Source organism: Musa acuminata, chromosome BXJ1-6 (assembly GCF_036884655.1).
Source record: "Musa acuminata AAA Group cultivar baxijiao chromosome BXJ1-6, Cavendish_Baxijiao_AAA, whole genome shotgun sequence".
NCBI classification, from domain to species: domain Eukaryota; kingdom Viridiplantae; phylum Streptophyta; class Magnoliopsida; order Zingiberales; family Musaceae; genus Musa; species Musa acuminata.
This window is the reverse complement of record NC_088332.1, coordinates 128,532-250,427: the sequence shown is the minus strand read 5'-3', so window position 1 is coordinate 250,427 and position 121,896 is coordinate 128,532. Positions and strand designations below refer to the sequence as shown.

General features: G+C 38.6%; 7 protein-coding genes, 1 long non-coding RNA gene and 1 pseudogene across 24 annotated transcripts; 5 read left to right on the top strand and 4 right to left on the bottom strand.

Moving 5' to 3' along the window:
• Positions 1-476: 476 nt before the first annotated feature.
• Positions 477-3,661, bottom strand: LOC135675475 (patatin-like protein 2). The gene is made up of 7 exons (XM_065185648.1): positions 3,463-3,661; positions 2,376-2,557; positions 2,113-2,299; positions 1,878-2,039; positions 1,505-1,804; positions 838-1,016; positions 477-760 (listed from the first exon to the last, which is right to left on the bottom strand). The coding sequence occupies exons 1-7, from the start codon at positions 3,598-3,600 to the stop codon at positions 679-681; spliced, it is 1,230 nt and encodes a 409-aa protein (XP_065041720.1). The 5' UTR covers positions 3,601-3,661; the 3' UTR covers positions 477-678.
• A 3,824-nt stretch (positions 3,662-7,485) lies between these two features.
• LOC135582640 (DNA excision repair protein ERCC-1-like) lies at positions 7,486-20,163 on the top strand. 3 transcript variants are annotated; one of them, XR_010513873.1, is made up of 9 exons: positions 7,486-7,925; positions 8,040-8,143; positions 10,786-10,885; positions 10,987-11,063; positions 16,837-16,936; positions 17,299-17,370; positions 17,584-17,652; positions 18,938-19,003; positions 19,612-19,748. XR_010513873.1 is itself a non-coding variant. In XM_065185646.1 (8 exons), exons 1-8 carry the CDS (start codon positions 7,545-7,547, stop codon positions 19,924-19,926), a joined length of 1,218 nt encoding a protein of 405 aa, XP_065041718.1. In that variant the 5' UTR covers positions 7,486-7,544; the 3' UTR covers positions 19,927-20,163. The 3 variants fall into 3 exon arrangements, 2 of the variants coding, with proteins under 2 accessions (XP_065041718.1, XP_065041719.1); XM_065185646.1 differs by lacking the exon at positions 18,938-19,003 and having other exon boundaries at positions 19,612-20,163; XM_065185647.1 differs by lacking the exon at positions 18,938-19,003 and having other exon boundaries at positions 17,584-17,669; positions 19,612-19,749.
• Positions 20,164-21,305: 1,142 nt separating this feature from the next.
• LOC135675474 (rab GTPase-activating protein 22-like) lies at positions 21,306-27,767 on the bottom strand. 2 transcript variants are annotated; one of them, XM_065185645.1, is made up of 5 exons: positions 27,096-27,767; positions 26,131-26,266; positions 25,970-26,019; positions 22,881-22,934; positions 21,306-22,682 (listed from the first exon to the last, which is right to left on the bottom strand). In XM_065185645.1, the coding sequence occupies exons 1-5, from the start codon at positions 27,224-27,226 to the stop codon at positions 21,440-21,442; spliced, it is 1,614 nt and encodes a 537-aa protein (XP_065041717.1). In that variant the 5' UTR covers positions 27,227-27,767; the 3' UTR covers positions 21,306-21,439. The 2 variants fall into 2 exon arrangements, with proteins under 2 accessions (XP_065041717.1, XP_065041716.1); XM_065185644.1 differs by having other exon boundaries at positions 27,395-27,767.
• A 2,739-nt stretch (positions 27,768-30,506) lies between these two features.
• LOC108951703 (uncharacterized) lies at positions 30,507-32,673 on the top strand. Of its 3 annotated transcripts, none has more exons than XR_001976238.2 (4): positions 30,507-30,869; positions 30,955-31,042; positions 31,975-32,215; positions 32,332-32,673. XR_001976238.2 is itself a non-coding variant. In XM_018820499.2 (3 exons), exons 1-3 carry the CDS (start codon positions 30,756-30,758, stop codon positions 32,103-32,105), a joined length of 333 nt encoding a protein of 110 aa, XP_018676044.1. In that variant the 5' UTR covers positions 30,507-30,755; the 3' UTR covers positions 32,106-32,673. The 3 variants fall into 3 exon arrangements, 1 of the variants encoding a protein (XP_018676044.1); XR_010514714.1 differs by having other exon boundaries at positions 32,327-32,673; XM_018820499.2 differs by having other exon boundaries at positions 31,975-32,673.
• Positions 32,674-35,085: 2,412 nt separating this feature from the next.
• LOC103971128 (uncharacterized) lies at positions 35,086-41,193 on the top strand. 2 transcript variants are annotated; one of them, XM_065185641.1, is made up of 5 exons: positions 35,086-35,254; positions 35,367-35,629; positions 40,008-40,219; positions 40,368-40,638; positions 40,760-41,193. In XM_065185641.1, exons 1-5 carry the CDS (start codon positions 35,209-35,211, stop codon positions 41,054-41,056), a joined length of 1,089 nt encoding a protein of 362 aa, XP_065041713.1. In that variant the 5' UTR covers positions 35,086-35,208; the 3' UTR covers positions 41,057-41,193. The 2 variants fall into 2 exon arrangements, with proteins under 2 accessions (XP_065041713.1, XP_065041715.1); XM_065185643.1 differs by having other exon boundaries at positions 35,097-35,254; positions 40,713-40,949.
• A 788-nt stretch (positions 41,194-41,981) lies between these two features.
• LOC135675473 (isocitrate dehydrogenase [NADP], chloroplastic/mitochondrial-like) lies at positions 41,982-50,411 on the top strand (annotated as a pseudogene).
• Positions 50,412-50,561: 150 nt separating this feature from the next.
• On the bottom strand, positions 50,562-100,376 carry LOC103974161 (uncharacterized). Of its 11 annotated transcripts, XR_010513870.1 has the most exons (11): positions 100,167-100,369; positions 70,291-70,576; positions 69,506-69,573; positions 61,639-61,714; positions 61,112-61,188; positions 60,992-61,041; positions 58,753-58,837; positions 56,778-56,876; positions 56,160-56,372; positions 50,790-50,846; positions 50,562-50,703 (listed from the first exon to the last, which is right to left on the bottom strand). XR_010513870.1 is itself a non-coding variant. In XM_065185635.1 (10 exons), the coding sequence occupies exons 2-9, from the start codon at positions 70,475-70,477 to the stop codon at positions 56,172-56,174; spliced, it is 843 nt and encodes a 280-aa protein (XP_065041707.1). In that variant the 5' UTR covers positions 70,478-70,576; positions 100,167-100,369; the 3' UTR covers positions 55,045-55,346; positions 56,160-56,171. The 11 variants fall into 11 exon arrangements, 8 of the variants coding, with proteins under 8 accessions (XP_065041707.1, XP_065041709.1, XP_065041705.1 ...); XM_065185635.1 differs by lacking the exons at positions 50,562-50,703; positions 50,790-50,846 and adding an exon at positions 55,045-55,346; XM_065185637.1 differs by lacking the exons at positions 50,562-50,703; positions 50,790-50,846; positions 70,291-70,576 and adding exons at positions 55,751-55,997; positions 98,738-98,849.
• A 1,291-nt stretch (positions 100,377-101,667) lies between these two features.
• Positions 101,668-107,925, bottom strand: LOC135675472 (uncharacterized). The gene is made up of 2 exons (XR_010513869.1): positions 107,496-107,925; positions 101,668-102,270 (listed from the first exon to the last, which is right to left on the bottom strand). It is a non-coding gene; the product is annotated as an uncharacterized LOC135675472 (long non-coding RNA).
• Positions 107,926-108,435: 510 nt separating this feature from the next.
• Positions 108,436-112,395, top strand: LOC103976628 (abscisic acid 8'-hydroxylase 4). Its single transcript, XM_009391901.3, is given in 10 exon segments — positions 108,436-108,861; positions 109,443-109,764; positions 109,862-110,011; positions 110,094-110,262; positions 110,349-110,428; positions 110,522-110,605; positions 110,903-110,981; positions 111,431-111,537; positions 111,813-111,931; positions 112,136-112,395. Coding segments are annotated over 10 exon segments (1,470 nt in total). The 5' UTR covers positions 108,436-108,610; the 3' UTR covers positions 112,245-112,395.
• Positions 112,396-121,896: the final 9,501 nt, after the last annotated feature.

The window sequence follows — 121,896 nt, the reverse complement described above, 5'->3', positions numbered from 1 at the left end:
ATAAAATGCATTGATGTGGAGTATCACTTTTTACGAGATTTGATAAAGGAATATATAATTAGTCTCATCTATTGCATGAGTGATGATTAGATCGTTGATATCCTTACAAAGCCTCTCGAATTTATAACGTTTTAGACGCTAAGGAATCTGCTTAGAGTTTTCACCCCAGATTCTTTTAAACTGAATATTTTTAGTTTAAGAGATGGAATGTTGGGATAAGTAGATGATTTGTAAAGAATGATAAGATGACATAATCTAGAATTATCTTAGGAGTTTGAGATGTCATTTAAAGTTTATTTGTCTTATCTTTCATATGTAGGTTGATTCTTTTAAATCTCCTTTTGCAAGTTCATGTAAAGAGATAAATGAAATAGATGTGTTTCCTCTCAGCTTCTTTTCTTCTTTGTTCTTCACAAAAGCCAAGTCTTCTTCTCTGATATGAAGTCCTGATAAAATGCCTCACGAGTTCAAACTCCTTGTCAAAAGCAAGCCAATATTAGGTTTAGTCATTAGCTTACAACTAATGTTGACTGTCATGAGAGTTACATAATCTCATGCTGAAACTTAAGCGTAACAAAAGGACATGTAATCAGATCCATTATCTAACTTTGAACTATATAGAATAGTTCATTTATTCCTGACAACAACCGATCGGTATCGTCTTGAAGCCATCTTCTTTCACTTCCCAGTTCGCGACGATTTAGAATGCGGCGATCGCATCTCACGGAGCCTTCTTTCATCAGACAGTAGCTTGGCAAGCCTGCGCATATATGTCGTTAAGAATGCAAACATGAATTTGATTCATATACTTGCAAGATGTGAGGTTTGTATGGTCACCTTATCAAAGCTTCCTCATTAGTTCCTTCTCCCTCACTAACAGGCTCAACATGACCAGTCTCCAAATTGACTCTTGAGACCGGTTTCTTCAGTAGCATTTCTCCAACCTTGACAAGGTTCTCCAGGTTCTCCTTGGTGGACGTATCTACTGATGCTAGTATTCCGCTCAAAGCATCATCCTGTTCATATCCATATAATGTTCTCAAATATAGGATTACACAAAGCAGTAACAATGTGTCTGTGTCAAGTTAGGCATCATCTTAATCCAAAAGCTTAAATTATAAACCGAACTCCATATATTTTTAACATTCTTTTAATCCTCTTTTTAATATTTTTAACACTATTTTAGTCATTTTCTTAATCACTTCTCACACATAATTATTTCTTAAAATCGATTATATCACAATCACAACTTAACTTTAATTACCAAGCTCATCTTGACTTTGATATTATTTTTTTAAAATCATTTAGGTCAATCATTAAGTCTGAATTAAATTGGTTAGGGTTAACATAAACACTATCTCAACCCAAAAGCTTAGTCTTAAATAAATTAGTCACTCGACTCTCTCAATATTTGCTAATGTTGAACTATTCTTCTAATCTTCTTTTTAATATAATCCTTACATATGAATATTAGAAGAAAAAAAAAAAAAAAAAGGCCTCGTACCTCAATTCGGAGGTAATTTTTCCCGGAATGCAATGCTTGGAAAGCTTCAGAGATGTGGATATCCACCATGTCTGCACTTGCTTGCATGAATGCATCTACCAATGGAGTGGAACCATTACTGAGCAGCCAACCCAATACTCCCCACCTCTTTGCATGGTTGGCACTGTACCTTTCTTCCTTGGATGAGCCGGTGCCAAGTGAGATAACCAAGAAGCGGTGGTAGTCCATTGGTTTTATAGGGAAGAAGTCTTGGTTTTCTTCAAAGATCTCTTTGGTTATTTCTCCCATTGCAACCAAAGCCTGGAATCAAAAGTGATTAGGTATACTTCTTTCCCAGCATTCTGCTTTAGCTTAAAAAGCAGGTCAATAATACCGGATTATTTGCTGCTAATCCTCCATCGATAAGATTAAACTCTCTTGTATTGCCTTGGGAGTCTTCAGTTTGGAAGTCGTATGCTGGAAGGTAAGTTGGAGCTGCAGAGGTGCCAATGCAGATATCGGAAAGCCGAGCATCAAGTAATGGGTTGTTCTTTACCTGCAGAGAACATTAACTACGCATACATATGTAGCTGAGAATGCATTGTTTCTCCAAACAATGGGTTTCGAACCTTGTATGATGAGAAGATGGTCGGCTGGAGCCTCTTGATATCGAAAGTTGGGATGACCACATTGGTCAATGTCTGATGCAGCCGTGTCTCCCCTAAGTTTCTCCTGATAAGCTCATGAAGATACTTCCCATCATACCTCGGTCCAATTATAGCTCGAATAACTTTCGCAGCTGTGTTAAATGGCCAGCTAAGGAAACAAACAAGGAAGTCAACTCGATCAGTTCCATCACATCAATTAACACCAAGAAGGAATCAGTAGTGACCTGGACTGTGGGAAGATCTTGGGGGAATGATTCAGGTAAAACTCTTTGATGTCCTTTGCAGCATAAAGAGGTCGGTTTTGCATGTTAGGTGCAGTCAGCATTGCAGTTACCAGACCACCGGTGCTCGTCCCCGCCATGGCATCAAAGTAATCTGCAAGTCGAGCATCTTCACCATCCAGTTTCTTCTCGTTCATATTCGAACAAGAAACAAAATGGTATGTTAGCTTAAGAAAAAGTATATGCTAATGCTGCCTAAGTTCAAACTGCATGGTTGTTAACTTATGCATCCAGTTATATCATATGTAATTCGAGAAATTTGATCTCTTGAGGTGCTCATTACAAGAAGATAATGGGATTGTAGCAATTTGGAGGGATGGAATTCAGTTCAGTGACTGTTAGGTGAGTTTGCTTGCCTGAAATCGAGTATATGAAAGAACGTATTAATTAGGTTATATACATACATACATACATATATATATATATATATATATATATATATATATATATATATATATATATATATATATATATGGAAGTCTGTCGTGAGTTATCAATTGTTAGGCCTTCCATTTGCCATCAAAATTTATAGACAAAGTTTCATCTTGGGCAGAGTAATAGCAAACACCATAATAAAAGCAGATTGTTCTAAATTATAGCAATTCTTACAGTCTCTCGGGTTCTATCTCTTTTTTATTTTATTTTCTAAAGGAAGATAAAATTGGAACGCAAGGCTCGTCAAGATTCTATCAGATTAAATTATCATGGTAAATGTGAGAGAAAGATATCACACGATAGGTGATTCATATTTCATTTTTTTACTGTAGCACCCGTGTTAATTAGGTTGTAAGAAGCTAAACAAATGGTCATTGTGTTGCATCAAGACTTCATGCATGCACTTTTAGGGTGCAAGTTTTGGCATGATAAGGAGGAACACATGAACACAGCAGCAAACACAAAAAGTACACAAGGAGAGAATCTATGGCTTTGCTTTTTTAGTTTCTACCTAAAATTAGGTTCTGCATGAGAAAGATCTAAAAGCAGAAATAAGTGAAATATAGATCACATTTCCCTGAGCACTGAGATGTACCTGAAGTTCTGATTCCAGAAAGGCTAAAATAGTTGCAGGGATAATTCCTTTGATCCCTCCACCATCAATGCTGAGAATGGTGATCAAGTTACCATAAGTTGGTGCTTGGATCTGTCCAATGGACTTTGATTTCTCCATGAGTAAGAAAATGAACTGCTACCTGGACAAACAAAAGGAACAACAACACCTCGAACAATTGTTCGCTGATCATTCTCGGAGAAGATAAAGAGGTATAAATAGAGATCACCATGAGAAGTTTGCTCCTACTGTTCTTCTTCTGACTTCCGATGAGGCGGCTCGTCAAAGTCATTAGCATGATTCAATTTTTAGGATTACATTAGCAGCACTAATGTGATGGAGAATTGTAGTTCGGAGCAAGCAACTTTCTTGAATGTTAGTTGGCTTGGGTGCGTTGAATCCTAAGTGAAAATATGCATGCGTGGTGATAAGTTCTTGTCTTCTTGCATGAGTAATGCCAAAATGAAACTCCAACATATGATGAGATCTTTAGTTTCTGGAAAGGAATAAAATCTACTTTACAGCTTACTTCAGAAATTTCCAAGTGTTGGCTTATAATTTCACTTAATATGTATATGACTGAGCTCTACAATTTTCATATGCTAAATGATGAGGTCTTTAGCAAATTAGTGCTGACAACCCTCCAAAGTTGTTTTAAACCAGACTTATCATCTTACATATGTTTTATTAGTCAGTAGGTTTTCATCCAATGTGATATGGAGCTGCATCCCACCATTTAATTGAAGATTTAATTTTCATGGAAAGTTTTTTATCAGATACTCTTGTGGAAGAAACTAGCTTTTGTCAGGAACCACATATCAACAAGTTCAATACTCTTCCTAGAAGAACCCTAATTGATAACTAGCAGTTCACAGCTTACAAGACACGGCAAGATAATATTTATAGGGCTATACTATTGTGCATCCATTAGAATGTGGATCAGAAGTAGTGCGGTCACGTGTGTCGTAGTAGATAGGAAAAGAAAAATGTAGCTATCAAGAAAGAACAAGAATAATAATACATAATATTTTTTATTTTACTAAAACAAACTTATTATAACTTCTTCTTTAGTATGAATATATTATATTTATATAGTCTCCATGAATATATTATATTTAGTATGAATATCTCTTCTCCATTTTTTTTTTTTAAGAATCAATAATCATTTTGGTTCATTATTCAATATTTAATTTAATTTATTCTTCTATAGAACCTTTAATTTGTTTTACCTCTTGATATAATAAATTTCGAATTAAGAAGTTTAATTTTAACTTTTTTTCTCAAATTTGTTTCATGTCAAGATTCATTCTTTTGACTTTATTGAAATATTTCCAACTTGAGGAGGAGTTTTATGAGTATATAAATCACTCCGCTTTTTTATTTTTTGATATAATCACTTCTAAAATAAAATATAATATCAATATAGTTAGACTTTTTTATTTGGTTAGATTTTCTTTTTGTATATGAAATGTCTGAAGTAGTCTTTTTAACTAAATTACATAACAAATACAAGAGGCTACTATTGTAATATATTCTCCTTCACAAATGAATAGAGTAATTATAGATTATTTTTTTTGAAGACAATGTAATTGATTCACTAAGTTGAAATAGAAATCTCGTTATTGTACTAACTTTCAACTCAATCACTATTACTGAATCTAACGAGATCGAAGTAGAATATGTCATAGTTAATTATTCCCTTAATATATCGATCGTAATATCCTCCTCTTACCAACATTCAAGTGAGATGCTTTTGGATTTTCCATAAATCTATTAAGAGATGAACTTTACATCTGCAACTTTTTCCTTTGCTGTGGGAATCACAGACTTCCTGCTCTAACTCGTCGATAGGTTAACGACAAAGAAAGTAAACAGACATAGTTATTGCAGAAGCAACAGAGCATGACTTCAGTTTTGGCTAAGTGGCAACGCAAAATTGTGATGTTTTAAGCATTAGACTTGGAAGGAAACCCATTGTAGGCAGCAAAAGAAAGGAGAAAAAATCAATGGCAAGTTGTCATCTACATTTACTTTTTTTTTATCTTCTAAATATCCTATCGTAGAAAACTACATTACGGGACTAAAAAGATATATCCTTCATTTTGACAGATCTAAACATCAGCCTCTACCGATTCCTGCACAATACTCATTTCATCGACTAGGATGTCACGTGTCAAATTTTGATTAAATATCAATAATGATCCTACTTCTATCTTCTCATGTTATGATTATGTTGTTGGAATTAATGTATCATGAAAAAAATAATTATATTAAGAGATGAAACACATTAAAAGTTTGAACAATAAATCAAATTGATTATAGAATAATAAGTAAAATTAATTATTATTTTTTTTTAAAGAAAAATTAATAATCTTTTGAAGAAGAGAGATATATGTTAAATATAGTAAATGTGATGTATCCATACAGATTATATAAACCACATAAGTTTCCATTTACTGAAATAAAGAATACTTTATCATATTCTTATTCATGTGTGATATTTTCTCAATATCTACTTCATTATTTGATATCATAGCTATGTTCATCTTCCAACTTAAAATATCTAGATTGATAAAAAAAAATTATTATATATGGTACATCCAAATAAAGATTCTTTTATGCTCCCAAAATATGTGTGAGTTTGTAGAAGATATATTTGTTGAATCAAGAAAAAAAAGTAATTAATAAAAAAATAACTTAAGTTGAAGTTAATAATAATATATATATTAAATCTTTATAAATCAATCTTAATCTTACCCACTTCCGACGTGAGACTAATCAAAGTATTACAATTTTTCATACATTATCCTTGTCAAGGTTCAACATAACTTGGATCAAATCCTAACATAATATATATATATATGAGGCATAGTCTAATAGTGACTCTGATGAATTCTCAGACTCTACATTCAAATAGCTTTTATCCGCTTGAACCTTTTCATCATACTCAAATACTATTGTTTTGATATTAAATATCACAACATGAACCCAATAGGTAAATTGATCTATCGTTTAGCTTAAATTATTGATCAAAATATCTAAGTTAAAATTAATAATAATATGTTCAGCCATCAATTTTATTCCAAGTGTAATAATAATCACAGACTGTGTTATTAGAGCAAGTGGGCAAGTGATTTAACTAACACATTGCTTTAGAAACGGATAGTCCGAGTACATTATCTTTCGTTCGTTCTTACCATCCAAGGCATTTAACCCAATTCCCCTCTCTAATCTGCACCATGGCTTCTCTTTCAACAGTAGAAGAGTACTTCCACCATCAATCAGCCTCCTTTCTTATGGTTTTTGTAGGGGTCATTAGAACCAGATACGAATTACCTGCCATTACTCCAAAACTTAGCAAAAAACAAATGGGTGGTGAGCACCCCACCGCAACGTAGTTCACAGTAAGTGTTCGTCCTTTTCATAATTAGTCAATTAAAAGCATCTATAATTCATGTATCATCGCATATCTAACAAAAGATGACAATCGTCCACAAAAAAAGTCTTCCAAAAATAACACTTTAGCTCTCATCTTGCCAAGGTTCTCCAAACTAGTTCTACACCCAGCCATTCCAACATGCTTCTTTTTTATCTTATGAAACACCATGCTCTTCTTACTAACATCATACTGCCTCTCGTGTAGTGTAGTTCTTCCTGTAATTAATTACATTCGAAATTGAATTAATTTAGATTCGATTAACAAATCAGCTCGAATCGATTTAACAAAGAAAAATCGAGGTGAAAGCTAAGGAACGGAGGACGAGGAGAACCGAAACTAATCGATTTAATAAAAATAATTTTCAAATCATGAGCTTTTCATAGGTTCCAATATAATTTAATGATGATATTTTCGTACAAATGAAACAAAAAAAAAGGGTTGCATCCGATAAAAATGAACGGGGGTATATTCCGTAAAAAAAACCAATTGTAGGGTGCTATTTGGTTAATTGACCTTTGAGGATGCGCTGAAACTCCTTTATTTTTCGTGTTATGATTTGATGAGATCCATCTCCGTCCTTCCAAATCCAAACCCTGTTTCTCGCTCGCATAGCTAGGAAAGATCGATGGAGACCACCAGCGGCGAAAGGCGCCGAGAAGAGGGCTCATCGAGATCCCTTCCTACCCAGAGGAACGACGACGACACCGAGAAGAGGGGACGGCTCATCAAGATCCCTTCCTACCAAGAGGTCTTGGGGACCGCAAACTCCTCCTCCCCTAAACCTCACAACCCTTACCCTTCCTTCTCCCAAGTCTTCTTTATCAAATCATCGGAGTTCTACACGCCGCCGCTCCCTTCTCTTCCACCTCCTACGTCCAGTGCCGTTGATCCCCCTCTTTCATCGACGCCGCCATTTTCGTCCTCTCCTGCCGCTGCTTCGTCTTCCTATTCATCGGGGAGCGCGTCGGGTCAGAACCGTAATGCTATCCTTGTAAGCCACCGGCAGGTGAGAGCTTTCCTCTTCTTTGGTTCCGAAAATTTCCTCCTAGTTTAGGGTTTCCCTTTTGTTGCATCACCGGAGTTGAGAAATTTGTCACTTCAATTGGCTTTCTACGCGCAGAAGGGGAATCCGTTGCTCAAGCATCTTAGGAACGCAAGATGGACGTTTGCGGACGTTGTGTGCGACTACTTGCTGGGCCAGAGTTCGTGTGCTCTTTATATAAGGTACACACGACGGCTGTTATTATTACTTTTTTTTTTTTTTTCTCGAGAGCTTTCTTTTGTTTTCTTTTTTGGTAGCATTCCGAAAGTGAGAATTGCGTCTATCATGCTGTAATCGATGGCATTTGTTATAGTCTACACAGTCAACTCTGGTTGGAGCATATGATACTGATTTGCACCAAAATCTATGTTAAACATCTTAGCTCTTCCATTAATTGCATACGTCTGAAGTTTGCATTCATTCTATGATAACATAAACTTCTTCTGTTTATATGTTTATAGTGATATTATTAGAATAACTCCCTCAAATATTAATAAAGAAATGTAATTTCAAAGAAGTGAGGAGTAGTAAAGAACGATACAAGAAAGAGACATAACTTTCTATGATAATTCTTTTAACTATGTGTAATATTCTGCTCAATTGTGCATATATATATATATATATATATATATATATATATATATATATGTTAACAGACCTTTACGAATGTAACTTTAACAACTGACCTTAATAAAATAATTACCTAAGCCATTTAACAAAGCTGCTTTTTCCTTTTTCTTCCTTTTTTTTCTTTATGGCTATTGATTCATACTGTTTCAAAAACACTAACTTGATTAAGTCAGTTTCAAACAAAATTTAAATTATCTTTCTATCATCCTTTCTTAATTTAATTCTTGTTTGAGACTGACCTAACCAAATTGGTGCTTTTGAGATGATGTGAGTCGGCAACCATAACATAAAACAAAAAAGAAAGAAAAAAAAAGAAAAGTTGCCTTTGTAAGGTGGTTTAAATAAATCTTTTATTAAGGCATGTTGGTAAAGTTACATCAGTAAAGAGTTGGTTAATGTCATTAGTAGGTTATATAATATAACATTACCAAGCTAGTAGAATATTTCATATAGTTGAGAAAAATTATAAAAGAGAGTCATTTTATGTCTCTTCCATTTTTTACAAGTAAAATATGCTCATAAGGATAATTTTTAAGTCAATGTACTTAAAGATATGTATATATGAAAGTAGTACTTAAAGATATTTGCTTTAAATCATATAAGATCTTTCATAATTTATGAACTTTCTTTCAATTTTTTTCACAAATTTAGGTGGTTCAAAATAAATTTCTTCTTTTAATTTACAATGTGAAAATACTAATTTATTATCTAATGATACATTGATCAATTATTTTGATCTACAAATAAAATACTAACCTCACTGATTTTTATATATAGCAACTGCTACAAGTACCACATCATAATCTATCGTTTATTGTATTTATAATCTTTTGCTACTACCATCCTATCTCAATTTTGTTCTGTAGATCCACACTACATGCTATCTATCTCCATTTTTCATATTATCTATCTTTAATCTTTAAAGATGCTTGGATCATCATCTACAAGATGTGCAAAGGGTACTAGAACATATTCTACTCCATCATTTGTAAGTTCATAAAAATTATTAAAATAGTCTTTCATCCAACTTAATTGTCTTCTTATTCTTTTGGGATTTCTAGCAACTGATACATATGGTAATATTGAAGGTTCATTTGAAGTTGGTCGACTTGGAGAACCTTTAGCTAGGGATGAATCTCCTTCGAAGTCTGAACGTACTTAGTTGCTTATTTTGTTCCATAGTTTGCTATTTATCTGTATTTTTCAAGTTATCTGTAATAAGTTTATTTTTATCCAAAGTCTACTCGAAAGCAAATTTTGCTCTATATGCTTGCAAGCGCACCTTTATTTCGCACCTTGGTATATTTTCTGAAGGATCGACGAACTATCACGGGATGTTTGGGCTGTAGTGATATAAAAATATTGGATTCTACTACTTAATAAATAAGTTTAATTGCTACTTTATTTTTCTTCCTATGATCTCCCAACTCAATCTTTTGTCTTGTTATGAGAGAATCTTCTTCTTTGCTTGACTTTTTAAAACTTTTATCAACAATATCCTGAATATCTGATATTTGAAACATACCTCCATCCGGAAACTTCAATTATCATAATCTTTGGCAGTGAAGCATGCAATCTGAATTTGAAATATATAGAAAGAAGCATGTCGATGATTTGGATTTGTTCTTCATTGATGTGATGATCAATTCTTCATGGTCATCATCTCATGACCTCTTACACTATCTTTCTCTGTTTTTTCTCTCCTTACTTGCAGGATCTTAGAGCTCTAATGCTAGATTAGGAAAACACCCTCAAATATTGGGAGAAGAATACAATTTTGAAAAAGTGAGCAGGAAATATAGATTAACAAAGAAAAGTCATAAAATGACTCTTTCTGATAATATTTTTCAACTATATGAAATTAATAACTGACTTAGTAATGTTTCAAACATATAACCTATATGTAAAGATATTAACCGACAATTACTGACCTAACTTTAACAACTGACTTAATAAAAAAAAAAATCTGAACTGACTCACAAAGGCGCCATATATATGACATGTTGTTTTGTGGCTTTGGCCTGCAACTACTCGAAGTTATACTATTAAGCTGTTTGTCAATCTTTTAATGCATGCGCCCACATGAATCTGTTTATATTACATGATTCTGCTGCATCTTGTCATGAAAGTTGCTGAGATTTTGACAATTGCTTGTCATCATTTTGCTCTTTTAATAAGCTTCTGATGTTTGCAGTCTCCGCTATCATTTGCTCCATCCAGACTACTTATACTATCGAATAAGAGAATTGCAAAGGAACTTTAAGCTGCGTGTTGTCTTGTGTCATGTTGATGTGGTGAGCTTAAGTAACTTGTGCTTGCAACTTCTTGTTTTATTTCAATTTTTTCTTTTAGTTTGTCTTACTATATTGACTTTTAACTCACCTGGTTTATTTAGGAAGATGTGGCCAAACCTTTGCTTGAAGTCACAAGGACAACAATGCTTCATGACTGCACACTACTCTGTGGATGGAGGTACTACCAATGCATTTTGCAGTAAATTTTTGTGATTATTTTATATGTAGTTATAAAAATCTGCTGGAGATCAATTGAATGTCAAATTTGATCCACCTTTGTGTTTGTTTGTAGTTGTTCATGTGAATGCATGTAAGCTGTTACTACATGACATTATTTATCAAACATATTGCAGATAGTCTTTCACCAAAAATGCTCAGCTTGAGTCCAAAGTGTAAACTTTGTGATATTGATGGATATATTAATAAAAATAGTCAAATGCTAAATTTCTTGAAGCAATACATGCTATAGCTCATTCCTTGGCAACCTGTAGAACTTCAAATTCACAATTACTTTGTTCTTTGTTCTAGAAAGGTTCTCTCGGTAGTTTAGCATTGTATGACAGTTTCTTTAACCATTTATATACTATAGACTTCCACTCAAACTAATTTTGGGATGAATTGGAGTTAAAAGAAAATAATATCATTTACAACAAATATGAAAATAAATGATGTGATAATGTATCATTAGCACATCTTGGCTTGTAATTTACCTTTGGCGAGGGACAAAAATATCCACACTATTGTATAAGTAGGATTATTTAAGTTCTACCATTCTAATAATGATATACATGTTGTGCTAGTAGAAGTATCTAGCATTATACAAAGAGAAAATCTAATTTTTGAAAAGGTACTTTTGTACTCCTTTAGTGTTAAATAAGATTCTAATTGTCTGGTTAGGATGTTGATTTAGAGCTAAATGTTGTCAAGCTTTGCATTTGTCTTAGTGTGAGATGGTGTTAGACCAAGAGGTTACGAGTTTGTCCAGTTCAAAATGTGTTGCACAGCTACGTTGGAGGCATGTGCAACAAAGCATCTCCAAAACTGAAGTTAGCTTTCGAGTCAATGGTGTTGGTTGAATGTCGAGTAGTAAGAGCCAAATGTACTAAAGAATGAGTCTCCTCGCAGAATGTACTCGAGGGACCTTTTTGTAGTGACGTTTAGGACTGTTGCACTTGAAGTTGTAACTTATCATGGTTTAATGTCGAAAATTATCATCCATCTCCTTGGGTGTTAGGTATAATCATGCTGCATCAAATTCAGAGAATATAGTGCAGTTGTGAGCTGGGTCGTAACGTTCAGAGAACTTGTGTTAGCCATGTGACAATGAGGTGTCAACCACGTGGTGTCAAGGTGTTGGCCACATGGTGTTTGGTGTTGACCATGTGGTACTGGATGTTGGCCACATGGTGTTGAGTTGTCGACAGTCCTTTTGTCGCCCCCTATTGTGCTTCGACGTGTAGAGCAAAGATGGGGCACGATGCAATTTTTGTTACTACTGACCATGAGGAAGACGATTTAGTCACACTGTCGTCAAAAGATCACTTTGGGTCAATTCAGTCGTATCGTTGAAAAAACGGTTTGAGCTAATTCGACAATGTTGTCATCGAAGTAGTGCCTTGGGCCAGTTCGATCATGCTGTCATTGAAAGAACACTTAGGGCCGATTCGATCATGTTGTCATTGAAATATCACCTTGGGTCGGTTCAGCCATGTTGTCGGACTTGGGAGTGTTGGTTGATTCAGTATGATTGTACCGCTTGAAACTTCTTTTGTCGTCAATAGAGTTAGGCCACATGGCAAATGAGTTGGCATATCTGCTTATACATGTGAGCTGTCATCTTCGCCTTGGCTTCCCGTAGGTGTGCAGTTCAGTGATTGCATCGGATCCAGTTGGATATGATTCCTAGCATTTCGTAATGATGGCCTAACATCCTCTATACTTGGCATATTAAGGAGCTCCATGTGATCGTCTATCAAATCGTCATGATTTGAAAGGTTCATAATTATGGCTTTGGATCATACTTGCCTAATTAGGTGTTGCCACCTTAATTATCCAAGCATACCATGGGGTAAACAAATTGTTGATGGTAACCCAAGGGTCATTTAGCCCCTATAAACATTGACCTTGGCCTATTCGTTCACCTCATGTTTCAGATGCTTTAGAGGATTTGGGACTTCCGATTCGGCATATTCAAAGAACTTCGAGGTTCGTCTTACAAGGTTTGAATGTGTTTCTATTTATCTTACTCCAGCGGTTCGGACTCAGACGGTTGGCAAGTTTTGTCGTTGCCTTTAGTGTTGGTAAGGTAAGCTTCCTCATCTAAAGGGGTTGAAGTTGCACTTTTGAGAGAGGCTATCCCTTCAGTGGTGAATCCCTCGAGTAGTAGGATTTTGTAGTCCTTGATTGAGTTTTTTAACTTAGACTCTTGAATTTATACTTCCAACCATGTTATAGAAGCCTTCCACATCCCAATTGAGTTCGAGTTAGTAATTGCTTGTGCTGGTGATTGGTCCTATTCGTCAAATCACTATTTATGCACGGGCATTGATGTACCAGATGGGGAATTCAGTTTCATCTACTCAATCTACTTTAGGGTTTCAACTTTCTCTCTATCTGATCTGGTCGTAAAGTTAAAAGAGCATTGAGCTCCAACATGCGCTAAAAGAGAAGGTACTTTTTTTGTTTCTTCAAGGAGAGGTGGCCTATTAGATTGTCTTAGGCCATTTGGAAGTTTTCCAATACTGTCCACCCTCGAGGTTGCATGGGCTACAGGATCAATTTCGTCGGATTATTTTAGCTTTGGCCGAGTCATCGCTTTCTTTCATGAGTGAGCAATGGCTCGTGGATGTAAGTATCAACCCTATGTCTCGCGGTTGGTATCTACACCTTTCACCTTTTATTCCTTCAACTTAAACTCGATGTTAATTTCTCCTTTGGTGTGCTACAAACAAATCTTAGAGGAATCATCCTCAAGGCCACATCGAGTAAAGGTCTACATGACACACCCTTCCCGATCATTGCATCTAGAAGAGTAGGCAACCCAAGAGCAAGGCAGAGACTAGGCCTCAATGAATGTTCGAGCTTCCTTTAGGCCTCGGATCTACCAACCTAGAATGCTTGAAGATGAGAGGAGGGCCTTGGCATAAAACTTGGCAAATAAACGTCAGGCAGGTCCTCCACCATCACCAACCAACGTCGAAGGATGAGTAAGCTTCCTCTTTGGCCTGCCTAAATGAGCGGGTTGCTCCCACCTTACCAAGGAGGAGTCCTCCAAACCTACCGAATCCTCCCACGCTAGGTCTCGGCATGGGGAGCAACACTAATAGTTGGAGGGCTGAGACCTCCATCTTCCTCGGCACGCACCGGCATCTATTGCCCATAAGTTTGCTCAATCAAGCGGACTTCATTATGTTGTGAATTGGCGCCGAGTTGATCCAAAAGGGGTGAACATCCCCTCTAATTAAATTGGGAGATTACCGTGTCTAGCCGACCCTAGGAGTTTCCACGGGAGGCTGCCCCAGTGGAACTGGGGAGTAATTTTGGGTCTAGCGAAGTGCTTGTACGTGAGGTCCAATGAGGACCTCGTGACTGATACGCACAAGAATGCCATTATTGTAAGAAACTATAGATCGAGACTTTTTCCCTTGAATTTTCTAGGTTGTATCAAACTTGTCTTTTTTTGCAGAACCACCATATCATGACGATGCTTGTTAATTGAGCCTGAGATGCCTCGATTACTATGTTCGCCTTGATGAGTGAGCGAGACGACTTAATGAATAAGGCAACCGAGTGGGACTTTTATCATGGAGGAGTTATAGCAGGATGGTGAAGTTGAAACACAACTAGTGTCAGAGCTCTAGAGTTGGCTGGAGGTGGTCAGATAGGTGATGGAGGAAGCTCGGGCTGACAAAAGTTGAATCTACGAGATGGCATTGAAGGCCCAGTTCGAGATCACCTCCCTCCAGTCCGAGGTTGCATCCCTTCAGTGCATCATGGAGGGCCTTGCCAATCAACTCCAAGCCGAAGAGGCCTATCAGTCTAAGTACAAGGTTGAAGGGATGACCAAGTACAAAGTGTCCCGAGGGTTTGAGAAGGGGTTGACCTGATTGTCATACAACACTTTCGATTTTGGGTATCAACTAGCAATCTTCTGGACATGCTTTAACCACCTTGGGCAGGCACTTCCCAGAGACCCAAAGTTTAATGCCTTATCGACAATGATGTTCCCTTTGTCAGATCGGATGGAATCAATAGTCGCGTGAGTCTTTATCTCTTGTGGAAGGTGAAATCGAGCTTGGTGAGGAGGTGGAGGCAATGTTAGCTGGGGGACGACGTGGTTTTCCTGAGACATGCTTAGAGAGGCTCTCCTAGCGCCAATTTGTTAAGGCAAATTATGGTTGTTCAATTAAGATGTTGATTTGGAACGAATCGAGGTCCTACTAAGCATTTGTCTTAGATGGTGTTAGACTAATTATCTCCAAGCCCATCCAATTTGGAATGCATTGAACCTTGCAAAACTATATCGGGGCCATGCTCGACATAGCCCCTCTGAAGCTTAAGTTGGCTTTCAAGTTAGTGGTGTCGACTAAATCCCGTGTTTGTAAGAGTCGAATGCACTAGAGAATGAGTCTCCAAAAGAACGTATATGAGGGATCTTTTTATAGTAAGGTTTAGGACCATTGCATTCGAAGTTATGATTAAATGTTCGAAATGGTTTGCCTGATGTTGGGTGTAATCGTGATATGCCGAATTCAGATAAGCATGGTCGTGTGTGGAATTTGGAGAAGCATGGCTGTGAACGGGTTGTAACGTTCTGAGAGAGAAGTTGCATCATCTACGTGGCAATGAGGGGTCGGCCATATGGTGCTGAGGTGTTCGGCCACATGATGCTAGGTGTTGACCATGTGGTGTTGAGGCCACGTGATGTTGAGGTGTCAACCATGTGGTATTGAGGTGTCTACAGACCTTATAACGTTATGCCCATATCATTTAGAAAAAGGAGAGGCTTGATCAATATATCATCTTCTATGCACCTTTTTCAGCTCATCCCTTGATGAATGAGAAACTCTTTTTCCTGCAATTGAATCTAACCTTGTCAGTTCTTTTTAATTCAAAACCATGTAGATATTCAAGCATATCTTATTAAATTTATGTCAAATTTTAAACTAAGCCAAGAAAAAGGAAATATTATTGTGGGCATTATGGATTCTTGCTGTTGTTTTTGCAAGAAAAAAGTCAGTAGTCTTGTGGATCTTCTAGGAATCATACTTCACAACTAGCTTTCTTTCCAATTCTTTCAAGGACAACTATCACATTTTGTGGTTGTCGATGATTCTTAAAACATGACCATTAAGTTTTTATTTTATTATTTTGTTATGTTTATGTGGCAATTTATTCAGTTCAGAATCGATGTTTGTTTTTTTGAGAAATATTCTCAACTTATCTGGTCTTTATTGTATTTTTGTGTGGTATTTTCTCAAAAAGAGGTTATTTTTCTCTTACAGACACTATTTCTCTCTGGCATTTCTTCTCAACTGACATATCCACCTATAAATGCTTTTAGTTAATGCAACATGAAAGAGATCAAATATTAACTTATTGTCTTATTTTTCTGACAAGGAGTTGTCCATGTTGCATACATTGTGTAAAAGCTCATTCAGGTAGTGAGTATTTCACAACTTTTCTGCAGGTTTCTAGTTTCAAACTTTCTATTTATGGAGATTTGAAGAAATCTGTGAAGGTTGCTTATAGTTTAAAGTTAGAAATTCTTTTTATATATACAATTGCAGAATTTTCTTGAAATCCTCTTTCATTTGTGTCTAGCTACTCTTTTGGTATAATAGGTGCAGCTTAGGTGGAACACTTTGAAGAATGTGTTCGGTACTTGGAAACATTTTGTTTCTTCTTAGCTACTCTTTCATTTCTTTTCCTAACATTTTGTTTCTTCTTAGCTTTGAAGAATGTGGTCGGTACTTGGAAACGTTAAAAGTCTATGAAAACAAACCCTCTGATAGCATCCGAGAGCAAATGCACAGCGACTATCTTTCACGGGTATTTTTTTTTGCCCAGATTTTATATACTAGCAAGGTCACTTTTTCTTTATTGGACACATGCAGAAAAAAAATGAAAACCTTCATTGAAGTATACATATATATGAGTACCTCTAAGATTCCACTGATTTATCATAAATTTCGTGATGTTGACCGTAGGAAGTTTCTTTAACATGCAAGGGCACATAATTTCAGATCAATGCAATTTTCCAAAACTGCAGGCACCAACAGTTACTTTTATGTTACTTTTTCTAATCAATTGACATTTATACTTTCTACCTTAATATATAATTTTAACTTAAGTTATGATGAATTTCAGATTTTGTTTTGCATGTTTTGATTTAGTTAAATGCTGATCTGCAGTTAACTCATGCACTTACAAGCATTCGACATGTTAACAAGACTGACGTGGTAACACTTGGTTCAACTTTTGGGGTAAGCTTGAAAGTTGAATTTTGTCTGATGTATCCTTTATTTTTTACATCTATTCGTCTGAGTATGCCCTTATGAAAAAAATAATACATTAATTTGCAACTTTTGACATACTTTTTCATCTTATGGCTACTAGATGAATCAACGCATAGTACATCTGAATACTTAATGAGCAAGATAAGTGCTCATTGTTCCCTAAATCTTCATATATGACAGTCCCTTTCGCATATTATGGATGCTTCCATGGAAGACTTAGCTCGTTGCCCTGGCATTGGTGAACGCAAGGTACTTCATCTTTTTTGGTGAGACATGGTTATTCTACATATTATTTTTTTAAGAATATATATTTTTAATTTGTTTTTCAAGTTGAATATCTGAATGGCTAAACAGTTATACTAGCTTCCATTTCTGTTTGGATAATTAAACTAAGGACAACTATTTTCTGTATGCAAGAGTAATGGCAATATTTTATGTTTATCCTTCTTTGTCATTTTTCATCACTATGATAGGAGAAATGGTGGTTGATTGATCATTCTAACTGCAAAATAGATGATTCCAGTCAGTCAATGTTTCTAGAAGTTTGCTTTACTTAATACTGAAATTTGGCAGTGCATTTTCCAGATGACTGAATTCTGTTTAAAGCATTTGGTGGTGCATTTTCTAGAAGTTTGCTTTACTTAATCCTTCTTTTCTGCTGGATGTCTGGAAGACTTTTGTGCATAATTCTGTTTAAAGCATTGATATTATATTGCATTTTGACAAAGTAGGTAGTCACTGCTAGCAACTGGATTCTGCTGCACACTGCAGAGCATATCCTGCTTCTTATCATATCTAAGATTCATAGGTGGGTTTAGAATCTGACAAGGAGTAAAGATTTAAATCAGCTAGGATCCATTCAATTCGGCTGAGAGATTTGTCATAGGACTGAACATCCAGATCAACTTGAATCTAGCCAAATTCAGTTGATCCTAACATAGACCAATGAGAGGATGGTCGAATGATGGGCCCCACTATCTGTTGGTCGGGTTTGGTTGAAAACCCTCAAGCAATTGCGGTTTTGCAATTAGATGTCATTTCCAACCAAGACTGGGTTTGGGATCGGGTTTGGCTGATTTCACTAACCATGGTTGTAAACATCATACTCTTCTTAGGACTGGCCATTTTCAGGCAAATTATATTTTCACCATAAGTAGGATTTTTTTCTTCTTGCGTCATAAGGCTTTCTCCTTCTGTTTCTATCATAACATTATCTTTTAAGATTTATCTTTTTTACAGCAATTATTACAGGATTTCATCGGTAGGAAATAATTATGATATCTAGTCTTTACAGTTCGATCATGACAAGCTATCCATTAATTCTAATTATTGTGCAACTTGACTATATTTTCTCGACCCAGTGCAGATCTTTCCCATGGTTCTTTAGTTTGAGTTATAGCTCATTTTTTACCTTTATAATTCATTGTGATCGCATTTTTGATCATTTATCTACATTTTTATAACAATATAGAAAAACATGATTGAAAAATCTCAAACTTCCACATTAAGATGCTGATGGTTGTTGTAACCACAGAACCTGTAAGTCTTACACAAGGATCTGGTGATTCGGAGGTTTTTGTTGGCAGTAATTTGAAAATTAGTAAGTTTTCTCCACCTCTTGTCTCATTGGTGGTTTATTATTGATTAAGCCAGTGAGAAATCTTAAAAATGGTTCTCTCTGATTGATACAACCGAGTGCTTGGGAATGTTGTTCAATCTATTTCATCCTCTTTTACTATGGAACATAAGTTTATGATGCCTAGCAAAGATTAGCTCTTTTAAGCTGGTGATTTTGTTTTTCAGATAGCTGAAAAATTATTCAATGAAAAAGGATTAAGATAGAGGAAGCAGGAAATTGAAGAGGTGAGGAATAAGGGTCCATGAATCAAGGTCTAATTGGGCATGATGTTCTAATGCGCCATTACTGTTGGCTGTTATGTGGTAGATTTAATCTCAGCAGGTCGCTTTACTGGATGGAATGGTTAACTGGTCAAAGTGACACCAGTTGGACTTGTAGGACGAGTAGGTAGGTGGGAGAAATCTATATGGACATGTCTAGGATTCCTGTTGGTTTAGATGACCCTTCTAATCGGACAATAGATTTTAATGATTTGTTACTATGATTTGGAATTGCATGGTTGGTTTTACCCTTTTAGATTGTCATCCAATTCTTATGGTTGGGGTTGAACTTGAAGCTCTTAATTGCAGGTGAAGCGCTTGTATGATACTTTTCATGAACCTTTCAGACATGTCTCCGGTCAGCCTACTACTGTTGTTCCCGAAACCCCCATCAGGGATAAAAATGATGAACCTACTACTTCCACACACAATGTGGTTGAACCGGAGGGGCAAAGGCCAACTGCATCTAAACCTCAAAAAGATACTAATCTTAGCGTTAGATCAGCCCTGACTGCTGCCTTTGCCAAGTATCGCAAAAGGGTCCGGAAACAGGATGCCAAAACCACCTTGCTCGAACAAGGAAAATACAGCAGTACGGAGGCCTCAAAAGATGGAGAAAACTGAGGTTTGTTAAACGATAGTGGCAAGAAGATAAGCCAGGATGATGATGATGAAGAAGCCATGAGTTTGTTACTTTCTACATTCATCACACATGCACAGCCTGCCTTCCTGCATTTATGTTGTACAAACTGTTGATGACTTAATATTGGTTTCTGGCTACGGTGCACAACTATTGTAGCTTTAGTTCCAGCACAATGGTAGATTCTTTTTATCCTATATATGACGAAAAAGGTTGCTTGATGCTCGTCTTGCCTGCCTTTTTGCATTTGATGAGTTCCCATATATTTTTCGTAGTCAAGAACAGATGCAGTTGCTACTTCAAGGTAATAAACATAAGACAGGCCAAAGGTATAATTTTCGTGGTAGACATGGTAGTATATCAGCTAGCGAATTCCTGTGTCTCAAAGCCGTCTTCATTATCATGTACAGGTATTCATGTTTACAAATCCAATCAATTAGTAAGACAGTAATGGTGGTGTCTTCATTATATTACGTACAGTTATTCATGCTTACATATCCGATCAATTAGTCTGACAGTAATGGTGGCCTATCCGAGGTAAAAGTTAACCTTACTACCAAAGAAGTTGGTTTTCCTTAATTAAAAGAAAAAAAACTTCTCTTAAAGCACATCATACTCGCAAAGAGAAGTTGTCAGCGAAAGACCGAATAAGTGGTAGGTGTCAGCAAAGATGGGCAGATAGCCGTCATATTAATAATACGCCCGAAAAGAATGACGGCTAATAACAGCATAACAACGACGCAACACTGTTCAAGCTAACTCCTAATCGACAACTGTAGTACTTGGAAGACGACGAGGCTCTAACGAGAGAGTGACACATCAATTTGACACACACGTTATGAGATGTCTGGTCGTGCCAATCTCTGGTGCCACATACAAAAAGCCAGCGAGTCTCTATGTCATGATAATTCCGTGTTATGAATTTTGCCAAACACAGATGTCGATGGATCAAGAAAATCGCCCCCCACCCCCGCCCCCTAGTCAGAGTGACTTTTATCCAATTCAACGGGATACCAAATCCCAGTGAAATCAAGAAAACCCCCGTAGTCCGGAGTTAAAACAAGCAATAGCATATGCACAATTAAGCTATGATCCAGTGGATAAATTTCAAAATGTTAAAACCTTGAAATGTCCACTTCTTTTTATAAACAATGTTTTGCCCATAACCGATTCAGCATAGCCTCTCAAATTGCTAATAATATTGGTTCATGCTATTAATATTGGTTCATGTATTGGTTCATGTGCAGACAAGTTGCTAATAATATTGAAGGTTCATGCTATTATTTGTCCATGTGCAACCTGGTTTTAGATCAACCACCTTAGACAAGCTTCAACGAGATCATTGATCAAAGAACCACAATCCTAAAACAAATATGAAAACATGAAAATTGATGAATTAAAGTCTGCACTTGTAAAAACAGATGAAGCCTTAAGACAAACCCAGTGTATAAAGGACAAATAAAAACTACGAGTACCAAGGGGAAGCAAGAGATGAGATCATTCAATCTTGTCGTGAAGCGTCACCACCAGGTCATGGGCATCATCCAAAAGCTTCCAGACATCCAGCTGTCCAGCCATGCTATTGCACTCTCGTAGAATTTCATCCATGCTGCTGTACATCTCAATGATCAACTTCCTCCTCTGCAGCACCGAGGCTGCGATGGCATACAGCAGCAAGTCCTCTGTGGGAGGGGCACGCAACCTCATTCTCCCCCAAGCTGACTTCCCATATCCTACCCGAATTGCCGCCTGATCTGCCCACATTACCTCCCAGAGGCAGAGTGTCTGCTCGAAGATGAGCTCCCTTCGGAAAACAACCACCACCATTCTGTAGACAAAGAAGCAGTCTTCAGCTTGTAGCTTCTCCAGGTGCTGATACAGGTGTGAGTCCTTGAACTTGATAATCTTGGAGACTATGTTCAGTTGCCTCCGGATGCCTACCTCATCAAGCCTAAAATTGTGCCTAGCTTTCTTCATAAAACCGACAAAACACCAAAATGCCTCATGGTCCTCCTCCATGACAGCAAGGATAGGGGTCAAAAGATCACTCATACCTTGGCAATAGCCAATCTCAGGGTCATATAATGCATATGCCTCAAGAATGGCAACAAGACGTGCAGCATGGTAGATTCTGCATGGTTCCAAATCATCATAATCTGTCAAACCGACAGCACCAGCAGACTGGAGGGCTTTGACCTCAGGGATTGCAGCTTGAGCTGGAGAGTAGGCAATCCACTCTGCATTGGCTCGGATGGCATCTAGACGGATGATACGTTGCCATGTGGCAAAATCCTCAGCTGTTCGATTTGCCTTAGTGATGTTTCCCTTGACTGAAGATATCTTTGCAAATCTGCAATCCATGTTTGGTTTTGCAGGAGAGGACATCAGCATGCTTTCAGGTTCTTCGATGGAGGACTTACTGTCCGATGATTCCGTCTCATCTTCAGATACATCCAAATGAGTGAGACCACTGTTGACATCTTCATCCACGGTGGTTAAGTTGGAAGCAAATATTTCCTTGACTGGTTGCTCTAAAGTTCCATATTCTGTGCTTCCTTGTTCAATTGAGAGTGACTCCTGGGCACAATAAACTTCTTCGGAACACACAGAATCACATCCTTCCACAAAACAAGGACTGTCGGCATTACCCATTTCAACTATTTCTTTTAACTCCTTGTGATCATCCCTGCTAAGTTTCAAATGTTGCTGACACCGCCTCCTTAGTTTCTCATATTCTTTCCTGTACAAATAGTGCAATAATTGGTATGTTAGCCTCAAGGTACCAGCAGCCAAAAGTAAATTCATAAGAATTAGAGATCGCCCTATCCTGGTGAACAAAGAGGAGCATAACTGCTCAAAAAATCACAGACAAACATGTATGTGCATGTATAACTTATAAAAACTGGAAATAATTAGAGGAGGAGAATAGGCTGAGTACCTTTTTTGGACTTGAATGGCATTTCTTTCAGCCCTTGAACTGTTCATGTCATAGCTGAACAAAGAAGCAAGACAATCAAACCACTGAATAGCTTCTAGTAGTGCCACCCAAGTTTAAAACCTATCAAAATATAATGGAAGAGAATACAAGACAGAGAACTACATATTATGAATCTGGTGTCTAAGAAAGCCATGAGATCTAACGTTTTTGTTCAGGACAAGATATTTTAAACTTCATTAACATTTTGGCATGCAAGAGCTGTACAAAATTTGAAAACTTAAATGACATTGGACCTGACTTGTATCATGAGGTTGTGCACATCCAATCCACCTAGAACCATAGTAGCAAAAGTCTAGTGCACTCGGCTACCCTAATATTTACTAATTTAAAAGAACTTGATGAAAATATAAGATACTTGGATATGCCATTTAAATGTGAATATGAGCTTTTTCTCTCATTCTTATGTAATAATTCTTTTGATTTGTCCTGATTGTTGATGTAGTATGCAGTATTTTTTCATCAAGCAAATCCAAAATAACATTACAAGGTTGTTCACTTTGTGCGTATTATTCTTTTTTGACTTAAACATGACATCTCATTGGTTGTGATATGGTCCTTTAGACATTCCATGTTCATGTCTATTAGATGCATGCCTGGTGCAAGCCTTCGATAAGACAAATGAAACATGTTGTCAGTGGGGTATTAATTTCTTCTATTGGTATGTACTAAAGCTAAGCAGTGTTCTTGGTGGACCATTGATGAGGGCTTCTATGGGTAACCTGCCTTATTTCCAGCAACTCCAGTCAATGGTTACCTATTGGATGATGAAGTGGCAGTCATATCAATGCCTACTTGGCATCATTCTGACCCAGAGATGGTGTTGGCTGAAGAGAACTTATCACATAATTTACGAAGGCAACATTCCTAATATGCAGGACAACATGCAATCCTAACTCAGAAGGTTTTCGAGTTCTTAAAGCAACTAGTACTGCAGCGAACAGGATTGGGAATACAATAGATAGTTAAAGGAGGCTTCTGAACAAATCAGAAGATCCAAGCCTAATTTCAGTAGGACTGCAGCAGCCTACAAGTTGGAAACCAACTGCAACAAATCACAGAAGACTAAGCATGCTTCTACCAGTGATTTCATAAGGCACTCGGGTGCTCGCCTAAGCGCGTGGGCGAGGCAAGGCGAGGCGAGGCCCAAGCGCCTCGTTTAATGTCCAGGCAGCACGCTTCAAAGAGGTGCCACCTCGGCACTTTGCTCGAGCCTAGGAGTCGGGCGCTTTAGGCGAGCGCCTGGTTTAAACCAAGCGATCGAACCAACTTTTTGGGTCTGGTTCGGTCGCATTTGCGTTAGTTGATTCACAGCCGCCCCCTCGCAACTTCCCCCAACCCCAATCCTACTCACGATTCCGCCGCCAACTTTTCCTCTCTGTTGTCGCTGCCTCTCTTAATTGTCGTTGCTCTCCGCTACCGCCCGTTGTTGCTTCCACTGCTACTGTCGTTGCTCTCCGCTGTCATTACCCCTGCCACTACCGTTGCTCTCTATTGCCACTGTCGTTGCTCTCAAACAACAACCTCCTGTCCGCAACTCAGTTCTCACCGTGACTCAGCTTCTCACCTCGGTCTCCTCACACTCTACCGTTAACAGTAGAGAATATTTTTAAAATATTAAAATATTTTAAGATTTTAAGACTTTAATATTTTAAAATATATTTTTTATATTTTAATATTTTAGAGCGTCTCGGGCGTTTTAAAATCTTAACGCCTTTTGGCGCCTAACGCTTTTTAAATCACTAGCTTCTATTAGCCCATAGGCCATGATATCCCGTAACAAGAAGTCTAATGGCCTGACTATCCAAACTCTAACTATATAGACAGATTATATAGACAATCCATAAAGTTTGTACGAACGGGTTAGTGGAACCCATTTGAGGTTTGACTTAGGCTGTTTGACCCCTAAATAATGTAAGGGAGCAACAAAAATGTTCGGCTTCATTGATGGATTATTTTAGACTAGTTCAAGTTCGTAGTTAGATCAAGAGATTTGGGCAATAGCATCCTCGTAAAAAAATGTGCTTGTACTACATCTTCTCTTCTATATAACAAACTGTTTGGTTTAGTTAATTAGTCATCAGTTCAAATTCGGCTCATGCTTGGACTACATCTTCTCTTCTATATAACAAATTGTTTGGTTTAGTTAATTAGTCTTCAGTTCAAATTCGAGAGGCTTTTTTTTCCACCTTAAATCAGAGAAGTAAGACATACAGGCAGCACTCTTAACATCAGCCACTTCATGGGGGTTTCCATTCAGACTACTTAGGTGGAATATTGTGGCCCATAGTTTGAACCATCTTCTAGCTTCTTCCCAAATGTTGGTACAAAAAAAATACTTGGGATTATTTCTTGGATATATAAGGTTAAACAGAAACAAACAAAATAGATCCTCCTCTTCATAGCAAGTATCGATATTACAAAGAAAGTATCTCCTTTCCATAGCTAGTATTGATATTTCAAAGAAAGTATCACCCAAAAGAGTTTTATCTTAGATTGATAGGTAAAATATCCAGTGGAACCATCTTTAACTGGAATTATATCATGTAACCAACTCCAACTAGATGAAAAAAATGCTTGTATTATAGTGACAATAACAACTACATCCTTAGTCCCTTTAAGTAGATACACTTGTTCTCCACCAACTTTCCTCTCATTGGTGCTCCTATAATAAATTTATTTTTTCCCCAATATTTCATTCATTTGTCTAGGAAAGCATTAAGATCATATTTCGAAAAACTAAAAGATTATTGCAAGCTATGAGAATATGTAATTTTTTTATTGATTTTAACATATTATATTCAAAAGTTCTTGTATTATAGTCTATAGAGCATATTATTAAAAATATGCACTCTCAATGTTCTATCTGGGGATTATAGCACTAGAAACAAATGTGTAAGTTGACTGGTTAACAGACAACCAGAAGCAAGGAAATAATGGCCCCTATTTTTATCAATTCCCTGAAGGTAGAGGAAAAATTTTGATGGGATAAGCAGAGGGAAGAAGATAACAAGATGGTTCATAAGTCTTACACCCCGAGGAGGAAAGGCCAAACTTCATCTCTGATGCTTGGATCGATTCCCTGATCACAGGTAAAATGAATACATCAATGGAACTTCCTCGAACTAATCTCTAGACAGTTGAAACAGATCCTATAACATAAACAAATGAGATAAATGAAACCAGTACTCACTCCACTACGAACTTTCTTTAATAATTTCACTCCACCACCACGGAGCCTTCCATCTGGTGAGAAGAAATCGTTCCATTGCTGCCTAGTCAATAGATGTTTTCGTTTCCGTCGAGACCATGGTGATTTAAGACTACCTCTGAAAAAAAAAAAAGTCATTGATGTTAGCTAGCATGCTAAAGCAGAAAAGGTGAAGGACATTGGCAGAAAGAAAATCATGATGTTAATATTTACTAATATCAAGGACAATGACAATCATAAAGGGCATTAAAAAGTTAGAACCATTAGTGAATATGTAACTTCTGATCAAGAACACAATCTCCAACTTCATATTAAGATAAATGCTAGGATATAAATCGAGAATCAATTGCTGGAATCAGTTTTTAAGTCAGAATCCTATACGATCAGTTAATACCTATCACATGAAACTAGTAAGATGATTCTCAATGTCAATCACTCTGCAGAACATCAGAACATAGTGCTCAATGACATGACTAAGATCCACATACCCCAGCAAGACCGACAAGGATTAGCTAGTTATCACTTGAGATTAAGGTAGGAATTATTTCGGCAGACATCAAATTGATCTCTGGTTAGTTTTTCTTCATCTACGGAACAAACAATCACTTAGAATATACTGAAGTAGAGCAACTACAGACCTTCGCTAACAGCTAAAAATAGTGAATCAGCTACAGCATTCATGGACATACATAGCATGTAGACGCATGAACAGTAGGGAACAAGACACCAGGTTTGCTTCTACATATCAACAATCTTCTTATTTCGTGTGACAGTTTAAGCAACTGGTAACATACAAAACTCCAACCCTCTGTGTCTCTCACTTGTCCATATTGGAGAAGGGAAAACCGTTCTATTTAACAAGAAGTCGAGGAAATTTTAAAAGGTAAATCGAAGACGAGGAACGAGAAAGAATCAAGAAAAAAGAGAAAGAGGTGAAGAGGACTAACCGATCGGGAACAGGTGAGGGTGCGACAACGAGAAGAGATCTCAAATGGGTCCATGACGACTTAGGCGACGACGACGAAGATGGTGAGGACGAAGAAGCCGATGAAGTATGGGATCGTCGGAGAGCTTTCATCTATGAACACTTGTATTCGTTCGTCTAAAATGTTCGATCTTTCTTATTCCTTTTTATCCTATTTCTCAAACGGGGTTTGGGGAAGCAACGGAAAGGGGGTTCCCTTCTTTCCCTTTTTTTTTTTTTTGTCTTTCTTTCTTTCTTTCTTTCTTTCTTTCTTTTGTTTACCTACGGGAGGAGATGACGAGGGTGGCGGCCAAGGCGAGACCGGCCATGGCCGTCACGCCCAGCGCTACACCGGCATGCCAACGCCCGCTGCCGCCGCCGGTGCCCAAGATCCAAGCGCCGCCACCGCTGACGCCCGCCGCCGGCCTGAGGAAGCTTCCGATCCCGTGCTCCACCCAGCCCCAATCCCACATCGAGTCGCCCGCCACCCGGATCCGTTTCCAACCATCACAAGCGACCGCCTCCGACGGCCCTAATCACCAGCCCTAACTATTCCCTCCTATCCCTCTCTGTTTTAGATGTGTGTTCGGTAGAAACCGGGGAAAGTGACTGTTCGCACCCAGCAAGATAAAAGGGTAAAGGGTTTTGCCACACAACTAAGAGCATGGAGAAGAGGATTGAGACTCCGAGGACAGTACACGGTACCTTTAAAATGATATTTTTGACCCCCTGAAAACTTTATTAGTGCCTATTCCAATAAGATGCATGCGACGTATTCACTCATTGAAGGACGTTCTTTAAACTTTATTAACATGTAAAATAATAAATTATAATATATATTATTTGAACATATTTTGATTGTTCGATTTGAGAATTAAACGAGTGAAAATGTTATTGAGTCTTATATCCAAATCATGTAAAATTATATTGAGGCACTCCCTATGAATATCTTTCCAAAACTTTATATATATATATATATATATATATATATATATATATTAGGAATTAAATTTGAAAAAAAGGATTCAAATAATTGACAAAAATGATAAGGGTTTTTTTTAGCTATTTAGATTCTTTCAAATTTATCTACAATCATTATTGGTAGAGGTTAACCTTGATTTATCGGATGGATGCAAATAATTGAAATATTTAAAAATATATAAAATATCTAAATATTTAAAGGAATACATACATACACTATGTTAGAAGAATTTAAGGCTATTTCTTTAGTCTTTAGTCATAGGATACCAATTATACATCTTTTACTAGAAATGTAATGACTTTATCTGCACTTGAGTTAGATGGATCCTTAGCTCTTTTTAGTTAGCCTTCATAACAAACGGAATAAAAATAGGTAACTGGTTCCATGAGATTGAGCGATTTAATTTTTCGTTTACCATTTACGGATCAAGATAGAGAGAGCTTGCATTGAAAGGAGTAGTATCATGTAATTCAAATTATATAATCTTCTTTTTTTCCTTTTGTGATATAGGCTGCTTTGATTGCATTTGGTAGTTGTTGTTTTTGTATCTTTAAAGTTGATACATTGAAAATGATATTATGTAATTTTATCTTCTTCTTTTTTTTAATTGCTTTAGTTAATAATTTTTTTAGAGTTTGCCGATCATAATAGAGTTAATGCACTAAAATGGATATTATGTATTTTTATCTTTTTCTAAACCTATACTGTGTTTTGATGTGGCATGTTAATTTCTATATTATTTCATCCTCTAAAGATGTTGGTGGAGTTGATACATTGGAAGGGGTATTATGTCATTTTAATCTTTAAATTCTATTTTAGATTAGACCACTTAGATTGATTGCAAGTGGCATGTTTTTTTTACATTATTTTGTTCTTTAAGTATCATGGTAGAGTTGATACATTGAAAGGAGCACTGTGTATTTTTATTTTGAACTTCCTCACTACTTTGAATGCATGTGAGACAAGGTTAGCTAACTCGAGCTCATCCTCTTGTCCTCCGTCATCTTTTTCTTTGTCAACGCAACAAGGGGCTTGATTTGGATGGTACTGTATATCTTTGTTATGTCATGCAAATGATTGCCTTAATTAATACTGGATGTGCAGTTCAAAGGAGTTGAACAACACTGATAAATTCATATTTATTTTGCTTGATTGATTTGCTGAGGCTTGTGGATAATGAATCGGAAGGTGTGACTTTGGTTGACCAAACCATTATTGGATTGGATTTGACACAATCTGATCGGGCTCCATGTCATCATCATCTTAAAATTAAGCATGTTTAGTACTATTAGCTCTATCTTAACTTCTAATCATAGTGTATATATATATATATATATATATATAGAGAGAGAGAGAGAGAGAGAGAGAGAGAGGGGGATATATTTTGACCAGGGATCAACGAGCAATCAATTGGCTAATGTCTCACACCACACCACTTAATTGATGAGTTGATCATCTTATCCGATAGCCTGTTCCTAGCCACGAGTCAAAGAGATTCGAATGACTAGTCAAACAAGACGATCAATAATAAAATTGGATAACGGACAATTCAAAGGAAAGGAATTTACTAGCAGCAGTTTGGCTAATATTTTCCTCCGCACATCACTACCATGGTAGTGGGATCTATTTGCATCACTCATTGTAGTCGCTGCAACACGCAAAAACAGTTCAAAAACTAACTAAGAAAGATATTTTATTTTATGATTGTGACATAATATTTCAAAGAAATTACTTTATTTTTTAAAATATATTTAACTTGTTCCTTTAGAGTTTGATTCATTTGCTTTTGTCGCTGAACTTGTAATTGTTTTAGGGTCGTCCCCTATTCGAATTAAGATCCCAACCCTCAGACTTTTGCAGGACGAACAGAAATATATGTTTGTAATTAGACGGGGATGTCCTTTTTGTGTATATCTTTTGATCTAGAATATTAGCTGCGGGAAAAAAGTCTAATATAATTTGCGATAGTGGCTCTCTTGTACAAGCTACTAAACCTTTTTGCCAATGGCCTCAAGCGCTATCTATGCTTATAAATCATTGTACGGGATATATTTCATCCGGTTGACTTGAATAATTAAGCAGGAGTACGCATACAAATCCTGATATCCTAAAGTTCGTAGGCTATCTTGTGGTGCTGATGTCGTATTGAGAATGAAGACGTTGACGCACAATCTGAGATGTTGGAAGAAGGCTCTAATGATTCGGTCATTACAGAAGATTATACATATACAGACTGTTAGGCAAGATGATTGGATGATGATGATGATGACATGGTGCATAAGTTAATAGGTAGTGCGCTGGAATTAATGGAAATTACGTGATTTTAACCACACATTTGACTTGTGTTGATAAAGAAATTGGAAATTTTTTGTAATAAAGATTCAACCCAAAAGAGTAATTGCTGCTTTGCCTTCCTTTTTTTTTTTTTTTTTTTTATTGTTCTGATAATGATCAAGAAACCACCTTCTTTGGATGAGTCTGAGCTTGATTTGCCACCGGTAAATTGGGTCGGTTGAGATAGCACCAACAAACGAGCCGAGCCGAGACGAATCCTTCCACTGTGCTTGCTGGATTCTTTGAACGACGTGGTATTTATCCCCTCCAGGAACGGAAGAAGGCGAAGGCGGAGGCGGCGGCGGCAGCAGCAGCAGCAGCAGCGTGATGGAGTTCTGCCCGACGTGCGGGATGCTGCTGCAGATCGAGCGGGCAAGCCAAGGGCGGAGGTGCCGCCTCTTCTGCCCCACCTGCCCCTACGTCTGCACCATCTCCAACAAGGCTGATCACCTCACTACACTCCTTCCCTTCTCTTCTATTTCCTGTCTCCCTGTTCACCCTTGGCGTTGGTCTTTTGTCTCCTCAGATGGTCATCAAGCATAATTTGGTGAAGAAAGAATTGGAGCATATCTTTAGCGGCGCCGACAGCATGAAGTTTGCTCCAAGAACTGCAGGTGAGTAGTTGGCTACTTGGTGAATTGCCATACTCTCTTCTTCTTGCTTCCGGGGTTAAAAAACATTTGCGAACCTGAGTATTGGGAGATCAAAAAGCCTAACAAAAATTCCATGAGATGCAAGTCTCCTAAGCCATCACACCCTACTCCTTTACAAGGAGTGACAGGATCAAGACGCTGTCACCTAAAAGATTTGTGTTGGTCTCGGTTTTATTCATCAGTCTTGCATTCTCTTGCACACTCTTCCAGTAACCAACCGTTCCCTAAGTTTTCTTGAACCCACCCCTTGTTATCATGAGATGATGCGTAAGCTTTCGTTATCATCCACTCCGTTTCCAAGTAAACAAACGGCTCGACATAGTAAACCCGGTTCATCATGTTCCCGAGGTTAATTGGTGAATCGTTCGTTACTAGTGAAGCTACGCTTCTAAATTTGTTGTATCATTCATTACGTGCAAACCCAATTATGTGGCTACAGCCCATATATAGTACTTTGGTTTCTATATGATCTATTAGCTCAGCTTAATACCTACGCCTTGGTCTCGATTCGTAATGTAGTCCTGATTTGAAAATGACAAATTTGAGTAAAATACTCATCCTCACACCGACGCCTATAATTTTTGCAGAAATTTCGAGATAAAGAAAATTATAGCACATTATGAGAAATTAATTGATCAGTTGGATATTTGGGAGCTACCCAAAAAATTATTAATTAAATTATAATAGTTATCAGATCACAAGGCCTTTCCAAATGTAATCTAGAGAAAATTTAATGCCACTCGATACTAGATTCTTTTACTGCTTCGTATTTTTGTTGCAGCCTTCACCATTATTTGATGCGCGCATTAGATTATCATGATCAAGTAGGTAAAACTCCGTAATGCTTCTCTTATAAGGATATATTATATCTGTATGGATGTACCTACCTGCAGCAACCTGCCCAAGGTGTCACCACGGAGAGGCATTCTTCAGGCAAATGCAGATTCGTTCAGCTGACGAACCCATGACAACATTCTACCGATGCTGCAACGAGAGATGCAATTACGAATGGCGAGACGACTGATCTCATATCTGATGCGCATGGGAGTGGAACTGTTTTCGCTTTCTCAATCAAGCATCGGCGTACTCTTGTCCTATTTCTAATGCTTTCTGCATGCAGACCGGAAAGGAGAGGTAACCGATGGCAACATAAGATTTTGAACAGTCATAATGTATGTGCTTAACTATGCACATAATGTCGTTTCCTTTTTTTTTTTTGTTTTTTCGCTGTCAAATGTACGATAGCGAAGATTTAAGTGCGAAGTTTTCTATGCACACAACACGTTGCTGCTCGTTATGTCAAAGATTGCAGCAGCAGACAGTCGATGAGAAGGAGAAAACAACATATGAAGAGGAGGGAGGACGGCAAGTCCGACAAGTTCACGTGTCCATCCGGAGCAATTGTGCGTTAGAATTAAAGCATGAAGAGGAAGGAGGACAGGAGTCCTCCACACGAGTACGTCCTTTTTTCCTAGAGAGTAATGAAGTGATTGATGCAGCTGCAATCTAAAGTGATCCAGCAGCTCTAAACTACCCCCATATATTACTGATAATCTAATTAATAACTCCCTTTCCCTTGGATGAGGAATCTACATTTGTTTGTTTTTTTATGATAATGCATGTCATTGAAAGAAGAAACCCAAAACACTCACAAACAAACAAAAACACCTAGTCAAATTAGAATGGACTCCGTAGGAAGAATTAATGGAGTTTGTGATAAGAACAGACATGACATTGGACTGGGCGTGAGAATGTCCCATAACCAGGACAAGCTAGCATTGGAGGTGATATGGACAGGGCAGCACATCTCACTTGATGCCTGTCCTGTTGGCTTATTAATGCAGTACCACAGCTACCAAGAGCCTTGGGTAAGAAGGAAGATGATCCTAGAGCAGCATGTGGAAGGGTAAAAAATCTCCCTTTTACAAGCGAGAGATTATGTAAGCGGGTAAGTTAGTTAATAAGAAATGATATAAAAAATATGTAATTGATGTCTGATAATTTCATCGCTAATAAAATAAAAATTGATGATAATATATTTTAAATAAGAGTCTAACATTAAGTTAGAACATAGATCGGTGAAATCGATATTATCATAATATGTTATAAGAGTGGACTGATGGGTAATATATACAGTAGATTGGTGACCCAATTGAATTCAATAGTGGATCAACCGGTCAAGTTTGTTCTAAGAATACAATATAAGCTGATATAAATGTTTTATTATCAATATTGTCTACTCAATTAATATCGACGAAGGCATGAAAGCGAAGGAATGTGTATTCATAAAGAAAATGTTTATGATTGAGAGTCCCTTTAATATATTGTAATATATATTTTAGTATTGACTAATGTATAGTAAAGGATTGATATATAAACTCTAATAATTTATTGATTATAAATAATTGAAAATAAAACGGGGGTACTTCGAGTTATGCAAAAGAGTTCGATCAAGGAACGAAATAAGTGGTACACCATACTAAACCTATTCTATTCATAAGAGTAGGCGCATAAAATGATGGAAAAGATAACTCGAACATCATATTTATAGTTTTATCTATTACATTGTCCCCTACTTATTCATTTGATATCCTCATCCAGACTTTTTATGAATATTATATCTTTTTAATTTTGTTTAATCTTCAATTTTCAGTTCTAATTGTAGTGCACCTTATCATATTATTTTAACTTGTTAATAACTTTGATGTGGGAGGTTATGTTGATCTTGGTTTTTATGAATCCTGAAGATAAAAGAAAAAGACTGTGACTTTGGTGTTTAGTAGCAGCTTGGTCATCGAGAAGTGGCTAATTGCAAATAGGTTCAGAATGAGAGATGGGTAGTTTTGGAGAGAACAATAATTAGTTGGGAGTGCGAGAGAGAGAGAGAGAGTGGATACGCACCCAAATAGCTGGCTGCGAATGTCAAATCGATGACGTCCTCAGGGACGTGATCATGGGAGAACTTTCCATTCTCCCTACTCGGAGTTATACAAAAAAAAGTCAACAACAAACATTGATAGGGTAGAGTTCCTTTGATAATAATAATAAATTTATTATCACAGTAAAATTTAATTGGTTTATCTTATTTTTCTTAAAGATTTATAAAAATTCTTCAAAGCCAAATCTTAAAACTTTAAAAAAGATGTAACACCAACTGTTCGTCAACTTTAGGTTCGATACCAACCTTTATGAATCCTGTTACATTTTTTTATCTTTTAGATATATTCTTCATCGATAAAAAAATGATCAAAACATTACGAAAACTCAAAACCATTCAAATTCTTAAGTTTATTATCTAAAACTTTATAAAACCAAAAATATTCTATTTCGTAACTATCCTCAATGGTAAAAACTTCAAAAAAAAAAACAAAAAACAAAAAACCAAGATTCAACATTCTAGTTAAAAGTCTATCCCTAACTCCAATTAATTTTATGACTCTTGTAAGATTGGTTATTTTATATTTATGATGGAATCGTTCGTATAGTCTTTCGCCCTAAAAGGCTAAGAGGGTGGGATCGTTGGTACGATCCATATTTCCTTTTTCTATATTTTTTATTTTTAAACTTTAATCTTATTTTCAATATATTATTCCTTACCTTTCTACTGAGTTGCTCGGTGGAGCAACGCGTCGTTCCGCTCGCACATCGTTCAGATCGCGTTATCCGGCGAGCCGTTGCAACACTCTTTAAGTAGTTAGAAAAATCGCCCTTCCGTGTTGAGAAAGGAGGTTGGGCAACTAAGAAAAATAGCCCTTCCGTGCTTAGAACGGAGGTTGGGCAACTAACAGGTTGGTGATCCGATCCTACGTGTCGACGTCCGCAAATCATCAGTCTGAGGCGCCCGTGGTGGAACCCACCATGGCAGGCCGTCGTCGTGAAATGTTGTGAGATTGGAAATTATGGCAGTGCTTTTTCAGAAATAGCTAAAAGAGTACTCGCTAAAGAGAGAGAAAGAGCGCTAAACAGTGGTTGAACGGTCTTGCCATCTACCCCCAACCACCACACTTACACACACCGACAAGTAAATGCCTGCACCTATACTTATCCCTTGCTTCACACCCCCTCTTCGTTCTATGTTTTTCCCTTGACGCCTCTTGGAGGAGTTCATAGCGACCGCAAAAGCGACAATGGCGACAGCCAGCGAGCTCGATAACAAGCATCGCAGCTCCCTTGGTAACTAGGACTCTTCCTCCTCCTCCTCCTTACTCTCTCTCTCTCTCTCGCTTCCACCAGCATGATGCACCATCTGTTATGCTACCAACTCTGCTTCTGATGTGGATTGCAGGGGGAGCCGCAAAACTGGCGATGGCGGCGGCATTTTTGGTCGGGCTGGCGAGCTGGTACTACGCGGTGGAAATACGGCCGCCGCCGCCCACTCCGTGCGGGTCGGAGGACGGGCCACCGGTGACCGCGCCGAGGATTCGGCTGAGGGATGGACGGTTCCTGGCCTACTCCGAGACGGGGGTGCCCAGGGAAAGGGCTGCGTACAAGATCGTCCACTGCCATGGATTCGGCAGCTCCAGGCTCGACAGCCCCCGGTCCTCCCCGGTGAGCGAAAAACCCTAACCCTTCCTCGGTCTCCCCCTTTCATGTCGATAGGTTGAGTGTATTGGCAGCGATGGATGTGGATCGGAAGGGGAGGCGATCCAAGAGTCCCTCTCACTGAGCCACCAAAAACAGGGTCGGACGCCTTCCGATTGGTCCGGCTACCAAACCGGCCAAACCCCCTCCTCTCCCCGCCGCCCGCCCTCCGCCCTCCTTAATGGGAATGTGTCCTGTGTCCTCACCTGGTTGGTGGCTCGGGCCAAAATCATACTGTACCTCGTGCCAAGTTAAACACTGACACCCATTTCTCACCACCATGACTCCTCGGTCTGAGGTCTCTTTTGTGGGCCTACAGTTACCATTACCTGTTCCTTAGCACCTGTGTCGTAGCTGCTGTCTGCACCGTCATCAAAACAAAGTAATAGATGATATTTAAACCACTACTCGAACATTTCAAATGAATTTTATTGTTACAACCATCTTTGTAGTTTTGTGTTATTGATGAGTTAGTGACCTAAGAATTTTTTGTGTTGTCTTTTAGTTGACAATTAGGGAAACAAAATGATAATTATGCCTGTGAAGTCCAAAATTTGCTATATTTATGTGTAAGTTATCCCTGTTCAGCAATTAAAGGTGCTTCTATAACAAATATCAACTTTACAAGAGAACATTGAAGGGATCAATATTAAAAAAAAAATAAAGACATGGGAGAGAGGAACAATATACATTTCTTTAGTATAAATGTCAGTGAGCAAAAGAATGAAATCATCCTGTACAACTTCTGTGAGGTTCTAGTAATTTTCATGTTTAAAAGGTGTGGAAGTTGTGTTCTTGCTGAGTCATATATGGTTGCAACATTAGATTAGTAAGGTTGGCGAACTCACTATTTGATTTAGTTGAACACCGAGGGAGATGGTTCTTTCTTTGGTCCTCGAGTACCCATACATGACATTTAGACTGTTGAACTTGATTGTACATGGCTCAATAATCATAAAGTTCTTTAGTTTTTCTTATATTTCTTGGAATAAATTTTTTTATGTACACTAAAGTTAAAAAGTAATGTATATTAGCAGTAAGTCTTTAAATATTCTATGCAATCACAACATGTAATTGTTAATATTTGAACTTGCATTGTCAAGCTTGCACTTAGCAAATGTCAGAAAATTGATGGTTCACTGGACCTGACAAGTAGGATAAATTCCTTACAGTTCCTCATGATGAAATAAATAGTCGTTAGTAAAACCTTTATGTGACTATTAAGTTTCAGGTTTGAATACATCGTGTGGAAGTAGATTTTGCTCAGCCCTGCATAGTTGCAAACGTTGAAGTACTAAGGTTGCTATCCAAATTTTGATTGAATTGCTATAGAAGAGTTGAACACCACCTATACCTGAAGCTGACTTCTGAACTTGATTGCATTTAGATCATGAGTTAATAAGTTAGATTTTGGTTTCGAGTTCAAATGTATATTTGAATCCAACTGTGGCCCTTGTCAGATGGTCTCCTTCTAGATCACTTCTTGTAAGATCGAATTCCTATCAAACTAAGTCAGGGGATTTTTCGACTATAGCCCTTCTGACGGTCGTGTCACTTGGATCGATCACCAATTGCTTGTGGGCTTGATCTCCAATGGTGGCATGTTGGCATTTGATGTGGACATCCACGTTGGCTCCTAATGCTGTCACATGTCGGCACATGGTGGCCATTCGTTGTCACATCATTATCACTTATCAGTAACCCCCCACTTCTGAGTCAATGGGTCGTAGACCTATCGAGTTAGAGGCATGCTTTACAATATTGTTAATAATGATGGTAGCAATGGATGTGTTGTCGGTTAGTAGGTGTGGTCTATCTCGGTCTCATAAGAAGAATGTCGTCGAAAGACTTGTTCGATTCATATATCATACATTTTGGAATTAAAAAATTGAGACCATCATCAATGGCGGGAGGAGGCGTCATCATGGAAGTGACCACCAGCAACATCACCGATCCACTGCTACCTAGCAGGGTGTTGTACGCACGCAGCCTCTCTCACGCTGACGATAAACTCAAGAGCTTCCGGTCCTACCTCAAGTGGATGTGCATCAACCAGTTCGACGCTAAGTATGCAATAGTCTCGTGGTCGCTCTTCCTCCTCCTAGGCATCTTCGTCTTCGCTACCTCCCACTTCGTCCTCTCCTATGCCCCCACCTATATTACTTATGATGTGGTGCTATAGCTCTCCCTCACCTCCTCCTTCGACCTCTCCTACCTTTGCTTCTCTACTTTCGTCCTTACAGCCTTCGTCGTTTCCTCTTCCTCGACAAGATAGATTTTTTTTTAAAACTTAAATTACACATGTCATTATATTGATGATTTATTATGAGTCAACATGCCACATAAGTAGACTCTAATGTTTGTCAACTCAGACTTGGGAGGGGCTTATATGCTACGTTTTTTAAAATGTAAGAGTTATTTTAGATACGAACAAAATCATAAGGGCTCAAGTGATCCATGATCAAAACCATAGGGACTAAAATATATCTTTATTTTTAACTTAAATTACATATGTTATTATATTAATAGTTTATTATGAGTCAACATGTCACGTAAGCAGACTTTAACGTATGTTAACTCAGATTTGGCGGGATGAGTTTATATGCTATGTTTTAAAAAATGTATAAGTTATTTTAGACATGAGTAAACTATAAGGGCTTAAGTGGTCCATGACCAAAATCACAAGGGCTAAAATGAACCTTAACCCTATTATAGACTTCATATGCCCTCGAAGCATTTGGACTCTTGGATTTATAGACTTTAAAACTTTTAGCTTTTTCATTTAATAAGGTTCAAATGTCTTCCGCATCAAGCTCCTTATCAATGGTCGACCGTGAGTTGAGCGGTTCTCCAGTTTCATCGCCATTTTCGGCATCAGTTTTCGCAACTCTCCCTCTCCAATGAAAGGGTCGGAGTCGTTGCTACGAGGGGGAATACCTTTTCCGAGGTGAGCCCATCAAGTAGTTGAGCCTCGCAAACTGCGTTGAGGTTGTATGACTTTGACTCTTAGATATCTAAGGTTTACCCAATACACATCAAAGAGGCTTTTAACATTCCTACCAAGATTGAGCTAATGGATCCTCGTCTTGGTGATCGACCATACAGGGAGTGTCGAAGGCTTGATATCTCCCCTTAGGGTTAGAATATATATATATATATATATATATATATATTTGTTTCTTCACGGAGGGGGTGGCCTGTCAACTTAGCATGGTTCATAGGGAAGTTTTGGAACTTGATTCTGAGGTTGAGTGGGTTGGACCAAGAGTGACATCGCCAGTTATTTGTTGCCCTATTCGACGAGTTCACTACCATCTTCCAAATGAGCAAGGCTTGGCTCAAGTGATAGAAAGAAAGAAGAACTCATCTTCTTTTTTGATTACCTTCCTCGCATATGTAAAGGACTGAATGCATTCGATTTCTAATAAGGATTACTAATCCGTAATTTTTTGTGGAATCTTTTTTCATTAGTGGTTGTGAATGACTAACTTTATCAATCTTTTTGATCTTGGTTCTGTACAAATTAGATTTCTAAAAAAGATTACTAATTGTTATTTGAGCAAGTTAAATTTTGATTGTCTGAGTTGATTGTCTGAGTTAGGGGCATTTATTACTATAGCCCTTATCAAATTAGTATTTGAACTTAAAGCGATTAGACTAGTCAAACTAAGCAAGAGCTGAATGTCTCTCTCTCTCTAGGAACACGCTTGGAGTCATTTTATAGGCAACTCTGGTGACAGTTATCCCTATGACCATCGACGAAAAATGAGAAATAGTTAATGACCCCAGCGGAGTAGTGGTATTGTGTTCGGCATGTTCGATGCCCATAACGTCTGAACATGCTGACTGTCAGTTGCTCGGTTGGTTGCACACAGCATCTGATCTGACCCTCACTTACCTATGGGTCTAAACACACGAGTGTCACTCGGATCAATCACCACGTGCTTGTGGGCCTGAGCTCCTATGGTGGCATGCTGGCGTCTGACGTGGCCATCCGCACTGGCTGCTCATGCTGTCATATTGCAGCACTTGGTGCCCGTCATGTCATTCTCACATCATAACACTATTCGAGAAGAAACATTCTAATGTGTATTAGCATGTTAGCTATATTACCTACATGTCAAACAGGTCATTCAGTAGCTTTACAATTGCATCCGTTTGGTTATTAGGAAGCATAAATTATTTTATGGTTGCATAAAGATATGACAGGTTTGCTTTCTCTCTCTCTCTCTCTCTCTCTCTCTCTCTCACACACACACACACACATAAATTTAGGGTCTTACTATATGCTACTTGAGAAGGCTCGTAAGTTATCAACTCTTCAAATAATTCTTTGTGATGGCAGGAATTGATAGAGGAGTTAGGTATATATATAGTAGGTTACGACAGAGCTGGATATGGTGAAAGTGATCCCAATCCCAGTCGTTCACTGAGGAGCGAGGCGTCAGATATCGCGGAGCTGGCAGATGCTTTGGAGCTGGGCCCCAGGTTTTACCTGATTGGGTTCTCCTTGGGTGGCCATGCTGTCTGGGCGTCCATTAAGTACATTCCAGATAGGTAACCGTCGTTTGCTAGACTACAATGTCACGTACATAGTTCAGGGTGTGTTTGCCGCCGCCGCCGCAGCAGCCTTACAAATAGATGGGTTTTACCTCCTGCAACATCAGACTGAGCAAGCATCTGAGAATGTTGCAATTCATTTCAGGATTGCTGGAGCTGCTATGATGGCACCAGTAATAAACTACAGATGGCCTGGGTTCCCGCGGCATCTATCAGAGGAGGCTTACAGAAAGCAACAGCCTGGAGATCAGTGGGCATTGCGAGTTGCATATTATGCCCCCTGGTTGCTGCATTGGTGGATGAAACAGTCGTGGTTGCCTTCCTCCACCGTTATCAAAGGTACAACCCATCTGCCCAACCGCTTGGATGCACAACTTCGTGAGTACGTCATGAAGAACAGTGGAATGTTCGAAGAGGTTGGTGCTACCCCAGTGTCCTTTTTTTATATTTTTTATTTTGACCCATTTCAACTGTCCAAGGAGCTTTGTAGTATGACGCTGCAAGAACTGAAGAATGCAAGCGTCACTGTGCTTGCAGAGGCGGAAACTTGCCACTCAGCAAGGCATGCTTGAGTCGTTTTACCGAGACATGATGGTGATGTTCGGGAAGTGGGAATTTGATCCGATGGATCTCTCGCAACCGCCCTTTCCAGTTCATCTATGGCATGGGGATGAAGACGGGCTCGTGCCGGTTACTCTACAGCGATACATCTGCAGCCGCCTCAGCTGGATCAACTACCATGAGCTGAAGGAAACAGGGCACTACTTGGGAGGTGTGCAGAGCTTGGTTGATGTTGTCCTCAAGACCTTGCTAGTGGCGTCGGTTTCGGCATGACCACGTATTTATCAGTTTGGAAAAAGAAGCACCCACAGGAAGCGGAATGCGTAATTCATACATGGGAGGGATAATAATTAGATCGCACATGCCCTATTTTAACAATGCATCCATTACTTATGCGAGATCACCCACCATATACACATTGTTAGAGATATATATATATATATATATATATATATATATATATATATATATATATATATATATATATATATATATATATATATGCTTGCATTGCGCTTTGACTATTGAATAATTAACGCCTGAACTTTGGTTGCATCCACTTGTGGATAAATTTATGGTTCAAATTTCTTAGACGGAGAGCAGAGAGATCTGGAGAGAACTTAGCATAACGTTTTATTCAATCAGCTCGGATCGACGGCCGGCACGGGCAGCGGGCACCTAAAGGAGCCACAATGTGTACTGTTTTCACTACGGCATTAAGAGGAGTAGTAGTAGCATTTAAAGAAGACAAGTTGTAGCCGTAAGTTGAGCCATCATTAGTAATAGTAGTTAGAGAAAACGTGAAAAAAAAAGAGTAAAAATTGATCTTAATGTTTAAAAAAAAAAATGACAAGCACAAAGCAATAAAAAAATACTACTACTCTTAATTAAGATAAATATAATTAATAATATATATATAAGAGCACTTATGCTACAAGCCTGAAGCACAAAAACTCACGATATCTAAGAAATATGTTATATTTCACGAATAATTATCCTTGTCACAAGCCTCTATGGATATAATAGATGTTTTACCACATAACAATGTACTCTTAAATGAAGTATTCAGACGTTAGCACAAAAAGACATTAGCATAGCTTTAGAGCGAGAAAGAGCATTTACAAGACACCATTATCTCAGATGAGTATGCAATGTTTCCCTCCTCTGTGTAAATCGTCATTTCCCTTTTTATTTATTTATTTTAATGTTTTTGGGGTCGGGGTCAGGCCATCTTATGAACAATGGATCCGCCGCGCACTGCTTTCGCCAAATTGCTTGCTTTGTCATGCGGCGGCACCTCTCCACCGGGGCCATGTCTTCCTCTGCCCCTTATTCGTCGTTCCTACCAGGTAAAAACCCTAGCTCGATCCGCCTCACGCATCAGCGGCGACTCAATGGTGTTCGTTTCTCTTTTCCCACCCGTTTCGTCGTCGTCGGTTCTTCCGTACGCTGCCTTGCCTCCTTCTCACCGGCCGAGCGAATCAAAGTCCACAACCCTATCGTTGAGATGGATGGTGAGCCACATCCCCCTAGTGTGTGTGTGTGTGTTTGCTGCTTTTTTTTTTTTTTTTTTTCGCTCTCTTGGTTCTTTTCCCGCTTTCAAACGCTTATTCTTCTCTCCTCGTTACGTTCTATCGATATCTTCTTCTATTTTTTCAATTCAGAAAAAAAAAAGAGGTTAAAACCCTACCTATCTGATGTACATAAAAACTTTTTGATGTCTTCTCAGGCGATGAGATGACGAGGGTCATCTGGAGGATGATAAAAGAAAAGGTGTCAATCTTCTCATTCCTCTTATATATCCTGCAAGTCTGGAGTCACTTGGAAATGATTGATTGATTTATTTCCTGACTGCAGCTAATTTTTCCATTTCTCGAATTGGACATCAAGTACTTCGATCTGGGCGTCTTGAGTCGTGATGCCACCGACGATCGGGTAACCGTTGAAAGTGCCGAGGCAACTCTCAAGTAACCTACCACGACCTTCTTTATAGTAGCACTTCCCCTTCCTCCTTCCACTTAAATAATTTATTGTGTTTTCTTACAGTGATAAACTGAATACCAAGTTGTGTATAATTAATGTTCGTGCATATAGGAAACTTGCTTTACCATTTTGTACATGCTTGTATCGATTGGTGTATTCAATCTTCCATTTCTCCAGATCTATCGAATTATTTCTCAGAAAGATACGTGGGAACAGTGTTTGCTTAAACTAGCATCAGCATGAATTCTGCAGTCCAGCGTACTGTTTCAAAACTTGGGGACTCCTTTCAGAAATATACTAACTTGTCAATCTAGTTGGAAACTCCGAGCGTCTGTTTCACTCTTTTGTTGCTAACCCAGTTTTAATTATTCTATTTTTTGGATCTTTAGGCATACCAAGCTTATTGATGTTTTTACATTATGTCTGCATCTGTCCCATTTGGATGTTGTTTAACTTTTTCCTGTGATCTTTTTGTGCAACTTGCAGGCACAATGTTGCTGTGAAATGTGCAACAATTACACCTGGTAGATAATTTGATGCTCTTTTTTATTGCTTTATAAGAATGAGGTGATATCCAATGATGAGATGATATCCGGGATCATCTTATGTGAAATATTTACCTGTTCTGGTTTCATCTTCCTTGTTTCTAGCTTTTAGAAATACTTAGCGTTGGAGGTTATTTGCTAAAAAAAAGAAAAAGATCCGTTATGGCTTTTCATCCATTCATTTTTTCAAATGTATATAAGAACAAGTTTTTGATAAGTTATAGAGCTTGGGAGGTTCTATTGTGCTTCATCTGAAATCAATTAAAAGGGAAAAGCAAAATCAGAAGGTTGTATTGATATTTACCATGTGTAGAAGGGCTAGAGAAGGGACATTGGTCTAGGTTGCTTACATTTGTTTACAGCTTAGGTTGAGGAGTCTATGTAGTCATTACACATGATAGGCTTATGTGTGATTACTAGGAAATTTATAAGTATAGAACTGATGAGCATGGTTTAAAGATGATGATTGTAGTTATAGGTTTGCAAACAACGATATACTACTGTTCTGTGAAATGAAGTTTAAAATGTAGGGTTGTAGAGGACTTAAAACTGTTTTTCAATAATTAATATAATTTGAGGATAACAAAAGCACTGGGGTGAACACTCATTGCACCATGTAGTCCTTAGTTTGTGCAGCTCCTCTGAAATGTATAAATTGAGGATTATACTCTTTGGTTTTTAAAGGGAATTAAAAAAAAAAGAAATGTATAGATTGAGGGTAAGGATGCCTCCACAAAAACCCAACAGACATGCAGAATTATTTTACTCTTTCTTGTCTAGTGTGGATTTTTTAGCAAGCATTTTTGGCCAACAATGTTTTGGTGTCATTTGTTTTACATGGATTTAATATGACTCTCATTTGACCTGCAGATGAAGCTAGAGTTAAAGAGTTTAAGAAGCCCAAATGGAACAATAAGAAATATTTTAAATGGTTTGCTTTATAGTGCTTGGTTTTGCTATTTGATATTTTTTATATCATTAATTTCATATACAAATCCACACAATTATCTTTAAAGCAAGGTTCGCAATATCGTACCGCACCGGAGTTTCGACCTGGGCTTGGTACCGGTACGGTACAGTGTACCGAGCACTGTAGCAGTGCTACACTGCTACAGTACTGCTACGGTACTGCTACAGTGTCGGAACGGTAAGAGGCGGTCCGCGTACCGAAAGCCTGTCGGACCGGTACGTACCGCCCGTACCGGACGGTACAGCTCGGTACGGCAAACCCTGCTTTAAAGTCAATTTTACTCCACAATATGGTCATTCTGACTTTCAAAAAACAACTTTTATCTTTTATGTTGGATATAATGCTCATCTAGGTTGCTTCTTGGAACTTTTGTTATTGGTTAGCATGATTTGTTGCATATGGTTGTCCTCTGCGTCTGTTTTCTTGTATTTAAGATTTAGGGAATATATGAGGACTATTCCTTAAACATTGTTAATTTATTTGGTAGCATGAGATTACGGAGTTCTTCTCAACCATTCAACCTAAGAATCCATTCAAGTTTTAATTGGTACCACTACATTTCCTTTATCTTGAGTACACAAGGAGTGCCCTTAAACTTTAACTTAAATTTTTAGGTACTACTAGTTCAACTTGATCTATGATGGCTAATTTTGATTGATTGAATGATTTAGGATCATCTTGGTCAATGATCTTGGTTCATCTCCAGCTATTTCTTGCTTATTTTAATATAAATGTTTGATTCAATTACAACAATAACAACAACAATAGTAACAAAGCCAAAAGTTCTAATTATTTGGATTGACTACATAGGTCTTTTGCCGTCATTGAGATTTGTGAAAGGCCATATGTTTAGTTAAGTTTAAAGTACTTAAATCTTTAGTTATAATTTCTATTAGTTGTTTTAGGTTTTCCTCTATCTCTCCTCGTACCACTAACATTAATCATTTCATATTTTCTGACTTTCATATCTGGAGGTCTCGTACGCACATGCTTATACCATGTTAAATGATTTTCTCTTATCTTATCCTCTATCAAAGCGATACCTAGTCGTTCATGAAAAAAGTATTTCTTTTCTTATCTTTCTTAGTAACTCTATACATCTATCTTAACATTTTCATTTCGGCAATACGAACTTTTTGTATATGTTATTTTTTAATTGCTCAACACTCAGATCCATAAATTATTATTGGTCTCACAACTATCTTTTAATAATTTTCTTTTAATTTCAAAGGCATCTGATGATCACACAAAATTCTAAATTTGGTTTCAATGTCTTGAGCATGGTTGGTTACTTCAAGTTTGTCTGTAATAGGTTTTTCTACATTTGGTTTTTTAGGGACTTTGTTTTTCTTTTCTTGATTACATTGGTGATTTTTAGAATGATCAGTCCAAGGTCATCAAAAGCGTTAGGTGCTATGAGGTGCCAAGCTTCCTTATTGCTTGTGGCACCAAGCTCGTGCCTAGGTCCTTGTCCTAATATAACAAAGTAATTGCCTTATAACAATCAAAAAATATTATAAAAAAATGGATCGCTACATGAGTTTTTATCACTACATATGCAAGATGATTAATACGAAGACATCAAATTATACACATATGACCATTTATAGAACACTCAATTATGACAATGATAATGAAACTAGTCTGTGTCTAAATAACAAAACAAACAAATTTTAAACAAACTAGTTTAAGACATCCAATCATCAAATGAGGTAAATGATTAAATGATTTAATCTTTGGTTTTTTTTTCTCATTCATATAAGCCTGTAACTTCTGCATTGCTTTCAAAGGACACTTTCCTTTTTGCATGATGATTGATTTTACATTTTCCATTTCATGTTGTTTTGTCTGAAAATGTTCCCCCTTTAGTGGTTTTATCACAAAACATACAAGTGGCAGCATTAGGGTCTTTTGGATCATCATCTTTAATGGTTCTTGATGATGATTCCTCTAACGTAGCTTTAGTTACCATTGTATCTGAAATATAGTTTTGATTTCCATGTTAATTTGGATCATCATCTTTATTGTTTCTTGATGATGATTCCTCTAACGTACCTTTGGTTACCATTGTATCTGAATTGTAGTTTTGATTGCCATGTTAATTTGAATGAGAGGAGAGAGGGAGAGGGATCAAAGAGATGGAACAATGGAGATAGGAGAGAAGAGGGAGGTTGGAGGGGAGAAAGTGATAAGAGGGAAGGGAGGGGAATGAGAATGATAGTTGTGGGCTACAAAGTAAGCAGAGAAGAAAAGAGCATATAGGAGGAGAGAAAGGACAAAAGAGGGAAGATAGGATGGTAACAGCAGGTATGAGCCATAGAGAAAGGAGAAGAAGGAGAGGGAGGGGAAGGAGGAGGGGAGAGAAGAAAAAGAGAGTGGTGATGACGTAGGGTGCTGGTCACATGCAAAGGAGAAGGGGAGAGGAGAGAAGAGAGAGAAGATAGGATGGTAACAGCAGGTGCAAACCAGCATTCGCAGAGAGAAAGCAGGAAGAAGATCAAGAAAAGAGGGAGACATACTGGATAAAGAAAGGACGTGTGGCTGATGGCTGAAAATCAAATCTAGGGCATAACATGGGCGTCAAACGTGGAAAATTATGTTCGGATCAAGGGGAAGGGGGGAAGGGAATTGGGTTTGGATTGAGTCGAGGCATTTGGGTCATTGAGTCAACCTATGCAAATGCCTGATATGCCCAGCACCTCAACTGAGCCATTCGTCTAGGTGGCACCCAGTGGAAAGCATCTTGCCCAAAACCCGCTACGGCACTTGGGCCTCACATCGCCTTGCCCGAGCACCTAGGCGAACACTTGGAACACTTCTTGGCATCTTTGGTTAGCCAAATAGTTTGACACCAGTACAAAACTTTTATGGAGGAATGCAATAAGAATTCAATTTCGAAGAAGGTTGTGGCATAAGAATCAAAGGAACTTAAAGTGTCCTGGTCTTTGGACCTTTTTTTTTCTTTTATCTTTTATTTAAGTCTATTTCCTGTTTAGCTCGCTAAGGGAAGTCGAAGTAGGAAAGATATAGTTTAATTAGGGGCTAGAGTTGTTGCAATGCCATGCTATGGTGCTAGTTAACTTCTGACATGGGTCATTAGCTCATACTGCTTGCATTATTTAAATAAATCAGAATAATAATTCAAATTTGAGACACAAAACAGGATTGTATTGGTAGTTTGGCATATCGCACATGTTGCACTTACCTGGGGTCAGCCAGTCTACTACCTGGAGTAGGAATCGTTGCTGTTACAGCCTCATTGCATCCGGAAGTAACTCATTTTACTGTTTTAGTTTCACTCTGTTGGGTACAAAAGTTGATGGTTAGTAATTGCCAATTGTAATGCAGCTTTTAAAGTTTTCTCAGCCATGGCTGCATTACACTTGTGGTCATGTATGATATTCAGCTACTGTAAAAAGGAATGGTTGACTAGTAGCCTTCCCTGGCATGGCTTTGTTTGTATTCTCCATGTCATGTCAGTTTTCTGTACTTTTGAGTTTGCACCCCTTGTTTTTGGTACTTAGCATTTTGATCTACATGTCTGGTACATATTACCTTATGATTGTCTCTTATGCTTGCTGATCTCTATGTTACTTTTGTTAGCTTGAATCAGTCTTGTTCTAATTCACTTCAGGAACTGTTTTTCGTGAGCCTATTCTTTGCCGCAATGTGCCACGAATTGTTGCTGGTAAAAATGAAATTTTACTTGGTGATAAGTTAATTTTTGTGTGTATGTATGTGCGTGTTTGGAGGTCTTTGCTTATGCTGTATACTTTTAGGTTGGAAGAAACCTATATGTATTGGTAGACATGCATTTGGAGATAATCTGACATGATTGTTAAAGGTCCTGGAAAGCTTAAAATGGTTTTTGGTGAGCTCTAAAACTGACTATTGCTGATTTGATTAATTTATTGTTTTCTGTTTGACATATATAGTGTCTACCTGGTTGATTAGTTAGATTTTTTGTTAAATTAGTCCCTGCAGATAAACGTCCACCTGTGGAGCAAGATGTTTATGAATTTAAAGGCTCTGGTATTGCATTATCTATTTATAATGTAGATGAGGTTTGTCATATATAGTCTTATGTAGGAAATTTTACAGAGATATTCTTTGTTGATCATACAAAATTGGAAACTCAATGAATATTGCTTGCTTGCTTTTATCTTGTTGATCATACAATCTTGTTGATCATACAAGATTCTTGCTTGCTTTTATTCTCTATTTCTTCGATTTGTTAGTGTCCTTATTGCAAAGCTCAATGAATAATCGTACCATAATTTAAATTGTCCTCACAAATTGCGAAGCTCAACTATAGAAAATATGTCTGTCAACAATGTGGAATTTTCATGCTCAGGATGCAATATATATCCAAAAATCTGGTTTTGTCCTTTTAAATTTTGGAACTTTAGGCTTCTAAGATATACAGAATGAGACATTTGAAATATTGTAGGTTTAAGGACATTTTTCAGGAGGTTTATGAAGAAAAATGGAAGTCAAAGTTCGAAGAACAATCAATATGTGGTGGGAACATCTGTTCTAAGTATTTCACCTTTTTTGCTTAATAAGTCTTAAATTGATGTCTAATAAGTGTCTTCCTGTTATCAGGTATGAGCATAGGCTGATTGATGACATGGTAGCTTATGCATTGAAAAGCAGTGGTGGTTATGTGTGGGCCTGCAAAAATTATGATGGAGATGTCCAGAGCGATTTCCTCGCCCAAGGTCTTACTTTTGAATTTATGATCTTATTATAACAGTAGTTAATATATTGGTATCAAATTCCTGTATTCCAAATATGTTTTACTTTTCACTTTATTATTTTAACTAAAGTATAGGGGTATTAGCATAGGAAAGAATCAAATTGAAACTTGAAACATATCCTCAACCTTGTTAGGTAACATGAGTGAAAATGTTCATGTTAACTAGGAGTCATGATTCTACTTTTGTTGTGGTTGATTGATTTAACAAGATCACTCACTTTATGCCTTTATCCATGCAAAAAAAACTGCAGATGCTTCTCGTGTAGTCAAATTGTTCATGAACGAAATTAAATTCACAAGATATTTTTGGAAAATTTATTGAAAATTTTGAACATGATCTGTGTTGTTAAACCTTTTATTGTTTGGCAGTTGGACAGTTTTTTTCCAACTCCCTTTTGTTCAACTTAAATTATTCTCAATAATATGATGTTTTAAGATTTATTTGTTGTTGCAGGATTTGGTTCATTGGGCTTGATGACGTCTGTATTGGTAATTACCAAAGTTTAACAAATAAATCTTAAAACGTCAGGATTTATTTTCCCTGGTCTTGACATCTGAGGTCGATTTTTCTGCAGGGCAGAGCTTGATAAACATGAAAAACTACAAGACTTTGTCCAGAAGCTCGAGTCTGCATGCATTGAAACAGTGGAGTCTGGTAAAATGACCAAGGATCTTGCACTTCTTATCCATGGTCCTAGGTATGCTCAAGCAAAATTTTGTCCCCTTCCTTTTTTTTGCTTGAATATTATATAGTTTCTTTTAAATATTGAAAATCTGCTTCGTCGTGACATCAGTGTAGTGCAAAATTCAAATCCTTGTTTGGTACTTCCAGAAACACTTGGAAAGGTTGAAGAAACTGACTCTTAACTAGGAATTGCAGAAGCATTGTAATTCAATTGAAAAAGAAAAACTAGCATGACGGAACATGGTTTAGTATGTTTAGTGCAAAATTCAAATCCTTGTTTGGTACTTCCAGAAACACTTGGAAAGGTTGAAGAAACTGACTCTTAACTAGGAATTGCAGGAGCATTGTAATTCAATTGTAAGATCCACGAAATATGTTTAGTTCATTTAGTATATATGGAGTCTAAGATCTCATATAGGCACATGGTTTTATCTTTTGTGCACGAGTGATTGCTCTTTTCTCAATTGTGCTTTGTCTTCATTTATTTCTTTTGCAGAGTGTCCAGAGAATTCTACTTGAACACCGAGGAATTTGTTGATGCTGTTGCTCAGAACCTTGAAGAGAAGATCCAAGTAGCAGCAGTTATTTAAATGCTACAGCATCTGATGAGCATGAAGGCTATTAATAATGAGGTTTTGTCTATGCAGCAGACAGATACTTGAAAAAAAACAGTTGGTTGTTGCTTACATATCAGGAATAACACTGGTAAGCCTAGTGTTATTGTCTTTACCGCAGCTTAGTAGTGCTCGAGCCATATGATTTATATGCCTTCGCATCATACGAGTCATCTGAACGACGGCATCGAAGTAAAAACTGACAGCCAAATGTTCTGACTGGCTTAAGAAGCCCTTGAAATCATTTTGATCTTTATCGAAAGCCCCTAAGATCAGCGTCACAATGTTTCGTGACAAACCAACCATTTGTCACTCGAATTTTTCTATAAAGTGGATGACAATATAATCCGGAAAAGTAGGAAACCTGCACAAGCACAGATATTATGTCATGATATATTATTTCTCTAGTTAAATGCCAGATAACAAAGGACTAAAGGTGCAAATGCCAACCTCCTACTAGAGTTGCCAATGAAGGCTTGGGCATGATGCTCGGTTCGGATGAGCTTTCTGCGATGGGTCAAAAACATCGACCTTCAGTCACGAACAGCAATAAAACTCCCAAGTGTAAACATAATCTAAAAAAGTGATGTTGTATTGGGTGCGTATGTATGTTGTGTGTATGTGTGTTGTGAATGCTGTGTGTTTTGTGTTTGTGTATTATGTGTAGTGTATATATATGTGTGTTGTGTGTGTTTTGTGTTTTGTGTATATGTGTGTTGTGTGTATGTATTGTGTCGTGTTGTGTGTGAATGTATTGTGTCATGTGTTGTGTCCGTATGTATGTTATGAATGTGATATGTGTTGTTAATAATATGTTGTGTTGTGTGTATGTGTGCTGTGAATGGTATGTGTTGTGAATGGTATATGTTGTGTGTATGTATTATGTGTATGTGTGTTATGTTATGTATGTATTGTGTGTGTTGTGTGTTGTGAAATTTATGTGTATGCATGTTGTATGTGTTGTATTTGTGTGTGCATGTGTGGTATGTATGTGTTGAGTTGTGTATGTTACGTGTTGTGAATGCTGTGTTGTGTATATGTATGTTTGTTGTGTGTATGTGTTATATGTACGCTGCTGCTGTTATTGGGAGAAGGAGCAACGGAGCCGGGCTTGATCACCCTCAAAATTGGGGCGAGAGGAGGGGACTCGAGAGAGAGAGAGAGAGAGAGAGAGGGGAAGGGGGGGCAGGGGAGGTGTGGGTCTTGGTGGCGTGTCGCTTTCCTTTCCCCGAAGGGCCCATGGCCGTCCGTACGACCGCATAATACGTCGACTCGTTCCTTCGACGTGGCGCATCGAGCGAGGGCGAGAGACGCGACGCGGGATGAGATGAGCTGTGGATCATGTGGTCGCTTACTCGTGCAATTATGCGTGGGTTGAGTGAGCACAAGGTCTGTGCACTGCTGAAATTCTTGTTTTGTCCCCCTTTTTTTTTTATAATCAAATTCGCTGGAAAACTATTTGTGCCGTCCGTCACCGACTATTTCATCACAGCCTACTCTCTGTACACCGGAGCCTCTTCTTCATTCAACCAAATTGTATTGTGAACTTGTATAGTTCACACTCTTGGCTCTACCCATGTAATAACTCTTTTCACAATAAGAATGATCTATACAGTGATAACATTTAATTAGGAAAGTTGGCTAGGTAGCTGACCCTCTTCACTTTTAACAATAGCAGCACAATCTTTTTGCTTCTTATAATACTATTTCCTCGGATAACTATTTGCTAGCAATGGGGAATTACTTTTCATCTGAAATCTAGGTGCTTGGATGTGCACCAATGCAAACCATAAATTCCATACACAATATAGGTATATGATAAATCTTTTTCATTTACCCTATTCATCGGTACCGATCATTGACACCGAAAAAATTGGATATGATAAATCTTTTTCATTTACCCTATTCATTGGTAACGAGTCGCACAAACACCATGGTACATGTTCCTTGACGCTAAGGATATCCTCAAAGAGCGAAATATTTCATAGCATTTCTTATTGGCTGTATTGCGTTTCTAATAAGTTGTTTAATAGTTGGCATGTCGTTTCTAATTAGTATCGATATCCGGATTGTTATCAGTATATATCACCACCTATTTTGTTTTTCTTGAACTAATTTCATTATATCACCACCCATTTTATTTTTCTTGAACTAATTTCATAATCTTCCTTATGTTCTCTATTTTCTTAATGCAGTCGTTCTAATTCATCGGTCAATTTGTATGACCATCAAGGAACATTTTTACTGATTTCTTTTATTTCAATAGATTTTTTTTCAATTGTTGTTTGACCATTTGGATTGGTTGTAATTATATCAAATACAAATCTCAAGGATTTTGGTTTAAATTCTTCCTTCTTCTTCCAATAAAAATAAAGAAGATTCACCGATTGATATTAAGAAATTAACAATATAATTAAATGATGATTTCTCATCAAACGAATTCTTTTCATGTTCAAATTCTCGAGAATTTTTAGAAATAGAAAAGAGCCCGTGAATCTTATTTATCCAAAACATTTCTATGGAATCTACATCTTCTTCTTCTTTAGAAGTAATTAAATCATTCATGATTGTATGTAAAAAGAATTTTTTTATTGTTATCTACATCTTCTTCTTCTTTAGAAGTAATTAAATCATTCATGATTGTATGTAAAAAGAATTTTTTTATTGTTCCACAGTATGGTCCATTCAAAAAAGGATCGTACGCTTTTAGCAAGAGTAAGAGATATCCTCTTCTTTTTCTTCCTCTTCTTCTAGAGTTTTTATTCGACTTATCAATTCATTGCTCAAGTTGTATTTTTTTGCTTATTGGTATTTAATCATATAGGTCTTCATGGGAAAATTTTCCTATCATGTACAAAGGTATTTTGCGTTCTATCATTTTCGAAAAAATTGATAAACTAAGTGGATATGTAAAAGATATTATTTGTTTTCTAAACACAAAAAAATTGTGACATTTCATTTTGTACACTAATTTCAAATCAATTATTTTTTATATATCGTAATGGACCATTCCACCGCTTATAATTGAAAAGAAAAGTTACAATAGGTTTATCAAAGTCAAAGCGGAAAAAAATCTTTTCATTTTTCTCTTTTTTGTCTTCCCAATTCCCAATTATCTTGATAGGTATCAAGATAAGAATCTTCGTAAACAACTATCTTTATCGCATGTGTCTTTAAAGTGAAAGTGAAATTCATGCTTTGTTTTTTTCCTTTCGATTCACTTGGATATCTTCCATTTCATCTATTTTGTTCGAATCCTCCTTTTCTTTCGAATAAAGGGAATTATAAGCCACGTTGTTCCTCCTAAAGTAACATAGAGCGAAATTGTATTCTTTTCAAGTCGTCGTAACAGACCCGCCCTCTTCAAATCAACCTTATCCTCGAGGCTGACGATTCATGAATTTTGAGAATTTGATCTTCAAGTCGTCATAGTTCTCCCGAGTGACATCTTTTGTTGGTAGGTTCATCCACTGTATTAGCACTTTAGTAGTGGGTCGTTATCGTCGAGTCACGATCCGTCGATCAATAATGACACTTGGCTGGGTCTGGAGTTCTCCTTGGATAGTCATATTTGGTGGGTGGCTTTGGACTGTCTCCAAGCACCTATTTACAACTTCCGTCTGGTCGTTGATTTTTAGGTGATATGTCGTACTCCTTTTGAATTTAGTACCCTTATAGTATAATTCTTTTAAGTCCCAACTGTAATGAGCCACGGGGCTTGGTGCTTCCTCCAATTTTTTTATGATCTTACTGGTCTCTGAATATTCTTGCCATTCTATCTTAATATCCTCAAGGAAATAGCTGGTCGGAAGTGAAATGGCCAAAACTTCAACTTGCTCGGGTAGCTGCGAAAGCGCATTTGCAAGAATTTGTTAAGAGCGAAATTATATTCTTTTCAAATAAAACTTTTTATATTACACCTAACTTAGATTCCAAGTCTTAGATAGTTTTGATAATTTGTAGAGACATTATCATTTCTACCACTACTCCTTGGAGTAAAAAAAGTATTACACCATACACTACTTATTTCATTTCTTGATCGAGTACTTATGCATCTACTTAAAATCTCATACTTTTAACTATCTTGATAAGAAATTTTTTTTAAAATTTGCCTTTTGATCTTATCTCGATATTTGGTTTTAAAATTTTCATCTTGTTGATCACCTTTCACAATCATGCACTCATCCTTCATGAGAACAAAGGATCAATTATTCTACGAAAACCTCACCTCTACAATACCATTTTGTAGGATCATAACATGGGATGCTGTTGCTACAATTCTTATTTTACCCTTTTTTTTTCTCTTCTTTTTTATTTTTATTATTAAAATTTACTGCAAAATTATTTGTGTTGTCCGGCACCGATTATTTTATCACATCCAAAGAAAAGCCATGTCATTTCTTCTAAGAAAACAAAGAAAATTTGTCTTTTACTTACCTATTAAGAGGAAAAAACGTTTAATCATTCCAATTGTTACATATTTTGCTATAATTCTTCCCACAAAAATGATTTTATTCTTTTATAAACAGACTCATCTGTCACTTGACAACTCTCTGATTTTTCAATCTTCCCAAATGCTTGTATTTGGAAAAGACTACCCAAAGTTTTAATTGATAGCAAGTAGCTGCCGAACGTTTCAAGGATACTCATGATAGCAAGTAGCTTCCCAATTCCCATAAGTTGGTCACTTTCAAACAACTTTGAATCAATTAAAGACACCCCAAATGCTGTGATAGCTTAAGCCATTTGGTCATAGCCAAGTATCTAACATGCATCATTAAAAGTTTAAAAAAAAAAAAAAAGGCAACAAGAGTAAATGTGATTGGTACCTTGGCAAGCGATGAAACCTTTTTTAGCATAAATTCTAAACATATGAGCTCCACATTCATTCACATGCTCCTCCCAATCCCTGTCATCCCCATCCACTACTAGTTTACCCTTTCCATAAGTAATGAACAGATGTTTCATTCTCGTTGAAATAGTCTCGATATCAGACCGTAAAAACACCTGCCACACCACAAAGGGCCGACTCACGGAATGCATTATATTATCAACACAACGGAACCAGGAAAGCCTACAGGTGTTCATCAAAGCACTAGATCATAGTAAAGCAGTGAAGCAGTGGTTTCCATTTTCAAGTGACTGCTTTATTTCTGACTAGAGCACTAGATTATAGTGAAGTAGTGGTTTCCATTTTCAATTGACTGCTTTATTTCTGACAAGGCAAATGCATGGCAAGTTTGTCTTCCTAGTTTTATCAGGTTCATGTTGATCACTGTGAAGAGGCAGTTAAACTAGTGGTGATTAAAAAGGTTGACCTAGAAATATAAACACAATCTAAAAAGTTCAAACTTAACAAAATTCCCATCACGAATTAAAAGGATGGACATAGATTCGCCTAGTCAAAAAGATATGACAAATGCAGCTTATTCCATATAATTAAGATCATATTTTGTCCTAGTTTATGGTAACACAAACTTGAGTAAAAGAGTCAGACCATGATGTCATAATGTGGAAGCCATCTTGGTAGGCAAAATACAAAAATTGAAGGTAAAGATAGTCTCTGATTTTTTCAATCTTGGTAGACGTCCGTATTTAAAGACTACCCAAAGTTTTAATTGATAGCAAGTAGCTGCCATGATTTCAAGGATACTCCACCTGCAATGATTTGGATTCATCCAAAATTATCAAGTAGAAACTGGTTATAGAAATGCATCTAAGCAGTTATAGAACTGCTTAAGCCAATTGGTCATAGCCAAGTATCCAACATGCTCCAATAAAAGGGCAAGAAAAGGCAACAAGAGTAAATGTGATTGGTACCTTTGCAAGCGATCAAACCTTTTTGAGAATAATTCTATACATAGGAGCTCCACGTTCAATCACATGCTGCTCCCAGTCAGTCTGAACACCAAAAGGATTCTCCTCCATCCAATCCCTGTCATCCCCATCCACTACTAGTTTACCCTTTCCATAAGTAATGAACAGATGTTTCATTCTCGTTGTAACAGTCTTGATATCAGACTGTAAAAACACCTGCCGCACCACAAAGAGCCGACTCACGGAATGCATTAGATTATCAACACAACAGAACCACGAAAGTCTACATGTGTTCATCAAAGCACTAGATAATAGTAAAGCAGTGGTTTCCATTTTCAATTGACTGCTTTATTTCTGACTAGAGCACTAGATCATAGTGAAGTAGTGGTTTCCATTTTCAATTGATTGCTTTATTTCTGACTAGGCAAATGCATGGCAATTGTCTTCCTAGTTTTATCAGGTTCATGTTGATCACTGTGAAGAGGCAGTTAAACTAGTGGTGATTAAAAAGGTTGACCTATGAACATAAACACATTCTCAAAAGTTAAAACTTAACAACATGTAGGCAAAAATACAAAGATTGCAGGTAAAGATACTCCAAACATGAAATGTGGAGTGTACCTTTCCATTTGTAATAAGCAGATCCAAGATTGCTTCAACAAGTCCTCTCTGTACCATCCTCCATCTTTGGTCCTCTCTGTTAAAATCAGGATTCGGGCACTAGACAAAAGGATGCTGCTGAGCAAGTTGTATCTCATAAATGTTATCTGCATACTTTGTAAACATGCTATGCACATAATAAGGTAGAATATCCATAAATAAATGGGAATAGCTGAAGATAAGGAATATAAGCCTATGAAGAAATTGAGAATGATTTACGATGCCACTATCTATTGAAAAACGATGCATATTGGAGTTTTAGAATTAAGTCACATGATAAAGATCACTATCAATTATGGTCAATGAGTTTAATGCATGCAGCAAAGTACCATGTCCAAGGACAAATGGATTTTGTGATGATTATTGAAGAATTATATCACTGCAAATCAAACTAAAAAGCTAAATAAGCACAAATTGGTGTCAGAAACCAACTTAACTCGATTCCATATATTACATAAGATATAAATCAGATCTTGAGAAAACACATAAGCATAGTTAAGTACATTGATTTACATCACAAAAATTTCAAGGACAGAAGCCTATTCTTTGATAGATTGGCAATGAGTACAAAGCGTCAAACATTAATCCAATAAATATGCCATTCATTGAGGCTCCTTGCAATAACTTACCGCTGCTACAATATCCATACCATGGCAGCAGCATTTGGCGATCAGTAAACTCATTTTCTAATTTATTAGTTATTAAGTCTTGCATATAGGCCTACAATGTTGGTTCCCCAATTCTAAAAATTTTACTAACAACGTTTGAGGTAGTGGAACATCATAAAAATTAAATACTGTAGTATACGATGTAACATTTTCATCTTTGCCAATAATCTAATAAACGAATCTACCTCATTAACATGCATTATCAAAGTCTAAACCAATGTTCATCGTACTGCAACATATCACCTGTTATGGGTGGTACAAACTAGTCTGTCGGTACGTACCATACGAATGATCGGTCGGTACACTAGTACGAACTGATAAGATGAACCACGATTTGAACTATGAATAATGTAGAATATGTCAACTTCAGTCAGAGTTACATGGAAAATGTCATAACAATCACATGCCTTATAACAAGCAATGATCAAGATCCGTCCAATGAAGTGCTTTCTTGACATAGTATGCCAATTTGAGTTGTAGTGACAGAGAAAATAAATCATTAAGCATGTCCTGCATGTTAGTTACCACCAAGTAAAATTGAGTTGAGAACTATGACTGACTGCTAGCACTTCTAGTTGTACCAAGTAAAATTGAGTAGAGAATGATGATGACTGCCAACTGAAGTGTTATCCTGAACAATTATCTCGATCAAGGATATGACACCTCACATTTGCTGTTCCATGTGTGGCATCCAACATGGAGCAAGAAATGTGGAATCAAGGTGTCACAATTACAACAGACTGAACCTGCAAGGTCAGTTGACTAACTTTTTTAAGGTTTCTCAGGATTCGACCAGAAACCATGTCAGGTTATTGTAGGAGAAAATAAACACATATGGTCGGCTAAGAAAAGAATTATTGATGCCGGGTTGCAAATGACTCATTTTTCTTTCCTTCTGTGTTCTGTCTCTCCCCCTATTCTTTTTGTTTTACATTTTTGCCAGCACACCCATGTTGGTTTGACAGTGTACCTTGTGATAATGACAGTACGTATCATGACAGCCGGTGAACAACATGGGGTGTGTCATGCAACTGATTTTCTTTTCCGTAACATGAACATTAAATTCTTACTTTCATGCTTTTATTACTTTTATCCACTTGGTTCAATGTTCATTTTAGAATTGCACTTTCTCGGTCCATCAATCAAGTTCACTCCTGACTCGAGCTAAGAAACGCACTTAACGGGCATCTCATACTATAGATCAGTTCCAGACAGTAGAAGATGCAACAAAATAATTGCAGGAAAGATTTAGTGTATGAAACTTGTACCTGTATTGCGACAAGTACCAAATCTCCAGGATAACTAGAAACTATAGAACGGAATGTAGAGGTTGCATTTGTTGATATAAAATATCTAGTAAGAATGCAAACAAAATTAGAAAAATGAACCACAGAGAAAAAGAAGGCCTAAAATAATGTGTTCAAGAATGATGAAGTCAAAAACAAATCACAACTCTCTAAAGAACCATCAGGAGAGTAAGCCTACATTGTCAGCTACAGAGACTCACAATAAAGTTACTCGATATGGACCAAAATAGTTTTGCATCAATGGTAGAACTTAGAAGTACCGCCATATAGACTTCGCAAACTAGTTATCATGTCCTGCTCCCATCTCATATGTATATATATTTAATTTAGTGTGGGGCTTGGTCTATCCAAAACAAATGAAGTTATAATTTAACAAACACTAACTTATGTCAAAGCAAATACAGTGAGTGTGGGGCTTGGTCTGTCCAGAAAGTTCAACGAGCATATTCCAACAATGTTAAAAAGGTATATTGTCACTAATATTTGTGGAAAAGAATATTCAAAGCAGTTAAGGTCCCAGGTCTACATTCGTGTAAGTTTGAGAATATAAACAAGTTCTGAGCTGTGTAACATAAAAGATGCATCACTTATGTCAAACAAAATATGGTGAAAAATAATTAGCTCGACTTTAATCATGTCTGGCCAGAGAAACAGTTTAATGATGACGAGACTTCATATTTTGCTCGTTGAGAGGTCTGCAAAAAACTACAGTGAGACTGGTAGTAATGTGTTTACAATAACAGTGGCTAAAGTCATGTTTCTAGTATGTAGAAATAGCAAGAGAGAGCATAACGAAAATCAAATTCTCATTCATACTGAAAAGATAGGGGCAAAGGAAGCTCACCTTATTAGTTTTATGACCAAAAAGAAAGGGGCAAAGACAATTGATGTATTAAAGGCAAAGAGAGAGCTTACATAAGATTGAGCCATATCGGAGTTTCTTGTTGTTCCAGCCTTATTACCAACAAAATTTCATGGGTCACAATATAATGTTGATAATTGGCCCCAGTTCATCGAATTCAAGGCTCCATACAACTCAATATTAGTATAGTGATGACAATAATAGTTCTATTGCTTAACAGCGACATAGTCATGCTTGTGCAGTTGCGCTTACCCAATCCCAGAACAATTTCTCCCATAGTGACTAATATGCCAGCTGTTCTTAATCCATGTATCTTTGCAACACTTCCAAATTTATTTCACATGTTACACATAATATATTAGTTTTGGGTGCTGCAGGAAGAATATTATCAGTGGGTTCTGCGGACTTATAATTTCTATCTATAAGAGTCTAACAATTGCAACCTCAACATGTGACACACTTGATATGATAAGATTTTTGGTACTACCAAATAATAGAATGACACTTATAATTGAATTTTTGATATGTACTTCCTTACCTCAGAACCTTTACAAGCTATGTTTATATATATTTTCATGATATATGAACATTAAGATAGGACCTAAAAACTTATTTTGATGCATTCTTGGGCAGAAAAATATTTTAATTAGTTTAAAATTATTGAATTTTTGACATGTACTTCCTTATCTCAGAACCTTTACAAGCTTTGTTTACATATACTTCTTGATATATAAACATTAAGATAGGGCCTACAAGCTTATTTTGATGCATTATGGGGCAGACAAAAATTTTAATTAGTTTAAAATTAAAAGTAACTTTTGAAATTGGTCTGACCAATCAATCAATACAAACCTACACCAACACATGGTAATGGATACATAATGGAACCATACTAGTCTGTCCTAGCACATACTGAATTGAGATTTTAATCCTTGATAGAAGTAGGGTCTGCCGTACCGAACCGTACTGCCCGGTACGGGCGGTATGTACCGGTCCGACAGGTTGTCGGTACGCGGACCGCTTGTTACCGGTCCAAGTGCATTGTAGCACTATAGCAGTGCACTGTAGCAGTACTACAGTACTCGGCACACCTGGGTGTACCACTCGGTACTCCGTACCGTACCGGTACCGAGCCCAGGTCGAAATACCGGTACGGTACGGTATTGCGAACCTTGGATAGAACTACAAATTTTAAGAAACATTTGCATGCATAAAGATAAATTAATTATTTAAGATAAATGACCAATATACAAGACTTCAAACAAGTGTTTCTGAACTAGAACTATTAACACTAGGTAACTTTCACGTGTAACTGCAAGTTGCATTAAAGACACTCACCCATTTTTGAACTCAGATTGATGCAAATTATCTAAGCATCTCTGAACAAGCTGCAGACAATTGAGAAAACATTAGCAAAACTACAAACATCTCTATGCAATAAAAAAAAATGAGGATCACCTTCCTGTTAATCTCAAGCCCAAGAAAGTTTAAATCTGTGCATTTTCTAGCCACCTTCAAAATAAACAAGCCATTTCCTATCAAGGAAAGAAAATTAAGTATTTACATGTATACGTTATGGAAATAACTTCAGAATCATAAGCTAGAAGGACATAAGAAAATGAAGCGCAGCCAGGATTCTCATGGTGTCATTCATCTTTAATAGTAAATCACTTATAACTTTAATGTTATTCCTCCACTCATGTTACTAGTTAAAGATTCTTAATGCTCCAGCTATTTCACAATATTTCTAAAGTTAATATTTGAACAACTGCAATTATAATAACTTGATGCAGCCCAAATGCTCCTAAGCATTACTAGGAAAGGGACTGAACAGTGCTGATGATAACTACATTTTTTGGTATGTAACTGAAATAACATGTCCAAGTATTTCTTCTAATATGATATTTGATGAAACTTGATCTAAAACACCACAAGATGGTAAAACTTAAAAGCTGTTTCAAATAAGTAATGGAAGAGAAAGGTACCGCTGCCAATATCGACTGCTATAGGTTTAGTGGGATCTGCAAATATGGCATGCCAATTGAGATTGTATTGAAAGGCCTACAAGAAGAACATGTTGAAGTATAACAAATAAATATATGCTAAATATGAATGATAACTCACTTGCGATCATCTGAAATATATAATTCAAATTGAAGGTTTCTTATGCATATAAATGGAAAAGCAAATATGCGGCAGTATCCACGAAATTAAATCAAACACGCAGCCATATAGAGCTAAACAAATGAAGAGCATGTAGCATATGCCAAAGAATGAAATGACACAAATGCATCAGAAGAAATAATGAGGATCATGTTTTGCCTTTCCTAATTTGGCTTGCATGTGTTGTTGTTTTTGTTGGTGTTACTGTAGGTTGCAAATAAGCTAAACCCTTTCCCACGGATAATCATAACAATTCAAACCAGCCAGTATGACATGTACTATCCAACGAAACAGTGGTAGACAGTTAGCCTGACACAGTGGTACAGCCCATCCTGAATTAAACCATGGGTATGTCGACTGCTCCAAATCGGTATGGGTTGGTATGAATTCGATAAGAGTTGATAGAGACCAATACCTTACATGAGCTAGTCATAGATCAGGCCAATAACTCTATTGGGAGCTAGTCCACAGTTTGGTCTACCAACATGACATAACACATGATTGTTTTCTTGAGACCATTGATAATATTCTTTTAGACAAGTACCATAAATTCTATGTTACTATTCAAAACCAATTTTTTGCCTCACTCATTTAAGTAAACAAATATTATTATTTTTATTAGACATTATGCCCATGTTATATTTTCATAGATGGGTATGTCGACTGCTCCAAATCGGTATGGGTTGGTATGAATTCGATAAGAGTTGATAGAGACCAATACCTTACATGAGCTAGTCATAGATCTGGCCAACAACTCTATTGGGAGCTTGTCCACAGTTTGGTCTACCAACATGACATAACACATGATTGTTTTCTTGAGACCATTGATAATATTCTTTTAGACAAGTACCATAAATTCTATGTTACTATTCAAAACCAATTTTTTGCCTCACTCATTTAAGTAAACAAATATTATTATTTTTATTAGACATTATGCCCATGTTACATTTTCATAGATGATACATATTACCATGACACTTATCGTGTTTTTGACAATTAACAGAAATACATTGTTAATCAAGACCATCAAAGACCAAAACTTTGTTTACTGGACACACTTTGCAAAACCAAGTTGTACTGTTAAAAAAAAAAAGAAACTGATATGTCACAATATGATATCCAAGAAACAAGGACAAAAAATAGATGATGGCGAAAATGTAATTCCTAGAAACAAATAGAAAACAGAAATCCTTACCAAAGACCCCGAGCTAATTGTCAAATCATCATTTCCACCAAGTTTTTCCATGCTAATTCTCAGATTATAAAGTTCCACACAACATCCTTCCCTCTCCTTCAGCTACAATTGCTTTCTTTCTCTAGTTTATCATGTATTAAACCATTTGAGAAAACAAGAGAGCAAGGATCACAATATGATCAGCTACACCATCTAACGTTCATGATTACATGACAAATTTTATCATGCAGCAAACAGAGACTCTGTTCATGCTTCATACTAAAACAAGAAATTCTCTTCCATGCCTCATACTATGGCATCTAAGGAGGCAATCAATGCTAAATTCGAAGCCTTGGAGGCACGAATGGAGGATAAGATTCGGACGCTCTTTACCGAACTCAGATTGGGCCAACCACTAAGCCCGAAGAAATCATATCAAGGAGAGAGCTTTGCCCAATCGCACCAAGCCCGAAAATATGACTTCCAAGAGAGGGGAAACTCTATGGCCAACCCCAACTATCCATGCATGAGAGTGGACTTCCCTAGATGGGAAGAAGGAGACCCGATTGGTTGGATCTCGCGCGCGAAACGATATTTTTGGTACCACAAAACTGCGGATGCATCTATGGTGAAAATTGCAGCTATACATCTTGAAGGGAATGCTATACATTGGTTTGACTGGTTTGAACATACTTATGGAGTCCTTTCATGGCAACAATTCAAAGAAGGACTGCTGATCCGCTTCAGACCAACCGATTACAAGAATATTGACGGACAACTAGCAAAGATCCGACAAACCTCCACCATTCAGGAGTACCAAACCAGGTTTGAAAGGTTATCTAATCAAACTCGTGATTGGTCTCAAAAACAGCTATTGAGGACCTTCATTGAGGGCTTGAAGCCGGAGATCCAGGGTGAAGTTAAAGCGCGACAACCATACACGCTTATTGCAGCTATCTCTTTCGCACGACATCAAGAGGAGCAATTGAACCATGAAGCTCGGAGGCCTAGGGTCGCTCCTCAACCAGCAATATTGAAGCCCTCAGCCCCTCCTACTATTGACCGAGTCCCTGCACCAAAGATGTTGATAAGAGAAGAGCTTCGGGAGCAATATGCAAATGGGTTATGTTGGCATTGCGACGAGCCGTGGAGCCATGAGCATCGCTGTAGTAAAGGGAGACTTCTTATGATTGAACCAGTAAAAGAAGAGGTCAATGAACATCCAAAAGAGAGCCTTGAACATAAAGAAGAAGATGCAGAAGAAGAGCCGATCACTGTTTTTCGCAAACAATGAAAGTTAGAGGCCTTCGCAAACAACAACCGATCACTGTTCTTATCGACACGGGCAATACAAATAACTTTTTAAACAGTAAGTTTGCTGTCCAGATGGCCTTACCTATCAAGAATTGCAGCAGGCTTGACGTTAAGGTCGCCGGCGGATGGATTTTGAAGTATGATCGTAGGTGCTCGCGAGTGAAACTGTTGTTGCAGGACCACAAGATAATTTCAGATTTCTTCCTCCTCGCTCGTGACGATCATAAGACCATGCTCAAAATTGAATGGTTGATGACATTAGGTGACGTTTCTTGGAATTTTATGCAACTAATTATGAAATTTTGCAGTAAAGAGAAATAGGTGATACTGCACGGGAAACGTGGGGGCGACGTAACGATGATTTACACACAACAAATGGAGAAGGTTTTGCATAAAGTATGCAGCGGATTCTTGGTACAACTTGAGCAGCAAACAAAGGGAGAGCTAATAGAATTTAACGATTCAAATCTACTTCCTTTGCTTGCTGAATTTTCAGATATAATTGACGAACCACACAACCTACCTCTTACCCGCCGGCATGATTATTATATAACGATTCTTCCAGGCAAACCTCCAGCAAATGCTCAGCCATATCAGTATCCACAACTCCAGAAGGATGAAAAAGAATGGATTGTAAAAGATATGCTCGAAACAAGAGTTATTCGGCCATGCTGCAGCCCCTACTCTTCACCGGTGCTCCCCATACGAAAGGACGGAATATGGCGATTATGTGTTGACTACCGAGCTCTCAATGGCATAACCATCAAGGATAAATACCCTATTCCAGTAGTAGATGAATTGCTAGATGAAAGGGAGCACAAATCTTCACAAAGCTGGACCTTCGATCCGGGTATCATCAAATACGAGTATGCGAAGAAGACATACCGAAAACTACCTTTTGAACACACAACAACCACTATGAATTTTTGCTTTCTTCAAAAAGTGGAATATCTTGGGCATATCATATCAGAGGAAGGTGTGGCAGTAGACCCCTTCAAAATTGGAGCAATGCAAAACTGGCTGACCCCGAGGTACATAAAATTACTACATGGCTTTCTGGGTTTAACAGGCTACTACTGCAAGTTCATGAAAAACTATGGAGAGATCAGTGCACCACTTACTTCTTTACTGAAAAAAGATGTCTTCCAATGGTTGGACAGAGCCTCCGTTGCCTTCGACAAACTTAAGGCAGCCATGATGACGATGCCAGTGCTAGTACTATCAAATTTCAGTCGACCCTTCATTATTGAGGTTGATGCATCTGGAGTCAGAATTGGAGCTATTCTCATGCAAGATGGTCGACCACTCGCATACTCTATCAAGGCATTGTCTCCCTCCCATCAAAATATATCAACATATGATAAGGAGATGCTCGCCATTGTGCACGCAACAACGAGGTGGAAACCCTACTTGATCGGTCAAAACCGACGTTTTAATCCGCTGCACTAATTCACCCCCCTCTCTTAGTGCCGCTCCGATCCTAACAGAGGCCATGCTCATAATTAAATGGTTGACAACATTAGGTGATTTTTCTTGGAATTTTATGAAACTAATTATGAAATTTTATAGTAAGGAAAAACAGGTGATACTGCATGGGAAACGTGGGGGCGACGTAACGATGATTTGCACACAACAAATGGAGAAGGTTTTGCGTAAAGCATGCAGTGGCTTTTTGGTACAACTTGAGCAGCAAACTAAGAAAGAGCCAATAGAAATTGAACATCCAAATCTATTTCCTTTGCTTGCTGAATTTTCAAATATATTTGACGAACCGCGCAACCTACCTCTTACCCGTCGGCATGATCATTGTATAACGATCCTTCCAAGCAAATCTTCAGCAAATGGTCAGCCATATCAGTATCCACATCTCTAGAAGGATGAAATAGAAAGGATTGTAAAAGAGATGCTCGAAACAGAAGTTAATTGGCCAAGTTGCAACCTCTACTCTTCACCGGTGCTACTTGTACGCAAGAAGGACGGAACAAAGCGAATATGTGTTGATTACCGAGCTCTCAATGGCATAACCATCAAGGACAAATACCTTATTCCAATAGTAGATGAATTGCTAGATGAAAGGAAGCACAAATCTTTACAAAGCCGGACCTTTGATCCGGGTATCATCAAATACGAGCGTGTGAAGAAGACATACTGAAAACCACCTTTTGAACACACAATAACCACTACGAATTTTTGCTTTCTTCAACAGAAGGTGGAATATCTTAGGCATATCATATCAGAGGAAGGTGTGGCAAGTGGACCCCTTCAAAATTGGAGTAATGCAAAACTGGCCGACCCCGAGAAGCATAAAATTGCTACATGGCTTTCTGGGTTTAACAGGCTACTACCGTAAGTTCGTGAAAAACTATGGAAAGATCAATGCACCACTTACTTTCTTACTGGAAAAAGATATCTTCCAATGGTTGGACAGAGTCTCCACTACCTTCGACAAACTTAAGGTAGCCATGACGACACCGCTGGTGCTAACACTACCAGATTTAAACCAACCCTTCATTATTGAGGCCGACGCATCTGGAGTCGGAATTGGAGCCATTCTCATACAAGATGGTCGACCACTTGCATCAAAATAAGTCAACCTATGATAAGGAGATGCTCGCCATTGTGCGCGCAGCAACGAGGTGGAGACCCTACTTGATTGGTCGACGATTTCATATTAAAACCGACCATAGAAGCCTCAAGTACTTTTTGGAGCAAAAGATATCATTCCCTGAGCAGCAAAAATGGGTAACAAAACTTCTTGAATTTGATTATGAAATAACTTACAAAAGGAGGAAAGAGAATATTATTGCAGATGCGCTTTCACGGCTACCCGAGCAAACTGAATTTTCGGCCGTTTCACTTCTGACTAGTGACTTCCTTGAGGATAATAAGATGGAATAGCAGGAATATTCGGAGTCTAGTAATATCATAAAAAAATTAGAGGAAGCACCAAGCCCCATGGCTCATTACAATTGAGACTCAAAAGAATTACACTATAAGGGACGCATTGTGCTTATGATAAATTCTATGGGCATCTTCACGCGTAGATTTTGGACAAAGTTATTCCATATGCAGGGTACTAAATTGAAAAGGAGTATGGCATATCACCCACAAACCGACGGCCAGACGGAACTTGTAAATAGGTGCTTGGAGACAGCCCAAAGCCACCCAACAAATATGACTACCCAAGGAGAACTTCAGACTCAGCCAAGTGCCATTATTGATCGACGGATTGTGACTCGACGACGACGATCCACTACTGAATTGCTAATACAGTGGGCGAACCTACCAACAGAAGATGCCACTTGGGAGAACTATGGCGACTTGAAGATCAAATTCCCAAAATTCATGAATCGTCAGCCTCGAGGACAAGGCTGATTTGAAGAGGGCGGGTTTGTTAGGACTCTTGCTAGAAGAGTCCTAATAAAGAGAGACATTCATGTAAACTGTTAGGACTCTAGCTAGGAGAGTCCTAATTGAGAGGGACATTCATGTAAAAACTACCTAAGCCGACCTCTATTAAAAAGGTGAAGTGGCCGGCTAGGGTTAGGAGGTTATTTCTTAGAGAAGAATAAGGAGTTGTAAAGGAATAGAAGTCTAGAGTATGAGTCCTATTAGGAATTGGTTAGAAGTAGGAGTCTTGAGTAGGAGTCTTATTAAGAGTTGGTTAGAAGTAGGAGTCTTAAGTAAGAGTCCTATTAGGAGTTAGGGTTTAGAAGCCCTATAAATAGTCATGTATTCCACCTCTTTTCATAAGCAATAGATGAATCTTTTCTACAGCCTTTGAGCAGCAACTTGGAGGGAGGAACCCCTATAGAGTTCCAAGGAGGTCGATCCCCTAAAGAGATCAACCCCAAGTTTAGAATTTGCAAGGGTTCTAACAACATCCCATATTTTCAAATAAAAACATAATGTGCAGTGTATACGCCATGAAAGTTAGTTCATCTCCATTTGGTTTGCTTAAGCACCAAACTCAACATTTTCAATCAAAGAGTAAAAATCACAATAATCAGAAAGTTAAAACAAGACTACAGAAAATAGAACCACAACAACAAAAAAAAATACTAGAGTTAAAATTGTTTGATTGATTTCTAATAAATTGAATTAAAAGTTCAAGTTTGTGAAAGATAAAGAAAGATAAGCATACCAAATTGAGAAAGTATTTGCCCAACCAAACATCATTGTAGCAGGTAATGAAGCCAAAATTGATCGATTCAAATGCAAGGATTCAAATGCAAGAGAGCAGTCCCTGACACCTTTTGTTTTTATTTTTTTGCAATCTAAAACAGCCAACAGCTTTGAACAACTGTTATAAGCTGTTAAAATTTAAAAAATAAAAAATTAAAACAACTAGTTTCAAACCAGATCGAGCAAAATCACTCGGTCCACGTGCCAAAACCAATCAGATGAGTAAATACTAATCAGTACATATTGGTCTGATAAGTTATTTGGACCTCGAGACTAAAAATGATCATACAAAACTGCTAAGAGGAAAAATGCTAACTTGATCTACTATTTTAGCTTAAACTGAACTATGTCTTGATACATTTATATACTCCACCAAAACTCAGTCTGCTAAAGTAACTACACTTGCAGCATGATGATCACTAACAGACTTAATAAGAATGAAAACATGCCAAATTAAATTTCATTCTCAATAAAATTGTAGCACAACCTATCTCAGAGTTGATGCAGCTGTCCAAGGAGAAATCAAGCATATCGACTATGATAGTTCTTTTTTACTTCAGTGTTTTGCAACTAAGATGTTAAATCTGATCATTATGCTGGCATGGACCACTGATTGGATACATTAGTGCTGTAATCAGTGATTGAAACTAGGGAATATTAAAATGATATTTTTAAGTAGATATTCATGATCTTCTATTATATAAAGAACTTAGTGACCACTTTTATGATAAAAAACGGGGGACAACAAGCAATACCATCCAATAAACAATTTTTTTCTATTAGTTGATCTTCCATAGCTGCATGTACTTGACCATTTTTATCTATAGAAGAAACAGAAGAAAAATATAATTATCATAATGGCTTAATGGACATTCTGAGATGCATTTGTCACTTGGTTTTGAACCGGTTATGGCTTAGATGTTAATGAAAGACAAAGAGTACCTTATAAAACACAAACATTTAACCTCAATTAGATTTCAAACATGGCACAGAAAGTAAATTATGATGCCACAGACCTTGCATGTTGAGAGCATAGAAGAGGCTTCTTTCATTGAAACTGGCCCTAGATCCACAGGCACCCAACCTGAATATTAAAGATAATCAGTAAAATGTCTCACTGTTTAGGTTAGAAATGCCTACACTATGAAGATCCAGTTACATATGTTTCACAATCTTTTAATGCATTAGATCATCAAGGGATCATTTGGAAAGATGTAAGTGGAGCTATAACCAGTAATGATAGCCAGGTTAGGTTCAGCTACCAGTTATCCTAGACCCACAGACGTGGTATAGGCAACAAGTAGGAAATTGGACTTGGACCCTCTCCTTTCAACAATAAGGGGACCAGGACCAAGTTGAGTACAAAAGGCCAAGTCCAAAATGGATCTTGATATGTTCAAGTGATGAGAGAAAAGTGATAGAACACACATAATTTGTGACACGATTAATTAGGATTCTAATCAAAGCTTGTACCAAGTCCATGTTATAAAATTTAACAAATTCATAAAAAAGATTTAAGAAGTTTCACTAGAAAAAACTAAAATGAAAGAAAGAAACAAACAAAGAATATGTTGTGGCTTATGAAAAAAAAAAGAAAAAAAAATAAGAAATAATAATACATAAAATAAATAAATAGGCAAGCATTAGCATGCTTTCCAGGACTCAGATAAGCCAAAATGAAAGTGTGAACTACAAATGGAAAGTAAAGGGAAAGATTAAAAGGACAAAGGTTCAAAAGGGCCAATCCAAGCTTAAAAATTAATTTTCAAATGATTTTACATGTACAATTCATCATACTAACCTGCCAAGATTTCATTATAAGCGTATATCTCCACCAGCTCAGGCTTGCCAACTTTGACACACACAAAATCTTTCTGAAAATAAATTGGAATCTTTCTTTGTTGTGTAAGTTTGTTCAGTTCTAGTGCTTCTTTAACAGCATCATGTTCCACTAAGTGGGTAGGTACCGAAAGTCCGAAACCATTCATTATCTGAAATGCTAGCTTTCCAATGAAAATCAGTCCATCACATGTAGAAGCTAAAACATGCAATGTATTAGCTTTTTTCAGGAAATTACTCCCTCCAATCTGCAACATATTTAGCTCCCATCAGAAGGAAACAGCATGCAGAATGCCAAAAATTTAGAATTAAAAAAACAAGAAAATCTGGGCAATGAAACTGTTATTTTAAATCAATTATCTATAACATGGAATCAGACTATGATTCAAATGCAATAAAAGCAGAACGTATCTAGTTAGCAACAGTTTGGCAACATGTTGCTCCAACTCAAAAGGTTTGCGTAGAATGAAGAGATCGGTAACAGTCCATAATAGTGCTCCAACGGTCAAACTGACCGTTGGAATATTTTCTCATAGGTTTTTAAACCCATACTCCCCCATATTTCACTCCATTTCACTCTCATAAGCATCGTATTATGGAGAATCATACGGTCAACAACAGTACGACACAGTGATTTCAATAGGTGCTCGGGCGAGGTGAGGCCCGAGCGCCTCGCTTCATGTCCAGGCGCCTCGCTTCAAAGAGGAGCTGCTTGGGCGCTCGCCCAATACCAGGCGCTTCAGGTGTGCCCCGGGGCTCAACCAGGCGACCAAACTAAATTTTTAGGTCTAGTTGGTTTTCGATGCTTTAGTTGGTTCAATCGAACCAACTAAATCATCGATATTAGGCCCCCTCTTGCGATTTCCCCGACTTCCCCAACCCTAACACTCGCGATCGCAATTTCTTCGTTGTTGCTACTCTCTACTGTCGCTACTCGCCGCTGCTGTCATCGCTCGCCGCTCTCGTTGTCGCTCCTCGCTCCCACTCCCGCTATCACTCGCCACTCCCGCTGTCACCGACGCTTGCCGCTCCCGCTCCAGCTACGGCTGTCGCCTGCTACCATTGTCGTTGCCTCAACAACCTCGGTCTTCTCACACTCTTCTCACTATACTGTTAACAGTATACTGCTACCTGCATACTAATAATAGTATTTTTATTTATTAGATTAATAATATATTATTTTGATTTTAATACTATTAATTTTTATTTAAAATTAAAAAATATACTATTATGATTTATTTATTTAATGTGATTTTGTACCTTATTTTTTTAATTTAATAGCATATTTTTTATTTAAATAATTATATTTATTAATTATATTATATATTTTTATATTTTAGCGCCTCGCTTCGTTCAGGCGAGCGCCTAGCATCTCAGGCGTTTTTGGACCTTGGCGCCTTTTGACGCCTAGCGCTTTTTAAATCACTAGTACGGTGATAGTTGGTCATACTTCTCCGAGCAACAGTATGATACAAAGCAGCAGATCAGTAGCGAAAGTAGAAGCTCTGACATTCACCAATATATGCCTCAGGAGCCGCCTCGAACAAATGTGATTTATCACGATTAACCTACAATCATCACCACATTGATGCACCAATGGCATACGATGTATATTTTAGCTGAAATCCTTACTTCTATTGAGCTGCACATTATTATTTCGAAATCCTATATGCTCTTATCCCGAAATAATTTGTATATATAAATCTGTAATGTAACGTTTATGTTTAAATTATATTGTTTCATACAAGCACATGCATATTTCGTTGTTTCACATATGCTTTCCGATATATACGAGTTTTATTGTTCACATATCCTTTTGTACTCTGGTGGCTATGGGATTGTCTGGACCTTTGTTAGAAATGGTAAAAGGTACCTGCTTAGAGCCCGTGATGCATTGCCGGCCCCTTCTAACTTCACCCAGATGTGGGTGGATTGAGCTCCCAAACGTAGGAGACTTCTGTTAGGTTGTCATCCAGAAATAGATGGACTATATTTTGTTCAAGATCCGACTGCACCCTCTGTGTTTATATGTGCGCTTTGGATGAAAATAAAATGAATGTAACGTCATTGATATATTTCGAAATGTTTCATATGCCTTTGATATACTTCGAAACATTTTAAACGCCATTGATATGCTCCGAAACATTTCATACGTCACTGATATGCTCCGAAATGTTTCGTATGCCTTTGATATCCTCCGAAACATTTTATACGCCATTGATATGCTCCGAAATGTTTCATATGCTTTTATATGCTCCATCAGCGATCTTGACTTCGAATCTGTCACAACCTTCATTGTCTATAAAATTATTAGTGCTACTAGTATCATTCAAAACTATAGCATGCTGATGTTCCAAAGTTCGCCAACTTTCGCAGGTTAGAGTAACCGGTTAATGCATTCATTGTATGTATGGTAGATCCAACATCTTCATTAGAATCTATACCTTCATGATCGGAGTCTACATTCATAGCTTCCGGTTCCTCTCCAATTGGCTCAATTATCAGAAGTTGCACTAGTTTACATTGGTGCTCCATACTCCACTTTATATCATAGTACAAACCCTTTGCTGATCTTTCCTTGAGTTCTTCTAGGGTTAGTCTTTGAGTGTCAGGGTTTTGGTTGGGAATAGATGGGGCGGGTGGCTTGTTGATCATCTAGTTGTTGTCACTCCTGTTTCCATGATTTTCCCTAATGATTTTTTCCTCAAGTAAACATGCAAATGATATCGTAGCAATCATAGTAGGGAGTTGACGAGCATTACCTTCAAACCGGATATTTGGATTAAGCCGTTCAATAAATATACTTACCATTTGTCGTTCAGGCCAATCTCTGGCTAGATTTGACAATCGTTCAAAACCCAAATTTGTGAGTGAGATCAGATTGCACATAGATAGAGGCCATCAATATCATTACGTCTTTCCCATTTCTTATAATAATCAAATCGTAATTTTCATCTAATAATCATAATATCATTGCTGACATTATTATTATTAGGGTTTGCATGAATATGATTATGATGTAAGTACACGACGACACGCAACGAGAGCATGGAGGTGACAACAGGACCCACGAGAGGATAAGCAAAAAGACCAAATGTCGATGTCATCCTAGATTCCTAGAAGACATCAAATAAAATTTTCATCGATCTCAATATAATTTACAAAACCTCAATATAATTTTACACATCAAATGAATCAAATATCTTAGTAATCCTTAAATCATGCTCCGATATAACCTTTGACGCAACCCAAGTTATTATATACAAGAGGTGTGACCTTGTTTGAAAATCCATAAAATTAAAATGTAATCAACAATCTAATCTAAATTATCACATACTTTGAATTATAACCTTACTTCAGGATTTGGTTATTGATAATTGGATCATTTAGAACACATATTCTATCCCAAAACAAAAAAGGCCATCGTCCAAAATTTAAATATTCGACTTCAATCCCTTTTCTACTTTATTCCATAAGTAGATTAAATGTGTATATCTTAGTTGCTGTTTGTAAATTGTTGAAAGAGATCCTTAAGTCATTAAGTCATTTGTAAATTGTAAATTGTTTGTAAATGTGTAGATTGCACATATATAGAGGCCATCAATATCATTAAGTCATGCCCTTTTATCATAATATTCAAATCATAATTTGGGTCAGTTCGAACACACACTCTATCCCAAATCTCAATAAGCCATCCTCAAAAATTTAAAAATTCGACTTCACTACCTTTCCTACTTCATTCCTCAAGAGGATCAGATGTCTTTACTAAACCTCAATATAATTTCGCACATCACATGAATCAAATATCTTATTAATCCTTAAATCATGGTCCGATACCACCTATGTCACGCCCCCCAAATTATCACATACAAGAGGTGCGACCTTATTTTAAAATCCATAAAATCAAAATATAATCAACAATATTATCACATACTTTGAATTATTACCTTGCTTTAGGATTTGGTTATTGATAATTGGGTCATTTAGAACACATACTCTATTCCAAAACTCGAAAGGCCATCCTCCAAAATTCGACTTAAATCCCTTTTCTACTTCATTCCTCAAGTAGATTATATTTGGATCACATAGTTGCCCTATCTAAATTTGTTGAATGAGTTCAGATTGCTCATAGATAGAGCCATCAATATCATTGAGTAATGCCCTTTTCTCTTAATATTCAAATCATAATTTGGGTCATTTCGAACACAGACTCTATCCCAAATAGCAATAAGCCAACATTTAAAATTTAAAAATTCGACTTCACTACCATACCTACTTCATTCCTCAATAGGACCAGATGTCCTTGGCATCCTAGATTCCTAAAATATATTAAAGAAATTTTTCATCGCTCTCTATTTAATTTACTAAATTGCAATATAATTTGGCAAATCAAATGTATCAAATATCTTACAGTGATCCTCAAATAATGTTCTAATACCACCTCTGTCACGCCCCCCGAATTATCACATTTAGGAGGTGTGACCCTGTCTTAAATTCCATTAAATTTTAATCAATAATCTAATACAAAATCCAAACTAAATTTGAGGACACCAAAAATCGAAGTCATAATTCACACCCATAATCCTCAATTCATAAGCAAGAAGACCAAATGTCGATGTCATCCTAGATTCCTAGAAGACATCAAATATAATTTTTATCGATCTTTATATAATTTACTAAACCTCAATATAATTTTACACATCAAATGAATCAAATATCTTAGTAATCTTTAAATCATGCTCCGATACCACCTTTGTCACGCCCCCCAAATTATCATATACAATAGGTGTGACCTTGTCTGAAAATCCATAAAATTAAAATGTAATCAACAATATAATCTATATTATCACATACTTTGAATTATGACCTAGCTTCAGGATTTGGTTATTGGTAATTGGGTCATTTAGAATACATACTCTCTCCAAAAACACAAAAGGCCATCGTCCAAAATTTGAAAATTCGACTTCAATCCCTTTTCTACTTCATTCCTCAAGTAGATTATATGTAGATCTCATAGTTGCCCTTTCTAAATTTGTTGAAAGAGATCATATTACACAAAGACAGAGGCCATCAATATCATTAAATCATGCCCTTTTATCATAATATTCAAATCATAATTTGGTTCAGTTCGAACACACAGTCTATCACAAATCTCAAAAAGCCATCCTCTAAAATTTAAAAATTCGACTTCACTACCATTCATACTTCATTCCTCAAGAGGACTAGATGTCTTTACTATACCTCAATATACTTTTGCAAATTAAATTAATCAAATATCTTAGTAATCCTTAAATCATGCTCCGATACCACCTTTGTCACGCCCCCCAAATTATCACAAACAAGTGGTGCGACCTTGTAATAAAATCCATAAAATTAAAATGTAATCAACAATCTAATCCGGATCATCACATACTTTGAATTATTACCTTGTTTTAGGATTTGGTTATTGATAATTGTGCCACTTAGAACACATACTCTATTCCAAAACTCAAAAAGCCATCCTCTAAAATTTGAAAATTCGACTTAAATCCCTTTTCTACTTTAATCCTCAAGTAAATTATATTTGGATCTCATAGTAGCCCTATCTAAATTTGTTGGATGAGATCAGATTGCACATAGATAGAGCCATCAATATCATTAGGTCATGCACTTTTCTCTTAATATTCAAATCATAATTTGGGTCATTTCGAACACACTCTCTATCCCAAATCGCAATAAACCATCCTCTAAAATTTAAAAATTCGACTTCATTACCTTTCCTACTTCATTCCTCAAAAGGACCAAATGTCCTTGGCATCCTAGATTCCTAAAAGATATAAAAGAAATTTTTTCATCGCTCCCTATTTAATTTACTAAATCGCAATATAATCTAGCACAACAAATGTATCAAATATCGTACAGTGATCCTCAAATAATGTTTTGATACCACCTCGGTGATGCCACCCGAATTATCATATTTAGGAGGTGTGACCCTGCCTTAAAATCCATAATATTAAAATTTAATCATCAATCTAATACAAAATCAAAACTAAATTTGAGTACACAAAAAATCGTTCAAGTCATAATTCACACCCATAATCCACAATTCATAGGCAAGAAGACAAAATGTCGATGTCATCCTAGATTCCTAGAAGACATCAAATATAATTTTCATCGATCTTTATATAATTTACTAAACCTCAATATAATTTTTCACATAAAATGAATCAAATATCTTAGTAATCTTTAAATCATGCTCCGATACTACCTTTGTCACGCCCCCCAAATTATCATATACAAGAGGTGTGACCTTGTCTGAAAATTCATAAAATTAAAATGTAATCAACAATATAATCCAAATTATCACATACTTTGAATTATGACCTTGCTTCAGGATTTGGTCATTAATAATTGGGTCATTTAGAATACATACTCTCTCCCAAAACACAAAAGGCCATCGTCCAAAATTTAAAAATTCGACTTCAATCCCTTTTCTAATTCATTCCTCAAGTAGATTATATGTAGATATCATAGTTGCCCTTTCTAAATTTGTTGAAAGAGATCATTTTGCACAAAGATAGAGGCCATCAATATCATTAAATCATGACCTTTTATCAAAATATTCAAATCATAATTTGGGTCAGTTCGAACACACAATCTAATACAAATCTCAAAGAGCCATCCTCTAAAATTTAAAAATTCGACTTCACTACCTTTCCTACTTCATTCCTCAAGAAGACTAGATTTCTTTACTAAACCTCAATATAATTTCGCACATCAAATAAATCAAATATCTTAGTAATCCTTAAATCATGTTCCGATACCACCTTTGTCAAGCCCCCCAAATTATCATATACAAGAGGTGCGACCTTATCTTAAAATCCATAAAATTAAAATGTAATCAACAATCTAATCCGGATCATCACATACTTTGAATTATTATCTTACTTCAGGATTTTGTTATTGATAATTGGGTCATTTAGAACACATACTCGATCCCAAAACACAAAAGGCAATCGTCCAAAATTTAAAAATTCGACTTTAATCCCTTTTCTAGTTCATTACTCAAGTAGATTAAATATCGATCTCATAGTTGCCCTTTCTAAATTTGTTGAATGAGATTAGATTGCACATAGATAGAGCCATCAATATCATTGACTCATGCACTTTTCTCTTAATATTCAAATCATAATTTGGGTCATTTCGAACACAGACTCTATCCTAAATCGTAATAAGCCAACATCTAAAATTTAAAAATTCGACTTCACTACCATACCTACTTCATTCCTCAATAGGACCAAATGTCCTTGGCATCCTAGATTCCTAAAATATATCACAGAAATTTTTCATCGCTCTCTATTTAATTTACTAAATCGCAATATAATTTGGCAAATCAAATAGATCAAATATCTTACAGTGATCCTCAAGTAATGTTCTAATACCACCTCTTTCACGCCCACCGAATTATCACATTTAGGAGGTGTGACCCTGTCTTAAATTCCATTAAATTTTAATCAACAATCTAATACAAAATCCAAACCAAATTTGAGGACACCAAAAATCGATCAAGACATAATTCACACCCATAATCCTCAATTCATAAGCAAGAAGACCAATTGTCGATGTCATCCTAGATTCCTAAAAGACATCAAATATAATTTTCATCGATCTTTATATTATTTATTAAACCTCAATATAATTTTGCAAATCAAATGAATCAAATATCTTAGTAATCTTTAAATCATGTTTCGATACCACCTTTGTCACACCCCCCAAATTATCATATACAAGAGGGGTGACATTGTCTGAAAATCCATAAAATTAAAATGTAATCAACAATCTAATCCAAATTATCACATACTTTGAATTATGACCTTGCTTCAGGATTTAGTTATTGATAATTGAGTCATTTAGAATACATACTCTCTCCCAAAACACAATAGACCATCGTCCAAAATTTAAAAATTCGACTTTAATCCCTTTTCTACATTATTCCTCAAATAGATTATATGTAGATCTCATAGTTGCCCTTTCTAAATTTGTTGAAAGAGATCATATTACACAAAGATAGAGGCCATCAATATCATTAAATCATGCCCTTTTATCATAATATTCAAATCATAATTTGGGTCAGTTCGAACACACAATCTATCAGAAATCTCAAAAAGCCATCCTCTAAAATTTAAAAATTCGACTTCACTACCTTTCCTACTTCATTCCTCAAGAAGACCAGATGTCATTACTAAACCTAAATATAATTTCACACATCAAATGAATAAAATATCTGAGTAATCCTTAAATCATGGTCCGATACCACCTTTGTCAAGCCCCCCAAATTATCACATACAAGAGGTGCGAACTTATCTTAAAATCCATAAAATTAAAATGTAATCAACAATCTAATCCGGATCATCACATACTTTGAATTATTACCTTGTTTTAAGATTTTGTTATTGATAATTGGGTCATTTAGAACACATACTCTATCCCAAAACTCAAAAGTCATTCGTCCAAAATTTAAAAATTCGACTTTAATCCCTTATCTAGTTTATTACTCAAGTAGATTAAATGTCGATCTCATAGTAGCCCTATCTAAATTTGTTGAATGAGATCAGATTCCTAGAAGACATCAAATATAATTTTCATCGATCTCTATATAATTTACTAAACCTCAATATAATTTTGCACATCAAATGAATCAAATATCTTAGTAATACTTAAATCATGCTCCGATACCTCCTTTGTCAAACCCCCTAAATTAACATTTACAAGAGGTGTAACTTTGTCTGAAAATCCATAAAATTAAAATGTAATCAACAATCTAATCCACATTATCACATACTTTGAATATGACCTTGCTTCACGATTTGGTTATTGATAATTGGGTCATTTAGAATACATACTCTCTCCCAAAACATAAAAGTCCATCGTCCAAAATTTAAAAATTCGACTTCAATCCTTTTTCTACTTCATTCCTCAAGTATATTATATGTAGATCTCATAGTTGCCCTTTCTAAATTTGTTGAAAGAGATCATATTGCACAAATATAGAGGCCATCAATATCATTAAATCATGCCCTTTTATCATAATATTCAAGTCATAATTTGGGTCAGTTCGAACACACAGTCTATCACAAATCTCAAAAAGCCATCATCTAAAATTTAAAAATTCGACGTCACTACCTTTCCTACTTCATTCGTCAAGAAGACCAGATGTCTTTACTAAACCTCAATATAATTTCGCACATCAAATAAATCAAATATCTTAGTAATCCTTAAATAATGGTCCGAACCACCTTTGTCAAGCCCCCCAAATTATCATATACAAGAGGTGCGACCTTATCTTAAAATCCATAAAATTAAAATGTAATCAACAATCTAATCCGGATCATCACATACTTTGAATTATTACCTTACTTCAGGATTTTGTTATTGATAATTGGTTTAATTAGAAAACATACTCTATCCCAAAATACAAAAGGCAATCGTCCAAAATTTAAAAATTCGACTTTAATCCCTTTTCTAGTTCATTACTCAAATAGATTAAATGTCGATCTCATAGTTGCCCTTTCTAAATTTGTTGAATGAGATCAGATTACACAAAGATAGAGCCATCAATATCATTGAGTCATGCCCTTTTCTCTTAATATTCAAATCATAATTTAGGTCATTTCGAACACACTCTATCCCAAATCGCAATAAGCCATCGTCTAAAATTTAAAATTCGACTTCACTACCTTTCCTACTTCATTCCCCAAATTATCATATATAAGAGGTTTTACCTTGTCTGAAAATCCATAAAATTAAAATTTAATCAACAATCTAATCCAAATTATCATATACTTTGAATTATTACCTTGCTTCAGGATTTGGTTATTGATAATTGGGTCATTTAAAACACATACTCTATTCCAAAACACAAAAGGCCATCGTCCAAAATTTAAAAATTCAACTTCAATCCCTTTTCTACTTCATTCCTCAAGTAGATTATATGTGGATCTTATAGTTGCCCTTTTTAATTTGTTGAAAGAGATCAGATTTCACATAGATAGAGGCCATCAATATCATTAGATCTTATATTCTATGGAAAAATAAATATTAAGCCCCTGAGTTGGGTATGGAATCGCAATGGGCTGTTCGTGAGTGACTACGATGGAATCCGGGTTATAATAACTCAGGGGCTTAAGATTTATTTTTCCATGGAATCTCAAGCACGGGTGAGCGCTTGGCCCCTGGGCCCAAGATGGGCTCGGCTCAGGCATCGGCCTGATTCAATTATGAGCATTTATCTAATTATTTGATCATTTATTATTGACAACGTGGTCTGTGTCAATTATTTTTCTATTTTAGTAATATTTAGTTGGGCCAAGGCAGGGCTCGGTGCGAACACGGGTCTGATTCAATTACAATTGGGTCCAACTTGAGTCGAGTTAGTTTGGATCTCTAGTTTGAACCAAATAAGAATCACGACACCACAAAACCCCGAACCGTACCGACCTCACAAAAAGCGCCTGGGTGCACCCGTGCCCTAAACACTACGACTCTCTCCCCAGCGGCGACTCTCTTTCTCCCCAACGACGACTGCGGCGTTTCCTCGACGAGCGGTTGTCTTCCTCTCCATCGAAGAAAAGCGGAAGCAACGACGGTGTCTTCCTCCGGGGAGTTCTCGGCTGCGGCGTTTTCCTCGGTAGATTTTGTTTTGTGTGGATTAGTAGATAATATTCAATAGTAGCCAAATCGAATTCCTAGGATCTTCCGATGATTCGTTTCACCCTCCGAAGATTCTATCTCCTATCCCGGATCCTCTCTCCACCACCTCATCTTCAATCTAGGTTATTTTGGATCCTCCAAGTAGCTCTTGGTGTTGCGACATTTTCCTTAGTGAAAAGACAACGACGACATCCCTTCCCCGATCCTCCTCCCTCCTACCTCTTCCACCTTTTGTCGCAGCTCCTCTCCTGGTTTAGGTTATGATCAAGATGTATGCCGATAAGGTCATCACCAGAAGGAAGAGACCCATCAAGGAGCACTTCAACGATGGCTCGAAAAGGGTCATGTTGGACCATATTGTGCCAAAAGGCTCGGCAGGGGACCCTATTGGACCGTTCTTGTTATCGCCAACAAGTGGAAGACCAAAATCAAATTCTAAACAAATGAGAAGATATCTTCAAGAATCAAACTGACTTCTAAAGATCCTTTCAAGAATCGAAACGACGGGAAAACAAGGAAGGCGTCGAGGCAAGATTCAACAAGAGAAAAGATACCTTCTAGAATCAAACTGTAAGTCATGATTAAAGACCAAGGGAAGATGGAAAATGAATCCGAAACGAGAGCGACGGAGAGCTAGGACAAGATTGAAGACAACACAAAAATCGATCAAGAATCAAAACTAGAGGACAAGATTGAATACGAACCGAAGCAATTGATCCGAAACAACAGGGCCGTGAGATGGGGGCCGACAAGAGCAAGTGAAACGCTTAAGTAGAAACCTAATAACTTGCCAAGCGACAAGGTGGAAGAGGGAGGGGGAGGAAGGAGAGATTGGGGAGGGGGGGTTGCGAAGGCGAAGGAGTAAGAGGAGACAGAGAGAGATACCGGGGGGGAGACGTCGTTTCGCCGATGAAGAGGAAGACGTAGAAGCCGCCGTTCACGGAGGAAAACGCGCAGCCAAGAACTCCCCGAAGGAAGACACCGCCGTTGCTTCCGCTATTCGGCGATGGAGAGGAAGACAGCCGCTCGCCGAGGAAACACCGTAGTTGCTGCTGGGGAGAAGAGAGTCGCCGCGAGGGAGACAGGAGTTGTGTTTAGGGCACAGGTGTGCCCGGGCGTTTGTTATGGGGAGGATAATGGGCGGGTTTTTGCGGTAACACAATTATTATTTGGTTCAAACTAGACATCCAAACCAAGTTGACGCATGTTTGACCCGTTTAGAATTGAATTAGATCGATGTGAGTTGAGGCCTGCTTGGGCCCAAACGAGCGCATGGGCTACGCGCCCGCACACGCTCTTCGCCATGACATCATCTATTCTATGAAAAAATAAATATTAGTAAAACAGAAAAATAATTACGATTTAAAATAATTGACCACATTGACAATAAGACGTAGAGACGCAAGAGGATGGGCGGCCACTGCGAAAGAGGATGAGGAGGAGAAAGAGAGAGATATCGTGGGGGCAGAGACGTCGTTTCGTCGATGGACAGGAAGACGCAGCAGTCGCCGTTCACCGAGGAAAACGCCGCATCGACAAGAACTCCCCGGAGGAAGACACCACAGTTGCTGTTCGCCGATGGAGGAAGACAGCCGCTCGCCGAGGAAATGCCGCAATCGTCGCTAGGAGGGAAAGAGAGTCGCCGATGGGGAGATAGTCGTTGTGTCTAGAGCACGCGTGCGCTAGGAGTCACTATTCTCATTTAGTTCAGGTTCCAAACTAGCTCGACTCAGGCTTAACCCAGTTATAACCCAAAATGAACCCATGGGCCAGGAGACGCTCTTGGCCGTGACATTATATTTCTAATGAAAAATAAATATTATAAATATATAAAAAAATTTGAGATTTATAATAATTGAAGCAACACACGTTGGAAACAATAAATGATCAACCAATTACTGTATGGAGGCGACAAATAAGTGCTTAAAACTGATCAGTTATAAAATATTAATGGGAAAAAAAAAAATCAAACTTGTTTAGGGTTTAGGGTTTAGGGACGGTCGATCGTTGCTGCCTGCTACAGGACGGTATTAGCCGAGGGAGAAGGAAGAAGAGAGAGAAGAAAAAGGACAACTTGGAGATCTGATGCCACTCTCCATTGGCGATCCCAATTCGTCGTCGCCCTCCCTCACCAGGCGTCGCAAATCCGATGTCGCCTCCTAGTTTAAGGCAACGAGGCCTCGGCGTCGTCGACGACTTCTCATTCGTATGGGGAGAAGAAACCTCTGCGACGACGTCATGGAGGCTTCGCGTGGAGAAGAAATGTCTTCTCCCCACACGAGGAGAAGAAACGAGGCGACGTCGCCTTGACGACGTAGCCATTTTTTTATTTTTTCACTTTTTTATGATATATATATACATATATATATATATACATACATACATACATATATACCGAGTGGTATGTCAGAGCATACCATTCGGCATACTCATACCGTACCATACTAAGCTGATCTCGATACTCCAGTACGATACGAAATTATAAACCTTGACTTATACCCATAATATTAATTCTTTTTAGTTTGCAAAAAAGAATAATTTGAAGTATAATATAAACTTCAAAAAAAAAATATTACAAAATAACATATCATGGTAATTGTACATTTGAACTTGCTTAATGTGTGTCTACGCAGAATATAGCACAAAACTATCTGTACCTATAATTAACTTGGGAAGCACAACCTAACATAGTCAATTAATGTTCCTTGTTTGGCATGGCTGGCAGATCCGTTTCTTTACACAACCCATAACCAAAGAAATGCCCTACAAATTGTCTGCTTCCTTCTTTCAAAAAGGAAGGAAGAGGAGAATACAGAACTCTACTCTTGCTTAAACATGAATAAATTTAATAAGGACATCACCAAGGTCTGTTTCCACTCTATTTATAATTCGTTAAAATTATCAAAAACAGTGATTGCAAAAGGCCCGAGCGCCTCGCTAATGTCCCAGGCGCCGCGCTTCAAACAGGCGCCGCCTGGGCGCTCGCCCGAGCCCAGGCGTAGGGCGCTTCGGGCGAGCGCCTGGGTAAACCAAGGTGACCGAACCAGAATTTTAGGTCTGGTTCGGTCCTGGTTCGGTTGTTAGTTGGTTCAATCGAACCAACTAAACCGATATAACCCCAACCCTAACCCTAACCCACAATAACCTGCTGCCGCTGCCGCTCTCGATCCCGATCCCGATCCCGATCTCGTCGCTCGCTGTCGCTGCTCCCGCTACTCGCCGCTGTCGCTTCTCGCGCCTCCCGCGAGCCCTCTCGCCTCCTGCGAGCCCTCCCGCGAGCCTTCCCGCTGCTCGCGCCTCCCTCGAGGCCTGCCGCTGCTCGCGCCTTCCGCTCCCTTTCCCTTTCTCGCTGCTGCTGCCGCTCGCCGCAGTTGCTGCCGCCGCCGTCGCTCGCCGCTACTGCCACCGCCGCCGCTGCTTCCTCGTTTCTCCATCAGGCTCAGTATACTCTTAATATTAAGTTTAATGTTATTAATTTTTATTTATTTGAAATTATTGTTAGGTTTCAACATAAATGGCAAGTGCAGAAAGCAACTCAATAGAGTCTCCAATGGTATCAAAAAAAGATCCTGCATGGAAATATAATTATTTGAAGGATCCGAAAGATCCTAATGCAGTGACTTGCATATTCTGCGATAAGACTACCAGAGGTTGTATTTTTCGTGCAAAACAACATCTAGTCGGAAATTTCAAAAATGCAACAGCTTGCAAAAAATGTCCACCTGAGGTAAAAGAAGAGATGCTGAATTATATGAATGAAAAGAAGACAAAAGAATGAATCTTATGGGAATTTACCAGAAGACAATGTTGAACATATCAGAGATGAAGAAGAAGATTATTCTACGAGTATTAACCCAAGTGAAAAAAGAGTATACAACAAAAAAGGAAAAGAAGTTATGAGTACTAAGAAAGGTAGAAAAGGACCGATGGATCTATATATGCTTCAAGGATCCCAGAAACAACAAGGGCAAGCAAGAGGCTCAAAATTGAGACAAACAAATATAAGTGATGCTTGTGATAAAGAAATAAGAGGAAGAACAATTCAGCACATTGCTCGCTTCTTCTATCAGGCTGGTCTTCCCCTTAGTACAACTCGTTTAAACAGTTTTAAGGATATGATTGAAGCTATTGGAAGATATGGTGCAGGATTAAAACCTCCAAGTTATTATGAGATGCAAGTTCCATTGCTGCAAAAAGAGTTGAATTATACAAATGACTTACTAAAGGGTCATAAAGAATCATGGGCAACACATGGTTGCTCTATTATGTCAGATGTTTGGACTGACAGGAGGCGCAGGAGTATAATTAATTTTATGGTTAATTGTTCTTTAGGGACTATGTTTGTGAAGTCAATAGATGCTTCATCTTTTGTAAAATCTGGAGACAAGATATATGATTTACTTGACAACTTCGTGGAAGAAATTGGAGAACAAAATATCGTTCAAATCATAACCGACAATGGAAGCAACTATGTTTTAGCTGGTAATATTCATCTTTTGATTTTGTTAATTATTTTATCTTCAATTAAGTGTGTTAAACTCTTAAGTCTTATCATTTTTGTTATCCTTTGTCTCAGGTAAATTGCTTGAATAAAAAAGACAACACTTGTATTGGACTCCATGTGCAGCACATTGTATTGATTTAATGTTGGAAGATATTGGAAAGATCTTAGAAAACAAGAAAACCTTAGAAAGGGCAATTTTTGTTGTTGGATTTCTTTATAATCACATTGGGGCTTTGAATATGATGAGAGAATTTACAGGGAATAAAGAATTAGTGAGACATGGTGTTACCCGATTTGCTACATCCTTGACATTACAGAGCGTGCATCGTCAAAAACATACTCTGAGAAATATGTTTACCTCTGAGAAATGGGTGACAAGCAAAAGGGCAAAAGAAGCAAAAGGCAAGAGGGCTGCTGATATCATCTTAATGCCATCCTTTTGGAATCATATAGTTTATATATTAAAGGTAATGGGCCCTCTTGTTCGAGTCCTTCGGTTGGTGGATAATGAAAATAAGCCTGCAATGGGATATATTTATGAGGCTATGGATAGAGCAAAGGAGACGATTAAAAGATCTTTTAATGAAAATGAAGAAAAATATGAGAAAATTTTTACAATCATTGACGAAAGATGGAATTGTCAACTTCATCGTCCCTTACATGCAGCAGGATATTATTTGAACCCTGAATTCTTTTATAAGATTAAATCTGTTGGATTTGATACAGAAGTTTTGGGTGGGTTATATCAGTGTGTTGCAAGATTAGTTCCCAGCATTGAGGTTCAAGATAAGATTATTCATGAATTATCTTTATATAAAAATGCTGAAGGTCTTTTTGGAATTCCAATTGCCGTTCAATCCAGGACAACTACCTCTCCAAGTATTAATAATTTGATATAATTAATTTCATATATATTATGTTACTATGTTATTGCTAATAATAACATAAATTTTGCAGTTGAATGGTGAAGTCTATTTGAAAATTCCACCCCGAACTTTCAGAAATTTGCTGTCAAAGTACTTAGTTTGACATGTAGTGCTTCGGGTTGTGAGCGAAACTGGAGTGTCTTTGAGCATGTAAGTATTACTAAATATTTTTATTTTAATTAATTTATTTATTTAGATATATGTATTAATATATTTTTAAATTATATAACATGACAGATTCACTCGAAGAGAAGAAATCGGTTAGAACATCAACGATTGCACGATCTTGTTTACATAAAGTATAATCAAGCTTTGAAGACTCGTCATGATTTGAAAAATAGATTTGATTTAATCTCATTGCAAGATATTGATGATTCAAATGAGTGGTTAGTAGGAGAAATGGGTGCTAACTTGCAAGATGCTGAAGACGAGCTTGTATTTGAAGATGATAGATTGACGTGGGGAGATGTGGCAAGAGCTTCAGGTGTTGGAGAATTACAAACATATACAAGACAGATGTCAAAGAGAAAAATGAGTGCAAAAGCATCAAGCTCGACTCCTGCTATTGTTGAAGACAGAGAATAAAACATATCTTGATGAAGAGGAAGGAATCGAAGAACAAGAGGAAGAAGACGAATTCAATGAAGATGATTTGTGTGAAAATGACGATAATATTGATTATGATGAATGACTTTGATGTAAAATTTTAATGTTTTAAATTTTGAAACTTTTTGTTAATGTGACATTGTGATTTTGTATCTTAGATTTTCTTAATTTAATAGCATATTTTTATTTAAAATTTTAAATAATTATATTTATTAATTATATTATATATTTTTATATTTTAGCGCCTCGCTTCGCTCGGGCGAGCACCTGGGCGAGCGCCTAGCGCCTCGGGCGTTTTTGGAGCTTGGCGCCTTTTGGCGCCTAGCGCTTTTTAAATCACTGATCAAAAACAAAGCATGCCCACCCAGTTTCTAAGATCAACAACAACACCAATGCAGTAATGTTTATAAGATCAGCTTAGAGTAAAACCAAGAATCAAGTATCGAAACCTTACTTCCCAACTTCATCACAATCTAATTCCTCCGTCAATTCCACAGAGAAATAATGAAGAGAAAAGAACACAACACTCAACCATTTTCTAAAGCCACATGAACCACAAGACCCTAGTAATGAGACCCAAATACAGATTTAGGGTTGGCGTTAGTATCCATAAATAGAATAAGATAAAGCAAAGTGGAAGAACTATGCAATATTTCAAAAGATCAAGACACAATCATGAGACTAGACAATCCAATTAGTTTCATGTATACTGTTAAGTGCATAGTGTCACTTCTTTTTTTACAAAATAGACAATAATACAATTTAAGATAAGGATAACTTTAAGTAGCACTAATTGAGCCGAAACGAGAGCGACCGAGAGCTAAGGCAAGATTGAAGACGACAAAAAAAACCCAATCAAGAATCAAAACTAGAGAACAAGATTGAATACGAACCGAAGCAATTGATCCGAAACAACAGGGCCGTGAGCTAGGGGCTGCCAAGAGCAAGAGAAACGCTTGAGGAGAAACCTAATAGCTTGCCTAGCGACAAGGTGGAAGAGGGAGGGGGAGGGACGAGGAATCGGGGAAGGGGGGGGCTGCGACGGCGAAGGACGAAGAAAAGAAGAAAGAGAGAGATACCAGGGGGCAGAGACGCCACCCAACTCTGTCGTTAGATGAAGAAGAAGACGCAGCAGCCGCCGTTCACCGATGAAAAAGCTGCAGCGACAAGAACCCCCGGTAGGAAGACAACGCCGTTGCTCCGCTATTCACTTATGAAGAGGAAGATGGTCGGCGTTCGCCGAGGAAACGCAGCAATCACCGCTGGGGAGAGAGAGAGTGCCCGGTGGGAGAACAACCACCGCTTAGGGCACGGGAACGACCAGCAAGTGTGTTGTGGGGCGGGTTTCAGGGTGATTATTGCCAATTTAGCTTGACTCAAGTTCGACTCAGAATAGTTGAATCACGCCGGAACAAAAGCCCAGCAATGCTTGGGCCCAAACTAGCGCACAGGCCGAACGCCAACCCAGTTAATTGTCGGTTTAGGGTTTGGGGTTTAGGATATAGGGTTAGGGTTAGGGTTTAGGGTTTAGAGTTTAGAGTTTAGGTTTAGGGTTTAGGCTAAGCCCTAAGGTTTAGGGTTAGGGTTTAGAGTTTAGGGTTTAGGCTAAGCCCTAAACCCCATCCACCATCGCTGCTCCCCTCCTTCCCCGACACCATCCTCCCCCCCCTCCCTTCTCCTCCCTCTTCCCGCTTCCCCCCTTTGTCGTAGCTCCTCCCCTTCCCCGACACCATCCTCCCCTTCCCTTCTCCTCACTCCTCCTTCCCCCTTCGTCGCAGTTCCTCCCCTTCCCCGACACCATCCTCCTCCCTACCCTTCCCCTCCGGGACGACAATGATATTTTCCTGCAAGCTCGAAAATTTTAGGGTTTCAGTATCATCCTCCGCCTAATGCTTTATTTCTTTCTCTTGCACCAATAATTAACACTAATATGTTAATTATTGTTGTCTAAGAAACCAAGAAAAAGGATTAGATGTTAATTATTAGTGCATGAGAGAGTAGTGCAGCCGTGAGAGCTCGTGTGTGTGGTGATATTTATATGCCAACATGGGGAGGTTGGCAAGACGAGGATGTAAAAAATTAGCACAGGATTAAATCAGTCGTAATTGTAAGCATGTCAGTGTGAGAGAATTGAACTTCGTCTCTGCTAAACAGGAAGTTCTACATTATATCTCACACTGACATGTCAATCAATCATTATATATAATGAATACATTATATATTTATAAACTACGAAAATACTGTTCTTTTATTTTAAAATCAGTATTTTGATTTAAACCCTAAACCCTAGCCTCTACCAAGGAATCTAAGCTGATGATGGTGTCTACGGCTAGGTTTCCACCATCGTCAAGGAAGGGGCGGTCATGAAATAGACCAAAAGAATCTTTCCCAAAGAATCCCTATACCGAACCATCTTTGGACCAAGGATCAAGAACTTATGACGGAACGATGACAATAGGATGGAAGCAAGCAAAAGCATGCCATCGTCATCGAAGACCATTGCAACGAGAGAAAACCCACCTCCACCTCGTCCATGAAAAGGAGCCTGTCGCCACCATCGAGTAAGTGGTTGGGCAGCCACGAAAATTGACCAAAAGAATCTTTCCTAATGAATCCTCGTATTGACCCTTAATGCTTGGTCGTTGTTCATATAGAGAAGAATATCCCTTGCCATCAACCACATTAAAATATGTTATCTCTAGACAACAAGAGAAGGGAACAGTAGCTTTCAAGAGATTCCTTGCTGCCATATATAATCTGAAGAATGAAAGATGAGCAGTGTTCAAGCATGGAAAGTTGATTCTGCAAAATAGGTACCACAGCTAATTCCTCAGCTGTCACTGTCACTGTCTCCAAGTTCTAATTTTCTGAAACTTACTAAGAGACCCTGAGCTTTTTGAACAAATTCAGAGATATCAATGTGGTCAAAGTCTTCAATACCAGGTACTACATATGTGACTTGTTGGAACTTTATTAAGCAAATCACTCTATTCTTCTTTAAAAATTAAATAATAAACTAAATTTGATACCTCAGAATCAGTAATATCAAATATAACATAGAGTAGTCAGAGGAGAAATAAAAGATAAAAAAGACCTAGAGATCTATTTAGCAGCAGAAATTGTTCATAGGAATCTGATCACAAACCATCCAATTTTTCTTCCCATCAGGCTTTTAGACAACTGGTAGCAATGTTTTTTGGGAATCATTCATAAACTCGAGTAATAATCCTGTAAGTTTTCTTCTCCAATTTAGCATCAAATAACTCCCTACTGCTTGGTAATCCCACTCTGGAAAGATAACAAACATAAAAAATACCAAATATTTAAGCTAATGAACAAATAAAGAAATGCCAACTTCAACAAAAGTAAAAGAATGTCCTACTGGTTTCATAAAACAAATTAACCTTTGAGAAAAATTCTATGATCCTCGCCTTATATCTGGGATGTACAAGTCATTGAAGGTCCACTTGTGCATCCTTACCAATCAGTCTACATTGCACAAGGCAACATGCAGCTAATGCCATTACATGCAACTAGAATGTACTAACGTAACCAAGGACTTGTATGGTAAAAAACTCATAAATGGGGGCAATCCCTTAATACAAATGACTTTAAAATTGAGATTAATCTTAATACAAGGTGAAGATTGCCCTTAATACAAGGGCAATCTTCACATGCCTTTAGCATTCACAGATCAGAGTCAATGGCTTTAAAATTGAGATCATCATCCGTACCTTTTCTAGAGGAGTGAATGATACAATGACATTTTAATGTTTGAGATATACCCTACTATTGAACATAACGATGCTTGATAGCCTCTATTTCGGTGCAAGCAGTCACTTCATCAATGTTATGACAAGAGATGCATGTACACACTGTACGTTCTCATTTGAACTGAAAGCTAGGTGATAAACAGTATGACCTTTCTATGTTGCACCACCAATATCTCAAATAAAACATGGGTCAAAGATGTCAGATGCACCAATGAGTAAAAGACGGGCAATTTAAGGATTCAGAAAAAGAAACATATATCTCAGTTAAAATAAGATAATTCCTTTAATATACAAACTTCCTATGGTTTTAGTTCTGTTAAAAAGAACTATGACCTACCACAGGGACTTCCAACTTATTATTTATTGACCAAATTATCAATAAGCAATACTACACTAAATTATTTATTCACCAAAAGAGAAGATTATCCAATAGCCCTACTACACTATATAACTTTCCTTTCCTCCAGAAAACACGAGCAATAAAAAGAAGAAGAAATCAGACATATTTTATAAAAAAATACAAACATGTGAGAAGTTAAAATTGATGGTGTCAAAAAGATGATCAGCAAACCCATTAACTAACATTCCACCTGGAATCAGAGAATATAAAAAATAACCTACTCTCAAGATTAAAAACACCAATTGCCAAGATCGCATAAAATAACCTACAATATCGAGATTTTCCACATCAGTAACCTACTCTATCAGGGATGGGGGGAGGAAGGGGACGAACCCCGTGGCGGGTGGGGGGGGGGGGGGGGGTGGGGGGTGTGGTTTGGGGGATGATGTTGGGGTGGGGGTGTGGGGCGCGTGGTGGGCGGGGGATGGGGGTGGCGGTTGTGGGGTGTGTTGGGTTTGGGGGGGCGCTTCCAGGAAGGTATAGAAGAGCTGTGGTCCCGGAGGGGAAGAGGAGGGGAGGATGGTGTAGGAGAAGGGGGAGGAAACGTGACGAAGGGGGAAGGAGGGAAGGGGAGGATGGTGTCGGGGAAGGGAGGAGCAGCGAGAGAGGGGTAAAGGGTAAAGAGGGAGGAGAAGGGAGGGGGAGGAAGATGTCGGCGGAAGGAGCGGAGCTGCGACAGTGGAAGAGGGAGGGGGAGAGAGGAGGGATCGGGGAAGGGGGGGCTGCAACGGTGAAGGAGGAAGAAAAGAAAGAGAGAGATACCGAGGGGGCGGAGACGTTGTTTCGCCGATGGAGAGGAAAACGCGGCAGCCGCCGTTCACCGAGGAAAACGCCGCAGCGACGGGAACTCAGCGGATGAAGACACCGTCGTTGCTTCCGCTGTTCGCCGATATGTCACGACCTTAGCTGGAATTGCCTAAGGCGTGAGGCACCCTTGCGGCCAAAGACGCGAACTTAGCTTGCGTTGCCTAAGTCGCAAGTCACCCTCGTTGCAAGGACGCGAACTTAGCTTGCGTTGCCTAAGTCGCGCTTCGCCCTTGCGATCTTGCTCCGCAAGGATCAGCCACTTTGTAACCTCTCGCAGGTCCCCAAGGACCTGTAAAAGAGAAAGAAAGTTAGATCGAAAGAACGAGCAACGGACAAGTCCCGAAGTCTCGCGAAAAGGGAAGCTTTACAAGCAATTCGACGAACACCTTGTGTGCACAAGAGAAAAGAGGGAGAGGGAGAAAAACAAGGCTTTCAAGGATGAACGAACAGCTGCAAGCCCACAAACAACCGCTCACCTGGTCCCGGGCGCAAAACCAAGTTCCCGTAAAGGTCACGTGCGAACTTGCGAAAGAGTGTTCAACGCCCGGTATATAACCGAAGCCCCATCCAGCCATGTGCCACCCGGGGGGTTCCTGGGGTCTGAGATGGCTGACATTTTGGTGAGCGGAGGCAGCTCTCCGCTCACCTCCCGCGGCACGCGAAAACGGAGCTGTTTTGGGCTGTTTTGGGGCTGTTTTGCTCGGTTCGGTGAGCGGTCGCTTTGCAACGCTGCAGCTTGTTCGAACTTACATATTTACAAGCAAAATGACCCAAAACCATAAGAAAACATGCTGCCAAGCAGCTGTACATGCAGGTGTGAGCGACGAACGGTTCGTTGAACGAAGTTGTTGCGGGTGCGCGACGACCGTTCGTGACATTCTCCCCCGCTTAAACTGTCGACGCCCTCGTCGACTCTTGGTGGTAGTTGTTGATGACTTCTTCTTCATGTCGCAGGGCGTCTTCAGGCTCCCAACTGGCTTCAGTTCGGGGAAGCTTACGCCACTTCACCAAGTACTCTGTCTGCTCCGCTCCGTTGGGTAGCTTTATCTTGCGATCCGCCAGAATGGTTTCCACTCGCTTCTCGTAGGAGGCTGTGATGGGAGGTAGCCGAGTTGGAACACTTCGGGAAGCATCTTGCGGATCCGAATGATAGGCCTTCAGGTTGCTGGCGTGAAGAACGTTGTGAATTTTAAACCACGCCGGCAGCTGCAACTTGTAAGAAACATTGCCTACCCTGCTGATAATTGGGAAGGGCCCTTCATACTTACGCACCAATCCTCTGTGGACTCTGTTCCTGAAGAATTGGAGTGATGCTGGCTGGAGCTTTACCAACACCAAATCGCCAACTTTGAACTCTTGCGGTCGCCTTCCCAAGTCGGCCCACTTCTTCATCCTCTTTGCCGCCTTCTCCAAGTAAGCTCGCGCAATATCTGCATTTCGATGCCACTCCTTTGCGAAATGATAGGCTGAAGGACTACTTCCAGTATACCCAATTGCCATGGTGTGCGGAGTCAACGGTTGTTGTCCTGTGATAATTTCGAAGGGGCTCTTGTTGGATGCAGAGCTCCGCTGCAAGTTGTAGGAGAATTGGGCAATGTCCAACAGCTTCACCCAATCTCGTTGATTGGCACTCACGTAGTGCCGGAGGTATTGCTCCAAGAGCGAATTTATTCTTTCAGTCTGACCATCCGTCTAGGGGTGGAGGCTTGTAGAGAAGTATAACTTTGATCCCAACAATTTGAATAGCTCGGTCCAGAATCGTCCCAGAAACCGAGCGTCTCGATCACTAATGATATTGTGTGGGACTCCCCAATACTTCACTACATCCCTCATCATCAGTCTGGCCGCCTCTTCTGCTGAGCAGTGTAGGGGAGCAGCAATGAAAGTTGCATACTTCGAAAACCGATCGACCACCACGAGTATCGATCCGAGTCCCCCTACAGGTGGCAAACTTGATATGAAGTCTAAGGAAATGCTCTCCCATGGCCTTTCTGGTACGGGCAACGGCTCCAAAAGTCCCACCGGCTTCCGCTGCTCCACCTTGTCTTGTTGGCAAGTAAGGCATGTTCGAACATACTCCTCCACATCAATCCCCATCTTTGGCCAGTAGAAGGCCCTCTCCACGAGAGCCAACGTTCTGTGAATGCCGGGGTGTCCAACCCAAAGGGAATCGTGACACTCTTTTAAGAGTTCACGCCTTAAATTGTCCACTCGGGGAACATAAACCCTATTCCCTTTTGTGTAAACAAGTCCCTCCTGGACCCAAAATCGTCGTGCCTTGCCTTCTTTGATGAGCTGCATCAGGATAACTGCCTGGGGATCGCTATACAGTCCATCTCTGATTCGGGAAAGGAAGTTGGAGTGTAACTGACTTGCTTGGCCTCTGCCCTCCAGTTGTGCAGCATTCACGCATTCCACTTTCCGACTCAACGCATCGGCCACGACATTCGCCTTCCCGGGCTTGTATTCCATTGCCATATCAAATTCAGCCAGGAAGTCCTGCCACCGTGCCTGCTTTGGGGAGAGCTTCTTCTGAGTTTGGAAATAGCTCAGGGCGATGTTGTCTGTCCTCAGCACAAATCGCGACCCGAGGAGGTAGTGTCGCCAAACTCGTAGGCAGTGGATCACCGCTGTCATCTCCTTCTCATGCACTGGATACCGCCTCTCGGTCTCGTTGAGTTTGCGGCTCTCGTAGGCCACCGGATGACCTTCTTGCATGAGTACTCCACCAATAGCAAAGTCCGAAGCATCTGTATGGACTTCAAAGGGCTCTCCATAGTTTGGCAATTTGAGCACTGGTTCTTCTAGAACAGCAGCCTTCAGATCTTGGAATGCTATCTCACATCTGTCAGACCACTTCCAAGGCTGCTCCTTCTTCAGCAACTCCGTCAGTGGGGTTGCCCGCTTCGAATATCCCGCAATGAAGCGTCGGTAGTAGTTGACGAAACCAAGGAAGGATCTCAACTCTGGCACCTACTTTGGAGTTCGCCATTCCGCAACTGCTTGCACCTTCGACTTATCCATCCGAATGGAGCCATCACCGATTCGATGCCCCAAGAATAGGATCTCAGTTTGAGCAAAGTAGCATTTCTCCCTTTTTACGAACAACGTGTTCTCCCTGAGAACCTTGAAAATTGTCCGAAGGTGCTTGACGTGCTCCTCGAGCGTTTGGCTGTAGACGACGATATCGTCCAAGTAGACGACCACGAACTTATCCAAATACTCCTTGAATAGCTGGTTCATGAGAGTACAGAATGTGGCCGGAGCGTTGGTTAAGCCGAAAGGCATCACCAAGAACTCAAACGCTCCATATCTGGTCACACAAGTTGTCTTTGCTTCGTCGCCTTCAGCAATGCGCACCTGCCAATATCCCGACCGAAGGTCGAGTTTTGAGAAATACTTCGCCTGGCCCAATTGATCGAACAAGTCCGCAATGAGCGGGATGGGATACTTGTTCTTCACTGTTACTTTGTTGAGGGCTCGGTAGTCGACGCATAATCGGAGGCTCCCATCTTGTTTCTTTTGGAAGAGAACTGGAGCTCCGAAAGGTGCTTTTGAGCTGCGGATGAGACCACCGCTTAGCAGTTCACCTAACTGCTTCCTGAGTTCTGCCAACTCTGGCGGGGGCATGCGGTAGGGTGATCTCGCTGGAGGCTTGACTCCTGGCTCCAGCTCGATACTGTGATCCACGCCTCTGCGTGGTGGGAGAGTCTTCGGCAACTCGGGTGGCATAACGTCTTTGAACTCCTTCAGGACGTTCGCCACCACAGCAGGTTCTTGAATGGCCTCTTCGTTGAGTGGCTCTAGCTTCATAGCAGCCACGAATGTCAGTTCGCCTTTTCGCACCCCTTTCTTCAATTGTAAGGCCGAAATGTGTTGGGGCTCTTTGGTTCCTCTCCGAGAGACGGGAACCACGCAGGGGTCATCGCCTCCCATCATACATAGGGAATTCAAGAACGGCATCGGCACCAACTTCGCCGCGTGCATAAACTCCATTCCAAGAATCACTTGGAAGTCGTCTAATGGCACGGCCATCATGTTGGTGTTCCCGCTCCATGTCCCGATTTTGATGGGAACTCCTTTCGCCAACCCGGAGATTCGCCTGGCCTCCGAGTTCACCGCCTTCATTCGGCTTGGGCTCTTCTCCAATGTCAACCCAAGTCGTTGTGCTTCACGATCGGCTATGAAGTTGTGGGTAGCGCCCGTGTCCACCATGGCACGGGTCGTTTGGCCATTCAGCTTGATGTCCACATACATCAGTTCACTACTTCCTGCTTTTTGTGCCTTTGTCTTTATGTTCTCCTCCACTTGACCCCGCATAGCGTTCAACAAACGCATTGCTCCCATTCGGGGTCCTTGCGACTCCTCGTCGTCACTGCTGGATTCTGAACTGCTCGAACTAGGAGCAACAGCTTTGCCTTTGTCCGATCGGGGAGGGTGGATGGAAGCCGTCAAAGCATTGAGTGCCTGTTTTTGTGGGCACTCCCTTACCATGTGCGGTCCTCCGCACAAGAAACATCCTCCAGGTTTTGAGGCCTTGCCTTTGGGGTTCGGCCCTTTGTGGGAGCTCTTCTTCTTCTGTTCGCCTCCGAGCTCCTTCCCTCGAGAATGTTTTGGAGGGCAATTGCCTGAAGATTGTTTCCTTCTCGCTGGGTCTTCCGAGGAAACGAAGTCGGTGAGCCTTTCTGCAACTGCAATTGCCCCGACCACGTCGGTAACATTCCTTCGATTCAGCTCCTGTTGAGCCCATGGTTTCAAACCATCAAGGAAGCTGAACAACTTGTCCTTCTCGGACATGTCCTGTATGTCCAACATCAATGCAGAAAACTGCTTCACATAGTCTCGGATGGTGGTACTTTGGCGGAGTTGTCTCAACTTCCTTCTTGCGACGAACTCTGTGTTCTCCGGTAGGAACTGAGTTCTCAACTCCCGCTTCAAGTCCTCCCATGTGTCGACTCGACACCGACCTTGTTGGATCTCCTCCCAACGAGTTCGCCACCAAAGTTTCGCATCTCCATTTAGATACATCGTTGCTATGGAAACTTTGGTAACTTCAGAATCGGGCCTCGTGGCTCGGAAGTATTGTTCCATGTCGAACAGAAAGTTTTCGAGCTCCTTGGCATCTCTGGCCCCTCCGTATCCATGAGGCTCAGGTGCCCTCAAGTTTTGTGACGGTGCAACGCGGGTGTTGCCTCCTCCCGCATTTAGCGTTCTTGTGAGCATAGCCACCTTTGCCGTGAGTTCCGCTACAACATCTTGTAAGTGCTGCACGGAGTCCTTGGTGTCATCGGACAGTCGGTCGACTAGGGCCTCGACCTTGTCGATCCTGGACTCCGCTTCCTCTTGCGAGCTCTCTACCCCAACAAGTCTTTGTTGGCCATGGTAGAGTTCCTCCATGCTCGCTTCCAGAACATCCAGGCGGGTTTCCGCCGTCGTGAGTCTCTCCTTATGACTCTTTTTCCCAGTTAGCGCACCAGATTGCGCTTCCTCCGCTCGCGGAGAGTTGCCAACTTCTCGCTCATCCTGTTCGCTGCCGCGATCCTCGTGAGCGGCTCCAACAGCATGAGAGCGAGTGTGCACATGCAGCCCACCTGCGACTGCTTGGGGCAAGGGTCCGACTTGCCCCGTCTTGCTTGATTCGCCACGATGCTTTGCCATGGCGAAGTTGCGAAGTTCGTTCGCTGTTCGATCGAAGAGCTTGCCCGCTCTGATACCACAATGTCACGACCTTAGCTGGAATTGCCTAAGGCGTGAGGCACCCTTGCGGCCAAAGACGCGAACTTAGCTTGCGTTGCCTAAGTCGCAAGTCACCCTCGTTGCAAGGACGCGAACTTAGCTTGCGTTGCCTAAGTCGCGCTTCGCCCTTGCGATCTTGCTCCGCAAGGATCAGCCACTTTGTAACCTCTCGCAGGTCCCGAAGGACCTGTAAAAGAGAAAGAAAGTTAGATCGAAAGAACGAGCAACGGACAAGTCCCGAAGTCTCGCGAAAAGGGAAGCTTTACAAGCAATTCGACGAACACCTTGTGTGCACAAGAGAAAAGAGGGAGAGGGAGAAAAACAAGGCTTTCAAGGATGAACGAACAGCTGCAAGCCCACAAACAGCCACTCACCTGGTCCCGGGCGCAAAACCAAGTTCCCGTAAAGGTCACGTGCGAACTTGCGAAAGAGTGTTCAACGCCCGATATATAACCGAAGCCCCATCCAGCCATGTGCCACCCGGGGGGTTCCTGGGGTCTGAGATGGTTGACATTTTGGTAAGCGACGGCAGCTCTCCGCTCACCTCCCGCGGCACGCGAAAACGGAGTTGTTTTGGGCTGTTTTGGGGCTGTTTTGCTCGGTTCGGTGAGCGGTCGCTTTGCAACGCTGCAACTTGTTCGAACTTACATATTTACAAGCAAAATGACCCAAAACCATAAGAAAACATGCTGCCAAGCAGCTGTACATGCAGGTGTGAGCGACGAACGGTTCGTTGAACGAAGTTGTTACGGGTGCGCGACGACCGTTCGTGACAGATAGGGAGGAAGACAGCCGATCGCCGAGGAAATGCCGTAGTCGTCGCTCGGGAGAAAGAGTCGCTGGGTTTAGGGCACGGGTGCCCGCGATGTCCATTGTGCGGGTGGGTAAGGGGCGGGTATTTAAGTTGTCCGTATTCTCATTTGGTTCAATCGAACTAAAGAAATAAACTAACTCGAATAAGGTTTCACCCAGTAATGATTGCATCAGGCTGGTTCTGAGCAGAGCCTTGCTTGACCCAAACGACCGCATGGGCCCCGCGCCCGCCCAGTGAAGATGATCCTCGCCATGACATCATATTTCCTATGAAAAAATAAATATTACTAAATAATATAAATAATTGAGATTTAAAATAATTGAACAGGCGATATTGGCAATAATATAATAATTGATAATTTAAATAATTAAGATTTAAAATAATTAAGGGTTTAGAGTTTATGGTTTTCGGTTAGGGTTTAGGGATAATGTCAGATGCACAATGAGTAAAAGACGGGCAAATTAAGGATGCAGAAAAAGAAACATAAATCTCAGTTAAATGACTTGCTTCTAGTGTTTAATGTCAATCACACTTTATCAAGTCACCCAGAACAGTTTAAAAACACTCTAACAAATGTAAAATACCTTAATTTACTCATATGACAATGATACTGTGTAAGTAGGTTAGCCATATGTGCAAAAAAACACTTAATATGAAACCCAAAATTGCAAAAATTAGTTTACAAAACCTGTAGTTAAGTTAAAATCCAATATGTGTTCAGATGCTTCAACAATCCTAAGTAAAAAATCAGATAGTTCCTTTAATGTACAAACTTTCTATGGTTTTAGTTCTTTTAAAAAGAACTATGAGCTACCACAGGGACTTCCAACATATTATTTATTCACCAAATTATCAATAAGTAATACTATACTAAATTATTTATTCACCAAAAGAGAAGATTATCTACTAGCCCTACTACACTATATAACTTTCCATTCCTCCAGAAAACACGAGCAATAAAAAGAAAAAGAAATCAGACATATATTTTATAAAAAATAGAAACATGTCAGAAGTTAAAATTGATGGTGTCAAGAAGATGATCAGCAAACCCAATAACTATAACATTCTACCAGGAATCAGAGAATGTAAAAAATAACCTACTCTATCAAGATTAAAAACAACAATTGCCAAGATCGCATACCATAACCTAGAATATCGAGATTTTCATCATCAGCAACCAACTCTATCGGCTAAGGGTGGAGGAAGGGGGCAACGCCGTGGGGGGTGGGGGTGTTTGTGTGTGTGTGGTGGTGGGAGTGCGCTGCGAGGAAGGGATGGAAGAGGGAGGAGGAGCAGTGGTCCCGGATAGGAAGGGGAGGGGAGGATGGTGTCGAGGATCGGGGAGGAACCGCGACGAAGGGAGAAGAAGGAGGGAGGAGAAGGGAAGGGGAGGATGTTGCCGGCGAAGGGAGGAGCAGCGAGAGAGGGGTAAAGGGTAAAGAGGGAGGAGAAGGGAGGGGGAGGAAGGTGTCGGCGGAAGGAGCGGAGCTGCGACAATGGAAGAGGGAGGGGGAGAGAGGAGGGATCGGGGAAGGGGGGGCTGCAACGGCGAAGGAGGAAGAGGAAAAGAAAGAGAGAGATACCGGGGAGGCGGAGACTCTGTTTCGCCGATGGAGAGGAAAACGCCGCAGCGACAGGAACTCAGCGGAGGAAGACACCGCCGTTGCGTCCGCTGATCGCCGATGGGGAGGAAGACAGACGATCGCCGAGGAAACGCCGCAGTCGTCGCACGGGAGAAAGAGTCGCTGGGTTTAGGGCACGGGTGACCCGGTGTGCATTGGACGGTGGGTAAGGGGCGGGATTTTATACAGTCAATATTTAAATTTGGTTCAATCGAAAGTAGGATATAAAGTCGCCCGATAAGTTTTAACCCTGTAACGATTGAATCAGGCCGGTGCCTGACCCGAGCCCTGCATGGGCCCAAACGGCCGAAAGGGCTCCGCCCCTGCCTAGTGGAGGCCTTCCTCGTCATGACATCATATTTCCAATTGAAAAATAAATATTACTAAATAATAAAAAAAAATTAAGATTTAAAATAATTGATGCAGGACACATTGGCAATAAAAAAAATAATTAAGATTTAACTAATTGAGATTTAAAATAATATAGGGTTTAAGGTTTAGGGTTTAGGGTTTAGGGTTTAGGTTTTAGGGTTTAGGGTTTAGGGTTTTAGGATTTAGAGTTTTGGGTTTTGGGTTTAGGGTTTAGGTTTAGTGTTTAGGGTTTAGGGTTTAGGGTTTAGAGTTTTAGGGTTTTAGGGTTTAGGGTTTAGGCAAAAGTAAACCGGCCCATCCTACCTTCCGCCTGGCCCAGCTTCATTGGGAAGGGCCCGTAGTTATGACCTTTCAGGTTCAGCACACCGTCCCGTGACCTTACCGAGTAAGGAACTGAAGACGAAGTGGCCCAAAAAAAATTTTTTTTGCCCTCAAAACCTTGGGTTTCGCTGTCGTAACTGTTACCCGCGGTGACCGGCATCTAAACTTTAAGCCGGCCCAAATAACCCACAAGATAGGCAAATTAAAGATGGAATCCGGCACCTTAGGTAAGAATAAGAAGACGGATAGTGTGGCAGATTGGACGCCAGAAAAATTTTTTGGGCCTCTTTCGCTCTGAACTAGTGTGCGGTAAGCTTACGAGATGGTGATTGTATCCACACACACTCACTCACTCCCTCCCTCACTCCCTTCCCTTCCCTTCCCTTCCCTTCCCTTCCAGCCTTCTACTGTTCCCAAATTCAATAACCACACACGCACACAACATCCAACTTTACTTTTCCCGTTCCTTATTTTGGCTCGTTGCCCTCCATACTTTTCTCTTCCCTTCCAGCCTTATACTATTCCCAAATTCAATAACCAAACATAGACAAAATATCAAGACAAATACACACACACTTATTCCCAAATTCAATAACCAAACATAGACAAATTATCAACACACACACACACACACTCTCTCTCTCTCTCTCTCCCTCTCTCTCTCTCTCTTATTCCCAAATTCAATAACCAAACATAAACAAAATATCAAGACACACACACACATACACACTCTTATTCCCAAATTCAATAAACAAACATAGACAAAATATCAACACACACATGTGACAAGTATGCTCAATTAGATATATTTTTGTTTTTCTTCTCTTTTTTTTCTTTAGTACTAACATCACGGAGATCGTCAGTCAAACATAGGCAAAATATCAACACACACACACACACGTGATAAGTATGCTCAATTAGATATATTTTTGTTTTTCTCCTTTTTTTTTCTTTAGTACTAACATCACGAAGATCATCAGTCACCACCTTCCTCATAATTACTATTCCACATATCAACGCTACCATCATTTGTTCTTCCACCGTACCCATGTGAAGTGAATTTACTGTCTGGCTGTGTCTCTGCATCACTATCCTTTCCAAGCAAATCAACATTATCCTAATTAGCAATTCCATCATGATCGTTGAGGTCAAAATCTCCTGCAGCATCTTTCCATCAGAATATGCCTGGATTCCATGTCATCAATCTCCCCTCTTCTTCACTATCATCACTTGCAAGCAACAAAAGATCATCTGTGCCCAAATCACTTCGTGCGGCCTTTCTCATTAAGACTTTGGCTTCTTCAATGTGCATGTTCTGCTCATGTAGAATCTATGGAAGGCATCTTCTGGGAGGCAATTCATCCCCTGCTAGCTGTAGAATCTCATCGCCAATTAGATGATGCTCATGTCGATTTACAAAAAAGCAAAAGTTCAGCTTGGTTGCTGGAATTTCAATGTCCGTGCAATAAATGTATAAAACTCATACAATTATATGAGACATAAGAACCACAAAAGATAGGCAAATTAAAGGATCAACACAAAAGGTTGAAACCTGAAAGTACTTAGTAGCTAATGGTGGGCATGGATCACCCTGCCTGGATACCCTGCTGTCACAGTATGTGTTACCAACCAACACATGTCCCCAGGCTAGAGCAACAGTTCTGGCAAAAATATAGTATATCTAGCCTGGTAATTGAATAAAAAATTTTGAGTTCAATTATTGAGTTGAATTTAAATAATAAGCCACAGCTAATTTGTGTTATTCATAAATAACAAGCTAAGAGAACTTCGCCTATTAATCAAAGTGACAACTGATTTATCTGGGTGGAGGGCAATGGTTTCAATCTAAGTTGATAATCATTTGGCTTGAGTGGACCAAGCCAAATTAGATATGATTTTTTATTAATTAGTTACAACTGAATCTGAACTATATCTAATAAGTTCAATAAGACAAGATTTAACCATGGAACTTGGCTAGATTCATGAATGACAAAGACAATAGGGGTAATGACATGTATGTTTAGGTTATCTTGAATGGTACTAATATTTTCTAGGTTCAAGATTGATTATGAATGTGACACCTTTTGCAGGCATATATTATGGTATGTATTAGTTTAGTAGTCTATTCAGTCTGGCTACACTCTGACCTTGCCAATGCATGTTAAAAGTTGGCATATTCTAGAAGTAGTCTCTTTGGGCTCTCTCAGAGGATAAGTGTGTTGCATAGCGCAAGGTGATTAAATATCGATTCTGAACCTTGTTATAGAGATAAATGTGGCCGAAATCTTTGGGACTTCTGTGATACCCATTTGAAATGTTACTTCTTGTGTTTTTAGATACTAAATGCACTCAAAATATAGTAGAATCTAGTTGAACTTGATTGTACTAACAACTGTTTTATAAATTTTGTAATAAAAAAAAACAACTGTTGTCTAAATCTTTAACAATAGTGAACTCAAAAAGGTGACACTGATTTCTGCAATAATTCTGAAAATAATTTAACATATGCGTAGGCAAATATGAATTCTGGCCTTGCATTCCATAGGGTGCTTGGTCCTTAATTGCACTGGCGCAACAAAATTTAGTGGTATTTGAGCTGTAACTATGATATAGTGGTAATGAAAACTATGCTATATAAAGAGGTAGATATAAGAAATTTAAGAAGCACTTGTTTGCATTTGAAGATTTATTCTTCTTGTATCTTTAATCTTTATATTTTGTTTAGAGGTCAAAGAGAAAAAGAATGCCATCAGTAGAGAAGACATAATCCCTCAGGTTCTCATCACGGTTAGAGCTCAGGTGAGTAAAAAATTAAAATATTCAATAATCAACTTGTAAAAAATATAACACAAAACAGGTAATATGCAAGCACTGAATAAATTACATGTTGCACCATCAGGAGAGAAGAGATATCCCTCAGCTTCTCATCAGGGTTATAGATCAGTTGGCTAAACAAAGAGGCAAAATACTCAGCAATCAACTAATTAAGTATACAATAGAGAACAAGTTAGATGCAAGCACTCTAATAAATACAATGCTGAAAAGGACTTTAGGTAGCCTTCTTTGTGGCTAGCAAGGACATAAAATTGTTTGAATACCAAAAGATAAACCCTCAATGAGACAGAAAGTCTAATACGGTGCCCTCACCAAGCTCCACCAAAACACACAGATAATGCTGGATGCGGAACCCAAAAGTCAGCATCCGGGAAAGCTTATGCCATGATACAAGATGTGGATCAAATATCTATCACTTATTTGCCATGCGTTATTAATATCTTTGACATATGTTTGTAATCTAATAAACACTTCTAAATATGCATGCCTTAAGAAAAACCTCAATATACTACAACAACTAACTTAAGATGATAGCTTGACCGAATGCCTATAACTAAAACATGTAGCAATACATATAAAAATGACTACCAAATATATTGCCATACCACTTTAGATGGTACGATATAATTCAAAATTTAAGGAAAACATCATTATCACATAGAAATTGTTTATGATGTTATAAGATAACACCACAAGATCAATGCAAACCAATAGTTCATATTTTTTCAATTTCCAAGGGATAATATAACAAGAAACCAATCCCAAAAACTTGATCATTAGCAGAGTGCTATAATAGGTTCCAATGATAAGCATCAACTTCACAATCAGCTTCATTATATGAATAAATTTCAGTTCATATTCATCTTCACAAAGGAAATCAAATTAAGGTCAAACATGACAATGTATTGTAAATCAATCTAATATAAAGTTTAACCTTATATCTACCTACATCAACATGAACACTACATGGTCCTCAAATTTATTGGAGGCAAAAAGCTTGCCAAATTGATTGAGCATACAACAAGAAAAAAAGAAAGATTAAAACATATCTTCAGCAAACAAATGAAAAATAAATAACATATTCTAGATTGAATGAACAAAAACATCGAATGGTAGCAAAAGAGATAACTGAAAATAAGACGAGCATAAATGACAAAAGAAAGTTTATAGAAATGGCGGAAAATTAAAGAAATAGATTGAAACATAGGAGCCAGACAGAAACATGAGAATGACAACACAAACAAGAGGCATCTCTATCTCTTGAAATGATCAACTTATATTGGAGACCGATCCAACTCCTAGTGGGAGTTAACTAATGAGAAGCCTTTTAGCTGTCTCCCATTGAAATAAATGTACACTTTTAAATAAACAATATGTGCTTCTCTTTGTTTCTTCCTTTATCCTTGAGGATATTTTTTGTTGCTTATAGCATTTGAAAATGTCTAACAAACTGTTCAAGATTCTCCATAATTCAAAAAAAAATATTTCCTCATATTCAAGATTCCTTTTAGTTGTAAAGGCTCATGTTCGTAATGCATATACAAGGAAAATCAAGGTTTCAAATGTCAGCTCGGCACCGATTATGATAATAGGTTGGACAAAAATGGAACCAATAGACTGGGTGATACATGAACCTGTACCGCCCACCCAATATCATCAGAAGGAATAATAAAAAAATTTGAAACCAACTGGTACTGGCCTATTAGCTTGGCACTGGCCTGGCCCTTCCTTGAAGAAGGTTTTATAAATACAGGTAAGAACATGATCTGGCACATATTTTCAGTTCTTCCTAATATTTCAAGAAAGCACCAGTATTATTCTATAAGCATCAGCCTAGTTTTTCTCTGTGAACAAAGCAGAACAAAAACACTCAAAACTTTATAAAAGCTCTTACCAACTATCTGTTGCAAAATTTAGGACTTCATAGCCTTCTCTTTCTAACACCATTCTAGCAAATAGAAAACTTATATTTTATAATATATGCAGCATTAAAAGTCATATAGGCTTATCTTAATTCTAAACCATGACAACCATAACAATTTAAAAGAGCTATGTAGCTGACACCAAATAGATGGGAGATGGCACCTTCTGTTGGCATATAACTTAAATGCTTACTTGTAACTGCTAAAGTTTTATTACTATAAGTTGGCAATATATTCTTATAACTGCAATATATTCTTATGAATCTTAATAATCCTTTCTAAGAAGATTAAAATGATAAAGTCAGATTTGTACATATTCTATTGGTCAAAATAATATAGCACTCCCAAAAAGAAAAAGCATATCTTTCTCCCATCTTCAAACAAATAATTCACTCCTGTGCATTCTACTTGCTAGCTGCTTGAGGCTGCTCAAATCCAAATTGAAACAAGCAAAGCAAAAAAAAATCTTTCATCTATTTCATGCCTTTGTGCATTTGTGTTGCTATAACTATTCTTTTTGTGGAAAAACTTCTCTATGTTGTTTTCTATTCCTTGCTGTTTCTTGTTAAGATGCCTTGAGCAATAAAGACTTGTCTTGTCCCAAGTCCAGATCAAGTGATACCGCACAAAGCAAGTAGGTACACATTTCAAAACCTATAAGCAATTATCTTCTTCATCAATGAATAAGACTAGGGGATCATTACTTGTCCTCCATGGGACCATGTCAGGCACGTACAGAATCATGAGACAAGAACAGAATTTTCTTATTTAGATGGTAACTGTGACTCTCATTTTTATCTAAGGTGCTTATATACTGTCACCTCCTTATATGTGTTATCAGCACTAGCCATGTTCAAGCAGAAGGTGTAAAACCATGGCAAAAACCAGTGTTCGCAGCAACCATCAGCTGTTATGGTAGGTGCTAACCAAATGTGCTACTCTAATTTGTTAGAAGTTGCGGTGTCCAATGTGCTACCCTAATTTGTTAGAAGTTCTAGCATCCAATCAGTTTCAATTTAGTGACTATTACAGTATGCTGATGCTTTAATATCATTATAAAAGCAAGGTTCATATTCTACATGTTGAAAACAACCTCCTGTTAAATATAAATGCAAACCAAGAGTTAGTTTCATAACCATGAATATAATTACTAAGAACACAGTCGATGGAGAAAAGGAATATGCCACTTATAAAAGGTTGTCGTCCATGTAAATTTCTCAAGAAGGAGAGTATGTCATCCTCATAAAAATTTAATTAGGTCACTGCATGAAATTTCTAATCCAAAAATAAAACTCAATGATTTTATGAGTTTCAGAGTGACCGAAAACAAATCGTTTAGGTTTGTTGTGTCCGACATAGAAGGTTAATTTGCAAGTTGTACATTATTGAGACAATTTGAACCCCTTTGTGAATACACACTTGAACATCTGACAACATGCATGATTGAATCATAAATCTAGCTTCTAATTGCTGTAGATATCGTTTAAATTTGCAATTTCACAAGCGACCACAGAAAGTACCTTGAACTAGTACTAGAACAGCTTTAGAAGACAAGTACAATCGAATAATCATAATCTTTCTACCTATGCAAGATAAATGTGGTAGATCCAAACGAGTCAAGACATGTTTGAGGTCATCGTACGAGGGAAGCCCCGCAGTAATTTTTCAAGCGACTGTTACCGATTCAACCAACTTTGAGAAAGCGAAGGAAATATAATCGAATTTATATTCGGCGACCTAATAGAGCAACCTAGGAGACGATCTTGCCTACCAATCTCGCAAACCGTAATTTTCTCACAAAGAAAAGATCCAAACAACGAAACATATAGGACCAACGAACCTGATTCATCAGATATATGACATATCAGGTCACCGCTCTTCCACGTCCAACGTTTTCTTGGAAAAAGAACATCCAAACGACGGAGCCAAAAGAGAGCGCAAGCTTCAAGAACTAGAGAAGGCTTTTTTTTGTTTTTGTTTTTGGAGAAATGGATACCACGAAGTAAGAGTCATTGGAACAGACACGATGAATCCGCCGTCGCCGATGCAGAAGACCCTCATCCACCATTCGGCCATCGCAATCCAACTTTTCTAGGGTTAGGGTTTGTGATCGGGGGAAGGGGAAAGAAGAACTGTCGACGTTGAGGGAGTGGAATTTTGAGTTTTTGCACATTAGTCCCCAGAATCTGCTATTTTCTTTATAGGATTTCTCACATTCTTTTATTTGTATAGAAGTAATTATTATTATTATTATTATCACAGTCGTATCTCCTGCCCACGGCCGCGTTGACTCCAAGCATCATTACGTCCCTACCTCCAACGTAGGACGTTGACTCTAATGATCGTGGCATCCCTACCTCTAACGTAGGACGAACTTTGGACATGACAAAATGGTCATCTAATCTAATGGGGAGTATTATGCAGCACACCACCAACTAGTCCTGTGGAGTCGTAAAGGATTCGATTGGTGAATAGCAAGCAAGCACAACAAGGAGCCTCCTCCGTCCGTTGTGCTTACCGTGGGAATCTACTTTTGTGTTTTTTTGTTTTTATCTACATTATTATTGTTATTATTATTATTATTATTATTATTATTATTATTATTATTGTTATGCCCTTCCCAACTTCATCGTCGCTTTACTCCATTCAATTATTTTTGTACTGACAATCTTTCAACGGAATGTGAGTCACCCACCTCCGGACTTGGGTTCTTCAGTGGCGAGACATTAGTGAGGATTAGAGATGCTTTGGATGGGAGTGAATGAACCCAAAAGCAAAATGATAGAAGATCCGACCTGTCGTCACGTGATCTCGAGTGGGGTACTTCCTGCGGAATGAAGTTGCCATCTTACATCATGATGTATTCCACTTCCCACTTCTTGCACTGGTGGTGGCTGCCTCTGAGGTTGCTTTTCAGGGCAGGGCAAGCCATCGGCAGAGGGAAACGGCCGGAAGATGGCGAGCCACCTGTCTCTCGCTCTCAGCCATCTTCTTCGTTCTCCCTTTTTCTTGCTCCTCTCCCTCTCTCTGCTCACGTACTTGGTCGTCCGAGCGTCGAGGGTGACAGGAAACTCCCGGAGGGCGATAGTGGCGGCCTCTCCTCCGGGGACTACTGGACTTCCTCTGATCGGGGAGACACCGGCATTCCTAGCGGCCAACCACAGCGGCAAGGGTGTTTACGACTTCGTCAGGGCACGCCATCTACGGTGATCTCCAATCCCTCGAAATCACATCGAACTTGGTGTTATTGTTTCATCCCATACTTGCACAGCGGAGCAGAGAAGCAGCTATTATTATTCTGTGGGCCCTTGCTTCTGCCGATCGAATCTTGGGTCTCTCTTCTGTCCTTGTCACTTTGTTGTTTGATAGCTCGGTGAGATCGGTGAGGAGGTAGTGGGGATTTACAGTTTAACTAAGTGGAAAAACAAAGAGAAAAAAAAATGTTCTTCCTTTGCCTCTTTCTTTGTACTAAATCATTGTAATTCGGCAAAGACATCCATACATGCACCCAAATCTGACTCCCTGATCTAGTTAAACCCACTCATAGGATGGATGCACTATGTTCTGAGATTTTGGCATAAACATGCAGATACGAAGAATAGATGCGCCCGCCCCAATTCGCTACATGATTATTCGCAACTCGATTCTGCTTTGCAGAAACTGCATATTAGCTGCTCCTCATAAGATGCCTTTTTGCAAGATGAGCTGTAGATGCTCTGGGTTTAAGCCACGTATGCCCTGGCCGATAATACTACTAGATTTACGTTTGTCTGTGTTTTCTCCACAGGTACGGAGAGTGTTTCAAAACCAATATACTTGGACGCACCCATGTTTTTGTGTCAAGCATTGTAGCCGTTCGGACACTCCTAGGTCATGAGTCTCCTGATTTCTCAAAGAGGTATATAAGGTCAATAACGGAGCTCGTGGGAGATCAAAGTTTGCTTTGTGCTTCCCATGAGCAACACAAGTTCATCCGTCGCCACATCTCCTGTGTTTTCAAATTAGACTCGATGGATTCAACAGTCAAGAAATTTGATGAATTGGTCATTCATACTTTGCGCGGTTGGGAGCAGAAAGATACTGTCCTGGTGCTTAGCGATGCTATGAAGGTAGCTATCGCCTGGTTTGAGCAATCCACAAACTCTTGAATTATTTAACAAGTTTATTCCCTGTGAAACCTTTTCTTTTAATGATTGTTAATTTCAGATTACGTTCAATGCGATCTGTAAGATGCTCATAAGCACAGAGGACGAGCACGAGCTAGAAATTCTAAGAAACGATGTTTCTGAAGTAAGCGAAGCGATGCTAGCCTTGCCTTTGAAATTTCCAGGGACTAGATTCTACAGGGGTCTCAAGGTAAGTAAGTTCTTGGAACAACACTTTTGATAATAAGAAAGAGGTATATTATTAACATGAGAGGTATGAATTGATGAGGCAGGCCAGGAGAAGGATAATGAATACACTAAGAAAAATGATAGATTTAAGGAAAAGGGGATCAGAGTGTCATGAAGACTTCTTACAAGGCTTTGTAAGAGATGAATCACACGGTAACGAGCCATTGACCGATGACCAAATCTTGGATAATATCTTGACACTGATAATTGCAGGTGTGCTTGAAACACTTCCTAAGTTTAATGTTGAACAAATGTGTATAAGGAAGATGCGGGAATTCCCTAACTAGTTTTATGTGCAGGTCAGGTAACAACAGCAAGTTCAATAGCTTGGATGGTCAAGTACTTGGATGAGAACCAAGAGGTCCAAGAATAACTAAGAGTATGTAAAAGATCAATAAGTAGGGAACTAAAGTTGTTTGAAACTGTCTAATGCCAATGTGAGTATATATTCTAATGCGGTATTTCTGTACAGGCTTTACACTTGGAGCTAGCATTTACAAATTCTTTGTCACCTCTTGGATCTGAAGTTCTTAATGTTATGCCATATGCTCTTAAGGTGAGCTCACACCCGCTTCTGAGCTTGCTGGTTGAAGATGCGACGCTAGATATCAAAATTTATTCAAGTTATGCTACACAATCAGACAAATTTTCTGGTTTGTAGGTCTTTATGCATTTGCGGTATTGCCTCAGATACGTGTCCTACCAATGCGAAGACTAAAGCTTTTTAACCATAAGAGAGCTCGTACATGAGAATTCATTTTGACATATATATATGGGATTTTATAAGCTTATATTCATGTTTTATGTAGCCTGGCAAGAATAGCTTTGTGATTTGAATTCACTCGATGTACAGATTGTGAAGGAGACCTTGAGGATGGCAACGATTGTGTCTTGGTTTCCGAGAGTGGCACTGAAGGACTCTGAGATTGGAGGTATGTGGTGGACAAAGGCCCAATAGTAGATATGCTGGCCTGCTGCTAGAACAGAAAGCCTTCTTTTGTCAAAATTAAGACTCAAAGTTACCGAGCTTTATGCAGATTGTTTTTAAGTCTGCCAGTGAAGCTCTTTGACCTGGTTCATAATTAAGTCATCTGCATTTTTATTTGAGAAAGAAGATTCGTAGCTTTCGTAAAGGTATTTGAAGTTCAATTTTTTATCTGCATTTCCAATTTCAGACTGTCTCTCGTCTGTGGTTCACTCATCTTGATCGGTACGTAGTAGTATCTTACAGTCCTAGGCCTCAAACCATGCCTTTTGTGATATTCGCGAAAGGAAAATCTGACTTAAAACAGGTCTTAGCTACCGATAAGGTATCATAGCTTTACTGAAAAATATTTGGCTTTTCATAACACTGACTAGTGTCTGTGTGTATTCCTAACAGGATTAAGGATTCAGAAAGGGTGGATTGTGAATGTAAATGCGAGATCTATACACTATGATCCTGTGGTGTATGATGACCCAGTGAAGTTCAATCCATCGAGGTTCGACGTAACTTACTTGAGCTGGCATCCTATGAATTGCTAACAGGTTTGGTTGCCCGATTAGAACAAACTTTGAAGGTATTAGCTAGTTCATTTGTTGTCCACGTTCACTGATATAGCCAAACAAATGAGATTGAAAAACAAAAAGAACATCCATGGAGGAAGTATCTTGTTGTCCATGACATGGATGCCAACGATCGACCAAGCTATATTTGTTTTTTTTTTTTGTTTTTCCTTTCCCTTTCATCTTTTTAATATCAGCTATGGCTTCCTCTGATACAGGATGACTCCAAGCCCTATAGCTTCTTGGCATTTGGAATAGGAGGGAGGATATGCGTGGGAATGAACCTAGCCAAGGCTATGATGCTAGTTTTTCTACATCGGCTCGTTACGACATACAGGTGGGTTCCCCCGGAATTATTGTCTCTGTTTTCACCTTACCTTTTGCTCTGATCTAATCTGTTGTTGTACTTTTGCGGTTTTCCTTGCATTCTTATCAGAGAATAAAAGCTATAGGATTATAGTTTTTAACTTGTGAGTAGAATTGGCATTAAAAGAAAGGGAAAAAGGAGATATTTCAAAGCTTGTGGCTTATTGTTGATCAGGTGGAGGGTGACTGATTCGGATTCGAGCTTGCAGAAAGGAGCAATGTTCCCGATGCTGCGAAGCGGGTGTCCTATCACTGTCTCCCCTGTTGTGGTAGAGCCTAAATGACCGCATGCTAATAATGTGAAACAGATGCAGTTTATGCCATGGGTATGTACCTGATTTCAAATGTATCAGAGGTACAGTGAGTAATTAAATCTCATCTCATGAATCTTATGTTCATGTTTGATGACGCTCAAATAAGGATCATTTTCCTCTCTCTTTGTTGTCGCTCATCGCATTGTTAAGGTTGATTCTAACATCATTTTCCTTTCTTTCCTCATGCAGCCATATTGGTTTTTTCCTTGTGTGCGACACAGGGATTAAGTAATAATAATCTGTAACGATTAAAGCCAGTAAATAGAAATGGCATCTGTATTCAACACCACAAATAGTAGAAATGAGTGTCCTTTTAAGTTTTAACATCATCTTTTAATTGGTTTTTCATCGACTCAGGAAAAAGAAGCAACCGAGTCTTACAACCCCAACCCCAACCCCCACCCCCACCCGCCGAATGTAAGTCCGGTTTGTCTGATTGCGTCTCCTCGATACACGCATAACAACATCTATCATTCGTGCACTTCATAGGAGGGATCTGATTTTGAGCCAACAGCTTTATTTATGCCAATAGATTTTAGATTCTTTCCTAGTACGGACGCATCCTTCTTACAAGTCTTGGAAAGGCAACCTCCACGACAACTATTCATGATCAAGTCAACCCGTGCTATACGATTGATAACGAGCAAATTTTGTTGATACATAAATAAATAAATAAATAAATAAATGGCGAATTTTCCGGAAAAAGCCATCAGCTGGTCATATTCTCCTTGTACGTGTGGATTCCAAGGAGAAGTCTCATTGGTATCGCTTGCATCAGAAGATCAATTAATATTCTATATATCATAGAAGCAAGAGGTGGAACCAAGGGGGTGGCTCCAGACGCTCTAACACTCCACGCAAATCGAGGGATCCAATTCTAATTAAAGATACATGATGGAGAGTCTCGGCCCGTAGCAACTCATCAGGATCTAGATTTCATTTACCCTGAAGAGGAGCGCAATGTTTTTTCTAAGTTCGACCTTGGGAAACCTCACCCATGAAGTGGAAAGCAAACTATCATTACTCGCACGGAAGAGGCAACACGAGCATTGCTGCACAACCATACCCTGGAGAACCAAAGTCACGAATGACATCAAGCAAGAAAACGAAAAGAGGGGAAATTACCAGTTTAATTGCATGCACGTACGGAACAAGCAATATTACCACTGTCAATAGAGTGGTACGCTGCCGGAGAAGCAATATTATCATCAATGACTTAGCTTTCATATGTCATTCCCTTAGTGATGAACAAGTCATAGTTGTTAGTCATATGTGCCCTATAAACCAATCACGTGAATGATGACACGTGTGACTTGACATACAATTTTTTTTCTTATTATTATTATTTGGTATTTTATCACTATATATTGCATGTTGCTTAAATATATTTTGATGTATATGGATCTGTGCGATGAGAATTAGATCGTGATAAGATCACGATAATGAGATCGACTTGCCTTTAAATACATATTCTAAATAATCTCGATCATAAGTTACTTGAGAGGGACATCGAGATAACCGGACATACTAGTGTGTTGTATACCCATCCATATGATAGATGCAACTGGTCTCATAACTGCTCGTGTGGAGACACTAAGGATATAGTACAGATGCTCATTAGAGAATGAGTTCATTAATTGATCCATTTACGGAATGCTTGATGGTTGATGATGTCTTATTATCATATAGCGATTTCGTAGTCCTAATGGTGTATCTGGTCCTTAGACTTGAGACACCAAAGATATCCTGTATGAGTACTTCATTCTTTGATACCAGACTTATAGGTCTGAAGGTTCCAAATCTAGCACGACCGGTCATCGAGAGTGGTAGCCAACCTTACGAGGACTATTAAGTTTCGATATAGAATCATCAACTCTCGATGTCATGAGAGGAATATTTCATATGTTCTTGCTCAAATAAATCTTTGGTCAGGGTCATTCGGATTGAGAGAAAAGGAGTTCTTCGGGAGAATTGGATTAGAGCGAGACCATAGTAGAAACCGTATAGGTTTGACAGCACCATGCCCGGTATACAATCTATGAGATACTACATTTATGAGTGATTATAGGTATACAGTAACTAAGAATAGATATGTCTAATAGATTATATTCCTCTATATCGTCTGGGGACTGCAACGTAGTGGCCTACTACGTCCGTAGTCGATGAGTCGAGTGAATTATTATAGAGATAATAATTCACTGAGCTAGAAGGGGTTCTGACAGGTATGACTCACGGCCAGCTCGATATTGGGCCTAGAGGGTCACATATATATGGTAGGCATTGCGATGAGTAGAGGTTCAGATATGAGATATCCGATGGAGCCGCTATCTTATTTTATATCTAATAAGCCTTTGAATTATTGGATCCTAAGGATGAGATCCTATAAGAGACAATGAGAGATTATTTGATATAGATCCACTAATCTAAGAGGCTTGGGTAGTTGGATCAAGATCCAATACCCAATATGGCATGAATCATTAGGGTTAAGTTGACAAGGGGTCTCTATAAATAGGAGGGAACTGATGAGTCATAGGCTAAAGCTTTTTGGTTGCTTCTCCTATTCTCCACCCTCTCTTCACTTTAAAGTAGGCTTGGAGTTTTGAAGAGCATCATCACAGCCCTACTGTGTGAATCACCGCTAAAGAGGAGGACGCTTGACCTCCTTCACCATCTCTTAAAGATCTATAGAGATTCAAGGATATACGATCTCCCTAGGTAATACAATCTTTAATATACATAGTATTCTGTTTCACGGATTTTGCGCATCAATCTTCGCACGATGACGAACACATCTTTAGGAATTGAGGATTTTATTTTTGTTATGTTATTTCGCTGCGCATGTGATATCGCCTCTAGATTTCCCAACAATAGTCTATACTCTCAATGACCTAGGAGATAAATACAAGAAATTGGTGATAGTAATTCGGGCATGCGACTCACCAATGTCGTTCGAAGAATGTTAGGAATGGGGTCGACACTAAGAGGGGGGGTGAATTAGTGCAGCGGTAAAAATCACGTCTTCATAAACTTTCGTACGATAAAATCGGTTTCGACAAAAACCTTTTCGTAAAGATCTTAACTTGAAACACGTTCGTAAATGAATTGAAGGCAGTAAGCAATTAAACAGATTTGCAGTTAAAGTAAATTACTCAAGACATAAACGCAAACCAGATTTTTATAGTGATTCGGTCGTCGTGACCTACATCCACTCCACCGATTCCTCTTCCGTCGAGGCCACCAACATCCACTATGGGTCTTCCTTCAATAGGCAAAGACAAACTACCTTTTACAACCCTCTTCTCCTTTTACCGGGTTTAAGAGATAACCCTTACAAGCACTCACTCTCCTCTCTAAATAGAATTCTAACACTTAGACTTGGAGGAGGGAATTTCTAAAGAGATTACAACAGCGTTTCTTTGCTTTTAGACTCTTTGTGCTTGTGTGTCTTAACTAGGGATGAGAGGGGTATTTACAGGCTTTAAGTTGATTCAAACTTGGAGCCTAAAACTTTCCCATCCCGGGTTCCCCGGGCACGGGCGGTACCACCGCCCAATGTCAGTCTGACATAGATACTGCCCTGGGCGGTATCACCGCCCAGTCTGGTGGTACCATCGCCTGGGATGCTGTGCTGGGCGGTACCACTGCCTGGCACCCTGCCAGGGGTGGTACAACCGCCTGGCACCCTACCAGGGGCGGTACAACTTCCCAGACTAGTGGTACCACCGCTTGACATAGTCTCGAAGACTTTGCCATGACGGTGAGACTTCTTGGGGCATCGTTTGGGCCTCTTATTGAGCCCAACACAATCCTTGTATGGGCCTAGCTGGCCCCTAATTGGGTTGGCCCAAATCCAAGCCTAATTACGTACTAACTACGAAATCCGAAGACATTTGCTAAGCTAAACAAGTCCCTATATCTATTCTTCCCGTGAGCTTCCGGTGAACTTCCGACGATTTCTCGGTAATGTTCTGGCGAACTCCCGGCAAGCTCCTGGACTTCACAACGATCTTCTTGGCGAGTTCTGACGAGCTTCTCTAGCAAGCTCCGAGACTTCTCGCCTGGTTCCGCTAGAACTTTCGACGAACGTCCGGACTTCGGACGAACTCTCGAACTCCCAACGTAATCGCATCCTTGACTCCAGGACTTCATTTTGCTTCATGTCTTGCTATCTTAGTTAATCCTGCACAGGTAAAAACATACTTCGATCTAGATAATGAATACTAAGCATTAATCAAGTTGTCCGGCATGTCATTGGTCTCTCGACGCTTCGTCCGATTCTTCGGCGCATCGTCCTCTCTTGCGGCCTATTGCCCAATCGGTCAGTTGACTCTGCAACTTCGATATCCTTGGTGCAATATCTGCTCTTCTTGGCCCAAAGCCTTCTGTCGATACGTCGATCGATCCTCCGGCCCGACGGACATGTTTTCCTCCGGCACAACATGATTCTTCCTGCTTTAATTGTCTCATCCTAATCGAAGCATCCTACATCACTCAAAAAGCAGATTAAAACATAAACACATATTAATTGGTTTCATCATCAAAATTCGAGATTCAACAAAGAACTCTTTGACAAATTGATTGACTATATGACATATTTAAAACGTGATGAAAGGATGATAGGACCAACTATCATAGCTCAAGTCAATCAAAAATCCAAGCGAAAGAGCAACCAAAGCAACAAGAACTTCAACAAAGGATTGACTAAGATGCCTCCTAGACATATGGGTAACACGTAAACATATCCTTATCAACTATACTAGTAACATTTCAATCACAACTTCAATAGCCATAAGCAACCTTGACATACGACCATACAAACCAACAAAGAGTCATCTGTCAGTTGTGTGATAAAGTCGGATACTCTACAAAAGTCTATTGGTCTCGACCCAAACATACTACTATATCAAATTGGCTTCAAGCGAATATCACGACTACTCTGACTGCTCGTCTAAATAATTGGATTATGGATTTTGACAATTCTCATCATATCACATCTAATGTACATAACTAGTTTATCAACAGCGACTATGGAGGCGATGAAGACATCATCATCAATGATGGTAATGGAATCCTTATTTCTTATACTGATTCCACAATGCTTAATTCATACACTACCACTTTTACACTTGATGTTCTATATGCACATCACATCAAAAGGAACTTTATTGCTATTTGTCAATTCTACAAACAAAACAACACCTCTATTAAATTCTTTTCTAACTCTTTTAAATTCTTTTCTAACTCTTTTCTTATAAAGGATTTGAGTAATGGGGCATCATTGATTCGATGCCAAAATAAAGATAACATTTACGAGTGATCGTCAGCTTCACAAATCACTCAACCCATTGTTCACTCTTCAGTTATAGCTAAAATTGATGTGTGGCATCGTCATCTTGGTTATCCCTCGTCCTCTGTTCAATAAAAACTGTTTTCTCGTTATTCTCTTTCAACTTTCAAAACAAGAAGCATTATACTTTACTGTGATGTTTGTCTTAGCAATAAAAATCATAGACTATGTTTTAGAACATCTTCTATATGCTGCTTTAAACTATTTGAAATTATTTACACTAATATTTGAGGCTTTGTCCCAACCATTTCTTTTAATAATTTCAGATTTTATATTATCTTCATATATTATTTTACTAAGTACACATTGTTATATTCTCTCAAATATAAATATGAAGTTTCCACAGTCTTTACCTACTTTAGAAAGTTGGTCGATAATTTCTTCCGATCTACAATTAAAATAGTTTATTCTGTTGGCAGAGGTGAATATCAAGTCATAATATCCTGTCTCTCATCTTGTGACATATAATACCTCAAGTCACCTCCACACACTTCTCAACTAGTTGGCCCTACCGAACTTAAACATCGACATATAGTTGAAACTGGTCTCACTCTTCTACAACAAGCCTCCATGCCACTAACCTTTTGGTTAGCAACCTTTCAAACTGCAATCTACCTCATTAACTACATGCTCACTCCAATCCTATAACATCAGTCATCATTTGAAAAACTATTTCATAGAATCTCAAACCTTCAAAAACTCAAAAGTATTTGATTATCTATGTTATCCATAGATACTCCCTTATGCTTTACATATAAGATAATATCAAGATCTAATTGCATCTTCATATGATACTCTCTTGAATATAATGCTTTCCAATGTTATGATCCCCAAACTCAAAAAGTTCTTATATCATACTATGTCATTTTTGTGGAGTATATCTTTCCCTTCCAAAACCATGGGTCTCCAACTATGCGAGTCAATCCAACAACCATAGATCACTTGAGTATACCATAGACCCCATTAAATAAGCCTCTCACTACACCATCCAGTCCTTTCCATCAAGATATACACTCCATTATAACTCCACTTTAATAGCTTCTTACTCTGTCCACTACTTTTCCACTTCTTCACAAATTTACCATATTGATGAAGTAATACCCCCATAAACACAACTAATGTCTTTGCCTTCTCCTGGACCTAATAACATTGAAGTGCCTCAACTTGACCAAGGTCATGTCAGTGACTCTCCACCAATACTTATACCTATCACACAACCTAACAATCTCATCACATTTAGACATCCTATAACAATATTCTCCGAAAGTGATATTTTCAAATCACGTCAAGTCATTGACCTTCGTGCTATCACAAACTCTCCACTTGAGCCCATTGAACCCACAAGCATCACTCGAGCCAAAAAAATCTCTTCACTAGTACAAAGCCATGTGTGAAGAAAATGATGTCCTACTCCATAATTCTATATCGATCGTTGTATCTTTTCATCACACATAAAATATCATCGGGTGTAAGTGGATCTTTCGAATTAAATAATGGATCTATTACCAGATATAAAGCACTTCCAACAATCAAAGGGTTTCATCAATGACTTAGTGTTGACTTATTTTGAGTTTGACTATCATAAAAGTTTGACACTTACGACAACTAAATGTTAACAATGTTTTCTTATAGGGAACTCTAATTGAATGTCTTTATGCAGCATCATCTTGGCTTCATCCATCCTCAGTATCCAAAATATGTTTATAAACTACAAAATGCTATTTATGGACTTCTTCAAGCTCCAAGAGCTTGGAACATCGAACTTGGCTCGTTTTTGACATCAATTGGCTTCATTAACTCTAAGTCTGACACTTCATTATTTTTACGACGATAAAATGGAGGTACAATATATATACTTGTGTATGTGGATGACATTATTGTTATAGGCAATAATTTTATATAGATCAAGGAATTTCTTAAGAAATCGATAGATCGATTCTCCATCAAAGATTAAGGAACCTTAAGCTACTTTTTGGAAGTGGAAGTAACATATACATCTTCAAGACTTAATATCTCAAAGAAAGTACATTCAAGATCTATTATAAAAAATAAACTTGCATAATACTAAAAAGATTGTCACTCCACTCTCTACTACTGAATCACTCAAACTATATAATGATAGCCCTACTATGAATACTGCATAAGACTACCAAATACTTGGTTCTTTACAGTACTTATCTCTCACATGTCCAAACATCCAAGTCAACAAATTGTCACAATTCATATATCGACTATCCACTATATGTTGGTCTACAATAAAATGAGTCATGCAATATCTCAAAGGGATCATTAATCGTAGACTTTTTTGCCGTAAACACTCATCATTTCATCTCTATGCCTTTGTCGATGTTAATTGGGTAGGAAATATCAATGATTGAACATCTACATCATGATATATTATCTTTCTTAGAGTAAATCTAATCAGTTGGAGTTCGAAGAAGCAAAAATCAATCACAAGGTCTACAATTGAAATTGAATATCGAGCCATCACCACCATTGCTATAGAACTCAATTGAGTCATGAATCTGCTAAAGGAACTTGACATCAACTCTATCCTCACTCCTACAATATATTATGATAATATCGGAACCACCTACTTATGTGTCAATCTAGTGTTCCACTTACATATGAAACACATTGTCATCGACTTCCACTTCGTCCGAAAACATCAACTATGTATTTCTCAAGTACATATGACTGATCAACTAACATACTCTCATAAAGTCTCTCGCTCGTAGAATATTTTTCTTGCATCGATCCAAAATCGGTATCTTTGATAGGAGCTCAATCTTGCAGGGGCATGATAGAAGATAAGATTTCTACAACTACCTATCAAAATCTCTCCTAACTAACTTATTTTGATATAGGAAATCTTTCCCTTTAACCTATATAAATAGAGTTCATATTAATGAAACTTAACAAGTCTTTTATGATTACGTCCTAATATATCAAAATCTCTCTTAATCTATCAAAACTCATCTCCCTTTTCTTTAAGAGTATTAATCCCTTAAACTCATCTTTGCTTTCTTTGAGAGAATTAGTCTGAAACCAATCTCCCCCTTTTTTTATCATTCGGTGCGAACAATCATCGTCCTCTTATCTCGTACAAATGCTAGCCCAAACAAACGGCGCCCTTATGATCATCCTTCGCAACAGGAAAAGTTACCAATCGACCATCGACATAAATGAGCTTTTGAAGGACCACGATGGAGGTGAGGAGGAGCTATCATCCTCTTGCCACCGGTCGTCTAGGTATAAAAACCAGCTCCTAGAACCTGAAAAGGGGATGAAAAAGAAATTCCTACTATTCTCATTCCCACTACTGACTTTGCCATCGGAGAGGTTGAGTCGGGAACGCCCCCAACAATGTCGATGAAGCCAAAGCACACCTCAGTTCGTCTTGTCCTAATCAACATCCGAGAACATCACATGAGCTTTTAGGATGAACTTACACTTTTGGGAAGAGATTCAACAGTGTGAACTCCCTAATCAACAATAAAAGTTATAACGGTACCTAACCATTATTCTTTTCCTCTTTTTTTTTTTTTGCATCACACATAACAAATAATATATATATATATATATATATATATATATATATGATAAAATAGTTGAAATACACCAATCATTTAAGAATTGCTGCGAATAGTGAGCACCTACAAAGTGAAAAAAACAAAAGGAATGTGCACCAATGATTCAACAATGCTCTCACGGATTGCCAATCGAAATTAATATCCTAAAGACATATCCGAATCAAAAATAAATTACCAAGTCGACACCAATGCTTCCTACTTCCTGCTCTCTCACCCGGTGCAGTACATGTTTGACTGGATTCGGAACCAATTAATTAGGCAACAGGAAGACAAATGAGCAAATACGAGCCACTCGCGGTCTCCCAAAAAAGATAAGGATCCATTTTATAATCCCAGATATTTTCTCAAGAAAATAAACATTATCACGCATGCAATAGGTCAGGTCAGAGATTGATGTCCCCGGCACCTCCTTGCATCTCTTTCCAGGACAACGATGATCGGCATCACTCATTTGTTTCTCGTGTTGGGGAAATGGACATGTGGAACACACGAATAAATCGTAAGGAAAACATATCCGGTGGGTTGTGGCCATAAGGATGATGAGATGTCGTCGTAAGGTATAAACTCTTTTATTGTGCGATTGATTACGAAGGGAGGTCAAACCATCATCACCCCCTCAACATCCATTTGGTAGCTTTAATGACCACTACGAGCTTGATTTGGGCACTTCAAACCATGGCTC

Coding starts and splice junctions, on each gene's coding strand:
- LOC135675475 (XM_065185648.1), bottom strand. CDS start 3,600: ATGGAGAAATCAAAGTCCATTGGACAGATCCAAGCACCAACTTATGGT. Junction 1,017..1,504: donor AAAATTACCTCCGAATTGAG/GTACGAGGCCTT, acceptor GGATATGAACAG/GATGATGCTTTGAGCGGAAT. Junction 761..837: donor AATGAGGAAGCTTTGATAAG/GTGACCATACAA, acceptor ATATATGCGCAG/GCTTGCCAAGCTACTGTCTG.
- LOC135582640 (XM_065185646.1), top strand. CDS start 7,545: ATGGAGACCACCAGCGGCGAAAGGCGCCGAGAAGAGGGCTCATCGAGA. Junction 8,144..10,785: donor TCGTGTGCTCTTTATATAAG/GTACACACGACG, acceptor TGATGTTTGCAG/TCTCCGCTATCATTTGCTCC. Junction 11,064..16,836: donor ACACTACTCTGTGGATGGAG/GTACTACCAATG, acceptor GTTTCTTCTTAG/CTTTGAAGAATGTGGTCGGT.
- LOC135675474 (XM_065185644.1), bottom strand. CDS start 27,585: ATGTGGGATTGGGGCTGGGTGGAGCACGGGATCGGAAGCTTCCTCAGG. Junction 26,020..26,130: donor TAAAGAAAGTTCGTAGTGGA/GTGAGTACTGGT, acceptor ACCTGTGATCAG/GGAATCGATCCAAGCATCAG. Junction 22,683..22,880: donor GCCATTCAAGTCCAAAAAAG/GTACTCAGCCTA, acceptor CTATTTGTACAG/GAAAGAATATGAGAAACTAA.
- LOC108951703 (XM_018820499.2), top strand. CDS start 30,756: ATGGAGTTCTGCCCGACGTGCGGGATGCTGCTGCAGATCGAGCGGGCA. Junction 30,870..30,954: donor TCTGCACCATCTCCAACAAG/GCTGATCACCTC, acceptor TTGTCTCCTCAG/ATGGTCATCAAGCATAATTT. Junction 31,043..31,974: donor GTTTGCTCCAAGAACTGCAG/GTGAGTAGTTGG, acceptor ACCTACCTGCAG/CAACCTGCCCAAGGTGTCAC.
- LOC103971128 (XM_065185641.1), top strand. CDS start 35,209: ATGGCGACAGCCAGCGAGCTCGATAACAAGCATCGCAGCTCCCTTG. Junction 35,255..35,366: donor CAAGCATCGCAGCTCCCTTG/GTAACTAGGACT, acceptor TGTGGATTGCAG/GGGGAGCCGCAAAACTGGCG. Junction 35,630..40,007: donor ACAGCCCCCGGTCCTCCCCG/GTGAGCGAAAAA, acceptor TTGTGATGGCAG/GAATTGATAGAGGAGTTAGG.
- LOC103974161 (XM_065185635.1), bottom strand. CDS start 70,477: ATGAATGGTTTCGGACTTTCGGTACCTACCCACTTAGTGGAACATGAT. Junction 61,189..61,638: donor AGCAGTCGATATTGGCAGCG/GTACCTTTCTCT, acceptor TTTCCTTGATAG/GAAATGGCTTGTTTATTTTG. Junction 58,838..60,991: donor CAATCTGAGTTCAAAAATGG/GTGAGTGTCTTT, acceptor CATTCTTACTAG/ATATTTTATATCAACAAATG.